The sequence below is a fragment of the Xiphophorus hellerii genome, chromosome 9, assembly GCF_003331165.1.
Source record: "Xiphophorus hellerii strain 12219 chromosome 9, Xiphophorus_hellerii-4.1, whole genome shotgun sequence".
NCBI lineage: Eukaryota > Metazoa > Chordata > Actinopteri > Cyprinodontiformes > Poeciliidae > Xiphophorus > Xiphophorus hellerii.
In genome coordinates, this window is record NC_045680.1 from 10,400,223 (window position 1) to 10,544,401 (window position 144,179).

The window sequence follows — 144,179 nt, forward strand, 5'->3', positions numbered from 1 at the left end:
GTTTTTTTGGAAAGTTTTATCATTGTTGCATTTTTATGGGTCCTTCACCAGGACGTCTGTAATCTTATTTAGTACCAATTCGGCTAGGGGTTCAAAAGTTAGAAGTAGGGGGATTTTTGACAGGGGATAGACGATATATCATTTCCTGTAAAGCCTCGATGACCAGAACATTGTATCATTTAATTAAACCCTGACATGACGTGCTCGGAGGCAGGTAGTGAAAACAAAGAATTGGCTTGAAGGAGGACCATTACGCAGGTTGTCGTGACATCATTGAGGGCTGGCTATAAAGAGCCGAGGACTGATGCGCAGAATTAGAACAGCAGTTCAGAAGCGTTGGGGTAAAGGACGCGTTCAATCCTGTTAGTGGCTGACTGACTGAACCGACCGTCCATCTTTCTAAAGAAGAAGAAGAAGAGGAGAGGAGTCCCTGTAAGACTTGACAAAATGAACTTGTCCTACCTGGTTGCTTGTGGACTTTTGGTCAGCCTGCTTTCAGAAAAGATGGGAGCAAAACCTTTAACTCAAGCGCAACAGAAGGTAAGCCGGTTGTATCTCAAATGACGCTTGGTGTTGCGTTTATGCATGAATAGTTGCTTTTTGATATAAGTCCTCCCAAAAAATAAATAATAATAAAAAAAGAACACGTCAGATATTATTTTAGCTCACGTTTGCCATTCTGGAAAAGCATTGTCTTCTCTTTGTTAATAAGTTAAAACTTGCCCAAGCTTTTCGCGTTTTTTTTGTTTTGTTTTACTAAAATAACATTTTATTCTGTAACATAATTTGTCACCATTCTATTTATAAGATAGCAATTTAAAGAGGTGTTAAACTGTATTCCACAATTTAGTCATCAGCAGGTACCGATGGCACTTATTCCCGACTTGAAAATGTATCTGTTGGAATCTGTTGTGTGCGTAAAATCAAATTATAATCGTAGCAAAGGACTACCCTAACTATTTAAAATAAGTTATGCAGTCATATATGCGTTATTAACAAATAAATAAATAACCAGGGTGAAGTGGATACCAAAGTCCAGACTAAATACTGTTCATATGCACCTGTTTCCCAGTCTGGTAGTTTTATTAGAACGCAGTGTCACTTAATAAAAATTAAAGTAGCACTTATATATGCGACAGGGGAGATTTATAGACTAGCAGTGATTTCAATTAACCTCTAATCTAATAACTGGAACATTCTCTTTTGAGGTGGAATTTGAAGTTGTTACCCCCGAAGGGTATAAAATGTTGAAATATCCTCTCTAATGCTCGCCGTTTATTTGAATATACTGTGTTGAGGCTTACCTCAAATGGTGTAAAAATATGTAACCTCTGCCCGAACAAGCAGTATATATTCTTGTTTGAGTTATCAGAGGTTTGAAAAAAAAAAGCAAAAAAAAAAAAAAAAACATTTACCGGAGGGATGCACTGCTCATCTATTTTGTTCATCTCACAGTCCCTCCGAAGTTTGCTGGGTGAGGAACTAGCGGAGATCCTGGAGTCAAATGAGAGGGAGCGAAGGATAGATGTAGTGCGCTCCCGGATGAGGTTACTGCGAGATTTACGCATGGACACCCGGGCCAGAGGGATGTGGGCACGTCTCCTCAACGACCAGCCCGCAGCGAGGAGGCACAAGTCGGGAAACAAGAAGGCGGGCTCCACGTCACGGAGTGGCTGTTTCGGACACAAGATGGACAGGATAGGGACCATCAGCGGGATGGGCTGCTAGGGCTCGGAGCTGCGAAGAGGCGGTGAGTTCATGGGGCATCCCTGCTTTTTACACTTAGATGGAACCACAGTAACGTCCCAGATGGAAACAATGAGTAAAATCTGTGCTGGTTTAAAAAAAGTGATATAAATAAAAGGAAAAGTTTTGAGTAAATGTGCAAACAGACGACAAAAAGACAAGAAAACGACTACATGTTTACTGTTGGGTTAGTGTTTTAGGACTCTTCCATCACCTTAGAAAGCACACTGAAGAAATACATAAGAAACTATCAGAGGTGTTCATATCTGGGAGAAAAAGTAAATGTGGTCCACAGGATGAGACAAAAGGACGTATAGCTATCTAATGTCAGGATGGTTCATAAGGCAGTATGTCCTGTTCTTATGCAATTATACAATTACAGAGTCAACAAGTAGACACGATGATACTTGCATTTTGCAATGAATTCCAGTATAATTCAGAAATTAGTTGCATGTCAGGAGTCACTCTCAAGTATGTTATTGTGTCATAACTGTGTGAATAAATCCTTGTTATTAAACCACCTGGAACATTTTAAGCCCCAAAGGATCCAAAAAAAGATAATGTATCAAATTAATACAATAATAAATTTTCTGTGATACTTTCTTCAAGGATGCAAACTGTTTGCTGAAAAGCTCACTTAAATTAGAGTGACATAGGGTGCAATCCTGTGGGTGTTTAGGAAGTCCACTCATAATCGTGAACAATCCCATTTGTTTCATTTGGAAAAACAGCGGCATACATCATGTTTAGGAAGTGGAGACGACAAGGAGGGATGGAGGAAGGAAGTGGCGAGGTGGACGAGCGCATACACATCCACGCACTGTCTTGAAAACGAAGCACTCTGCAGTGGTCAGAATCTTTCTGGGAAAGCCATTTTCTCCAAACCCAAGTGTTTTAACCAAAAGCAGGGAAGGGGCTGTGTTTGTGAATGAAGTAATGTGGAAGCTAAGGTGACACACAATTAGTCCTGAAGGCTGGGGCCTTTTTGTGGTTGTGGTGAAACAGTGAGATCCAGTGTGGGGACTTAAGAGTTTATGACTAACATGGAAGTGTTGGTCACTGGTTCACACCCAGAAATGTGAAAGTTTGTAATGGATTCCCAGTTCAAGAGACCAGAGTAAGATTTTTTATGGAGATTAAAACCAACAAGCATTCTTGGAAATCCCCAGGATGATGAGCAGCTGATGAATAGGCTCTTAAAATTATAGGATAAATGATCAAGTGTTTACAAACCTGTCTCTGACCGTGCTTTTAAGATTTTCTCTCCTGTTTCTCTTTTTTTTCTAGGTCTTTGGACGATGGGTTTGGACAACATAGGCTGAGTGTGTTGCCACCTGAGCGAAAAATGACCAACTGATAAGATTTTCGGTACGAACGAGCCCGCAGTCATCGTTGGGCAAAGACTGAGAAGACAATGCTGCAGAAGCCTCATCACTTTATATAAATAAATATGAATATATATACATAGTAAATATGCAGGTATATATTCATCAATGTATGCCATACAAATGGTCTACAAATACAGAGATGCATACTATGACGTTGTGGACAATGGTGTAAAAACTAAAAACCGCAAGAGCTGTACATTGTTGCTGCTGCTGCTGCTGTACATTCAAGTACTTCATTCACTCCTGCGTTAATGTATTTATGTTTAAAATATTTATATGTTTATAAAAGAGATATTTATAAATCCGAGTGTTATTTATGTAACATTTTTGAAAATGGATGCAAACTGCAGGTCAATTCTGTTGTTTCCTTTTACTTTTGTCTTATATAGTTGTGAATGTTTTAAGAAAAAATATGATAAAAATGAACTTCCATGTGCACATGCCATCCTTTCTGGGCGTCTTGTGTCTCACTAATGTTGTGAAAGAACAATTAGACATTTAGTAAAGAACATCAATATCCTGAACAAGTAGGAAACATTTGACTATTTTTATTTATTTTATTTCTTTTTGTTATCAGTGTTTAACTAAGTATTAGATAAGTCAATCCTAACGTTTGTTTCTGATTCGGTATTTAAGGTCTATTTTGCTCCTTTTTTGGTGCCTATTTTAATTCACCTTTTATAATAATTAGAGAAGTTATTTTTTCATCCATCCACCCATGCATTTTCTATGCTTGCGAAAATCTTTCAGCGTTGAGAGGCTGTTGGTGCCTTTCTCCAGCCATTAGTGAACAAAAGGCAAGTGTACTATCGACAAAAGTATGTTAGCTAAATAGATGTTCAATTTTGCCCATCACAAATACCTCAGAGAAAAAAAATATATTCATGCTGACTGTTATAACTAGAAGATTACAACCTCAGAAAAAAACATTAGCAACATCATGTAGGAGCATGAATAAAAAGCCAACTAGTGTGATCCCAAATCTTTATTCTTACTAAAGAATACTCCACCCTGCCTCTTAACTCAGCTTATCATTAACTTTTAGGGATATTTAGAGGAATATATTTGGCTTTGGTAGATTTATTGGGTAGAAAAGATGAAGCGCTATGTTTCTAGGTTTTTTATTGCTGCAATGTTTGGAACTTGGATCCAAACCAAATCTTTATTGCTGCAACGCCAAGTTATATATTGGTGGTAATAATAATTAATGTCTTTATTTTTGTGGCAGTTGTCCCAAACCAAAATTTTCCAAGGTAGAGGTGGGAAGAAGGAGGGGAGGAGGGAGCAAAAAACATTTCCATGAGGTATTCAAAACTTGCCAAATATGTGCAATGTTCAAAGAAGCAAATCATCAAAGAAATAAATGACATGGAAAGATATAAAATTAAGTCTATGAAAGTGTTTATGGGGAAAATGTGAAAATAAATGAACTGCAGTGTAAGTCTTTGAGAAGGGTAGTTTCAGTCTTGTGAGATGATCAGATTTAGATGTTACTGAAAGTCATTTTTGTAAAAGAAATTGAATAAATTATTTCCAAAAGGTTCTGACCTGAACATTATCATCGACCAATTTTAATTAACAAAATTATAACTTTGAAATCATGATTAAATGTTTCAGATTATATTATAAATGTATTTTGTATTGAACCTTTTTTTTCTTAAGAAAATGCTTTTCATTATACCACAAAAAAATTGCACTCACTAGTCACTTTAATAGGTATACATTTGCTAGTCAAGTCATAAAACAAATAAGACAATCATGTGGCACCAACTCAATGTCTTTAGGCAACTAGATATTATGAAAATTATTATTGAAGAACAGAGTAAGCATCATGAAACGCACCATGTCACAAAGCTCAAATAACATAAACATGAGTTCACTGTATTCCAATGGCCTCCATTATCATCAGACCTTAATCTGACACCTTTGTGATGCGGTGGTACAGGAGATTCAGATATCACAGATGTTCGGCCAACAGGTCTGCTGCAACTGCGTCAATATAAACCAAAATCTTTGAGGAATTTCCCCTATACCTTGTTCAGTTTTTATTTCACAAAAGAATCAGCAGCTCTCAAGACAGAAGAGAGTCCTACTTTGCACGTGCAATGTGTACTTATAAAGAGACTATTTGGTCAATGTCTATGATGTTGTGTTCTGTCATGTCACCTCCACTGGAGGGAGCTGGAGAGTAGTGACGAACCAGAAAAAAAAAATTGAAACCCATCTTCAATATAAAAAACTACATGACTTTATCAGGAAGATTTAATTTCAAGAAAAATGTTATGCAGTTAAATCATGTCATATATTTTTATGCATATAACCTAGAAAAGGTAAATACCATTTAACAGAAAGTGTAAAAGTGTTTTTCTCATTCCTAAAATATTTTCAAATGAGAAACTTTGCAAGGAATGTGCAATTTCCATATAGTGTGAGAGCATTTTTTTTTTTCCACACAAGAGGCAAATGAATCAATTCTAGACTCCACAATAAACTCCAGTATAGAATTTATCACTTTTGGGTACAACTCTTCTCTTTTTGTCGTCACAATTAATTTTCTTTGTCGTCTTGATTGAATGGATGACTTTCTGAATGAATATCTGCAGCAAATTTGATGCTGTTGCAAGAATGTGATTCAGGCAAGAATCTTAGAATTTAGCTCCATTAGCGAAGGTACTGTCAATGGAAAAAGTCATTGACATATAGAGGAACAGTAACATGATTTTCCAAGCTTAAATCTCCCTATGAGTAATTTGGGTGGCTGCCCAGAAATAATGCTTCTGTCTGCGATAAAGAAGGGAGACGCATAGAACCCTTTGGGGTGCATCTATTTTTCTCACTAATGCCTTCATTTGTTGGGTTCACTTGATTTAATCCACCAGAGCAACACAAGTGTAGGGGGAAGTGCTTTGAAAAGAGGGAGTAGTCTTGTATGCCCTCTATATTTATCTTAGGAGCTCTAGTGAGGTTTGGTTCTCTCTGATGTCAGAAAACTTGCATATGGTTTACTGGCACAGAAAGCAGCAAAGATAATTAAAAAAAACCCAAATGAGTTTGGATCAGCGTTTTTACAATAGTCAGTATATTTGTAAAATTAGAGAATGAAAACTTTATATATATATATATATATATATATATAAAGATATATAAAGTTACAAAAGAAAAAAAAAGCACATCCTTAGCTATGACTCTCAGAGATTTCTCTGAGATTTCTCTTAGAGTGAAAGATGTAAAATGCAATGCTGCCTCTGTGTGGTGTTCAGTGTTAATTACTCAGATGTGCTGTAAACGTCTCCTGATTCAACAAAATAAAAATTACTTGGTATCAGACGGATTGCTTCCACCACCAACAGCACTAAATACAACGAGCTAATTTAGGTAATGACGACATTGTAAGTACTCTGGAGGGCTACAGACTTTTTGGAGCCATTGAAAACAAGCACAGCCTTTTGAAACAGGATTAGCTTTATAATTAAAAATCTTTCTGAATACTCTTTGAAATTCCAGGAATAAAGTTGCACCTATACCTACCAAAAGGTAACATTGAGTCATTTTACATATAGCAAACCTGAATGTGTTTTATTTTATACAAACTAACAGACAGAGTAAAACATCTTAACCAACAAATATCTAGACAAAAAGGATGTGGTGTACAGTTAGCTTATGCTGTAGATTTGCACTTTTAGAGACTACTCAGTAAATTTGGATGGGGTACACCCTGGACAGGTCGCCAATCTGTCGCAGGGCAACACAGAAACAGACAGGACAAACAACCATGCACACACACACACTCACACCTAGGGAGAATTTAGAGACCAATTAACCTAACTGTCATGTTTTAGGACTGTGGGAGGAAGCCGTAGTACCTGGAGAGAACTCACGCATGCACAGAGAGAACATGCAAACTCCATGCAGAAATTGAACCCAGGACCTTCTTGCTGCAAGGCAACAGTTCTACCAACTGCGCCACTGTGGAGCCCCCTTCTTAAATACTTTGGTCTCAATGACTTATGTCATTGTTATCATCACACATGGTTATTTTGACTCAGCAGTTAAAATTGACATTGTATCCTTCAAATTTAAATGTTTATACCTATGCTGTTCAATCCAGTTGTGAATTATACACTATACTGCAAAAAATATTTGCTTGTGTACTGGCACATATGGACTTAACTGACTTTCCTCATTCATTAGATTTAATACAATTTCATCATTTTAAAAAAAAAACTTTGGTCATGGAAGTGATTGAAACACCTGAATAAAATAGTGGACTAGTTGAGCCAATACTTGTGTACACTGTTTTGTGTACCTGTCTAAGTGTACACAGCTAATATGTATCACATGAAGGTATTTTTAAATATTTCTGCAACAAAAATAGTATCAGCCATAAGGTATAGCAACCAAACTACTTAGTTTGTAAAGAACATTGCTAATTTGATTTCAGTAATAAGTTGTCTAATTCATATTAAGATGGAGGGAAATTCCAAATTCTGAAATAATGTTTGAAAATACCTCACAGGCAAATCATATTTTGATTAATCATAGTATTATTTTAATATTTCTGACAAATGTAAAGGCACTGTATAGTGACTTAAATGAGTGTCCTTACATTCACATTTTTGGCCAGTTTAAATAAACACAGATTTCGAAGTATTAATACATTTCCATCAGTTTTTTATACCTGTTTTAAAGTATTTGTATTAGCATAAAATAAAAGTAACAGACATTTTTTTTAAATGTAGACATTTGAGTCATGGCCGCTGGCGATACTAGTTAGGCAGACACTTGTTTACCTTTGATGCTGTTCTTGAACTTTTTAATATGTTTTTTCCCTTAACAACGCTCACATTTTTTAACAGAATGAAAGACAAAATAAACGTTTCAATAAACGAAAAACAACTTGAAGAATGAGTTCAGTGTTTTCTCCACAGTAGGCGTACACCACATGTGACGACGGTCCATAGCAGATGGTTAAATCCACGTGGTTAAAACTACATAGGTTTAAACGACGTTTTGTGTAGCTTAGCAAACTGGACTTTAAAACTTTAGTACTGTTACACCATCAGTACAGCTCTGCTAACATTTGAAAGTATTTATTTTGGACTGAATCACAACGCAACGCGATAATTTTGATGTTACACAAAGAAAAACTTAGGATCGTGCAAAGGATTTCGCTTCTCTCTGCGTTTGAGTAAATTGTACGTCATACGCAAGGCCCACGCACGATGCGAACACTACAGCTTGGGATTGGCTGATGCAGGTATGTGGGCGGGTCGGCGTCACAGCTTAGAGCAGGAGAGAAGCCGCGGCTGCGACATATCTGTCTTTTTCCAGTCCAATGTTCCATCGAGCAGACACAACCACGTGCATGTACTAGCAGTTTAGTTACCCGTCTTTACACATCGAGATTCCAGTGTTTCATTGAAACACGCAACAGCAGTAATCATGGTGAAGTTAGCAAAGGTAAGATAAAGTGTTGTGTTTTTTTTTTAAATTCTTTTTGCGATTACGTTGTATGAGCGCGCGCTTGTGGTAGATTAAGCTGTATTTACGCACGAGGCCCTTACGCTAAAGTTGCGTTTTTAAGAAAATTACACATTAATTCACAATAGAAACATGGGCTTATGTGCTGAAGCGAATTAATGGGTTATGAAGAAGTTTTTGCAAGTCGCCTAACTGCTAGTGTTTGGTTTATTTTTTTCGTAAATAACGTTGATCCTCGGTCGAAATAGCCGTGGATGTGGCCTAGCTTGGCCTGCTAACCGTAGCCAGCTTTGCAACATGGCACTCACGCGTCTCTGTTTTGTGCAGCAGCTTTTAGCCTTCGATAAAGGTTAATTTCAACAGCTAAGCCGTAAATTGAGACTTATATTTAACTTTTTTTTTTTTTTTTTACCTGTATACTTGGAAGCATGCACTATGCTAGCTCAAGCTAGCTGTAGCTTTGATCGGGTTTTCAGCGGCATTTTTTCCCCCCACAGCTTTCAAATTAAATTAAATGTATCTTTGATTTTCTAGAAATTGTGTGTAGTAACTTTGTTTTTTGTGTAATTTATTACTCATAAAAATCTGTTAACCTAGCTGATTTAAGCTTAGCCCATATGTTAGCTGGCCTGCCTCATGAGTCCCACGTGGGTGGGTGTACGCTGAGTGACACACGAGGCGAGCAACCAAAACCGAGTGTGTACCACAGCGTTCCAACGCAGATAACATGACGCTTGGTTGTTGTATTTGATATAATTAACATTATAATGGTCTAAATAACATGATTTTTGGGCACCAGTTTATATTTTTATTTGATAATCTGAAATGTTGTACATACAGTTGAAGAACTGTTTTCCATTGTGAATAAGGTACTAATATTTGTACCTCAAGTTTATTTTTTACTAAGACAAATGTATTTCAGTACTTTAAGTAGTTTTCTTTAATTCATCAAAATGTGCTATTGTGTCATTTTCAGGCAGCAACTCAAGCTCAAAAGAAAAAGGCTCCCCCACCTAAACAGGTGGAGGAAGAAGAGGACTCTAGCGAGGAGGACAGCAGTGAAGAGGAAGCGGTACTTTCACTATGATTTCAGTTTTCTTTTTTTCTTTAACATTTTTAATTTATTGCAGTGAAATAATTTTGGCATGTTTCTATTTTGCCATTAGGCTCCTCCAGCGAAGGTTGCAAAGAAAGCAACTCCAGCAAAAGCTGTCAAGAATGGTGTGACTGCTAAGAAGGCTGAAAGTGATGAGGACGACAATTCAGGTATTGCTTTGAACATCTCAATATTTTTTTTCACTCATTAGGTAGTCGTAACACTACAACTACCTATTGAGTAGTCGTACTCAATAGTCATACTCTCAACCCTAAAAGTGGCATTAATTTTGTGTCTGTTACTTATCAGCTAAAGCACTATTTTGCCTCCAGTTTTAGTGTTCACATATTTAAAATACACAATCTCAGTTATTGAAGTTGAGGCTAAGAATCGTTTTGCTACACTTTCACAATACTATGAAATTTTCTTGGAAAAAATGTCAAAATTTTAGCATCGTCTTAATCACCCCTACTGTTTTAAAATCATTTGATGGAATCTACAGAAGAGTCATCTGAGGAAGAGGCGCCACCACCTAAAAAGACGCCTGCAAAAACTACACCCGCAAAGGCAAAAACACCAGCTAAGGCAGCCAAAGCCAAGGAGTCAGATGATGATGAAGATGACGACGGTATGTGGTAGTGGAGTTCAAGCAGATGCAACTTTGTGGTCCACATATATGTAGGACTTGGAAATTTTGTCAAAATTGTCCCGACACCCTCCATTTCTTGGCATGCATGGGTTTGTTCAGTACTCATGTGTGTTATGTACGGAGGAAAAGCAAAGGCAGCGCTATGTCTTCGGTGCCGGTGCGTATTTAACTGTCTGCCGGTTCTATCCTCAATCGCTGTGACACAGTTTACATTTGCATCTTAGAATCTTTATCTTGCACGGCTACGATTAACATTAACTTCTGAACAGATGAGTCTGAAGAAGAGGCACCACCTCCCAAGAAAGCAGCCAAGGCAGCTGCAAAGCCTGCCAAGGGTCCTGCCAAGCCCGTAGTGAAGACCCAATCTGCAAAGGAGTCTTCTGATGAAGAGGATTCTGAGGAGGAGGCTCCACCCCCTAAGAAGGCTACTCCTGCTAAGCCTGCAGCAAAGGCACCAACCAAGGCTGCTGCTGCTGAAGAGTCCTCTGATGATGAAGATGACGACTCAGAAGAAGAGGCCCCACCACCCAAGAAGACCCCAGCAGCCAAACAATCAGCAAAACCAGCAGCTAAAGCACAGCCTGCTGAAGAGTCGTCTGAGGAAGATGATGACGAAGATGGTAAGACCAGGCCTGTTTGCTTTAATATAAAATTTATGCATTACTACACTTTTGTGATGATTCTAAGGGACTTAATACTGATCATGTATGATGTCACCTTTTTATATATCTGATGCAGGTTAATTACATTTGGTCATGTTTGTTTTTGGTTTTTTTCACAATGAAATGAGACTTAATAATGTTTACGTTCTGCAGACTCAGAGGAAGAGATGGATACCACTCCAGCTCCTGCAGCCACAAAGGCAAAGAAAGCCGGCATGGTCAAAGCAAAGGAGGAGTCAGAAGAGGAGGAGGATGATGATGAGGACGATGATGAGGACGACGAAGACGATGAGGAGGAAGAAGAGGGTGAGTTTAAAAAAAACATATTTTCCTCCCTGTTGATGAATAAAACCTGTATTTGGTTCTGCGGGCTCTAGATTTTCCTCCAGTTTTCTTTTATTATTATTATTTATTTTTTGTGACATCAAGTTTAAAATTCCTTCCTTCCTCTACAGAAGCCCCAGTAAAACCTGCAAAGAGAAAAGCAGAAGGCAAGAAGGAGACCCCACCTGCTAAGAAAGTAAAGTCAGATGGTGAAGGTAAGGCAGGATTTAATTGAAAACATGAACTAAATTTCTACATTGAATGCCGCTTCACATAAAACTTGTTAATTTTATTTAGGGCTCAGTTTATTTGTTGGAAATTTGAACTGCAACAAAGATTTTGAAGAGATCAAAGATGGGCTGAGAAAGTTCTTCTCAAAAAACGACATCGAGGTCACTGACGTCCGGCTTGGAATGTCAAAGTAAGCAGCTATTTTGAGTCATTGTCTTCTGTGTACATTAAAAGATTTGTGATTTTTGTGGAACGGGCATTATATTGTGTCAGATTAAACCTTTCACATTTTAAACTTGGGCACATTGAAGATTTCAGTTCTGTGGCCTGAATGTTTTAGCAAAGACAACTGATTAAATGGAAGACATTCTCTTGTTTTGGACAGTGTTAAAAGTGATGTGTCTTTTACCTTGGTAGGAGATTTGGCTATGTAGACTTTGCAAATGAGGAAGATCTCAACAAAGCGCTGGAGCTCAACGGCAAGAAATTCATGGGTCAGGAGTTGAAGCTGGATAAAGCTCGCAGCAAAGAGAGTTCACAAGAGGGCAAGAAAGGTAATAATTGTACCTACTGATAACAAATCTGACCTTTATTATGTGGGTTTCGTAGCTATATTTCTTTTTTGGGCTGTTTTTTTTTTTCTTTTTCTTTCCCGTTTCTAATAATACATGTTTTTCAGAGAGAGATGCCCGGACACTGTTTGTTAAAAACCTTCCTTACTCTGCAACAATCGATGACCTGAAAGAGCAGTTTGAAAGTGCGGTTGACGTTCGATTACCACAAGGCCAAACTGGTTCAAACAGAGGGTAAGCCATCTTTTTTCATGATTATTTCAACTATAATAATGTTTTTTTCTTCTTTTTAAAAGAAAAAAAGAAAGTATCTTGAGTTCTAAAATGTGACTGGCTTAAAATCTTGGAAACAAAGCATTCGTCTACATTTGTAGACAATGTTCAACACATATGTTCTACACGCAGTGGCTTGTTGTATTTTACACATATAAGGTGTATATTGTGAAGCAATATTATCACTACATATTTGGTCTGCAAAGTATTTTTTTTCTTTTAACAGCATTGCCTACATTGAGTTCAAAACTGAGGCTGAAGCAGAGAAGATGCTGGAGGAAGCACAGGGAGCTGAGCTGCAGGGGAGATCCATCATTGTTGACTATGTTGGAGACAAGAGCCAAAAAGGAGCAAGGCCATCTGGTAAGCTTTAAAAAAATATCATGCCAGATTAAATGTGACCATTTTATTTATGGTGCAGCTTATTTGCAATATGCAAAATATTAATATTCAACAATGTAAAGGGAAATGTTCTTAACTGTATTCATCTGACCACTTTCCTCTTGTCATGCAGCAGGTGGCGCTACTAGCAAAACATTGGTGGTGAATAATCTCTCCTTCAGTGCCACAGAGGAAGTGCTGCAGTCCACTTTTGAGAAGGCCGTCTCTGTAAGGATTCCTCAAAGAGACGGTCGGCCTAAAGGGTAAGCACTTTACTGAACCTCCATGCTTAAAGAGCTTTTCTACAATAATAATTTGAGCAGACCTTCTCATGAGCTCCTGTTAATCTGATCTATGATTATGCATGGATTCGCACGAGAAGCAGAGGCAATGCACAGTCAGAACTGGCCTTGCCCTATTTTTATATGGGTATTGACAAGGTCTACTGTGCTACAAGTCAATGCTTTTGTAATTTTCAACATGGATAGTTATTGTAGTTGTCAGTACTTTTTGTTTCTTTTCCTTTCACACTTGTGACAAATTTACCTTACCAAGGTTTGGTTTTTGTTTTTAGATTTGCTTTTGTAGAATTTGAAAACGCAGAGGATGCCAAGGAAGCTTTGGAAAACCTCAACCACACAGAAATAGAAGGTCGCTCAGTCCGACTGGAGTTCAGCCAGAACAGCGGTGGAAGAGATGGAGGTAGAGGAAACTCAGGTACATATCTACACTTCATTTTTATATTTGTCTTAACTTTTCTTTTTCCTCTCGCACAATTGGCGTGGCCAGATATGATGAAAACTTGATCTCCTGAAATTTCTTGAAGATTCTAAGATAGTCAAGTCCTGATCTGGTCTTATAGAGTGGGCTTAAGCTTCTTAGAACTGTTGTTTTTAAGGACAAAATGATTAACACTACTTTTTCTTTCTTTCTTCTCCAAGGTCCAACAAAAACTCTTTTTGTCAAGGGTCTTTCTGAAGACACAACAGATCAGACTCTTAAGGACTCCTTTGAGGGGTCTGTGGCAGCCAGAATAGTTACAGACAGAGACACCGGCGCATCAAAAGGGTACGTTTAATAGGAACAGACACTCTCCACTATTGGATGCTTCTCGTGAGCACCTATCTGTCTAATAGTGACAGTGTAAGGATTCGCATGAGAAGCAGAGTGAAGTCACAGTTAAACAGACAGCTTTCTAGGTGGAAGTTGTCCATGTCTGATGTGAGACAGTTCTATTTTCTCTGATTGAAATTTAAAATGAGTTCAAATGGTTTCTCACAGCTTTTAAAATGTAGCACAAGTTATTGAATTTGAATATTGGGTTTTCTCCTTGTTTATTAAAAACTGAACCCTAAAGTTGAGCAAGTTTCATAGTCTATGGTTTTGTGACGATTTTATCAGTAACCCAAGGACTCTCTCAACAGTTTTGGTTTCGTGGACTTTGATAATGAGAGTGATTGCAAGGCAGCAAAGGAGGCCATGGAGGATGGTGAAATAGATGGCAGCAAAGTGACTCTGGACTACGCCAAGCCAAAGGGTGAAGGCGGCTTCCGTGGAGGCAGAGGTGGCGGCGGCGGAGGAGGAGGACGAGGAGGTTTCCGTGGAGGCCGTGGTGGGGGATTCGGTGGGTTCGGTGGTCGCGGTGGCGGCAGAGGAGGAGGAAGGGGTGGACGCGGCGGACGTGGAGGTTTTGGAGGTAATCTTTAGGAATATTTACCAAGGAGAAATTGCAAGGTGGTCATGTTGACTTGGACCTTGAATTTATCTGCTTGATGAGGTTTCATTTTAATGATGCTTGCTCTCCTGAAATGTTAAAATGTTTGCTCTCTCCTCATTTTAGGTGGAAGAGGAGGCGGTGGATTTGGAGCAAAACCCCAGGGGAAGAAAATCAAGTTTGATGACTAAATCTTTGGTCTATTTTTTATGTTTTTCAATGGACTCTGGCTTCATCAGTTTTCAGAGCCTTTGGACATTCCAGAAAATGTCATAGTTATATTTAACTGTAAAGGGGCATTTTAAGCCCTTTCTAGACCTCCCTCACCTACTCTACCCTCCTGTGCCAGAATGGTACTTCAGACCTTTTCAGCTTATGTGCTATGTGTGAGAACTGAATGTCCCAAATGCAGACCTGCACCTCTTTTCCTCCTAAGGTTTTTCAGAAGGAGTAAAATGGAATATCTGAAAACCAAGTTTGTTTAACAAAAAGCTTGTTTTGTCAGATATATTGTGTAAATTTAAACAGTTTGTATGTTTTCATTTTACCTTTTTGTAAAAAAGAATTTACACTTGTATCCATTTTTATTTTGTCTTAGTTTTCATTAGTTAAGTTTTACTGTGAAATGATTTGTATTTTCATGGTTCGCCGAGTATCTGTCACGGTTCTATGATGGTGATAAGTAAGTCGCGGATCCAAGGGCACTGTGTAACAAAACGTGTATTGAGTAATTTTTTCTCCATCTCAAAACTTGATGAAATAAAACCTCATAGGGCAGACTTTTTAATGTCGTCAAAATTAAATCTGTAGTCTGAAATTTAATCGTACAACTGGGCAGTCATAAAATACCTTTACAGTTGGTTACAAAAGTTTTGATTCAGATGCCTCTTCAAATACTAATCAACAAATTTAGGGGGAGGATCCTCTAAGAAAAAAAAAAACATGTCTGTTCATAAAATCTTAAATATCAAAGGTTTATGTAGATGGGTTTCTTCAGAGTCTGATGTATGGAAGTTAATTAAATTTACAGGGTTGAACAAGTATCAAAGAAAACTACATTCTGTTTTCCATCATCTAAGTTGGTGTTTCCAAGTTCTTCTTTGCAGGAGCCAAAAATGTGTAGATAAAAGTAAAGATCGGTCACAATTTTGTTTTAAAAATACATCCTTTTTTTATGTACCTTATATGCTAAACATGCGAGGTTATAATAAAACTAATAATTGTAGTAAAGGAATTTGTAAATTTTTTTGAAATTGTTTCATGTCACGTGACTTTAAGATGGGCATATACTTTCAATATATTTTGGACTAAAATGGAAAAGTAAGTTTATGATTTCATGGGTCAGTGCTTTTCCATTTTTGGCTTAAATTCACAACTGTTCGATTTAAATAATTTAGAAAAATTTGTCGTTTCTAGCTTGCTATCCTTAAGACTAGAATAGCTTGAGTTAGTCCACTTTGACGTATACCTATTTCGGCTTCGATAGTCCAACTGGCCTGAAGGATTTTATCTAGCAGGTGCTTTTGTTCAGTAAATAGGGCCATTACCTTATCAGTACCCTGGTAATGGCCTCAACGCATCTCACAGTTGCACAATAGACTTAGACTTCGACTTAGACTGACTTTGTTGTCATTTTCAATGCACAGGGTGTATAAAGAACGGAATTTCGTTGCATACGGCTCAGGACAATGTTTGAGGTTCCAATGTATTAGCTGTTTTCAACAGGCGCTTTTGTTCCGTAAATAAAGCCATTACTGGCGCACCAAAGCACAATGAAATCATTATAACCTCCTGAGACCCAGATCTCTTTTGCTTACACTTTTTTCATGTTTTTTTGAGGTGGATCAACACAATTAATTTGGTTAGTTTATTTCTAAACTGTCATTTTATACCCTCTTAGCTTTATTTCAAAGAGAAACATTACTAATTTCTTTTAGAAAAACCTTTGCACATTTCTTGAAACATTGTATGTTTTGCAAACTCTATGTACATTTGGCAAAATGACCTGGATAATGCAGCACAACATCATGGATCAGCTGCAAAAGGTCACATCTCTCCAAAAACACTTCATGTATGCTTCAAAACTAAACTGAAGAGCACTACCTACAGGAGAGTCTACTGTAGAGCTGCCTCCATCATAGATTGCACCCACCCCCAACATGGACTATTCACATTCCTACCTTCTGGCCTGACGGTCAACGACCACATTTACAATTGAAGAAGGGATGCTAATTTGAGCCATCAGAGTCGTCAGGGTGGACTCCGGCCTTTTGGCCCTGGTGAGCCGATATGGGAAGGACTCGAAAACTGAGCTATCCTAGTGTTTAAGTGAATAGTTCACTTAAGGATAGGATAGTTAATTACTAATCAATTAACTTGATTAATTTTTTATTCCTCACATATTTGTCCACAATCTCCTTCCTTTCATACGTCTTTCCATGCACCCTTTTGTCCTTGTTTTGTCCTGTTTTTGTGTCCCTTCCTTAATGTCCATTTATATTTCCTTTCTTTAATTCCTTTTGTCTACATTTTATCTTTAAAACCTAATTGAACTCTAGAAATATGTAGGAATCCTTATGGGTTATTAATGTTTTTTGGCACACCCCAATTTATTTTAATTTTTACCTTGTAAGCACAACTGTTAGTGGAGGGTCACAGGTTTCCTTCACAATTTTGGAAAACTGCTGGAAAAGTTGGTAGAACAGTATACAACCTGTTTTTGAAATGGACCTCCTTAAAAATTTTGGTTCTTATGAGTTCAATTGAGTCAAAGGTTTCTATAAATTATACATTAGCTATGTTTTATGGAGGAGGGGTTTACCTGACTTGAGTCATCTAAAATTAATAAAAGGGTAAACAAAAAAAAATGCTCAGTCATAAAGCTGTATATTGGGGAGGCATGAGACAGCTAACAGATGATTATGAAAAAAATGTTTAAGAAAATTATTTTTATCTTTCATTTTTGACATTGGGGAGAAGTTGAGATTATAGTATAATACAAAAAGGGAGCAAATTATTTTCATTAATGAAGAATTTAACTGCTTGCCATGGTGGTGCCAAGTTGCTGTTCAAACATGAAGCTGATTGCCTGAAGCTGAGCACATTTCTGTGCTTCCATGATTTATTTATGAAACCTGGCAGTACATAATGCTCCAATCAATTTACAATAAAAGTGACTAAGAAATTAAAAGTAAGTTTAGATTTTAGATAAGCTTTCTGACCCCTCATGCTGAGCATCAGGATTCATTTATGCAGAAGTTCAATGCAAAAGGAGCTTTTAAGTATTTTCTGCTGCAAGTGGCTGAGTATATTAACCAGGAGATGGTGCAAAAGAGTAAATAACCTTGTTTTAGGAGACATCCATCCATTTTCTGTACTTGCTGTCTCCCTGTGCCTATTTCCAGCATTGAATAGATGAAGTGTAAACAGATTTTTTCCATTTTATCACAGGAACAAACCTAAGCAAATTGAAGTGACTGATTTAATTAGATTGTATGTTTTGGCCTGTAGGTCTACACTGGAACATCTAAAGTACAACAAGTCAAGGCTCTGAGAAAACACTAACAACTTTGCCACTACTTCTAAATATTTACTATGTCAACCTCATCAAGGTGCTAGGGGGACAATCAACAATAAATCCTGCATATTTGTGGCATGTACAGTAGGTAGTAGTTGTCTAAATCATGAACAACTTGCAACACTAGTGTGTGATATCAAAGTTGTTATCTCAGTTGTATTAGTCCATAAGATTTGTTAATCTTTCGAATCAAATGTATGCTAACTTCTCGGCGCATATCTTATAAAACCTCTGAGATATAGGCTCTTGGTGTGCAGGTAGTTTATGTCTCATGACTTTAATAACCTTTCTATTTTTGAGGAAAAGTTGCATCAGCACTGATGACTCCACCCCTACCTTCATGTTTCTAGGAAAAGAGGTTGACATTAGATGATTAGTGTTGACCCAGAGCTCTTGGCAAATCTGTCATGTCAGTAATACCACAGGACAGGGGACAGCTGCAGAAGTCAGTCACGCAGCTGAACAGGGATCTTTGTTGCTGAAGGTGCTTGGGCTGAGACCCTGATGATGGCACCAATGAATAACTCCATTTAGAGATCTGCTGCCTCCTCTGTATCACTGACAGAGGTCTACTATAACCTGTGTCCATTCTTTTCTGTTTCACCTAGAGACTGCGTCCAGGTCAACACTTTAGTTACTTTCTCGCTTGCTTCTTTTCTGTATTTGAAATAAATTAGAAAGTTCTGTGATGATTCAAATGCATTTTTAGCAAATTACTAAATAGTGCAAATGCAAAAATATTTAAAGTCCTTGAAACTTCTCACATTTTGTTACGTTATACTCTTGACAAAAACTGAACCTCTGCCCAAGCCTAAAGACTTATGAAACCCTTTAAAGATTTTCTTTCTAAATTTTTCTGTCCATCAACTCTGGCAAGCTTTTGTTTCCCGCTAAAGAAAAGGATTCCCACAGCATGATGATGTTTCATCCATGTTTTACAGTGTTCTGGCTTTTCACAAACTCTAAACAGAATTTTTAATTGCTATCGTCTAACAATGAATTTTATTTGACCACTTGTCCACTAACCGGATATACCTTTACTACAGTTGGACCTGCTAGCTGAGCTGTGGTTTTTTGCAGCTCCTCCACCACTACCGTGGGGGTCCTGCTACTTCTCTGATTAAGGCTCAGCTTAACTTTGGGTGAACAGCATGCAGCTGTGCGCCATGCTCTTTCCATTTTCGGGTGAAGATGAAAAGAGTATGGCACGGTAATAAATAAAGCTTTGAGTTATTCAAAGCTTGAAATAGGACCTAACCCTGCTTTAGCTTTATTATTGACTTGTCTGGTTAGTTGGTGTTCACAATGATGTTTGCTCACTAATGTTCTCAAACAAACCTTCAAAGAAGGTTCTGTGAAACCTTCACGGCTTCACAGAACTGCTGTGTTTATACTGAGATTACATTCAGAAGAACTCTATGTACTAATTAAGAGACTTCTGAAGTCAATAAATTGTACATAGGGTTATCAGATTAAATGGAACAAAAACATGCATGCTGTACTATTCATGTTCTTATTGGTTAAAAAGAAAGTTGAAAACAATGTTGGTCTATTACATAAAATCCTAATAAATATAACAGTTTTAGTTCTAACTTAACAATAGCTGAAATAAATGTTGAATATAGTGTGATGGTATCTAACAGATAATAATGGAAATAAAGAAGAACATCCATTTATTTTCAATTTTTTGTAATTAGTAGACATCTCATGGCTTCCTTAATTTGCTTCTGTCATAATGGTGATCTCCAGGATAAACAATGATGTCCCTTGTTTAAAGCTCTGTCATTTGTGGTGCTCTAGAATGATGGAGATCTATTGTGAAAGTTTGCATCCTCATCCAACTGTCTGTGCAATCAGACTGACATCAAAGGCTCCTGCTAATTAGTGCTGGCAAACACAAAGCTCTGGCCCGGATGCTGGTTGTGTACTTGCTGACACAGACAAACATCACCACTGGAGTGAGAAATTTTCACCAGAATATACAGCACATTCTGACAGCTGCTTGATAGATCAATTCTGTCACTTTTCCTGATTCCACTTAGCAGAGCAACTTTAGATAAATTAAAGCATGGTGCCCTCTTACACAGTAACCACCCTCTGTGGCTGGTGTATGTTCAAGCATGAAGCTGTGACTTTCATCCCACTGCCTACTACTCTATGTTTTCTGTAACCAAATTCCACCCGCACCCCTTTAGCCCAATGCAAATTCAAATTCAAACCACACTACTAAAGACATTCTTGCAGATTTATTTACTTTTTTTCCCTCTAATTCAAGATTCTTGCAGTGCCTTAATAGAGACACAGTACATGATAGGCACACACTTTATACACACTTGGACTTGATAAGCCACGCTGAAAAATCCTATAAAAGAGATAAATCAGCTCAGAGGTTTGACTCTAGATCACTTTAACATGTCTATAAAACAAGAGATGGTCAAAGGAGATCAACTTTTAGCTACTGGTTAGGCAAGCGCACTCTCATGAAACACAATCTAAAGATGATCCCATTCCTGTATTCCTTCTTATGTACTTGTGCTCGAAGGGGAAGGTATTTCTTTTGTTATGAAAATCAGCTTTGATGTTCATAAAAGACGTGTGTGTAAGTTTTGCTATGTAACCTAAACCTCACAGTGATACCGATCTCCTTTTATTAGGTGATATGATCTGAACTTGCACTGAGATTTCAGGAGCTGATAGACAAAGATAGCCAATGTAGGACATATTGATTGTTAAGACTGTGAAAAGGTTTATTTACAGATGACATCACATGTACAAACATTGTATGTGTGCATATAGAAATATATACACACACGTGCGCATGTGTCAATATTACATACATTTACATTACTTAGTCTTAATCACCACCCACTACAGCCCTGCCTCTTGGGGTTGTAATTACAGAAGTTTACATTATTACATTTAAATAAATTCAAGAACTCCCACATTTGCCCCCTTTTTTTACTGCGGGGCAACAGGTGCCATGCAATCGTACCAGCAACAGTTTGAAATTCACAGTGTTATTGTCACCTCCCTTTCATAAATTTATGTCAAGTATATCAGCACTTAAATCCACAGACTTAATGAGTGAAACAGGTTTAAAGATGTTTTTTTGAAGTTATATGTATCCAGTAGATGTCTAGTTTAAATCAGACATGTTCCAAAGCAACAAGTGAAATGAATTAAGTTATCCAGGTGTTATTATAGCAATTTTATTATTTCTAAAAGTGGCCAGTGATATTGAAAAATTATGCCTCAATATGATACACTGAAAAACCCCATCTATAACACATGTTTGATTGATGTAACTAAAAATATGGTCTGACAACATAAATGTGTTGAATGACTCTTCACTAAATAATTTATTCGAGTTGTTCCTAAATCAAACACATACAAATATTTTTTTTGAAAGCCAATTAAAGCAAATTTAGTAGTTTATCCAGCTTAACTGATTTCTTTCAAAATTCTGCAATTCTGAAGTTTCAGAATAGCATACATAATGTTACACAATGTTTAAATTTTTTGACTTATTTTTTTTAAAAAGTATTTCAGTATGATCTCCAAAATATTGCATTTATTCAAAGTAAATCCAGCTATATATATCCAATTTAGATATTATTTAGGGTAAATAACATAACAATTGAAAAAGTGGCCAATTTCAAAGCATTGTTTTTGCTTTAAATCAGGTACAACTAAAAACAACCTTGGCTCGCAGTACACTAACTTAAGTAAACATATTTATTTGAGTTTAGGTTTGTTAAATAATTTATTCTTTCACATTTCTTAATTTTATGTTTGTATCTGTTTTCATTTAACAAGACTGATATAAGTATTAATCACAAAGTATGCCCGTATGGTGCGCTGTCTTTGTCCACAGAAGTTGGATTTTCTGAGTTCCCAGTTGGAAAAAAACAAGAGTGCCCAATATAACTCATAATTCCAACTCAAAAAAGTTGGAAGTAGCTGCATAATCCAGAGTTCTACGACAAATACAGCTGCAGCACAGATACATGTATGTCAGGCTGCAAGTATAAAATCTATGAGCAACTCTTGATAGTTTGTCTCTCCTTAAGCCACTCAGACCGTGTTTAAGGAGACACAAACAGATCGCTTAGTGCTGTAAAATCCATATCTCTAAACAAATTCCTTTATTATTTAAACACTTTTAGTGGAGAGAAATGCATAGCTTTGTCTTACGCTGCCTATAGTTAGCACCAATCCACCTAATAATTTCTACCAGTTTTCCAACTTGCCACTAGAAAACACTCAAGTGTGATGAAATTTCCGTAACAAATGAAACGCACCACTACAGATAAAATTAATTTTTCATAAAATTGTTTTTAGTTTAGTTTAGTTTTTTTCTTTTCAAATAAATATTGTTTGGGTTTTATTTGACCTGGTTTAAATGAATCAAACAAAACTCTGAATAAAAACGAAATACTTTACATTAAACCAGTTCAGCTGTATTATAACATATAACAACATAACTGTTTTGCCTGGAAAGAAAGTCCAAGTAGCTATATTTATTAATGCAAGTTAACAAGCTGTTTTGTTGTTTTAGTGCAGTTGTTTGTTCATCTGAAACTCCAGCATTTAGCTTCTATTACCCAAAAGGAGGCAGTTTAGGACATCAAGCTGCATGCTGGAGCAGAAGCAACCTTGATTTCAAATGAAACACTTCGGTCTTTTACTTATACATAATGCAGTTATACTTTTCTCTTGAACAAAGTTGCTTTAAAGCAAAGCTAAAACCGCATTTGTTTAGAGTTGCCTTTGATTATTAAGTGGATGCAAATTAATCCTAGTCTGCACTGCAACTTTTTACTTCACTTTATTTTGCCGCAGTAACATAAAGCTTCTTTTTTCTTTGCTCGTGGCGTTTTGTTTTTGTCATGTAAAGCACTTTGAACTGTGTGTTGTTGCTGAAATGTGCTATGCAAATAAACTTGATTTGAACTGCTTTCTGATGTCGCAACAAATACAGTAAAACATGTTTTGATATTGCATAGTGTGTGCTTTGGAAACTTAATGCAACTAAACTTATAAACTTAAGTTTATAATTAGTAATAGTCTAAAGAGAGGACAGTGGAAGAATTGTTGTTCAGACCACATAAAGGGTGAGGAGTAAGTCATCTATCATTGCTTGTGGCACAGTGAGACCATTTTTGAACATTTGCAGCAGAGCCTGCAGCTGCATATTATCAGAATAAAAATGTGATTGTGATAGATACTGTCTCTGAATTTGAACGCTAACAGAGTTCTCAGTACATACATATAAACCCACAATTTTTTATGAACTTTTAAAAATTGCAATAATTTACTTGACAAATTAAAAACGCTCTTCGACTCTCTCCAAAGAGTCATAAAGGAGAGTTTACTTGGAAGTTTGCTTTGTTGCTTGCTGCATTTGGCAGCATTTTCCTTTGGTGCTCTCTGTGGTAAAGTTCAGCTACGGGGTTTTGCCTTTAACTCTCCCGGAGCGATTGGAGTTCCACTTTCTTTGAGCAGTTCAGTTCACTGTTGACCAGATGCCACATGTGCATGAGGTCCGACGGGAGGAGCTTGTGCACTACTATCATGTTTTTGAAGAAACAGGGCTCTCGGTTCATTTTACTGTTTTTGTTTTTCACTAAGCCAAATGTCTTGAAGGCATTGTGCTTTACAGGAGTGACCTGCAGCACTTCCAGGCACATACCCAAGAATACATCGTCAATGGGGTAGATCTCAAGGGTCTCTGCGGCCCAGTGAAGCCTCCTTGCAAGCACCCCATGCATGAGAAACCCCCCACCTCCAGCATATGGAGGGTAGTAGGTTTTATTATAGAGAGCATGAGGAATGTAATATTTGTTTTCCTTCTTACGAATGGGCTTAGCCTTGAAAATCACATCCCCTACAAACAGGTTCTTGTCATGGCTGCTGCCTTCTAGAAACTCCAAAATGTTCTCCACACTTACAAAGACATCATCGTCCCCCTTGAAGACATACTGTACTCTGGGGCAGTAGGTGTGGAACCACTTGAGAAAATGAGTCTCTTTAAGTGTCAGATTGAAGAAACTGTCTAAGAAGTCCCACTGAAGAAGATCTCCATATATATAGTTCTCATACTCTACAAGTTTTTGATGATTAGCTCTTTCTTCAACATTTGAAGGCGTACCAAGCAGGAACAAGGTTTTTATCCTCTTCCCGTCGACCACCTGCTCCTTACCCCAGGTCTTTCGTATTACTTCTCTGCGGTCATGCTGGGTGGCCACCGATTTAATCACCATGAGCAAATAAATCTCCCCTGTGCACTTCTCTGGGTGGTTGAGAATCATAGGGAAAAAATGGCAGTGGCGATAAAGCATGAACTGCTTGAAGTTGTCCTCAAGCGCCCTGAACCAAGCCTGGCTTGACAGGTTGAGGTTGGCGCTGCAGTTGGAGCTGGTCACGTCCCAGTTACCGGGGCTGGTGTTGTTGGTAACTCCAGGCTCCTGTGTGGTAGCCCAGGCTTTGACTTTTGGCTTCTGCCTGCCAGCCTTCCAGAAGCTCTTTAACCCCAGGTGCAAGCCAGGTCCCTCCTCTGGAGGGGCTCTGGATCCATCTGCCTGGGAAGCGTGCATACGAGCTAGCCGCTCCAACTCAAATGGAGTCCCCATGTTGATGCTGCCCCTCTGGACAACGGTGAGCGCCACCACAGCCAGGAAGAACATGGCACACACCCTTTTGTACACTCTCCAGCGATCTCTGTTGTTCATTCTACAGGAAGTCAAAATCACAGACAACGTTAGGATTTGTTAACAGTATTGAATAGTACATTTTGATTTGAAATGTATTTGCAAAGTCAATGAGAGGATCAAACTTTTTTATGTCTGTGTAGATTACAATGCCTTGCTTAAATACCAATGTTTTCACATTAAAACCACAAACACCCATCCACTCATGGTCTTTACCTACATATCCATGAAAGGTTGCAGTGGTTGCCGCAGGACACCTTGGACCTGGTGGCAATTACAGAGCTACACAGAGACAAGCAGACCAAATAACCACACACACTATACCTAAAGGTAATTTAGAGAGACTAATTCCTCACCACATGCATGGGGTGAAAATGCAAACTCCATACAAAAGGCCCCAGTTCAGGGTTCAAACCCAGGACCTTCTTGTTGCTAGACAACAAGGCTGAACCACCATGCACTCAAATGATAAGCTCCTCTGTATCCATTTATTTATTTTTAATTTTGTATAATAGACCAGCAGTAAGGATGACTGTCAGCTGAAAATACATTTATATATGGTTATCAAAATTTTTTAATAAGAAAAAACAGAATACTGTGGCATGAAGATTTGTTCAACCAAATTAATCTGATCTATCTGAATACAATTTGATACAAATAGTTGTCCCCTGATCAGTAAATCCATTCATGTGTGACTTAATTTCAGTATAATCAAGCTGTTCTGTGAAAACTTAAGAGGTTTGTGAGGGAACATCAGCTACTAAATCACATAATGAAAACAAAGGAACATACTGGACAGGTCAGTGATAAAGTTGTGGGACTGTTTTACAGAGAAGGTCATAAAAACAATATCCTAAGCCTTGAACATCTCACACAGCACTCTTCAATCCACCATGTAAAAATGCAGTAAGATTGGCAAAAATACAAAACCTACTAAGACATGTCTACCTAAAATGAAAGATGTGGCAATGAGATTAATTGGAGAAGCCTGTGGTAACTCTGGAGAAGCTCCAGAGATTCAGAGCTCAGGTGGGAGAATATGTTGACATGACAACTGTTATTTTTGCACTTCCCAAATCTGGCCTTTATGAAAGACGATCAAGAAGTAGAGAAGGCAATGTTGAAAAAGACCAAGAGACATTGCCTTTGCAGGCCAGGTAAGGGACCCAGCAGCTGAGGAAAAAAACTGTGTACAGAAAAGCATTAATGGAATTCAAATTATATCCACGTATAAGAAAAACTCAAAAGTTCAGATCAAACTGAATCTGTTGTAAGACTTAAAATGTTTGTAGATTCCCTCTATTTTTCAGATCTTTAGTTGTAAAACCATTTATTTATTTCTCTGCTGAATAAAACAAATTGAGGTTTGTGGTTGTAATGTGACAAAGTTCAAAGGCTTTTGCAAGGCATTGACAGCTTGAAAATAAAACATATTACGAGTCTCCTGTTTATTTGGAATAAATCTTTGATGCAAAAAATGTTAGACTATAATATGTAAAGAAAACATTATGAGTATCTTTCTGTAATAAGTCAGCAAATACAACGAAACCCTAAATAAAGTGCATTTGATCAAAATCAGAACAAAAGCAGGGAGAAGCAAACAATGACATGTTTAAGAACACATTCTGCTTTACATATTTTTTTTTTCCCCTTGTGTACAATAACAGTTAAGATTACCATAGTGGAAAACTCAGCATGTAGTCTTTATAATCACACCAGTATATAGGTCTTCTGGAAGAACATGTGGAATGCGCTCCAGATTCTCACATTTCCAAAATGTCATCCTGGGGCTCCCTCTATTCACGACCACTGAAACAGTGGGCCCCCTTACCTTTGAGGGATTCTTTCTCCTCCCCGCCTCTTAATTATCAGCCAGTTACTGAATGTCAGCTCAGAAATATGTAAGTAAAAAAAAACCCCATAAAAAACAAAAACGAAACAAAACATAAAAATCTGAGATAAGTAGGAAAGGCTCTGTCTTTAAACAGATGCCTTTAGCTTTCTGATTAAAGTATATTGAAACAATAAACCAGATGTGACTTTTTGAAATTGCAAGGAAAAGGAAAATAAAATACTTTAAAATAGTTTTATTGATAATTACAGATATTTAAAATTCGTTTTTAAATCAAATGTAGAATGTTGAACACCTATTCATATGTTAAATTTGCCTTAATAAAAGGGTTTTTAGTTTTATTTAACTAACGATGAGGTGTCTCAGTTTCATCTGAATGATTTCCACAAAATATGGGTTGAATAATCTTTTACATATTTTACAGAAAGTCGGGTATATAACGATGACTCTAAGCGAGTGAATTTACTGATTTGACGCCAACGTTATCATAAAGAAGGGGGACAACTTACCTGTTCTGTCTTCTGCTTTAGACGATGAGATCGCTCTACCAACCGAGCAGATATTGACTATTTCTAAAAAAATACAACAGGGTTTCCGGAAATCCTTAGAGGCGAATTGGTTCTGATTAAGGAGGCAACTACAGAGAAAACAGATGTGCCATGCGAAGCCGTTTCTCTGCGCTCTGATGTCTACGCACCGTTGCGCGGTCACAGCTCAGAAGTGCTGTGCGCTCTGAGCCGCTCTTAAAGGCTCTGCTCCGAGCACGTGAAACAGGATGTGGAAAGTGAATGAACAGGGTGGCCACGCAAGCAGGGCAGTCAATCAAAAGTCATGCTAAAGCCTCTTAAGACAAACCAAACATTCAGTGTCTCGTTTGTAATGTTTAGATAACCAGATAAGGAGTAGCAGACGTGGAGTCCTGAACTAACAACCAGGAACACTAACTTAAACGGAGCTTTTTAAACACTATGGATCTTGATAACTGTATAGTCGATGATATATAAAAATCTAAGCAGGTGGTTATTGGTATGGCTCTAAGGGATGCATAGCAACTAGTTAAATTTACTCAGCTACATCTATCTGTCTGTCTGTCTGTCTGTCTGTCTGTCTGTCTGTCTGTCGATCTATCTATCTATCTATCTATCTATCTATCTATCTATCTATCTATCTATCTATCTATCTATCTATCTATCTATCTATCTATCTATCTATCTATCTATCTATCTATCTATCTATCTATCTATCTATCTATCTATCTATCTATCTATCTATCTATCTATCTATCTATCTATCTATCTATCTATCTATCTATCTGAAAAGCTATGCAAAAAATTTATTTATTTATTTGCTTGTTTTTCTTGTTGAATGATCTCCATAGTAATAGTGTGACAATAGAAAATGTAACATTCATGCAAGAGTAGGAGGTCAGAAACATTCTTCTATCAGAAATAGTCAATAAAATAACATAATGCCAGATATTTAATTGAAAATCTTTTTTTCCCTCCTTAAGCACATTGGTGTTTTAGAACAGTTTCGAGGGAATCATAAATACAATGTCAAGATAGTAAATCAGCACCTTGTTACCATTGTTGTGCTACCTTGCAATCAGACACTTTTATTATCATTACTCTGGCTTTGCAGCATTTACATTTGCTTCTGCTGTTGTTAGTATCACTACATGTCAGAGAGACTACAATGTACTAAACCTTAGACAGGTGACAAAACTTCCTGAATGTTGTAAGGTTTTTTTTTTTTTTACAGCAAATTTCCCAATCAGGCTCATTGTCTGTCAGCCACAGCACCAGGAAGGTCACTTGTATATTATCAATATTTGATCTTTACTTAGTAAACCAACAGTAGATTCCATAGAGTTCACATTTTCGACATGCAGTTTTGTTGAGAAAACAGGAGCAGTTAACATTTTACCTGCAGTAAAAAACAATGTTCATTAGCATGTTTTGTGAGTGGTCTCACTGGACTAACCTGTAGGTTGAAGTGGCAATCAGAGCTGAGCCAAGGGGAAAGCAAAACACTCAGCCATTAAACCATTAAACTGCTGTCATGTATACATTGTGTCTTTACAACTGGCCCTCCACATTTTTATGCTGTCCTGTGAAATTTCAAGTGCTCTTGGGGACTCCAGGCTAACAGGGGTCCTAAGCAGCTGCATACGCTGCTTCAGACCTTCATCATCTTATGGTTGGAGCCAAATGTGTAAGTAATCTATGCCAAAAAATGCCAGTCTTTTTATTTTATTTCTTTTGCACTAGAACAGCTAATCGTGATCGTGCCTGCCACTGGCTCCTCCACTTTTAGAGCTTATGTCTATTTATCAGAATGTTTTATTTAGGATGATAAAGTTTCAGAAACAATTAACAATATCAATAAATGGCACATTTTGGTTTTAGTCATTCAAGACAGCTCATTATCTGTTTATGGTTTTTGGTTTTCCATTTTAAAGTTTCTTCATTCAAAAGAATCATTTGAGTAGAAATAATTCAGCTGTCTTCGATAACTAAGTGTCTCTTCATCTTTTTGTGGTGTTGGGGAGGAACAATAAAAACTCCCTCTGCTTCAAAACTGATTTTTTTTTCAGTCGAACAACAGCTGTGATTCAAAATCCCTCCTTCCTTTCCATCTCTCTCCATTTCCTGAATCCAACCAGCCATCATTCTCAGGGCCATGTGCATCCTGTTGCCTGCTGGTGATGTTTTTTCCCGTTTTGATTTTTTTTTTCACTTCTCTGCGGTTTTCGTCCGCGCGTATTCTGGAGAAGAGTGAAGTGGTGATGGATATTACGGTTCCGTGTACTTCCTTAGCTGATCAGAAACAATTAGTCACTGAAGACAAACAAAGGCATCAGCCAATAAGAACGCAGAAGGATTTGTTGCAACATGACCCTTCCCATGGACGGGTCAGAATCACTCTCTGAGTCCACCAGCTGATTGAAGCTCAGCTTTCTTGACCGTCTCCTTCTCCCGCTGGTGTATTCAGGGACGAGGCGTTAAGGTTATCACATGTGGTTTTTCAGGAGAAAGACTTCTTCATATGGTCTTACAGACCCTGGTCCAAAGAAAACTATCTGAATATCAGATTATCAATTGTCACATTTTAACTTCATTTTGTCTGCCACATTCAGCTCAAATTTGTAAAGACAGTGCTTTTAACATAATAAAGATTGCATTTCTTAAAGCAAAATCTCTAGCAGAAAAATTATTTTTACTTAAATTATGTTATTTCCAGAAAGTGTTCAATGTAATTACAATGCAAAAGAGGAGTTTATAACATGCTATTGCAAGATTATTGTGGAAATTTGAGGTTTTTTGACTATGCTGACTTTTCCAGCCTCTGACAAAGCAAACAACTACTTAAATACTGGTTTTTGAATGTTCACTTCCAAAGTTCTAAACATTTCCAATAAGGTAGTGATTAACGTCAGACCTATTTTGCTTTATATCACACTGTGTCCTGATTCAAATTATTCCTGTACTGGAAAAAGTGATCAGAAGTTGGGTTATCAGCTCATGTGCTTTTCATCTAGTTTTAATCTCAGCCACTCAAACTGAGGCAGGAATAATCAGGAATATTTTAAAACTGAGATCATGAGTCCATTTCAAAGCAGTTAATGATTGAAAAGCCGTTTTCACAGCTAATAAACTTTAATCTTGTGTCGAATGAATGGCTGTAAGCAGGAAACAGAAACTTAAGTGGTGGATTTTTTTTCTCAGCACATTAAGTTGCATGAGACTCATATAACTTTCATTGTAAATTTTTCATGTTGGGACTTCTTGTTACCCAAGCTTTTGTTCTTGAATGTGAAGGTCCATTTGACAAACAATGATTTTGTACGAAACTGACAAGTTTATTTTTATTTTATTTATTAATTTTATGGGGACAAAGGATCCTTAGAAATGTTTTCCCCCCCTCTCTCCCACTGATTTTGACCTACTTGAAATGAATATTAATCATTTACTAATACTATTTTGGAAACTTGGTATCGTCAATGTATAGTCAGCACCTGAAACATATTAACAGTTTGGTTGGGGAAGCTGTGGAAACTTGAAATCAGCTTCCTTGTCTTGCTTTTGTGAAGCTTTCAACCAGAACCTGTGATTTTCATCAACACTTAAAGGGTTTTTATGTGCAACTTGGATGTTTGCCATTAATTGCACTTCCAGTGTAGTATTTCTTTTGCTGCACTGAGTAAATCCAGCAGTGATGGATGCGGGTGAAAAACAAATGTGGTAACACCTAAGAATCTTGCTGCAAGCATTTTCTCAAACATATACCTGTAAAATGCCCCTTGTGGTTCTATTGGCAACTTCAAGCCATGGCCTCTGGGTAAATTTGTTCTTCTGCAAATTCCCAGCCTACTTTTGTTCTCATGTGTTGCCATTTTGTCCCTTTCCTATTTTTTTTTGTAAAACATACCCATGTACTTAGCCATGGCGAATCAGTTCATCTTTGTAGTTAAGTGTTGGTATTATGGTGAAATGTGAGATTTTGATAATCAAACTAAAATGACTCCAGGTGACCTCCAGTTGGTAAATAATACTTATTGATGAAACTTAACCTAATTATTGTAGAGTAACCTATGAGCACAATGAACCCCCAATATTTGCAGGGATTAGGGATTATGTCCGCCCACAAATAGCTACAATCTGTGAATAATTGAGATTCCGCGTAAAATTGTTGAGAACTCCCAATTTGAATAGCACAAACACTAAATATGCCTTAATATGCATAAACAATTACAGAGCAAGCCATCTTGTCACTACCGCAGAAGCTAACCTTAACCCGTAGCCTTAGGATCCCCAAAATTAGCAGGAGAATGTTGATGGGGGAAAATATCTGCGTTTCCCCTTTAGTTACCTCAGTGACCTGATCTTAGAAAAAAGAAGAGCGAATGAAAGAGGGAGGCCTGGAGGTACGGATGGTGTCTCCACAACTAAGGGAACACATGAAAATGTTCCAACTTATTTAGGCTAAAATGAAACATGCTTTTATTCATTGTTTAAAATGATCCAGTTTCTGTTACAGTGATTCATCAAACATAGAAATAATTTTCAACTTATTTTCAAGCGTATTAATGACTTCCAATGCAAGCTAGCATTGCAAGCTAGCTTCACATTGTGAAAACGGGAAAGTTTTCATTTGAAAGTTTGTGAGGACGTTCTCGCGGTCAGGGATGTAAAATGTGAATGCCAAGCAGCTGTAAACTAGAGGCTGTTTGATGAGTGGCTCCTTTGACCTTTAGGGATACAGTGCACCCAAGAAGTTGTAAGCTTGCACACTAAGTTAAACTCAGCATGTCCTAAAAAAAAAAAGATGTGCCTGTACAACAAAGCGCAGCTGTGATGGCCGACTCTGATTCATCTGTTTGGACAAAAGAAAACAGGAAGTTTGGAAGACACAGACCTTGAAAGGTGCCTCTTCTTTGTTGGCGTCACATTTTATCAGCAGTGCAGAGGCCTGTCCACTGATAAACATGACTGGATGATTGCGGATGGTGCTGGTGACTTGTAGGGCTCCTTAGTGAAGGATGTTCCTGCTTTACAAGAATAGTTTCTGCAATTCTGAATTGGAAAAAAAAAGTCTACCTTAAAATCTATGTAGACTTCTTATTTATTTATTTATTTTTACTTCAACTAACTTGAAATGTTTCTATCTATAAACTCCTTCTTAATCTGCATCTGCACTTTTCTTTAGAGAGAAAATAATTGTTCCCTCTGTCCCACTCTGAGCTCGAGGGTTTCAGCATGGCTCGAGCTCAGGGTTAAAACCCACGGCCACCTGGCAGTAAGTGCGTCAGTCTGTCATGTGTAGCCTGTTTCCTCACATTGTGCTGGCCCTCACAGCCTGCATCTATTATGTTAGCTGTTGAACATGTCACCTCTCAGGGGGACAGCAGACGTGACCTACCAAAGCACGACCGCCTGGGTGTTTTTTATCCTCCATATTTGACAGTGCTAATATGTTGGTTTAGATTTTAGTGAAAGAGACGTAACTTGAGAAACACACTTGCTTTTCAAATTGGAAAAGCAAACATTAGGTTCTTGCTTCTTAAACTGTGGTACAAGTACAGTAGTGTGGACTAAATGAAAATGTTTGAAGTGCATGTCTTTTTTCAAGACAGCACATAGTGCTCAATCATTAAGGATTTTAAACTGAAACTACTGCCAGTACATTGGCAGTAGTAAATTTTTTGAAAACCCTGTGGTCAATGAAATGGATCAGAGTGCCGATGGCCACAGAATGGATAAACTCTCCATATGCTAACAACAAACAGAGCAAGAAGAGTAAAGTAAAATATTATTTGAAGTATCTCAGATTTTTATTCAGTTGTGAGGTGGGGAAAGCCAAGACCACAGGATGTGGTTGCTTTCCTAGCATCAAACGACAAGCTGCACCATATAATGAAGCATTAAATTTTGCATTAGGAAACTTCATATGATGCAAGCTGTGAAGAGACGAAAGCTGGTTAATGATGAACAAGTATTATTGTGGAACGATCCTGAAGAAAATGGTCAAACCCATCAAAAATGTGAAGTTTATTAATTCAGTCTAAGAATTGATGTATATATATATATATATGTATATATATATATATACAGTACAGACCAAAAGTTTGGACACACCTTCTCATTGAATTCAATGAGAAAGTGTGTCCAAACTTTTGGTCTGTACTGTATATTCAGAGTAAGAGTTTTATTGGTGAAGTCAGATAGGATCATTATAGCACAACTTGGGGGGGGGGGGGGGGGGGGGGGGGGGGCACACAGATGAACACATATTTCAGTTCCCAAACTCCTTAATCTTTATCATCAATCATCATTTGTCTTCCCAAATATTCAGAAAAATTTAATCTGAAAGTCTGTTGAAGTTTTGGTTGGCAGTCCCCGAATGAGTCTTTAAAATGAGCAAGACATGAGTGCATGTAGGGATGAAGCGATTCCTCGAATGATTCGAGTACCTCAATTATTAAAATTCCTCAAGGAAAATGTACCTGCCTCGTTAATTTATGTTTTATTATTTAGCGCACCGTGTTCCGGCCGGTTTTCATCGTTTCTGGGGGACCAATAAGCATCCTTAAAATGAATGGCGCGATGCCTGGAGTACGGCAGCCTTTCCAACTCCAGGCAACATTTCCCGTATTCTCAAACCCAAAGCTAGACAGATATGGGGCAAGGTGCTAATTAATCTATTCACTGAAGATGAATACATAAACTAAAAGCTGGATCATAGACATCTTTTTAAAAGCGTGTTTGTGAGCCTGCCTCTATTATTAAATTGAATAGAATTTCAGATCTTTATATAACTTTTTTTCAGGTTAACTTAGAAAGTGATCTGTTATTGTTATAGGTTAGTTTTCTAAACTACAAAAAAAGTAACTGTTGGGGATGCTCAAAAATGAAAAATTGGACTGACATTGATATTCGATAATAACACCGGGGTTATGCCAGATTTACCAATATTTTATTTTTATTTTTTTTTTATCCGATTACTCGATTAATCGTAAGAATAATTGATAGATTACTCAATTACTAAAATATTTGTTTACAACAGCCCTAAGTGCATGCGATTTAAGTAAGGCAGATACCTGTTAATTATAAGTATGAAAAACAGAACCTACATATTTGCCTGCCTGACCAGGCAAATATGTATGGTCAGAGCAAGTGAGTCAATTTATTTCTAAACACAAGAGCTGACGAAAGTGACACAGCTATAAGCACAAAAGAATGCCATTTCAGACAGAACAACATAAATTTAGACAGGTTTGAAAGTCAGTGAAATTAAATGGGTTTTAAATTGAGTTTTTAATTATCCAAATATGCAATGGTAGTCAATTCCAGAATTTTAGAGCAGCTTCTGCAAAGGTTCGCAGCTTCTGCGAACCTTTGCAGGTTTTAACATATGCCCTTGTTAAAACATAACAAGGGCATATGTTTTAAGCTGGATCTAGGAACAAAAAGATATCAGTCACATACTTGATTGGTCTAGGGGTGTCAAACTCCAGTCCTTAAGGGCATGTGTCCTGCAACTTTTAGATGTGCCTCTGCTGCACCACACCTGAATAAATAATTAGGTCATTAAGGCTCTGGAGAACTGATCTGCACAAGAAGGAGGTAATTAAACCATTTCATTCCAGTGTTTTGTACCTGTGGCACATCTAAAAACTGCAGGACACTGGCCCTTGAGGACTGGAGTTTGACACCTGTGGAAGTATGAGTACAGCAGTGATTAAAAAGTGAAAAACAAACAATGACTTCTGTTAGTTTTCTTTCAATGAGAATACACATTAAGAGTTTCAACGAGAACTCAAAATGTGTGGCTGAAAAAAGATCTAATTATTATACATCAAGGAGCAGGAACACATTTTCCTAGCCTCTATGGACGCGTATACGCGTCTTTTTTTACATGTCTGATTTGCTGCGACGTAGCGGCAAGACTCCGCCTCCCCCAGTCTCACTTTCAACTTGTGCTTAAAGTGCACATTTTAACTACACACCAGTTTTTAAATTGTGTTAATAGGCCAAGTAAAACCGGAGTTATGCTAAAATAAGTAAACCACATTTTTCTGAATGTCAGAGAAATGTTAGTTTAGTGGTTTCTGTTCTGTACATAAAGGATTATGTGAAGAATGAACGCGCAGCAGGCAGTGGTGCTCTGTTTTGAGCCGGAAGACGAAGAGGGGAAACCTTCAGCCGGACTCTGGGCGCAGTGAGGATTGCCATGATGACGATGGCTGATCGATCATTCTTATTAGCAACTGACAAAGAGTATCAGAGACTGAGAGTACGATGAGATCCTGGCAGTTTGAGAGGCAGCTACTCAGAGATCCAAGCAGGGGAATGGCGGCGCCGCTCAGCTGCAAGGAGTCGATCACTACGGGGTGAGGCAGAGCCACTCCCCCAGCAGCTAGTAGTAAACAGCTTACAGCCACGGCTAACTCTGGGAGCCAAGGTTTTTCCTATAGTCCAAAATACCTTTTTTTTAACCTTGTTCCCCCCAAACAATTACACATTTTTCGTCATCTTGTTTTGACCTATGATGTTTTTTCAAAAATTGCATACAAACAAATGAGGAATTGCCTTTATTTTCATGCTAATAATGTAAAACTGTGTTGTTTGCAATATTTTTTTTACATCAGTTTAAGAAATTTACAATATATATTGTAATTCTAAATTATAAAAAACATTTTTTGTGAATACTTGACATTTTCACAGTGAAAAAATTTACATTTTTCCAAATCGGATTTTGTTTTTCTGTGACTCAAGGTCCAAAATACAGCCACAGTATGTCCAAAAGTAAAAACTAAGTGTAAATTCATAAAGTTCAGATTGTCCTGAAAAAAAATGATACCACATAAGGCAATATTATATATAATATAATGGTTTCTATTGTGGTAAAATCAAAATTGGTCAAAAATGATCATATGTACCTGGTCCCCAGAGGTTTCTCCCCATGAAAAAGGTTTGGTGAGGTGATCAGTAATGTGTCACATAAATGGGGGATCATTTGAGTTAAGATAAGGCATCAATCAAACACACGTAGGGTGAGGGTTTAACAAGGGCATGAACATTTACAAGATAAAAACATTTAGAGAATGCATCAAACCTGTTATTTACTTCCTTATTAGAATATTTAAACCAAATGGACCCTTTATATTTCTTTTCCAGAGTGAGCAAAAGTGGATCCATGAAAATGAAGTGTTTTATTTTGATCACAAGTATCACATCTGAGATGAAACACCAGAAGCACATACCATGCCAACATAAAACAACAAAAAAAAAAGAGGGAGAATTTTGGGGAAGGGAAGAAGTGCAGCAGGAAGCTGATAATAAATAAGGTTAGTGTTTAAAATAGATAAATAGAACGACAGATACTTTATTGTCCCCAAGGAAAATAAATTATCTTGGAAGTTATACACTACACAAAGCTGCTTTCACAATGTGGTCTTGTGACCACAACAATAAAATCTAAAACACATATTGCTCAATAAAACCACATATTGGACTTTGTCATGTCTTCAGAGGTGGACAAAGTTACACAAGTCTATGAAAAGTTGTAATTTTATAATGAAAAACATAAGAACTATGCAACTTATGGGTAATATTAAAATGCAGTTTTTATATGAAGGAGATCCAGGAATCTCTGAGACTTTCAAAATTTTCATTTTAACCATCAATATCATTTGTCTTTTCTTTTTGGTACCGTTTGATTATTTATCAGCAAAAGATAAAAAATAAACAAAATTGACTTCGAGACCAAAAAAGCTTAAATAACTAAACTTCCTTAACTTAACGGCAACGATAGCCAGCAAGTCAGACTGCAAAGAAGCAGGACAGGTTACCAAATTTATTTAAAACCACTGTCAAATTACATTACATCAGAAACATAGCACTGAACATAAATATAGACATCAACATACATGAAATAGTGCAGGAGAACAATGTAAAGTATGCTGAATTTAAGAAAATCACAAATATTCAAGTCATTTTTTCCAAAAACATCATATTGAAAGTTCTAAACACAATTTAAACACTCAGGCAATCAGAGAAAAGTCAAACTACAATATGTGCATCAGAGACAGATGAGAAGAAGTCACTGCAGTGAGTTTTTTCCTTACAATTTTAAGCATTATATATTTTTTATGCTAGATATTTAGAATAATTTAAACCTTTAAAAAAATCTGAGTATTACTGACATACTACTTTCTGTCTTACTCTAAATCCTGACACAAGCCAAGTCTGATTCATGAATTAAGCTCAGAAAAAAATGAGTCCTTCATTCAATACTAAATAAATTAATACTGTTATTGAGAAATAAGAAAAAAATACTCCATCAAACAAATAAACATCCCCAAGACATAAGACCATAATACATTTATAAAAATAAATCAATGATGAGGAGGTTATTTTGTCAATCACAGTTTTAAAGATTTCAAAAATGTGTTTTATTTTGAAACTTTTATTTTGTTAAGCTGCTTTATGTATTTCAGACTTATTTGCAGTCACTCAGCTCACTGCCCTCCAAACCTGCCCCACAGAGAAAAAACCCGCCCCCTCATTCGACTAAGAACATCAGACTGAAATAAAAACAAAGAAAAATCCACAAATACGTAAAGTAGCTTTACAAAATACAGGTGTCTCAAAAATAAAACACAATTATGAAATAAGCAATGAAATAAAATCGTAAATAAATCATGAAATTAATAAACACTGATTGACAAAGTAACCATTCCTCTCCCTTCTCCCCCCAAAAAAGCAATATGGAGTATTTATTCAGTATTTATTAATAACATTATTTATTGTTTTTTACTTATTTAAGTTTGAATGAAATGACTCTTCATACCATCATCTCCAAAAAGAAAGAAAAAAAAACAAGTGGAAATGGTAACCCAGACTGTAAAATGGACCAAAAATAATTTATTTTCAGTGGTTCCAAATATTAATGCTACTGGGCTGAACATGAAATGCAAACTATTTGCACTGTTTGAGTTATTCCACGGAAAAATAAGAAACACACACACACAAAGAAATTCAGAAACGTCTTGATTCACTGAGTTGCTTCGCTGGTGGTTGTGATTGTTGTCTGCCATCATATCGTGTTGCCAAAGCGGTGTGTGCTGAAGCGGGGGAGTGTGTGTGGGGGGGATTTAGAGCCACAATCCTACACATTGTTTCACACACTCCTCTGCCTCCTCTCACTGCTGCCGTCGTTTCCTACCCGTCTCTCTTGGCCTGACCCCGATCGCAACCCGGGGGGGATAATGTTACAGGAAGCCTGACGTTCCTGGACAGATAGCGCTTCCCCCCCATGGTGACAGCTCCCTCTTCACCTCCTCTTTGAGTGCCTGCCTGGAGAAAGAGCAAGAGGAGGAGAGGATGCATGGATGGTTGGTGCAATATCTATCCAATCAGTGTTTTGGAGAATCTCACGTGTATGCTTAAATATAAAAATTTCAAAGGTTTACATTGGAGAAAAAAAACTATACTGAAGTATAAATGTAAATGGTATTTCCCATCAGGAAGTTCTAGATTATTAATGAAGTTACTCAACTCATTGAAGAACACAGATAAAAATGTAAAAATGCAATAACTAAAACGATTAAAACAGTTGGAACTGTGGTAAACAAGTGGGGATCCAAGTTTATCTTGCCAATACGTACAGTAAGGAGGATTTAACAGAGTTAAAAAAATAAAAATCTCCAAAATTCACCACTGTAGAACTGCAGCACATGTTTTTCAGTTTGAGATTATGAAAATGCAACATCATTTAAGAGTTTTTACTAAAGATGCACAGAGAAACTGCCATTAGACCTGAACTTTAAGAGCAATATTCAGCTTGACATAGGCTTTGGCTGGTGTAATAGACCAGACCAAAGTGTGAATGTGTGTGTGAATAGTGTGAAATGTTTTTGGGTTACTCTGGACTAGATAAAGCACCATACAGGTACAGGAAATTTACCATTTAATCATTCATCAAGTTCTAAAACATAAAATCATATATATATATGTTTACTTTTCAAGAGTAGCTAGTAAAAACACACACCAAAGAGCACTTCTTTAATGTCTTGCCATTGTGAATTTTATATGTCTCATTCTGGGAATAGAGAGAATGCTTCTGAGCAATCTGGGAGGGAACAAGATCTGACATCTTTATGGTAGTTTTCTCTAACAACAGGAATGAACAGTTTTATCAAATACTCATGTACTTCCTCTCCCTTATCTGTTTGCATGGCAACGGGAGGGGAACCTGTCACCATTTTCAGTCAGCATTGTCAACCTGTCTTAACTTGGATAATGATCTCAGTATGAAGAGAAGACAGAGGCTCTCCTTCCTTGTTTGCACTGCCCGAGTGTCGGGCCCACTCGGTAACACAAACACTCCCTCCACTTCTCCTTTGGCAAGCGAGTGAATCAGTCAGTCATAGCTAAAGTGCATACAAAAGGTGGGCTAACAGAAGACCTTGCCACTGTGTGTGGTTTGGTGTTCCATCCCTGCAGTGAGGCCAGAGTTGAACAAAACAAAGAGGCAACATTTAAGTTAATTAATATAAACAGGTTTGCTGAACATGAGAGCTCCAGAGGCTTCACAGCAAAACTGGACAAAACTTTAATTTTTTGCCAATGTCCTGTGTGTCTGCAATGATTACAGTAAGTGATTTCCTCTTGAGGCAATAAGATGTCAGACACTTGCCAGACCTCAAAAGTGCAACACACTCAAAGGAGGATGTGGTGGCTTTGAGTGACCATTAGGCGCTATTACATGCTTCATGGTAAGAGTCAGCCGGCGGAAGAGCCCGAGGTAATCGTTTATGAAATGCAGTTAAGATGCATGGAAGCAGGGAAAGATACTATCGCCACGGCTTAAGAGCACCAGATCCTCTCTGCTGTGACTCAAGTTCTTTATGCGAGATATGACATGAAAAGCTGATAAAGCTGATTGGGCCGGATAGAGTATTGACTTTGCTCGTTTAATATAAACTTAACTCAGTTTGACTTTCCTATTTGCTTATTTAAGAAAAAAAAAAAAAATTGACAGTCACTGTATTGTTCTGATAAAACTTTAAAAAAATTGTCTGGAACAAAAAAAAATTATAAATTTTTATGACAGCCCTATATAAACCATCAATACAAAAATTGACTAATAAAATAGATTAAAATGAATAACATAATATTTTGGTCTAAATTAAACTAAAGAAAGAAATCCTCGATAGGTGATCATTAGGACCATGTCATACATAAAAGAACTAAGTACTATTCTTCAAAGTCTAGCCTTTTAGTATTTTTATTAATATTATAATAACAATAATAATGCTGAAGTTATTATTATTCACAACAAAACTTTACACACTACTTATGATTTGCTTAAGTCTGATTATTATGAGAGAACTTGTCATGCTAAACTGCTATTTTCTATAACCTGACTGTTCAGTCTTGACACAGCCAAACACTGAAACATGTTTAACAAAAGACTACGGATAAGCTGTCAAAAAATGAAATCCAGGATTTTGTTACAGAGTAAAAACTGTAACTGAAGACATGCATGAGAAAGAAAACTGAGAAAACAGGGAAACTGGGGCATGACTCGGCAATTTTACAGTAATTACTACTTTTGTTGCGTTGAATGAATAGTATTCAGATGAGAGCCGGAGCAGGTTGTTACAGTAAAAGTCATTTGTGAAGAGCAGTGAAAGACACGCAAGTGTGTGGTGTGAGGCAGGAAGGAGGGGGCTAAGAGAGGGAAGACTGTCAGAATGAGACTGTGCCAGGAAGTCCAAACCTTGGGGTGTAGAAGAACAAAAGACCACATCTGAAGCTATGCTTTTACAGTGCAGTTACCAAGCAGAGCTAGGTATCTATTGTTTAATTCTCACCAAATTTGTCAGAGCTGAAAGGGGCATTTTGCAGGTCCACTATGAATTATGTTTGTCTGCAAAAATCTTTTGGGAGGGGATTAAATTAAACTTTGTAATGTCCAAACATTTTCAAAACTATTGTGTATTAAACAGAGAACTCTAATCTGTATATTTGAACAATCTTGACCACTGTATTTTTATTTTGTTTTTATAAGGACTAGATTTGTCAAAGAAATGAATTCCTTGTTATTATTGGCTGAGGTTAGTTTGCCACAACAATCATTTCTAGAGTTGTGTGAAAAGAGTTTGAGTTCTCCAACATAATTTTCAAAGACAACGTTCAAAATACTTGCTACAAATGGGCAAGAGACTCATATTTGAGAATAGAAAGCTTGCCTATGTCTGTTAAATTGGCGTAGAAGATAATCTATTACTGGCTTGAAATTTTTTTTGAAGGCACTGAACTTCCAGTCATGACTCGATTTCTCTCAAACTTGCTTGCATATTAGAACAAGTCATTAACTGGGGTAGGCATGAAAACACATGGCTAATTAACACTGACTCTGTCTGGTGTTGATTTTCACCCATAACTTATGCTTACTTCCACTCCCTCCTCCTCCTCCTGTGGAGCTGGCAGGCCGGCTGCCCTGCTGTGGCTCCGACTGGGAGAACCGGGGTGCCAGAGCAAGTTCACGACTCCGGTGATCACTGTTCTGGCTAATGGGGGGATCAGGTGTCCGGGGGATCTTGGAGGAGCTCACAAACCCAAGGATGTAGCTGTCACTGATGGTCAGAGAGCAAAAAGAATTTCAGAGTTTTGCTGTCATTAAAAAAATGTCCAGAAACCAAAAATCGCAACCAATACGGTCAGTATTATGGAACCAGATCCGCAAGTAAAAGATCTCTGACAAATAAATGACTTTGGACACATAACCACTTTGGCAATTTTAAATGTACTCACATGATTTGCCAGTAAAGTTTTTGAACCTACTTATTTTCTCAATAATTTAAAAGAGGTACAAAGTTATTAGCTGGGTAACGCTGACATGTAGGTCACATGACAAGTGCAATGCAATTTGAGTTGCTTTGGCCACCAATGCATTCTTCCTTCATTTTGTATACAGAATGTGAGATATAATGCAAGACAGACAGATCCTTTATCAACACAATGGCCCTCTAAATGATCTGACTGAGCAAATGTGTGATAATGGTTTTCACAAAGCTCTTAAAAACTCCATCCTCTTTTCAAATGTTTTGCTTTTTTGTCACACTTAAATGTTTCAGACAATCTAATAAATAATAAAGATAAAGGAAAAATAAGTTGAGCAAATGAGAAAAGCTATTTAAACCTGATCTGATATGAAAAAATAATTTTTTTCTTCTTGGTAAATCATATTTCTTGGAAAAGCTATTTAAACCTGATCTGATATGAAAAAAGAATTTTTTTCTTCTTGGTAAATCATATTTCTGTGATTAACTGAATTTTACTGTTTCACTGGCCAAGCAAACCCATTATAACTAATACAGAATCAAGAAACTGCACAAATAGAACATTGCTGATAAGATGAGGTCAAGCTTTTAAAGATCAGTGATCAAGATCAAAACTGCAATCGGTGCAAACCTATTGATGTTAACATTAGCTTCATGAGTAAAAACATTTAAGTGTAAAACAAATGTCACATTTTAAGGAATTAATTAGGGGTAAATAGTTTACACGGTACTGCAAAATAATCAAATAACAATTTCTGTGTCCTAATACTATAAACAAATACAAATATCTTAAATATTTTCAATGTTGAAGTATTTGTGAAATGGGCTGTAAAAAGTAATACTGTACAAGTTGTAGCTTTAGCACAAAAAATGATTTACTAAATAATTCAAGAACAAAACTTGAAATACTTTGTTTTCTGGCATACAACCTCAAAAAATATCTAGAACAACTACTTTCGTTTGGTTCAAAGATGAACTTTCATCCTTGATGAGGATTTCATGTATCATAAGATATAGCCAGAGTCAAATTTAAGCTCATGTGGGAGGACACAAAGAAAAGAAATCAGGACCGTATCACATATCAACTTTGGATAAGTTCTTGACCTTAATATTTAAAAGTATCAATTTCAATCAATAGCCTCAGTTTCTGGTGATACTCCACTGATGCCTGGTGAAACTTGAGAATCTATATTTAGTGTAATGATACTCAGGATGCAGGATGTTGTAGAATATTTTTTCAATGAAAAACAGGATTTAGTTCTGGTATGTTTACCTGCATATGCTGCTTTCATTCAAGTAACATCACAGATTATTGCTTGAACTGGACTTCAGTAGACTCAGTTTAAATTTTTTTTTCCCCAGGTATTTTTGTCACAATAAAACAAACACAAATGAACAGGAGTAAATAAAAACAAACATACAGTATATCTTCATTGTAGATACAGTACGTTTTGCATGTCAGAAACCCCATTTTCAATCATGTTTTGAGATGGATGTTGAAAACACTTATTCTTACTATATGTAAAAAATACACTGCTGGAGGATTTAAAAAAAATCTACAATGCACTCTAATGGATGTTTTTTAGTTTGCATGGATATTTATTTTGCTGCCAAGTTGTGTAGCAACATATGAGTAAAAAAAACAAAACCTGTCACATCTCTTGATGCTGAAGCACCACTCATCCACTTCTAGTGTCAAATCTGGTTTTACCTCAAAGATGTGCCACAAATCATCTTTAGTCAGGTAAAAATCCTGTGAGAAATTGAACAGGTGTAAAGAATCCATCCCTGATAACCTTTGAATGAGCACTGAGTGGGAATGAAATGAAATGTTATCAAAATGAATAAACAACTCCTCTGCATCCAGTTACACAGCGCTCTCCCACTTTATCGCGCTGCAGACAAATGGCTAACATCCTGTGCAGAAATCCTATACCATGTCTAATAGATGGATTTCATGCTTGTTTCTCCTCTCGATAATCACACTGTCGCCAACCACCCAGATTGTATCTCTGAACATAGGTGGAGGTGCAATACTTGCCATCTGCACAGCAGCGACATGGAAGAGGGACAGATGTAGCATTGATTTTCTAGCCTTCTGAACTTAAATGTGGCCAGTAAAGTCGATCGTTAGAGGAAGAAATGGAAACAGTGTTTTCCCAAAGTGTCACCTTATGCATGTCAATACATCTAAAGGACTATTTTAACATGAAAGAGCCAAATGTGTTTATTGGTGCGAAAACAACATAAAAAAAAAGGTACCTGCTTATCTGGCACTTGCCAAATTGCTGTGTTGCTAAGGCTCTATTCTCCCCAACATGAATGCCTGTTTCATCTCAGCATAAAAGACTTGTCATCCAGACTAATGAAATTAGGCTGTTCTGTTTAACCTCAGTCAGGCTGTATTGTGGAGGTGTTTTACGTTCCTGGGGTATGGGGGAAGAGGGGCTTCCTGGGACTCATTACTCTTGGCGGTATTTGGGAGTCAAGTTCCTCTGGGATTTAGAGGAGGGAAGACGCATGGGAGGTTGGACTGAATGGGTCCCTTTGTGGCTGCAGCTTGTTTAAACGCATGTCACAGTCTCACACACCAGCTTGGCAGTGCTGACTCACCCATTGGTGTCTGGCACTGTTGCCAACCCTGTCTGCAGACGCACACCTTTAGAAACACATGTCACGGCATACAGGGAGCCCTGTAGACCTCTGCTGCTAGGTTTACATCAGTTTCAAATGGATGAAATCCATCGACTCAGAAACCTTCAATGTTATTTGCACCTCTGGTAAAGATCTGAAAGAAGCCTTAAAGGCACAGTTATCTTTTATTTCAAAAACATAATCTCACTGTGAAAAGCAATGAAAATGTATCTAGTGTGAACAATTCTAATGTTAGAGGTTTTATTCTATTGTTTGCCATTATGTGGGTCTAAATGTGTGGAAAGGAGTCACTGTTTGTGAAGCATCGCATCTCGTCATGACTGTAATATGTGTGTCTCTACCGATGTGACCTCATTTTGTGCAGTGTGTTTATTCAGATGAAGGACTCACAATTCACAGGGTGCTACTGCATCAGGACAAGATATGATACTTTTGCTAGGACATCAGTCTCATTTTTGTCTCTTTTTTTCCACATTAGAAATCACCTGACCATCTAGGAATGAAAGCTAAAGTCCAAAGAGATCAAATAATTATTAGTTGAATTAATCAGAAAGTAGGTTTGGTAGGAGACAGTTGGAGCCACTTCGTGTTTTTTGAAGTGAGAGAATCTTCATCAGTCACTCACTTGGATAGAATAGCCTCAGAGTAAGTAATATTTTGTTTGGGTAATGAGCTGAGTTGCACGTGTGTAAATTCAGTAGCAGTGGTACATGTGTGTGATATATTTGTCATCTCAACATTTTGATGCTCTTTATATTAAATCCTTTGAACTGGCTAAAAAATCTGTGGAAACCTGGATTAGATGTTGATTCAATTGTGTACACATAGTGGCTGGTATTTGGTTACTAGTATTGCATTTGTATGAGCAACACCAGTCCTCTGCTTCTCTATAAATCAACTGCATTATTCTCACAAAATAAAGCATTAATTATGAAAGACTTTTTTGTTTTTTTTTACACATTTTTATCAGGAATGTCAATGAATGTGCAGGGTGCTGTAGTTGTTTGTAACTTCTAGTGAGCTTATTGATGGACTTACTGTAGGCTAGCAATGATACAAAACAAAAGTGATGCAATGTTAGTCATAATGGAGCAAAGGAAGACCCATAAGTCTGTGGGGGAGTAAACTTTGGGTATCATTTACCTGACGGAGTGCCCATTGTGTCTCTCCTGGGACCGTCCTTTCCTGGCTTGACCTTCATATGTCCGGTCTAACTGTGAATCCTGGTAGAACCGTCCGCATTCTGAGTCTGAATATTGTGAGACAAGACAAAGAAAGAGATCAATAAAGCTATTACTGGAATTTGATCAAACATCTGACTTTTTTTTTATTTTGAGTCAAAGTTTTGGTATAAACCAGTAGTCTCAAACTACAGTCCTTGAGGGCTGCAACTTTCAGATGTGTCCCTTGCCAAGTGACACTTTAAAACTGCCTCACTAGTATATAGAGCTCTGCTAATGAATCATATTATCATACCTGCAGGACATCATCCCTTGAGGACTGGAGTTTGAGACCAATGGTATAAACAAACAAACAAAAAAAAGACAGTCTAAGATTGAATTTTCCCAAACAACAGAGAAAAATTTGATTCTTGGCAGTTATTTTATCTTCTTGAAAGAAAAAGAAGTTCCTAAAGCCTTTGGTGCTTGGTTTGCCGATAAACGTATCCCTGAAGAAGAAGTTTCGAGGAATTTGCTGCAACTTCCTTGTCTGGAAGTGCCTCATGTTCCCCAAAGACATCGGGCATCACTTCAAATAAATCTGATACAATAGAAGGGAAATTAGATCTTTCCTCAAAATACAGAAAGATTCAGTGACTAAAAACATGTGATGAACACATGCCACAAAAATGTACACACACGGATGGATTATTTTACTAATCCCTGGAGTTGGAATACTTTTGTAGTTATGGAATAATTAGTGAATCAAATATGGAAAAAGAAAAAAATATTACAAACCTATGCTGTGATGAAGGGAGTCGGCAGTGCTGGGTGGGCTGCCAGAACGTGTCGGAGGTCGAGAGTTGTATGGTGAGGGGATCAGACTCCCTTCCAAACTCCTCTGTCTGTTCAGGGGGTATTCCCTGTTTCTACCCTCATCACACTGACTGCTGGGACAATTTTCACTAAAAATAATACAATCGTATGCAACATTATATAATCTAGATAGTGTTAAAATATGTCAACATGTATACTGACAAAGAGTAAAACTTATTTTAACCTCAACTTTGGTTATTTCTTTTATTTTTAAATTGCAAAATGATCTCTAAATGTATTCAGTGTATAAAGCAACACCTTCTTTTTTTTTTTTACCATGTTTCTATGGTGATGCTGGTGTCTTTTGTCAGTGCTCCATGGTTTGAATGCCAGGCTACTAATGTTTTCCCATGACAATGCAATTCAGACTTTAGAAAACATATTTAATTTGACCCACTATACCAGTTTCTTAGCCAGTAGAAGCTTTATTACCAGTGCATAACAAAAGATGCAACACAAACTGCAAAATGGCTCACTGATTACATAACAAGATGACTGTGCTGGTGTGAACTAATGGGCCGTCAGACCCCAGAAGTCAGGTAACTTTACCAAATTCTATGCTTAAAATAAAATCTGAAATCACATAAAACATACTGGTGTCTTACAAAAACTTTTAATCAAAAGAGACCTGACACCATAAAAATATGTTTTATGATAAATGGACTGAACTTACCCTGCATTTCGATGAGAACTCGGGGTGACTGGCCGTTGTAAGGGCTCATCAACGTTTGGGCACGCCAAAGGTGTTGACTTCCTCTTTACTTTCATCATGTTTGTCATGATCTACAACATAAGAGCCACATGCTAAACATTTGGCCACAGTTTTATATCTTCATTATTTAGAGGACGAAGACATTCGTTATCGTTATAAGTTATAGCTGCCACAGTTTGCCACTTTTTGACATGGAAACCCAACTTTAGTATCATTGCACATGTACTTTGAGAAACTGATGTAAAAATCTGTGTCTCACTTGACCCAAAAATATTTTCAACTTTAAGTTAAAGAACACACATTTTAAAAAGGATGTTGATCAGGGGAATATATTGGCTAAAACAACAACAACAAAACATTGATGAGAAAATGTCAAAACACAGCATAATTTAAATAAAGGTTGTGTCAAACTACACAATTTTTTTATAAAGAGCAGATAAAACAAAAGTGGCAGTATGCCATGTGATACTCTGTAATTGTACCGCCAATTAATATTTAAACTGCCAACACCTTCAGCTAATGCTTAATTAAAAATGTCGGGCTCTAAACATGTAAATTAAATTATCTGAAAAAGTTTACCTAACTTCGGAAAGAAGTAAGACCTTCCTCACTCCGTTGTTTCAACATTGTGTTGATGTGGTTAGAAAAGTTGTTCTTTAGACTAAACTTAGACAGTAAATAATATGAGTAAAAAAGAAAAAAACAACAACTTTTTACACATTTCTGGCATAAAGAAAGACAATGACTATCCCTTAAATGGCCATAAGAATTTACATGTCAAGGTCCAGTTCAGAGCTCATAGTTACTGCTGTTATACTGCACAGAATGGTGGAGGAATAACTTTTCTTTTTATTAAAGAAACTAGAAATAAAATTACCAAATTTGGATCCCTCTTTATAATTAAAGGTTTAAATATGTAGGTTAGAAGCAAAGAAAAGCTCAAACTGTCAAAAGTCCCAGTAGCAGATGATGCATCTTGAACACCAGCAGTACAACAGTCCAACAGTAAACACTGCTCATTAGGTAAAGGCAAAGACTAGTTAAAAAAAAAGAAAGAAAATAGCATAATTAACTTAATATTATGGAGCACAATTTTCCTACCCCAAGATACTCAGTGGTGAGCAGGGTCTCCCCAGACAGCTCCCTTTGCTGGGGTTGAAGAATTTCCTCTTTATCAAGTTCTATTTCCATTAAATCCTCCTGTAAAAATGTATCCACAGCAACAAGATCTGTTCACTGCCATCTTGAAGAACAACTTTATCAAAACATTCATTCTTTCACACATCTCCCTCCACCTTAATACACAACCAGATGTTATTGATATATAAATATGTATTTATGAGATAAGGCTTGTCTTTGTGATTGCTCTTTCTTTCATAAGGTTTCAGATTTATATACAATCAGAAGAGAGGCATATAATGTAATGATTTTTTTGTATTCTGCCTTCTAGACCAAGTTTTGTTGGCAAAACAAACTTTTTCACTCTCAATAAGAATTTCACTTTGCTATGTAAAGAATATAATGAGAAGTGTAAAATATATATATATATATATGTATATATATATATATACATATATATATATATATATATATATATATATATAAATGCCTTACATCATTGTCATCCTCTTCTTCCTCATCATCTGACTCTGGTCCCTCTTCATCACCTGGGTTAAAAATAGCATAAGGACTTAAAGAAATCCTTGATTGCTAAAATACTGAAGAATAACAAACAAACAAAAACTATTTGCATACTTTGCAAATTATATTTTGCAAACTATGCCTCAATATTGAGAGATGGTTTTCACAGAAGGAAAAACCCCATCGACACTGATCATAAAAGGTTGACTTTGTTTAGAATTGCCCATCGGATCTAAAGTAAAAATGTTTTTGAGTTAACTAACCTGAGTTGAGCTGCTTAATGATGAACTCAATCTGTCTGTTGAGGTCTGGGTTTTCCTCTCTGTTGTAACAACGAAGAATCTCCTCTACACTCTAAACATAAAGCATAGAGACAGACTCAAAGGTGAACACATGGGTAACGTTAAAAGTTATGCAAACACTCAAAGAGAGTAAGTACGAGCTAATAAGTGGTTATGTTACATTTGTAGCAATTCTTAACTGTATAATAGGTGTACTTTTTCAAAATGAATCAAGGATTGTTATTGTGCACCATAATTTACATTGTAAATCTATTTTCATCTCCATACTTTTAAAAACACAAGGTCTATGTGCTGAGATTAGGAAGGAAAATGGTCAAAACGTGTCTTTTCTCCAAACAGACGATGGTATTCCTGCTATCTCACCATCTCTTTGGCTTCCTGTCGCACGGAGGGAATACACAGGATACTGTACAGAGCTCCATTCACATATGGCCGAATCTGAGGAAGGCACACCGACACCAACAAACACAAACTCTGTCTTAGAGATATTCCAAAAATTTAATTTGGAATTTAATTTAAATGTAGATTAAGCATTTTGTGTGGAGTAAAATATGCAATGAAAGGGAAACAGGAAACATTAACATCGTAACTTCATTAGACTTAGGTTATTTAGGCCTGATAACAAATCTACAGTTGCAAGGATTACTTAATTCATTTATATGGAAGCGATATAGCAGCAGAAAATAACTTGTATGTGTTATATATAAAACTGCTCTGTGAGTATATTATTATTACAGTCTGTGTTCATGTGGTGACAGATGTGTAAATTACCTCATGGTTCTCATGTCCGAGGAGGTCAGTCAGAACTTTGAGCACATGCTTGGCGTTCTCCGCGCACTTCCTTTTTCCTACAAATGGACAGTTATTCAAAACAGACACACAGATTCTGTTGAACGCTACATCACAGCAGTTTTTTGTCTGTGTCAAACAAAGACTCCATCCCATCCACTTCCATCAAGCTTAATTACTTTGGTATTTCTAAACGTAGGATGCAGGGATACAAAACCTTTTGGTAAGTATATTCCTCTGATACTTTAAAGGTGATCAACTCTGTGTATTATTTCTTTTATTTTTTCCAGCTAAAGTGACCTCTATTTGACAGTGGTCAAACAGGAAGGCAGGTTGTGAGAGGGGGAAAACATGTGGCAAAGGTCAGTGGAACAGGACTCGAACCTGTGACAGCCATGTCGAGGACAAAGGCCTCCATATATGGGTCACACACTTTTAACCCTATCCCTCCAATGACAAGCCTTTCTGTCTTTTATTTCTAGCAGAAAATAAAAGACAGAAAGGCTTTTATTTTGTGTGTTTTCAAGTCAAAAATAAACTTGGTAACAAGTTAAGAAAAATAAAATCAGGATTTATTTGAATTATGAAAAAGTTTCAATAAGGTTTGAAGACAAAAAAAATATAGTCTTGCCATATTGAACATTTGAAATGGCAGATGTAGTTAACACACCCAAGTATTTCGGGAAATATGTAGAAAACAGAGGAAAAACACAGACTAACTTTTACCGGCTGGAGATAGCTCAAAGACAAAGGATGCAAGCCAGAGGCTGACATGGCTGTATGCCTTTACAGTGGTTAAGTAAAATCAGTTCACTTTTACTATTTGTGTATTTAATTTACTGTTTAAAACTCCAAAGGTTAATTTAAGATTAACATCTAAACTGAACCAGCAAAACTAAAACCAGGGGTTGATTCCTACAATATAAGTACAAACAGCTAGATAAAACCACATAATGCAGAAGTGATGAAGCAACGTAATGTTTAGATGCTCCAGATATTTACTCTAATGTTCTGTTAAAGAACCTAAGTTTAGTTTTGTAACATCTGAATTGTAATAACTATCTTTATCCACATTATGTTTTTCATTCTCTTACCTTTGGTTCGCAGACACAAGTTCATAAGCAGAGCTGCAGAATACTCCAGGGTGTAGTCACTGAGACAGTCCGAGTCCTGCAGCTCATCCACAAGCCAACCAATAAGATCATCTTCAATCATGGCTGTCTGCTGGCTTCTCCTAACAAGGGCACCGCAATTATTCATTCTAATCAGCAAAGTCTAAATTCTAATAAACAGGACATTCATGTAAAAAAAAAAAAAAAAGAGTTTCTGGATTCTGCTTTAACCTTTTCATTATTTAGGGTAAGAGTGTTATGAATCTTATCTGCATTCATGATTTGATACAAATTTACCTCAGAGTAACAATAACCAAGCTGATGCTAAAGACTTGATTGCTTTAAACTGAAGTACGTTTCATTCATGATTTCAACTTTATGCAGTGGAGATATCAAACCTGAGTGTTTACATTAGCCAGTTTAGCAGATTAATATACACTCTGAAAGCACTCATGTTGTCATTCATCTGTCCCCACCTGGCTTCATAGTTGTTCAATTTCTCTCCTTTATTTAATAAAATTGAGGAAATGTAACTTTATTAGTAGAGACGCTGAATGATCCTCCAGTGTGGGGCTAATCTGAAAAATGCATTGATCAGCAGAATCTGAGACGAATAACATATTGAGTATGGTGCTCACTTTTGCTTATATCTGAAGCATAGAATGCATTTAAAAAGCCTGAATGAGGATTGTGATGCTCATTGTCTTGTGCATCATTTTCAGGTGATTATTGTGATGTAGAACATGAATCTAGATTGAGCTGTATGATGGAAATTTAAATCCATAATAGGGGGTTGTGGTCACATGTTTATTGTGAAACAATGTTCCAGAACCTTCATTATGTTGTATCCATTAGAAAAAAACTGCAAATTTTTACCTAAGACTGAGCTTCTGAAGGGCAACCAGAACATTTTCCCGAGTCAGAGAGTCCTTCTCCTCCCTCCTTAGTGTTTCTGTCAGAAGCTTCACAAGAAGTGGAATTTGGGAGAGGTAAATCCGGCCTGTAATCATGAATACAGCAGGCAATAAAAAAAAAAACGTTATCTTACGTAATCTTGAACATTTTTGTTTCCACACAAAATATGAAATGACATTCAACTTAACTAAATTAGAACTATCAGCAATAATTCAGAAAACAAAATGCTTGTTAAACTTAAGCAAGTACGTCTTTACTCCTATAAAAACAACACAAACTTCACATAAACAGTATATTTCTAACAAAACCTGATTAGAGCCACAAGTTATACTAATGCCATATTTGGCATTAATATGACTAGATACAAGTCTAAGCCTTGAAGTCTCAGCTGTAACTAAAATGTAGTTGATTTGGCTGGATCATATGCTAATCCTTAAAAGTTTCCCTGTAACAGAGACAGAAAACTTTACTCCAGCCTCTTTATAAACTGCTTTTCCTTATTATTTGCATTCTGCTGCAGAGTATCATTAGTGGCTTCAGTCCTGAGGTCTTCGATCAATCTACATTTCCACAAGAAAGTTTAACGAGGCTATGACTCATATTGCCAAGAAATGAGGATGCAAAACCAAAGGCTATTAGGAACATACCCTCTGCAAGGGAAGCAAATGCATTGATGAGACGAGCAGTGTATTGACGGACAACCTCGTTTGCTGACTTCATCAAATGAAGCACAGTTTTCTAAGACAAAGGAAAAACACAGAGTCGTTTCTTTGCATGCTAAGCTTCAAAGTTGCATGTAGTAAAAAACAAACTTCCAAGCAACCACTATCGTTGAGAATTTTGAGTTTCTTTTCCTCTAAAGTCAACTTCATCTAAATAATCTGCAAGAGTCTTAAAACATTTGCATTCATCTCAAGGTTCAAGTGGACGGTAAAAGTTTGCATGCATGCATTGTTACTTGGTCACCCTCCGGCAGTATTGTATTTGTGTTTTCAGTTTGCATTTTTACTACTAATTTAAATGTAAGCAAGTAGGTATAAACAATTTTTGTCTTCATCCAGGGGTGGGCAATACGATGGTCTTAAATCAAGAAGAATTCAAAAGAAAATAGTGACAAGCTCCCAAAAGATCAGACTTGTCTGTAAGTCATATTCTTTATGCATTGAGTTTTATGCTATTACAAAGTAAAATAGTAATTGAGTTTAATAATTACTAGCATTAGTGTAGTTATAGTGGAAAATAATATACCCATTAAAACTTTTTGATCATCTATCAAACGCATCATCTCAGATGCAATGCAGGAGACGGGAGCAGAGGCCAATAAAAAAATGGCAGCAAAACTTAAATCAGCATAGAGCATCAAGTGATTCATGACGCTGAGCTGGACTTTAAAAAAAGCCTACCCTGTGCAATTCTAAAGAGGTTTGGTCCTCTCTCTGTACAGAGTGAAATTACAGGGCAGATGGTATATTCCTTTATTAGTGTTAGTATGTCAAACGTTCACCATAAAAGCCCTATTCAGGTATTAAACGCTCTGAACTTCAGATAGCATAAAGTTAATTAAACCAAATAAGATTTGTTATAATCGTACACATTTGCTTTAGGATTTCTACCTAATTCAAGCATTTCCACAGAAGCTGCTGGCCCACCTTGTTGGTGCTGTAGCATTCCAGCAGGTCGTTACTGATGTAGGCTTGAAGCACCGTGTCCCTCTGTTCACCAGGGAGTGAGCGAGTTATTCTCTACATAAACAGAATTCAACAATTAAAAGGTCTTCATCCATCATGTAAATAGATAAATATTATGCTATGTTTTTTTCAGCCACTACTTAAGCTCTCATGGTACTCTTTGTTATGCTAAAAAATTACAATGTGTAATAAGATGGTAATAAATATCCATTTTAGAAGAAGAGTTGCTGCTACTTCTACCAAGGGGACAGTTTCAATGTGTGTGGATGATCAGCAATTAATTAAAAAGGCAAGACTAAGCTGAAGGCTGAAATAGTTCAGTACCTGCTGATAAAAAGAAATGTAATAGAATGCACTCATTTGACAGAGACAGCAAACAGAAACAACAAGGACTCAAGCTTCTGAGAATTGAAAAAAGGAAATGAAAATTAATCTGCAACGTAACAATATAAGAATCTCCTAAAACTCTTCCTACCCAGCGCAGAGCCTGCAGCAGGAGACACTTCAGTCTGTCTGAGCCGACAACCAAGTCGGTCTTCAGTTTGTCATAGTCCAGAGAAGGCAGCATTGGCACCTCCTTAGGCCTCCTATATGTCAATGATTTATTTTTACATTTTAGGATCTAACTAAATAAACTGAACAAAAATATAGAATTAAACACTTACTGTAGTGCAATAGATGCACGTAGCATGGACGAGGCCTAAAACAGGAAGTACATGGAAAAACAAGATGTTAAGTATATTTTAGAAGATTTATTGTTTCAGTTTAATAACCATGATTTCAGTTTAGTTTACACAAAGTAGAATATAAAACATGCAAGTGTTCAAATTATTCCTGTAATCTTCATTTCATGTAGTTTCCACCAGCTAAGTTGTTAGTATAATATAATACATGCATTCATCATGCCTTATCTGAACATGCTGAACACTGATGTACACAGTGCAGGGGCTTGTGGGTAATACTGTCCATGCAGTATGCAACATTCAGGCAAAGAACCATCACCATACAGGTGGGGTAGTGTCCTCATAGCTGTTAGATCTCAGTTCAAATATATAATAAAGTATAATGAATGAACTTTTGACAAAAAGCAACATAATATGGCTCAAGACAAGGAAACAATCTGAATGTGTCTGTGGAAACAGGGTGAAATTTATTTTTACGCTGAGGGAAATTAGAACTCTGAAATAACTTGTTTCAGCTTTCTTTCAATAGCCTCCAAAAGAAACGAGATTTAGCGACACATAAAAGGAATATTCAGCAAAGAGTGAAAATGCTATTCCTGGAACTAACTAATAGAAGTTTCCTCAAACTAAATAATTCACAGATGAATAACAATTATTTATATTTCAAATTTACCTACTTAAAATTGATGTAACAAAAAAAAAGAAAAATTGAAAAATATGTGAAAGAAAAAGAGACTAAAAATTATAGTCCTTGCCCATATTGCCTGAAGAGTTCACCATTGTGTACAATCACTTTAAATGATCCAATTCAACGACCCTCTAAATCCACGAGTTATTAGAATTATTATTCTAGCTATTCAGTCTTTAACTGTGTCCATCTTTCTTCTCTGTGACTTGACCTGGAAAATGATCAATGTTAAACCTCAGACACTGTCACTAATACTGAAACATCACATTTATTGACAGTAATTGATACCATCTGACAGCCTGACTGTGGGAATAAAGCACTTTGTGTTGGCTACTCTCATTAAGGTTTTTATTTAACATGTTAAAAAAACATGACCAAAGAAAAACTGAAACTGCTTTTAAAAGAGACACAAGTAAGAGGTGAAAGAATAGGACACAATATTGAGGTAGAGTCTAAAAGACACTCTGGCCTTATAACTAGTCTAACAAAATGATCCTTAAGCAAACAAATAGAGACACATCTTTTTAAACTAGGGCAATCTAACAGAAAGAAGAAAAAAATATGGAAAACTAAGCATAGGGTCAGGCAAAGAAATGGATACATGTTGACAGAGAGCAGTTACATTTTATGATGTGAGGGGAGAAGATACAGAGTGGAACAAGCAAGATGGACAGTAGGGACAGAAGGGATGCTGGAAGAAAAAGATGTAAACATGAAACTTACATAGCCATCATCATAGGGACTCATAGAGTAATATCCCTTTGTGGATAAAAGCATCACACACAAAGAAAACACACACAGTAAAAAAAAGGCTCGTTCAGATCAAACCATACAAACACAAGATTTCACAAGAGGAATACAACAGCACGTCAAAGACCACTGACTGCAAACACCACTATAAGAATAGAAACTTCTGTAAAGCAGGTTAAGACCTTGTCCGCATGTAACCAGGTCTTTTTAAAACAATGTAGCATAAATTTGGAATCATGTTAATGCCAGTATGTGGACGTTGAACAGTATCATGCCTGTGTACTGGCAAGGATAGCTAACCACTGAACTCCAATCGCTCTTTCTCCTTTGCAACTCAACATTTTGGAGCATTGGGATCGCAAAAACAAAATAGCAAAAGGCGTCTGAACCAACGAAAAAATGAGCATCTCTGATATCAGTCATCTTTCTTCCACTGATAGTAAAACGGTTTGAATGGTCACATAGGTGACATCAGTCCTGCATCACTTGTTGCAGACTGTAATGCACTGATCTCTAAACTGTCATTAGTTTTTCGTGGCACCACATACAATCCACTGGACAGCAAAGCTTTTATAATCTGAGTAAATACAGATTATTAATTGGCATAAACACTAGTCTAGATTAAGACTAATTTGAAGTAGTGTCTTGCTGTGAGTTACAATGAAAGGCAAAGACAGTTACTCCCCTTTTACTCTCACTTGTGTATTTTCAATATGTAATTTTCCTAGAAGTTTTTTTGTATGAACAAAGCAAAACTAGGATCTCGGTTCTTACTTGCCGGATATATCCTGACTTATCGCTGACGGTGGAGTGTGCAAACAGAGACACGCACCATATCAGTTAGAAATCTTTAAATCCTTTTCAAATACCGCGTCAGTCTGACCAGCCCTGTCTGACGTGATTACTGACAGCCCTCGCCCATGTGGCTTTTACAACGCGCTTCATAAAGCCTTGTTCCAATCTTTGATGGAAGAGGTGGAACAGAGAGAAAGGGACGTGAGAAATAGCTGTGGTTGTGTGTGGTTCTTACAGTGCCAGGCCTTGTGAAGTCCGTGCTCTGAACAGCACTTTGCCTCATCTGGCTGCTGAATAGGCGAACACACACACTCTGCAGATACTCAGGGGAAATCTGTAAAAAAAATACACAAGGTCCTTTTTACGTTAAAATCTGCTCACTGGAAATTGTGTTTTTGTTAAAAAATTAGGATTAAAAATAAATACTATTAAACACAAATGACTTGTTTCTGTACTGCTCTTTACTTTGCAACAAAAAATAAAAAAAGAAACCCAAAGCATCATGTGTAGTCTTTAGTCTGTATATGCAACATGTACACTGAATAAAAATATAAACACCCCATGTCAAATATAAGTTTTATGAACATTTGAGTTATGCAATATATAGAGAAATTCAAAATATATTTTCAATAATTACTGATCTTTATATCGGCAGTGATAACATTGTGGTATGGCCATTTGTAGCGGACTGACAGTCCTTTGAACATGATACTGGTCAGGTTGAGGAATTTGATTTTGACCAAGTTGGCTTCTCGTAAACGGTTATGGTCAGTCTGAGGTGTGATGAGTCTGTTGTGCAGACCAATAGTCTTATCAGCTTTGTGTGTTGCTGGTCTTAAACGATCCTGCAGATGGACAAGCCGGACATGGCAACCTTGTGCTGGAGTGGTCACATGTGGCTGACGAGGATGAGGTCGATTTGCAGTAGTGCCAGTCTGTTGGAAACAAACTCTTAAACGGCCTATGGCCCGATAATAGCCTTGCAGCTAATGCTCCGGTGAACATCCCTGTATCCAACATGCCAATGGCACGCTCCCGCATAACTTGCGACATCTGAGGCATTATGACTTGTGACAAAATTGGACATTTTGGGGTGGCCTTTTATTGTCCCCAGTCCAAGGATTGTCCGGTTGTTGCTCATTTTGTCTGATCACCCAGTGGCCATACCCCACCCATGCACTGAGTAAAAAAACAACTCACTGAATAATGCTTATTGACAACAAGTTGGATTAAAAATTATACACAAATCAAGAGAAATATTACTTTTGTGCAGTAAAGTGTCAACAAATGCTGATTTACAGTTGTAAACTCCACATGGCAACAACATTTGACATGGGGTGTTTATATTTTTGTTCAGTACATTTTTATACATGCAATCAGCCCAGCCTACCATTTTTCCACTGACAGTGGCCTCCAAAGAGTCGACCAGCTCAGCAGTGATTCCAATAAGGTTATGGTAGTCAGCTTTGATCTTGTTACACTTCCGTACGTAGCTGGAGATGCGTCGCTCCGATTCAGCCAGCTGAAGCTGCAACTGCTGCATGGCTTCTGTGCGGTCACACAAACACAGTCAGACTGAGGTTGCAGTAGCTTAGCCCCAGGGGCAAATAAAAAATGTGCTGTTGCCTCTGAAATCTATTATTATTATTAATTGGAATATAAAAAACACCCAATTGATCATTTTTAAATCAAACAACTGTTTGCACTAAATATTTCACAATTAAACATTGTGTTTAAGTCAGTATTTATCTATTCAAATCTTTCATTACAACCATTTAAAATGGTTGCAAAATTTAGCATCTACAACAAATGTTAGTACAAGCCTCAGAGAGTTTATTCACCTTTGTTGCTTTTGAATCATAAACTGCGAAGATAAAATACTAACTCCACTAATCCAACAGATGCCTATGTGGTTAATGTTACTGAAACACAAAACAAAACTGTAAATGGGATTTTTTGTTGTAAATTTTGAAACAAAGCTTTAGACCTTCTATAATGTTCTTTAATGCAAGTAGGTATTTTCATGAAAGGAACACTTTCCTTGTATTAAGTTTCATTAAACATGGACATTTAGACAATCTGAAAATCTATTCAAAACTGTATTATCTGCCAACCAGTTATATACAGTTAACAGTGGACATCTTTTCACAAACAGAAATATGTATCAAATAATATTGAAATATTAATATATTTGACACAAATATTTACCTTTGGTAGTTCTTCCACCCTCCTTCTTCATAATGTTTATTAAAGAATATATTTATATATAGCTGAATTCTAGTAAAGAAGCTAAACAGCATTTATTTCCTCATTTTCTTATTTGAGTGGTTAATCTGGAAGTAAATGCATACAATCAGTTTAAAAGTATATACATCTTGCATTAGCAGTAGATACAAAAAAATCAAAAAAGCATATTATACATCCTGTTTGAGTAAGAATAATTAATAGATGTTTGAACAGTACTAGATTGTATATCTTGCTATGGGAAAAGACAAAAGATAGAGTCAATATTAGCTTACATAACCAATGAAGCAGTCGCGCATAACCAACGCCCTTTGGTCGCCCAACTGATCTAATCCAGCGTTTCTATAAGAACTCACCACTAAAGGCAGCATGTTAGAATAACATTTTAAAAATACTACCTGCATTTAAAGTTCTTCTCTTGTGAAGCATGTTTGGTATTGGAAAAGCTTTACATTAATAAAAATTTATTTTTAATTTTCTGGGATTTTTTTGTCAGGACTATTTGCTATTTTTATGATATGCGACCTAAATATGCAAAACACTTTGAAATGCCTTGCTGCAGAAATGTGCTATACAAATAAAATTTGATTGATTGATTGATTAAATTATCATTATTTATTAACTTATATAGTACTTCTGTATGAGTCTTAAATAATGTAGAAAATTAGATAAAAATACCTGTTTAAGTTTGTGGGCATAAAATACCAACTACAAGTCACAAATAAGTATCTTAGCTACAGTTATATTTTTGTAACAAACTACACTTTGTAATAATCATCTTAATGAATACATTGACAGGAGTAATTTGCAGAACTGTTTGCATTCTGACACATTTTGTAACCATAGATGCCTTTTTATTAAGACAAGCTAGCTAAAATTTTAAAACCCTTTACTCTGAACGCGAGGCTTTGAGATCACTGATGAAAACAACACTAAACTAACCACACCAAACCAAAGATTCAAATGTTCATAAACAGGAAGAAACCTGCCTCAGCAGCACACTGAAAATTTTCTCAGAATTTTGTCAGAGCCAATCGATGAGGCACAGTAAAAGGATACATATAAAGTCAACAGCCTTGGAATCTTAGTCGATTTTAGAGTCACTGATAAAAACTTCTCCAACTTGTCCTTCAGCTGTGGCATCCAGGAATCCTAGCCAAAAAAAAATAAGACATATTAGAGAAAGATTATAGAGAATGTTTGAAGGTGGTTGTGTGCAAAAGAAAAAACTATGAAAAGAAATGCCTTTTATAGCAGTTTGAGCACCTGAAAGAGATCTTTAAAGGACGGGTGAATGGTTGGATTGGGAACAAAAGGCAAAGCGTAATAAGGCAAAAACTCAGTAGTCTGGCTCAGAGCTGATCCACGAGTTTCAAGGTATTGCTTGAAAAGGAAAATCCTCTCCTCAAATTCAGCTCGGTCCTGCAGAGAGATGACAGTTGGTCAGTTACATTATTTATTTGAAACAAATAGCTGAATGTCACAGAAGCCGATTATATCATTAAAAAACTGTTCCCATTGGCTAAATGACTCTCGACAGTATGGTAACAAACGCTGAATAAAGGAATTAAAATAATGTAAGCAGCTCTAACTATAGCTCATAATTTTCTAAATAGCAATATATGTTTAATTAGAGTTTAGCTAATTAGAATCATAATGGCTAATAGAGTGAAAGATGTGCTGGAAGTTAGGAAAACAGTGCATGACCAATGTGCTTTCCTTAAAAAGTGAATGTGGCACCACCTAGTGAACACTTTCAACAACTGCAAATTATATATAATTACACAATTACTTATTTCAAAAAACAAATAAAACTATAAATCTACATACTTGTCTACTGGGGTGTGTCCTCAGTGGGTAGACAGTAAAGTGGATATGAAGGTAGAACTCAAGGTTCTGTGCTTCGTCATCTGAGTCTTTTACCGCTGAGGGAATGTTTTCTGCCCAGAGATCAAAGAACACTTTGTGGTCACCATCATCAAATGAGCTCAGAAGATCTTCCTGAAAAAGTCAGATTTAAACACACGGACATTTGAATAAGTAAGAACTTAGATGGGGAAAATTGGTTTTGTGCATATTTAATTGCATATTGCACCATTAAAATAGAACAGAAATATATTGGAATATTTGGAAATATTGTCTCACAATGGGGGAATTCCAGTGTACCAGCAACAAGTTAAATGAAAATAGAAGCATGCATATTCAAGCTAAGGCAAGACAAATATAAAAACAGGACAATAGGAAAGAGGGACTGTACAATAAGGGCAAATTTACAACATAAAAAAGTAATTCTGCACAGTTATTAAGAAATAGAATAATCAGATCAAAACAAATGTGCTACAAAGTACGGGCATTTAAAACGTTCAAAATGTGCATGTGTACTTTTGCATAAAACACCAGTTTCTGCTAGCACCAATCCACAAAGTCCACTTGAGTCTGTGCCCTACTTCTTACTAATCTTCCTATTTGATAATAGTCTGTACCACCACCAAAATTACCATAATGGAACAAAAGCTTCCTCAGCTGTTTCATTACTGGATCATGTACCTGGATGACACGGGTCTTTGAGTCTCTGAGAGCGCTACCACGAGGCTTCGACACAAGCTTCCCTTTGGTTTTGCATTCCTTGTCAAAAGTTTGAATAGTCTCTTCAAATTCTTCAAAGTTGAGGTACTACCAAAAAAAAAACAATAATAAAAATAAAGTTCAAATAAACTCACATGTGGGACATACAACATACAAAATGTGTCTGCAAATTTTATGAAGTACCAATAGTTTGAGGTAAAATTCTAAATCACATCAATTCAAATTCAAAAGTACTTTATTAATGCCAACAAAGTGTGTGCTGCAAAAATGTGGTACCTCTTTGATCATCCCAAGAAGATCAGCTTCAGTTGCCAAGATGTCCCCCATCTTGGCTCGCTCCCTAGAACTCATGCGAGTACCAGAAATGTTCAAACCCCAAAGAGACAGGAAAGATTTCTGCTTTCATAAATCGTGTATGGAAATCAAAGTAGCATTGCTGCAGGCTGCAAAGACAGGACAATTTATTACCATTATAGCAAGTCAAAACAAAACAGCACACATACACAGACTAAATCGTTACTGTACGCCAAATAAGAAATGTTTGGTACAATCAATGATAAACCGATTACTTAAGTGAAATATTTGGGTTTTGTATCCTTATTGTCATTACATTGTTCTCGATTTTAATCAAAGCTGCAGGTACGCCAGACAATTCTCGCAACATCTCATCTCACATCTTTCAATCAATCAATCAAATTTTATTTGTATAGCACATTTCAGCAGCAAGGCATTTCAAAGTGCTTTACATCATTACAAACACAGAAACACAATGCAACATAGAATCAATAATCAAAACACAGCATTAAGTTAAGTTCCATCAATAAATTTGTAATTGATTACATTTCAAATACAATTCTTAACAGGTGGGTTTTTAGTTGAGATTTAAAAGAAGTCAGTGTTTCAGCTGTTTTACAGTTTTCTGGAAGTTTGTTCCAAATTTGTGGTGCATAGATGCTGAATGCTGCTTCTCCTCGTTTGGTTCTGGTTCTGGGGATGCAAAGCAAACCAGAACCGGAAGACCTGAGAGGTCTGGAAGGTTGATACAACAACAGCAGATCTTTAATGTGTTGTGGTGCTAAGCCGTTCAGTGATTTGTAAACTAACAACAGTATTTTAAAGTCTATTCTTTGAGCTACAGGGAGCCAGTGTAGAGACTTTAAAACTGGTGTTATGTGCTCTATCTTCCTGGTTTTAGTGAGAACGCGAGCAGCAACTTTAACATGTTAAACGTCAACTTTAACATATTGTCCAAGCTAGCTAATCAATAACGTCACTTGAGGATATTATCGTTATTCTTACCTCATTCGCCCATCGCTTATTGGAATTAATCAGATTAGAAATCCTTATTCTATGTATCCGTCCGTAACTAAATCGTATTAAACACATTTTCGACAGGGCTTTGTTCGCCCCTTTCTTCCCTAAATTTCAGTCAGCTAACGATTAGCTAGCAACTGTACACAGAAAGGACGCTAAAACTACTTAGCAACCAGATGAAGCCGGAAAGTGGAGGTAAATGTCGTGCACACCGTTTGAACACGCTTATGTTTTATCCAAAAAAAATGAATAAATGTATTTTTTTTAAAAGAAATAAAACCAAACCTAAGTTCCGTTAAGTGTTTTTTTCTATTTATTAAAATTAAAACGTGGAATACACTTGTAACATAAAACTACAAAAAATAAATAAAATTGTTAAGGTTAATCTATATTTGTCAATATTTAATTACTGTCTATGAGCTGACTGGTTTTTGTGTAATTTTCAATATTTTTGTCATTTTAAATCTCATCAGTTTTTTATGTTATTTTCTGTCCGGAAGTACTTCCCGTGTCAAAGGTTGAACACATTGTTCCTCCGCGGGTTATTATGGTTTAGATAGTTATGAATGAAATCGCATTGTGTTAACAAATTGAGTACTTATATTCAACCCTTGGGGCCTTTCGACCACCAGGAGTGGCTGTATTTTTATTGTGCTTATAGTCTATTTCAAGAACAGTGTTTGTGGTAGGTATAAAAAAATGGTCTGGGAAGCATGCTAAAATTAGCATTTAGCTTGAACATAGCAGCAGAAGTTGTAGTAATAAATGTATTTGTACGGGAGGCGTAAGGAATACGTAGCTATGTAAAATAAGATGTTGCAAGTCCAAATATTGGTTGAAAATCTTACATTTAAATCTTATTTTATATGTTATCAACTTTACACACCACGGGTAATCAATGCAAAAAAGCAAGAGTTGGAGTAAAATTGTCATATTCTGCTGAGATCACTAGCTTCGTTGTTCTGTAGTAATCTGAGATGTTTGAGGGGATTTTTTAGGCAGACCAACAAATAAGGAATTACAGTAATCATGAAGAGACAAAAGCATGAATGCGGTTTGAGCATCAGTGAAAAATACAATTGATTTTACCCAACACCAGAAAAGTAGACTGTACAGTTTTAGGCACCATGAATTTTTGTAAATATCTATTTCATTTTCTGTATGTTTTAAAAGTTGCTGTTATAAATTGTGTCCTCTTGTTGATGCTGGATATCTGTTATCTTGTGTTTTTATTTTTTGTTTTTATTTTATTTGATCTCTTCCAGGAAGTCAGACTTAACACAAAATGGCTGGAATTCTGTTTGAAGATATCTTTGATGTAAAAGACATTGATCCAGATGGCAAGAAGTTTGACAGAGGTATGTGAGATGAAATAAAAAACCCTACACAAGAGGGAAATGAAACAAAAGCGCATAATATAAGGCCTATACGACTGTATTGTTAATGGGTTCCATTGATTTATTGATCCTGTCTCTGCTTAGTTTTATGAGGGTGCCATGTGTTTTTTTCCATTGACTGGTGGTGACAAAACAACATAAAATAAGTAAATACAACTTTCAGGAGGATTGAATGGAAAATCTAAATCTTCTAGAAAACTTAATCGTTTAAAAGTGTGTCTCACTACCACACATATATTTTTAGATAGCATATGTTGTTTACCTGTTGTTGTTTTTTTTGTTTGTTTGTCTTAAGTGTCTCGACTACATTGTGAAAGTGAATCTTTCAAGATGGACCTCATCTTGGATGTGAACATTCAGATATATCCTGTTGATCTTGGTAAGATCTTAACTGCTTTTGTCCAAGATGGTTGTTATAAAAAATCTTATTTTGAAATAATGTTATCTAGTTAAATAGAAAGCTTTGTAACTGTTTTGCATGTACTTTTTTATCTGGTGTTTATCTTTTGTTTTATTTTTCAATTGCTCAAACTAGATGTGTAAAAAAACATAGGTGTAAAAATTTAATCAAGAGTAAACCTATGTCAAGGTATCTGTCAAGACAATAATGTCATCATTCTCTCATTTCATTTTCTATGTCATTAAGGTGACAAGTTCAGACTGGTGATTGCCAGCACATTATATGAGGACGGAACACCAGATGATGGAGAGTACAACCCTCAGGATGATCGACCGTCTCGGTGAGGCATTTTCCACTGCATACATTTCTGCATGTTAATGTAAGTGAGCAACACCATGCTTTTGAAGTTTGTACTCAGAGTTACATTTGATTTTGTAGGGCAGACCAGTTTGAGTATGTGATGTATGGAAAGGTGTACAAGATTGAAGGCGATGAAACATCAACTGAAGCAGCGACACGTCTGTAAGTAAACTGGTAGTGCAGCATGAGTGAGTGATAGTGACATTAAGTCAAATGAAGTTATTTAGTATGTATAATACAAAACATGACATCTTCATGAAAATATGGCAAATATGCCTATGACAAAAAAAAAAGTAATTTTATGATGTGCTTATACTTTCAGTTCTGCCTATGTGTCTTATGGAGGTCTGCTTATGAGGCTGCAGGGAGACGCCAACAACCTTCACGGCTTTGAAGTGGACTCCAGGGTCTACCTTCTTATGAAAAAGCTGGCCTTCTGAGCACTGGTCTACTGGCCCACCCACTCACTGCATTCTGCTGTCATCTATCTTTGAAGTCATAGTGAAATTCACATATCTAGATCTGGAGCAATTCACAGAAGTATAACATGGACTCTATTGGAAAAATACTTTTGGAAATATATTTTCTACGTGTCTTGATTCATAAAAATGCTTCAGCAGAGACATAGTACAGACTCAAGACTTTGGCAAAAATGAACCGATACAATCTCATGCTCAAGCAATTGTAAATAAATATTTCTTTTATAAAAACAATGTTTAGCAGATGATCAACCTGGATAATGTTTTGTTTTGTGGCTTGGTGTCCATTTACCAGGGTTTCTACACAGTCTTGATTTCAGGTCTGGATGGAGCTTTTTGTAGTGTATTTTTTACAACTAAAAGAAACATTCAAAGTACCAGACATTTGCATAAGGATCTTGATCTATTGTGGGCTTTATTCTTTTTTTTTTTTTCTCAAAACCTGCAGATATTCGCCTCAAACATCATATTTATTTGGATTTTTAACAGCATGACACCAGCGAGACTTGTAATAGTGAGATGAAACATCAAAAATGTTATCGGAGACAACTTCCTCCAATTCAGAAGTTTTGTTCAAGGGGATGACGGTTGATACAATTTAAGTTCGCATTTACATAATTCATTTTCAGATGTTACATTTTCAGAACAACCATTTTGTTTATTTCATACATAGACAAACCACTCAACTTAAAGATATGTAAGATCGACTTTGAATATTAAGTGGTGTGCCCATGAAAAATTCAAGATGGGGGACAAACTGAAATTCTATGATGCTGGGGACTGCAAATCAAATTAAAGGCAACAAAAAGCAGCTTTTGTGCACAAACAGAGCTGTGTAAGCCTGTGGTAATGAATGTCACAGGATAGAGAAGAGTTACCAGTGACTCGCACATTAATTAACATGGAATTTTCTGATGCAGTAAAACAGGCCTGCATGCACATCATGTACAACAATATACTCATTTTTTTAAATGAGAAATATTTTAGTTTTTCAGATTGAAATTAGTAAACCACAACATTAGATTCCCCAATTCACACAGCTTCTCACATAAATTTTAATGCATTTAATCTAACGTGTTCAAATGGGCCCAATACATTGCTTTACAAAAGTATTCATATCCCTTTGTTTATTTTTACATTCTGAGTTTCACAACAGTACATCTACTTTCAATTGAGAACCACATAAAGCAGTTCATAATTTTAAAGAACAAAAAAATGATGTCATTTTTCTCTTTTTTTCTCACATGTATACAATTTTGAAAAGTGTGCAGTGTATTTATATTTAGTTCCCCAGAACCTAATTAGAAGAACCCTTTTTGGCTGCAATTTCAGCTGCAGTTGGTTTTGGGGGCGATCTCACATTGGCTACATAGTGTCTGTGAACGCTATTCTCAATTGGCATTAAGTCTGGATACAGATTGTAGTGTGGATACACTCTTCCTAAAACACTATTGTTGTTTTGAGGATATTTTTAAAGTCACCTCAAGTCTCTACAGGGGTTTTATATCTGTGGTTGTCCATATTTAGATCTATCCATCCTTACAACTTTATCTCACGCCTGTTTGCTGTGTTCATGAAGGGGTTTGTGCACAACCACTCCCTGAGACATTTTAGACCCACACAGAACAACAAAATTTAAATTACACACAATTTGAATTTATTTACTAATTAGGTTGCTTCTGGAAGCATGCTGGTTGCACTTTATGTTTTTTGGGGGCATCAGATTAAATGGGGCAGAATTCACTTGCACACCGCACTTTTCAGACTTATTTGAAGAACATTTATTTTCATTCCATTCCATTGCATTAATTTGCAATGGTCAGATTAATTAACATTGCATAATATTGTCATATAAAATCACAATATTATGCAAAAGAAATAAATGAAATAAAATGTGAAAACGTTCAAGCAGGAATACTTTTGCTATAGGCACTGGAAGCACTAATATCAGCCACCTTAAAAAATCCCATAGTATTTTGTTTCTGTTATTCGCTGTATAGTTTTTGAAATAGAAATCTTACAATGACTGATGAGCTGTATGTGATGACAAAATTAATTAGATTTCAGAGAGGCTATTTAACTCCAGTCCTGAAGGGCCACTGTCCTGGAGATTTTAGATGTGACACAGGTACAAATACTGGAATGAAATGACTTAATTACCTCCTCCTTGCGTAGATAAGTTCTCCAGAGCCTGGCTAATGACCTAATTATTCTATTCAGGTGTGGTGCAGCAGAGGCACATCTAAAGGTTGCAGTGCAGTGGCCCTTGAGGACTGGAGTTTGACACCTTAAACATTTTTATATGTTTAACACACTTTCATATTGGTGAATTTTGTCATTTATCAGGTTTTTCAATGGTTACTTTCACAGACTCCATTCAAATGCATTCAAAATGCATAGGAATGCTTATTTGTGAAAACAGGAATGAAGATTCAGGTTACACTTTGGGATGTCATTAATTTTTTGCGACCGGAAGTGATGTAATCTGCCAAAAGGCAGATTTATACGTGTTTAGTGGCGTAGGGATTGGTTGCGGTAAGCAGGATCTGTTCTGAGACTTTACAAAATTGTGTCAAGTCGCTTTATGCTCATTAGCTGCTCTGAAAAGCAAAACACAGTGCGCTCCTAGTGGTTGTCTTTCTCCTGTCTTTCGGCTCCCGACAGAGTTAGAATCTCATCTCTGTCGGCGCTAATTGGAAGCACCCGGCACACGGGATTATTTCAGCAGAGCTTCATGTAGAGACGATGATGTCTTGAAAAATCAGTGAAGGAAGATTAAGTCAACCACAATGGACTATCAACGTAAAAAGAAACTGACATTCTCCACCATTGGACTCATTTTTCTTTTTAGCGGTGTGGAATATGGTAAGATGTTGAACTGCTCACTGACACTCTGTAGTATTAGATGGACAATGACATTAGTGTCTGAAAATGAATATATTTTGACTAGTCGTGTGAGTCTTTTAAAAGTCTGCAAAGACGCTAGTTGATTATGCCGTTTTGAAAGGTATGGAAGTGGATTTGATCATACATTCCGTTTAAATGCCATGCTTCATCTTCGGTTGCCGTATCACATGTTGGGTATATGTTCAATTTTGCTAAGAGATTTTATCTCAACCAACAAATGAACAAAAAATGCGTTATTGTTTTTACGCTACATACACTCCTAGATTATGAATTTAAATCACAGCTATGGCTTAAAAAGTGCAACTCTCTATTTATGCTACCCCCTATTTATAGTTTTAAACAAAATGATGTACAAGACGTCACAAACTGATCAAGTTTAAATTCTCTTTCAAAGAGAGGCGAGTTTAAAAGTTTAAAAGGACTTTCAATAGTGTTGAATTAAGTAAAAATGCCCCTAAATATCCAGATCTACATCCCCCCCCAAGATGATCCTATTTTTTTTATCAGGAAACTTCACCTCTTTGTTGCTTCCTGTAATATTTGAAGAAAATGTTTTGTACTCGAATGTATGGGTTGTCTAAAAAAAAATCCCAGAAAGATCTAGAATCTTCGCTCTGGAAAAGTACAGAATTTTGAATTGGAAATTTTGTGGGAACATGGCACATAAGCAGGAAAAACATCAAGGCCTTAAAACAAAAGTTTGAGCTCTGGACTTTGCCTGGGCCATTGCAACACTTTGACGTCTTGCTTTTTCAGTCAGGCGCTTCTAGCCCTTCCTACATTGTCTTGCTGCATGGCCCAATTTGGCTTTAGCTGTTACACACATGTTAAAAAGACAGGAAAAGATGCCCAAATCTTGTGGCTAAAAAAAAAATGTAAATGCATGTTCTAATATCTGACCATTGGTAAAAGAACTTTATGTACATCTGTATTACTTGGCTTTTACAAAATTTGTCACTAATGTTAAATATGTTGTACCAGATGCTACTAGCCTTTTGTTATGGAGTCAATATGGCTGGGTTACAGGTTTCTAAAAACACATCTGGACTTTGTCTAGTCTTTGTGAAACTCGAAACTCTTTAAAGTGAATAAGCAATTTCAAAGTCCTCAGTTCATATATAACAAGGAATGTACGAGTAAAAGCCAGAGGTAAATGTAGAAATGTTCTTCAGTTCCTTAGCTAGATGAAGTTGATCCAGATGACTTGATTTCTTCACAGAAATGTCAGAATTTGAGTCAACAAGATACTACTTTTTGGAATATTTTTACAGATAATTAAAAAAAACAAAACATGAATTGCTTGATGACAAATGGCTGTCCCAGAATTTCTCGACACAAATTTAGACCATTGGTTGCCAAATTGTTCAGCTTCCAACCCTCAAAATAACAGTGAAGAATGGGAATATGGGTTGAGGGAAATTATGTCATAATATAATTGGGAATATTATGCTGTCTATCAATTGAAATAAATGTCTATTCATTACACTTACAAGAACAAATATTGGATTCCAAATAGCTCTTCTGATAAACCCTCATATGCTTTTACTGAGAAGAGACTGTATTCCCTATATATATAGTATAGCCCTTGGTCAGTTAAGCAGGAATTTATTGACATCAACTGCAAATATATTGCTTTTTGTTTTCTATCTCTGCACTATGCATTGTTTGCATTAATATGGTTTGTCAATATAATTTCTGTCATGTAGTTTGGTTTTGGAAAAGTATTGCAAGACCCCACACTGGCTGATTCTTGGTACTCTTATTTTGAACTGCTTACCTAGAAACTTAAACATGGACTATATTTATTAGCCAAGAATAGTGACTTCTAAGGAAAAAACATACAGTTAGTAACTGAGTGGCTAAACAGGCTAATATTGAGCTTCACAATTAGCTTTCTCTGAAAGAGGCTTTATGCCTGAAAAATCAACAGATTATGTCTCTTCCACAAAAAGAAATGCTAAAATTTTATTTAAGAATACATTTAAGATTTTTTTTTTATTAGTAGTCAAAGTATGTGGTCATTGTTTAAATTGCTAAATGAGATTTAACAGAATATTTAATGTCTATTTATAATTTTTAAGGCTGGCTTTATTGGCTGTTTTTAGGATGCCCAAGAAAAATCATCAGTAGTCTTATGATAAGAGCTGTTTTGCAATCAGAGTTTAGTAAAATCAATGACATTCCAATTTTGGCATTGGCAAATATTCATGTCCATGTTGATGACTGTGTTAGAAAACTCGCACAGTTATCTTTCTCCAAGTGACAAAACATAGGCATTACCCAGATTTCAAGAGGGCTTGAGTAATCGCTTCCTCTATTCCATTGTTCCTCAGCATGATTTATTGAGCGTCACCTGACTTTGCCATTGAGTTTAGATTGCATTTACCTTGGTTTATCCTTTGAGTGATAATCCAGATGGACATTGGTGGAGAACAAGAACCTCTTCTTTTTGGAAAGTTTGACTGCAGTTCCCTCAGCAGAATATAAAATGATAAAATTTAATGTTGCTACATAATGACATCAACCATACAGTTATTTTATCCCAACCTCTTTTTTCTGTAGATTTTCAGTAAAGCAGAACTGATGGTTTTCACACAAGACTTGATTTTTTACTTTTTTGGGGGGAATGTTGATCTGCAGGTATCTGTAAAGCCTGTTAAATTCTTTAAGATTATCGAGATAAGTATTTAAATTTGTAAGTTTAACTTTACAAATTTAAAGAACACTTTCAAATTAAAGTTATAATGTTATATTTTGAAAACCAGCAATACTTCATTTTGTGCTGATCAAATAAAATGCTTTGCCTTTTTACAGCAGGAAGTCAAATTAAAATGTACATATTTACATATAAAAACCTGTTTTCTTATTTGTTTTCAGCTGTTATATTACCCACAATATGGAGGTATCTGCAGACTTTAGAGGCACCGCCTTATTTCCTGGGTTTAGCCCTGTCAGCCTTCAGTCTGAGTGGGCTCTTGTCTGGACCGCTGTTTGGATATTGGTCTGACCGGACACAGACAACAAAGAAAATAATTTTGCTTTGTAACCTTTTTGAGATAATTGGTAAGTCTTCAATTCCCCATATTATACTCATTGTTCTTGCCTACAAATATTATTATCTTCAGTTGTCTCCAACCTTTCTGTAAAAAAGGGCTGGAGACAAAAACCAACCAACAAAAACTACTACATACATGATTTACTAACATTTGTCTCTTGCAGGTAATTTTATGTATTTCATGGGCTACTCAAAGTGGCTTTTACTGTCAAGTAGACTGCTAGCTGGTAAGTCATCCTTCACAATGATGCCTATTAAAAAATAGCACTGCTATAAATCAGTTTTATAATTTACGATGATGTAACCCAACACTTTATTAACCTTTGAAAATTTATAGCACTGGTTGTAGATGAGATAATGGCCATAATTTGTAAACATTGCCACCGGCCTCATTATGTTATTGGCCTTAGTAGAATGTAAATGGGTGTAAAAGAAAAAGTATTTTCCCACTTATGTTTTTCTTTAAGTCTTTGGCTAAGTGATAACCTAAGTAAATACAAAATGCAGTTTTGGGGATTTCATTTGTCTGGAGAACAGAACTAATCAAACCTTCAGTTTATCCTGGCCCTTTGTAAAGAAAAAGTCATCAAAGCCCTTGTTAAATCATGAATTAACTGTGGGGTGATTGTGGACACGATGGTAGGAGGTTGCTGGTTTGAGCCTCCATTTCATCCACATTCATTGTGTCTTTGGGAAAGACACTTTACCCATCTTGCCTGCTGGTGGTGGTCAGAGGCAGCCACTCTTCTGTTGGATTGCCCCAGGGCAGTTGGTGCTATAATGTGGCTTACCACCATCAGCATGTCTATGAATGGTTGAATTAATCTCTTTGGGGTCCTCTAAACCTGATAAATTGCCATACATGTATACAGGCAATTTAACACGAACTTCCAATTTTTTGTTCAGCAGAAATTTTTCGATGGTTTAAGACAGGGGTGTCAAACTCCAGTCCTCAAGGGCTGGTGTCCTGCAACTTTGAACTGTGCCTCTGCTGCACCACACCTGAATAGAATAATTAGGTCATTAGCAAGGCTCTGGAGAACTTATCTACATAAGAAGGAGGTAATTAAGCCATTTCATTCCAGTGTTTTGTACCTGTGGTACATCTAAAAACTGCAGGACAACGGCCCTTGAGGACTGGAGTTTGACACCTGTGGATTAAGACCTCAACAATTTGCTGTCATTGAGGGGACCATAAACTTTTCTCTGTAGTAGAAAAACTGAAGAAGAATGTCCAACCATCAATGTCTGACCTTATGCTCAAGTGCAACTGGAGTTAGTGATCCAGAGCACATCACAAAGTCAACTTATGAATTACTGAAGACCACACAAAAGACACAGTCAAGTTTTGATATATGGAATGCATCCACACATCATGCCAAAATCAGTGTTGGGTGGAATTTGCCTGTTATTCCTAACTTTATAAGCTTCTATAATGCTGGCTTTGTTTTGGTTATGTTTTACTATTGAAGCTTGGCATAGGCTCCATAAAAATGGCGCATTTGTGTGGATTTTTAGACACTTACCCTGACTTTACCAACGATCCCTAATAAACTTTTTAAATGAACTTGGACAAACTTCATGCAATGACGTGTTCATTTTCAGTGTATGTGTTTTATATTTTGAGTTTAATGTAAGATGGTAATATGCCAAGTTGCGCAGGTTTGATTCTAGATTTTCTTAGTGGAAAAACTGAAATGTTCTTAGTAATGTGACCACTTTCCCTCAAATCAAATAGCACATTTTGTGTTTTCATTTGTAACTCATACCAAATCACAAAAGCACGAGAATCTTTTTCTCAATTTTTCATCAGGCATTGGTACAGGTGCTGGCTCATCAATTTTTGGCTTCCTGACCAGAAGCACTGCTTCAGAGGACCGGGCCACTGTATTTGCTGCTGTCATGGCTTGTAGGCAGGCTGGCCTTCTAATTGGTTTGTGCTTCTGTATTCTGCTATTATCATATTAATAGGATTATTTTATTGTAATCTTTCAAAAACGTTTAAATCATATCAAGGACAGTGTTTTATCTGATTCCACTTACCCAGAATCTGTCAAAGTGAAAATGTTACCTCGTTTCTACTTAGGTCCTGCATTCAACATCTTTCTGAGACTCTGTGACTTCCATATTGGTCCTTTTATTGTCAACAAATATACTGCACCAGGGGTAAGGATACAAAAAAATCCAAATTGTAATGTAAATTGATCACAAGCTCCCAGATGCCCGACAAAGAACTAACAATCCTCTTTTCTGCTCATTCCAGCTGTTTATGTTTCTATTGTGGATGCTCCTTCAACTGGCAGTGGTCTTCATGTACTGGGACTTGCCACCTACGGAAAGAAGGAAGACTGATAGCATTTCAGAACGCCATGAAGAAGAGAACGTACATGGTCTTGGCGAAGAAAACAACGAAGAAGAAGTCGAGGAGGAGATTATGCCGCTAATGACCTCCCAGGAGCTTGTGGGCTCCTACGGCTCTATGATGACATCCAGCCAGTGCAGAAGCCACAGACCGGATGAATCCAGCAACTCGCCCCGTCACAGTAATTCGCCACTTGAATCTCCTGTGGCAACGCCAACCGATGAGCTTCACAGTTCTTTCCAGAATTCCAGCACATGCCAAGGTAACTGTTTGATGGAGTATGTATTTCATTGGCTGAAATAATTTATTTTATTTGTTTATTATCTGTTCAATAGAAATCTTAAATTCATTTGCTGTAAGGTATCAAAAAATGTTTGCTTGATTTCTAGGGATAAGTATTAACATTATTTAACAATATATGACTGCAGATTTAGTTTGTAATTTTTAAAGTGATCTTAACCACTTTGTAGGTCATTGCGTATTAATATTTGTTGTAGCTTTTGAAGAAAGGCATATCAAAGTTCTTGAAATTTGGTTTTCCTGTAACTTTGTTCCGTCTGCTGTTTTTGTACCAGAGTTCCTGAGAGAAGAAGTGGTTGTGCTGTTGGCTGCTCAGTTCATCACCCTTTTCAATCAGACTGCACTGGAGGTATACTTGTATACAACGGTCATGTGACTTTAGCAAATGAAAAGCAAACTTGACTTTCATTTGACTAGTTCACTTTGGACCACAACATTGGTCAACTTCTTTTTCTTTACACCTATGTAAGACTTTTCTGATGTCATCTGTGATTCTGGAGTTGCTTAAAACAAGGAATTGTTTGAGTTGTACTCTGTGTCTTGTGTATGTTAAAAGAAGCTCTTGATGAACTGACCCCAGCTGCAGTTCAGATGTTTTAAATCTCAAAACAATTTATTTGGTTTTGCCTCACAATTTGCTCGTGGCTGCTCTTATCGCTGCTGTTTGTACACGTTTTTCAACCACACTTTTTCCCTCCACTCAACTCTTTATCAAGATATATGGAAGAAACCCTCTGTTTAAATCACATTTCTTTAAGAATTATCTTTTATGGCTCATTTGGGAATAACATTAAGATGAGCAATAATTAACAACATTAGCAAGCATAATCAGTTGAAACTTTTCAGTGTATAATTAATCTGTATAACGTAAGCGTTTTAATTTTGAGTGAAGGAATTACTACAAATGTATTTTTTGCATGATATTATACTCATTTAAGATGATGTAAATTCATGAAAACACAGCTTAGTAAACAACATAGTAAACTTTGATTTACTGTCCATTTTAATTTGAATAAAGATGAACTCATAGGAATCAAATAAAAACAGTAATGATATCAATACCTTTTACTTGCAAATTTTTAGACAAATTTTCCTGAAACAATTTTTTACTTTTTTTTTTCTCCAGACTATGGTGACACCATTAACCCAGAAATATTTCGACTTTAAAGAGCTGGAAAACAGTGTGATGTACTGCCTCGGAGGTGTGGTGGTGATTGCCGGCTTCCTGCTTGTGCACTGGCTAAGCCGGCACTTCACAGAACGGGTGGTCTTCACCATTGGTTTGACCTTTTGCAACATCTCCTGCATCTGGTGCCTCATCTTTCTCGCTAATCCGTTAGGTCAGTTTCAGCTTGTTGTACTCGTATGCATACTGGATGATGCTTCAAATCAAGTCCAGAATTTAGTTTTAGTTAATCATTTAAATTAATACCATAAACTTTGAGGAGCATCAGAAATGCTGTCACTAATTTTGATCCTACTCTTTTTCTTTTTTCTGTAGGTAGTTTTTCATGGCAGCTGACTGAGTTCATCATCGGGGTTTTTCTGCAGGCCCTGGGTTTACCTTTTGTAGCTGTGGCCCAGGTTTCCCTCTTCTCCAAAGTTACATCAGAGAGAACCCAAGGCGAGTAACACCGCCATCTAATGGATGCATAAATATCTGCTTCTCTTTGGATTTATGTCTCCTTCCTACTTACCTGGCTGCTCCCCAGAAGCTCAATCAGGTTCATCAGTAAAAGATGAATATGTTTAACTCCCTTTTTGCTGAAGTGAGCGTTTGTCACCGTCTCTACAGGCTTTAGTCAGGGAGTGCGTCGCTCAGTTGGGGGTCTAGCCACCATTCTGGGCCCTCTATGGGGAGGCGGTCTGACCGAGAACATGTATATAATGGTGGGTGTAATGGTGGCACTTCTGATCCTGCTTACGGTAGGTAAAAAATAATAAAATTGTACTAAGTTCTGAACATGAAGCATTGAAAATATCTCCAGCTTATGAGTTTGAAATTCAGTTCCATAATATCAAATATTCTTATTACAAAGACAAATTTGAACATTTTATTTGCATGCTCCATCTACCTTAACTGAATGTTTTTATTCTTCATCATTAAAAACGTGCAGCTTTTTACACCCCAAATGAAGATCTTATTTTAAGTATCATTATGTGTGGTTTCGTGTTGGTGGATTTTATAATTGTCAGTCTGTTTTGCATTAAGCATTTAAGAATAAATTACACAAAACTAGCTCTTATATTGGTGAATGGTAAATTAGTACTTCAAATAGGACCAGTAAGAACTTCTCTATGTATTCAGTCTGGTTATCTTGCAATAACATGCAACATTTTCATTTGGCCTTGTTGGTCACTTAAATCTTTTATATATATTCTTTTAATTAATCCAGATGACTTATTTGCACTTTCTACAGATTATGCTGGCTTTCTCATACAACCGGCTGGTGGAGCCAACAGTGGAACACACGGAAAGTTCGGAAAGCTCGGAACACGCGGAAAGCTCGGAACACGCGGAAAGCTCGGAACACGCGGAAAGCTCGGAACACGCGGAAAGCTCGGAACACGCGGAAAGTTCACAGCATAGCAGCAGCAGTTGAAGTACCTGAAACTGCTGCAGCAGTTGCAAGGTAAAGTAACTTTTAAGTCTCTATTGCTCATTTCCCAAAAAGGATAAACTATTGTGCACAAAGCGGTGACCCTTATTAAATAATTGTGTTCTTACCTATTTAAAACAAATAAAAATATTTGAATAAATCAAAATCATTGTACAGGAGATATTTTCCACAGACATGTTGATCTAAATAGTTTTATTCAATGAATAAAGGGCTGCTTGTGAAACTGGTTTGAAAACTTTTTGTTTTCTCAGGAATTCAAGTTATAATTGTATTGTGAATCTTTGTTTTATACATTTGATAAAAACACTTTATTTGCTAAGAAAAATCAGTGTAATTTCAAATTCAGTACAGACTTGGATGAGTATTTTCCAGTTTTTTATTTTGTTCCGTATTTTTAAAAATTAAACCAACAGTTTGAAGTTTAAGAAAAGAAAAACATATTTAATAAAATGAAATAGTTTATGGAACTACTGCAATTTTATTATTTTAACTTGAATGAATTTATTGTTACCTTTTATTATTTAAACTTGAATTAATTTATTCTTGTTACCTGTACAGCCTTTGTGGACACTGTGGAAACACTGCTTTCACAGATTTTCTGATTCTCTCCTTTTTTTTTTTCTTCCTTTTTTTTATCAGAACATGGTATAAGTATCTTGACCAGCATCTTTAGTCTGGGTTGGGACCAGTTCATAAGGTGACAACATCTCGCTAAAGAAGCAGTTAGCCAACTGAAACCTGGATTTTAGTGGCTGTCCATTTGAAGAGGTCTAATTGTAACTACTTGATTAAATGTTTATTTTTGTACATTTTATTAAATTATAAATAGTTTTCCAATTAGTATCTTACTGGCTGTAGTAAATTAAACACTAACCTATGCAACGTGCATCATTTTAGACACTTGTTCTGGTGGGGAAATACAAAGGAAGCAAAACTAACAAATTGTATGTACTAAATATATGATACCACAGTTAATGTCAAATTTGGAGTACACTTTGTGTGGTGTTTGTTCATTCGCTCTGCCATTATTGGAAAAGTGTTGTTTTTTGTCACTAATATTACATGTCTGTTCCTCTATATGTCTGCAATTTATTTTTTTCCTCCTGATTAGAATGTTCTGAATAAAATTTTTACGCTTTAAGTACACACTACTTCTTCCATGTGTTTAATGTAGTGCTTGCTTTTAACACGAGTGGGCGCCCTTAGTCTTTATTCTGTTCGTCATCCTCATTAATACTGAAACCCTCGTGCGGGGAGGCCGCAGCCAGGGAAGTGTGTCTTGTTAATCACTCATGTGTAGAACATGAGCTCTACTGACGCCGTCAGAACATGTATAAAATCTAATTGTCGTTTTCATAGACGGTACTGTAGATGAAATAAAGATTTCATTGGGTTTTACATGCACAAAAAAGAGAAAATATTAGTGACGCTAATTTTTTTTCAATTATAATTTATTATGGTTTACTTGACCTGTTGTAAGCATATGGTTGTCTTTGGTTAGATTTTTTTTTCCATATATAAAAAAAGAAGAAAGTGTCTATTCCATTTAATTATTTATCCAAGAACAGTGTTTTCCTGGGTAAATAACTGTGTTAGTTGTATTTTTATGTCTTTTATATTTAGAGATTTTATATATATTTTTTTTAATTGATTACAGATCACATCGAAGAAAAAAAATTGCTTTACTAAAAATATGTCTGACAGAATTCCTGAGTTAATTTCTAGAAAATTATTTTTAAAACAAATTAACCTTATTATACCACTTGTAGTGTATGGACCACACATTTTTAAAAACCTGTTAAAATTATGACTGGTGTTGAACTGAAGTGACCTTAAAGTGTTAATTTTTAAAATTGTTTAGAGAAAAAAAGTAATTTTAGTTGCCATTATTTGGTTACTTGAGGTTGCCCAGAATGTGCTTACATTTCCAGTTAACTTTAATTTGTTTTGTTTTTATATTGTCCAGCAATAAAAAAAGTACAATTTGACCATTAGAATTTTAAAATGTGACCTATTCATGTATATATTTATTTTAATCAAAAATTTAAATAAATGTAATAAACTAAACAATACATGGTAAACAGGATCAATGGTTTTACAATTTCGCAAACCTAAAATTATGACTTGCGTAACCCCATTATTTATTTTTCCCTTTTCTTAAAATAGATTTTGGAAATAAAAAAAGAATATTGATGCAATGAAACAATTAATAGTTTTCCTAAATACCCCAAAAATGAATAATTCTAATAGAATTGATTTTCAGTTTCTATCTGTTTTATTTTCAAAATTAAAAAGTCCTCAATGTTTAAGTAATATTTCAATTATTATTAATTAATTTTATTTTATTTTTTTAAAGGGCCATTAAAGCTCAAATATTGGTAATTTCTTGTGAATTGTTTGTGGGGGCATTGCACCTTAATGCACAATGACTCAACACCAATATAATTAAGGAGGCAAAAATGTTATAAAATTATAGAAAAAAAAAAAGTTCACCAATGAAGAAATTAATTTTCTTTAAGCATAAATGAACCACAAGCTTATAGGAGAAGTGTACCTTATAGAGGATGTTGGAAGCTTTGAAGACTGTGGGTTTGGACCCATCAGGGGTCGCTGTGACGTCGCTATCAAAAAATAGGATAAAGTGTGCTGTGCTTATGATGAAACATTGTGTCCATAGTGACGTGGTGGCAAAGAGGCGTAGCTCGTCACTGTGAACTCTGGTTGAACCTGTTTCCACGTTGGGCGGGGCAAGTACAGAGATGTTACGACACAGGGCCAGTAACAGAGATATTTTAGGGTTTTCCTTTTTAAAAAAAAAAAAAAAAAAAACTTAACTAAGACCCTGTGCTCATCACACAACAGAATCGCAAAACACAGTTGGCCTGGAGCAACACTCTGACCGACGATTGACCCCCCATATCAGGCTTGAAAGTGCAGAACACGTCATGTGTCATAACAGTTTTTCTGGGTAAATTTGGCAAGTAGGCTCCTCCTCTTTCCTCTCCAATCACAATCCTATGGTACCAAATTCCACTATGATGATGGACGCGTGAACTTTTGGTGAACTCTGTTTTACCTCGAGTAGACAGGGCAGCGAGGGCTTGCTGAGTTTAGTGGGACTTCAGTGTTTGTTATTTTTATTTATTTATTTTTTTTCAACTCCCCAGGCTCAAATGCTGATTGATCTCCTGAAACTGGGTTGGCGTAGTCTGGAGAGGGTGCCCAAGACTGGAATTTCTTTGAAGCATTAAGGCTTACTTTGTACAAGTAGTTTTTTTGTGGATGCCAACAAAATCTCTGACATGACCTATAAGCTTTTATTAAATTAATTTTAAAGAACATTTCCATCCGAGAAAAAGGAAAAAATCTGTATGACCAAGCAGCAAGCCAGCTAAGGGAATGAAAATGATCGCATTACAAAAATGCTTGCCCCGAATTGGATGTTTTTTTATTCAAAATGTTTTTCTTTTTCAGATATTGAGCAAAGTTAGTTTTGATTAACATTTAATCATACATGCACACAACAATGTGAAACCACCTGGTTTTTATGTTCAGATACATGAGACTAAAGTATTCGTCTGAGATACAATAATCAAGTCGCCCAAGATTGTAAAATCACATTTCCATTTATTCATTATTTTATCACAGAATATACATTAAAATTGTGTGTGAGGGGATCACTTCAGGGAAGCCATTTAAAAATGTATATAGTTGTAGGTTTCTTAAGAACAATACAATCTAGATATTGGCAGTTTCATGGTTCTTTGAAGATGAAAACTAGTTTCTGAACGACTTGGCGCATCGTACTATATTCTTAAAGTAATTCTAGTTATCTCAAAGTAAATGCAGACAGAAGTGTTCAGGCTTAAACACTTACAGTAAATAAAAACGGAAATGTATTGCTCTATTCACTAAAGGTAAACGGTAAAAATCATTGCTTTGCCAAAAACTTTAACCAAAAACAAGAATCCAGTCACCAAGATTAATACAAAAAATGCCAAACTAATATAATAAAAATTATTAAAGAGTTATTAGTTGAGGATAAGTGTCAAATGTAGGAGGGAGAAAATGTATTCTCAATAGTACGGTAATTAAGTTTAGTTTAATCACTTTATTGGTCTCCATGGGGAAATTAAAAGGTGCAGAGAGCATAATGTAAAATGACAGAACAAGAATGACGAAACACCACTGACAGATTTAACCAATGTAAAAATGTTCAAAATCTAGTAGCCTGACCTAGAAAAACTATGCTTTACCTATAAAAATATAACTTAAAATTGCATTGTTTATGATTAAATCCAAAAAGGTGCTAAGAAATTAATTGAAATTGCCTAATTTTAATAATGTAGCAGATTAAACAAAAATAAAAATTGCCAAACTATTTAAAAAGATAAAGTAAATGACACTACATAAATCATTCATGTGACATGATGCACTTTTTTTCATTTAATGAAAACCTGATAAATGTTGGGGACATCAGATTTGATGGATAAATGCATACAATTTGATTAAATTCATTAATTTCTCTAATATTTGTCTCTAAAATAGGAGAGTCTGCAAGTCAGACCTCAAATAAAACATGAAATTGATATTGGTCAGAAAAAGCCTGATAGGGGCAGTGATGCTTTTAAAGTAACTTCTATACAGTGAAGAAACTTAGAAACAATCTCCTCTAAAAATATTTGAATTGCCACCATGGGCATAAAATATTTAGTTTTTGCTCTGGTACTGGGGATTCCTAATGTTTTTGCACAGACCGTCCCTCCCGGGGTCAAATCAAAATGATGGCACCAACACCAGCGTGTGAAAGTCCCACAGTGGTAGCACTTGAAGTCCTGTTTAATAATACATGTGTCTCTTGGAAGGTGCGACATTTTAAAAGCAAGACGGTTATGGAAAAAAATGGACGAAGCAGAGTGCTGCAGTTGTGGCAACACAGACATAAAAGGATCCACTGCAGCAGAAGGACAATATAAGTCAAGCTCATGCTTTAGTTATACCATGACCCAGTTTTTTCTTTTTTAAAGGTCACATCGAAATGCTTACTCTGTTTGGTTTATGTAAAAGAGTGAACTAGTAAGAGGACAAAAATATGAACCCCATCTGTCACCCTGGGCAACATGACGGGAAGAGTTTTTCTTCATCATTGGTTTTATTGGAGATTCATGGTTGTGTAATACCTCTGCTGACTGAATAAATGAGTCTGCTCTGCCTGTACACAGGGTTATGCTCCACAAGGGTGTTTTATTTTCTAAAATGTGTCAAACTTCAACTGTTCTCCTCACTGGAGCAAAACTTCTGGCTACCTTTTTTTAAATTGTCACTTAAAACACTTAGCTTTTGTAATTCTGTCAACTTTTTGACCTGTGATATTATGAACTGTGTGGGTGATTAAAGAGGAGCCACTCGCAAAGAAGGGGAGATTATGAATATTTGCGTCCTATCCCATTTCAGAGTTTTGGAGCTGGTTCTAGGTTTATCTCCTCTTCTTTTTGTGTCACACATGTGATTTAATCTTTTCTCCAGGTTTCAACATCCCCTGTTTGATTTACATAGTAAAATCTGGCATCATTAATTAATATTTCTATGAAATTAATTTGCAAGCAAGTGTAGAAGAAAAAAAGTACACCAGATCTAATATGTATGACTTAGGTGTTAAGGTTTCAGTGTAAAGGATTGATTGAAAGAGGTTTTGAGTTTTTTTTGTTTTTTTTTCTTAACCAGCTCAAGTTTCTTAGAATAATATTTCTGGAACATAAGCATAAGTTGATATATTATTTCTTTAACATCCCTTGATATTTAATTGTTAAAAGTTTTATCTTCTCATATTCAGATCATTTTCCCTGTAATAACCAGGATTCCTATGTACTCTGCAAAAGTATTATGGAATTTGCTTTTATGCTTTTCCAGGTTTGGATAAGAATAGTCCTGTTTCTTTTATTTTCTAAAGGATAAAAATCTAATGATGGTTTAGAAATGCAGCAATTTATAATAAAATTGTTCATTTTCTATGAAGTGTGATGTAAAACCACAATTTATACCTCTCCTGTAGATTGGCCTCTTTACAGCTTTAAACTCGGATTGAAATAGACATTTGTTTCTTAATTGAGGTCTGGTTAAAATAGCAAACTGAAAGATTTTATTAATGTGTTTTTACAAACAGGAGATAGATGCCAGTGATTGAAATTTGTGTTCTCAAGAGTCAAAATTGAATGCAGGATACTTAAGTCCTTATTACTTCTCCAAGAGTTATACATTTTTAAACAGAGATTTATTTTCGTCCTAAGACTCAAATAGCACTGAAATGTCCCTTTAACACTCCCTGTTATTTTCTGGATGAGACCAGATTCATATTGACGTAATTAAAGGTCAGCATGTTATACTTAAATGCCAGAATGTTATAAAATATCCCAAACAAAGACAATTTCAGTCTTAAAAAAATACAATTTTAAAATCTGTGTGAATTCTGTCTCACGGTTTAAGGCAATAATAAAGTCTGAGTATTTCCCGTTGTTCCGATTGCATTCAGACTACTGGTTGCCCTCACAAGGTGCTATGAGCCAGCTTCCACTGGCCTCATGCGTCCCCTGTGCGCCTAGAAGGGAGATTACCAGCCCATCTGCATCGCCCGAGTCAGGCCACGCTAAGCCGATGGGAGCCCTGCTCAGCAAGCCCCTGCTGCAATTGTTAACCCTGATTAACTTGATGTGGCGCTCTGTTGAGGGAGCAGTGTGAAAATCAAGTCAGTGCCATGACCCAGTGCCCTGCTGCTGAACCGAGTGGAAATCGGGCAAACCTGGGAAGAGGAGGGGGATGAGAATTTGAAGCAGGGAGGGAAAAAAAATAAGAGGAGATAAAAACAAAATGGAATTAGGCACGGGAGAAGAAGCATAAATTCACGGACTAATCACTTTTCACCATTTTTTTCCTCCCCTAAGTCAAAAAGACTTCTTGTTTTGACTTTAACAAGGCATCAGTTCATGAAATGATCTCTTACTCAGGGAGACTCATTTGCAACACATTAGGGTATTAAATATGAGGATTGACCTGATGCAACATTTCCTGTTTAGTCACTGTTGTGCAGCACATCATATTACATTTTTGCTTCTTAGAGCTCCATAGCCTCTGGAAAAAATTTGCTTATAATATATCTGAAACAGGTTATTTCTATGTGTATGACTTAATTTAAATATCAAGTAGAAATATTTAAATGATCTGTCTCACTAGAGAAAATTATGTACACAGCAAATGTACAGAATGCCTGGATTAATCTGTGACTAAGGAGACTTGCACACCAAATAATTCAAAACATCGCTTTTCTCCATTCATCCACTTGCTTAAAATACACGCTTCATCTTGGTTTGAGCACTAATTGTTCCAGTTCTCAAAAGATAATATGAATTGGATAGGTCTTCCATTTAAATCTTATTTTTAGACAGTAAGAAAGATTAAAAATATACCTTAAATGGTCCGCAACCTGTGAGTATAAATTTATCTATTTAGCTAATGAGGTGGGCTTTACTGTACTTTGGTATACAACTTATTTTTGGACTAAAGCAATGATAAACAATGGAAATAGTAAATTTTCCCTGTCAACTGGATTTTTTTTAGAACAAAAGTTAGACAATAAAAGCCTAAATGAATTAATAATAATAAATCATAACCCCTAGCTTTTACTTTTTATTCTTTAAATCTAAAACTAAGCAGCCTATTAGTTGAGAAGCTTCTTTTTTAATTATTTGGAGGCCAGTGTGGCCTTCCTTAAAATGCACCAGCCCTTCATTTTATTGCAAATTTTTTTTCATCATATTGATACTAATATAGTATTACAGGTACTTCTCACTAAAGTGGAATGTACTTTGATAAGGCGTGTTTGTCAAATTAAAAGTACCCTTTGAAAAAAATACCTTTAAGCAGGTATTAATCATATGTTTCATTTAAGCCCACATTGCTATATTTTTTTATATTTTCTTAGAAATCAAATGCTGTGTTTTGATTGGCTTTAAGTGGGAAATCATAATTATTAACAGAAATAAAGGTATCAGTCTGTCCATAATTATTGTATATAATAATTTTGTGAAATTAACTTACTGAAATAAACTTTTTATTAATATTCTACTCTATTGTGTTACACCGTACTGATTTTCATAAACAAGAAGACAAATATATTTTTTAAATGGCTACATATCTGAGATTTTTTAATAAGACTAATCTGCAGTGAATACTTTGTGGAACAATAAACCCACAAAGGGAGAAATCTAAAGAAGAAATTAAATCTACATAAACAATGAATTCAATAAAAATACAATGTATTCAAAGAAAGAAAGCAATGTGTTAAATTCAGAAAAATCTTTAGAAAGTTTATATAAAACCAGAGATGAACTCAAACTTAAAAATAAGTTTCTAAAAGCAGCTTTAAAGTTCTGCGCGGACCTCATGTAGAAAAGCAGAAAATTTCACAAAATGTTTCTATGCTTGAATACATTAATATGTGGTGATAAAATAATGCAAAGGTACAATCACCTCAAATCTTTAGTTTATATTTAGAAGGATCTGAATATTGGACCTTACTGTTCAAGACACAGAGCAAGCAGAAATGTGCTAAAGAGAGAAGAGGTCAGACTCCTCCCGACCTGCAGGTGTGATTCACACCCCGAAAACAACAGCAAACTCTCAAGCTTATTGTTTACCAAATACGACAGCCTTTGTTGCTGGAGAACATTTTGGACAGAGTGACTGAGCATGCCGTTTGCAGGAGGTGCAGGACCTTAACAGAAAGAGACAGCCAGGTGAAGGAGTAGAGAGGGAATGTGTTTGGCAGGAGTCGGCACCACTAAGCTGGACTTGCTCTGCGAGGAAGGAGGATCCTGGAGCCGACTTGCATTATGAAGGGAGTGACCTGGAATTAAGGACAGTAGTAGACAAGTTATGTTGCTAAATTGCTCATTAAATCCAATTAGAGCGGGGTAAAAGGGAGATCGAATTGGGGGCGGTGGGGTTTAAACTTTGGTCATGATGCTCACGAGGGGGATGGTGTGCCAATCTGAGCAGGTGACAAACTCTACCTCTGAACTTCTGACCCAGCTTTGGGACTCCCTGGTTCTTCTTGCCTTTTTACTCTTCTCCCTTCCTCCAACCTTTTTACCAAATGCCCATTCACAGCTTTCACCTGCGACTTTTTCTTGCTTTGCACTGCCCCCGTGACATGTTGGGCTGTTGGAGCTGTATGTGATATGTTTGACTTATTAAGGTACAATCAGTTTAAGGTAGATACTGAATTCACTAATAGTCTAAAGTCTCATCTAATGAAAAATATGGCAGTCATGGAGTTTTCCACATTTACACACTGTATCAATCCACCTCGATGGCCTTTTCCTTTTAAATAAAGAGGAATTAAAGGAAAATAATAACCATGGGCAACCTCATACCAATTCATCCATAATTTCTGGTCATTTCAATTCCACTGTCGTTTTAACTCAGTCTTTAATTATAGTTTTATGCTCTATAACTTATATTTGTTTTTTTTCCCCCAGTTTTAAATTAATTGTTGTCTCTGGAACTTATTGCAGTAGTCAGAAACACAAACAAGAAGGGATTAGGCGAGAGTGAATAATTTTCCTCGTGCATTCTCATTTTGGTGTTTTTATCTTTGAGTTCTTGTTTACTTTCCAAATGCAGCACTGCTGCTCTAGTGGAGATTGTGTTTTGCTTTTGTTTTTCACAAGTCCTATTCCACTGTTTGGCCCTTATCAGTGACTCATGCACTGCATCTCTGTGAGGATTGTCCTTACTCATCCAAATCTTCTGTCTCTTTGCTGAAGTTTCTAGCCATGTTTTTACCTACACTTGTAATGTATTTTATGCTTGAAAGAATCTATTTCTATGCTTGAATACATTAATATGTGGTGAAATAAAGCAACGAATTTGAAAGTCTAAAAACAACCTTACCGTTCTGTTTAAGTTGCCTGCACTTAGTCCATAATAATTTAGCATTAACAGTTCTATTTATTTTTTAAATTATTTTGTACTACTGCTGTGTACCATGCCTAAAAGTCACCCCCAACCTGCTCCCCACCAAATAAAGATGTGCAGAAAAATGTGAAATGTGCAAGGAAAGGCAAGTAATTATGTTCTCTTGACTATTTGATCAGTCATGTTGATGCTGTTCTCTCGTCTTTTCCATTTTGAAGACGAACCTCAAGGAATAGGCATTTGTTTCACGAAAACAAAGGCGCATTACTTAAAATATTCTAGTCATTCCGGGCATCTTATATGAGTATAAAAGCCTAACATTTAATTCATGGGGCATGTTCTGGGTGCATATCCTATCTCTCTCAAAATGACCGTTAGAGATAGGAACCAGCTTCAACCCTGCTAGAAAAGACTGGTGTAAAAATGGATAGATGAATAGATGGATGGATGTAGTGCCAATCATTTTTTTAAGACTCTATGATCTTAAATAATCTCTTTATTTCTGGTTACAAACCTCATGCTCATTTAAATAATTTTATTACTTACACTTTTAATTTTTTAACGTGAGTTTTTTTTTTTCTTAGACAAATAAATGTACTCAAAATAAATGTTTATTTTTAAAAATAATTTTTAGTTTGATATTGTACTGGTGGAATAAAAGATTTATTTATTCAATGGCTTTTTATGCATTTTTACCTGCAACGCCAATAATTGTCCAGAAACTGTAGCTTTTACAGATCCAGCATTGATAAACATAAAACATACATACAACAAGGTTCTTTTTACCAGCCTCTTTGCATTTCTATAACTATAAATGTTTTTCATTTAAAATTTCCTTGACATCGATAAAATAAAGTGGGAGGCTCGTTTTCAGAACCAAATCAAGACGAGTTTATGTAAAGAAGCAAATCTCAAAGCAACCAAGCAAACAATTTGTCTTTCAATAGCTTGAAATATTAAAGCCTAAATATGAGGTTGATTTGTTACTGTCATGCTTTTTTAAATGTACATACTGTATGTTTTAATAAAAAATATTTAATTTTACCTGTAAAGTAGCATTAGTTTCACCCATTAGCTAAACACTACAACACTTAATGCATATATGCTAACAAACAGCAATGTACAGTTATTTATAGTGCCATATTGATCTAATTAAAATGTTTGTAGTGCATTGTATGTACACTTGATATGCACTAGCAAGTCTGGTTTTCATTTATCAAAGTGCTTCTATTTGCTTTCCTATTTAATGGAGTGTGGTTAATCTTACATTATCTGCGTTCCAATCTGCAGGTTCCTGTTATGATAATCACACACTGTTAAGCATTGAGTCTTGGTTTTGCCTGCGGTTCTCGTGTATCCCCATGTCCTCACTTTGTAGGTAGACATTTACTGGGTCCTTTTAGGCCTGTAGGTAGATTACAGGGATATTATATCGTTAAAATCCTTGGTTGAAACAACTTTTTATGGCCCCAGGAGTTTCTCTGGTTATCTGTCCCCAAGGACAGACTAAATTGATGCTGGTAGAGAGGCTTTTAGGTCTTTTTCAGTCTATAAGGCACAGGAAACTGATGAGAAACTTAAATACAGTACTCAGTCTCCAAAACAAAAATATTAAAATGACAAAATAAGGTATTCTAGTAGACTTTTTTTTTCTTAAAATATAATAAAAGATTATATTTTTAAAACAAAATGTAAATAATACATATGTAACTTTGGTACATGTAACATTCTTTTAAATATCCTTGTAATATATTTAATATATAGATATATTTTAATTATTTATCATAGAAATAATTTAAAAAGACCAAATAACTAATTCAGTAGTGAACATTATCTGAATACATAAAAAAAGAGAGAAAATATGTCAAAATACATTTTTATGTTTTTTATAACAAATATTATTTAATCTATGGTAGCATAATTAAAGTATAGTTTTTCTGGGCTTTCTTAAAAAATATGTAGGTAAATCAAAAATTACGTCCATTATATGTCATTGTCTTGTTATGAAATTAATAAAAAATATTAAAATTCACAAATAAAAAAATGGTAGATTAATATTTTGATGATCTAAATGTCTGTGGCCAAATATTATTAACACAGAGTAAATCAAAGTTATTATTTTAATTAGCAAAAAATAATTAAATAAAATTATAAAACACTGTCTATTTATAACAAATTCGTTTTCATAATTTTTAAAAGCATTTTTCTGTTCAGAATTTTGCTAAACCTGTCCTTTAAATTTGTGAACGCATAGATGTTATTATTAAAATGCACATTTCAATAATATCATATAAGATTTCAGTCTTACCTTACCAAGGACTGAATGCTGCCTTTTAGCTATACAATAGCGTTTTAATTAAAAAAAATTCAAAACTCAAGTAGTGCTTCACTGTTAGCATTTTGTTTCATATTTTAATATATTATTTCTGTGATAAGTTTTCAAAACTTGAGTTTACCACCTATACCACCAAGTGGCTCCACCCTGAGAGTTTTGTCCATGAAAAGGGCAGTTAGATCCTGACACGCCTGCATGTTCATTCAAACCTCTTGTTCCATGAAAATATAAGCATTGCCTCACAGACCATGCTTGAAAGAGGTCGCATCTTGCTGTTTTGTGTAGAGCTGCCAAGAACTTCACTAAGTGTTAATGTTAACACAGACCAGAAGGATACACACTCAAGGAACGAACTCTTCACCCTTTCATTTTTAACTTTACATGTTTGACCTCTCTTTGGAAAAGGCCGCCAGCATTTATACCAAAGACAAAGAAATGACTCGGATCAGTGGACAACAGGGTCAAGGTAGAATTGGTGGCTTAAACCACGTAGCAAGATAAGGGTTGCTATGTCTGTATTGCACGACTATACTGAGATATGCATCTGTATGTGCCTACCAAGGAAGTCCTAGGGCCATCCAACATGCTCTAAAGTCAGCAGAGCATCCATAACCTTTTCCTGACCTTTTCGATTCTGAACCCTGTTCATTGGGTTCTTGATTTTAAACTCAGTTGTCTCTGACTTCAACAAGCCCAGATCACTTACAGACATAACATCTGAGTAAGTTGTCCACATGCAAAACATCACAAGAAAGAGAGATGGCCTAATGGGGTTCTACATCATTGTAATTATTCTTAACGAAGATAGCTGAGCGGTAAAGCTCACTTCTTTGATTAGCACTTACAGAAAATAAAATATATTGCCAATGAGACTTCTAGTCCTATTTCAACTTTAAGACTAATGTGTCATGTCTCAGATGTTCAGTGGAAGAAGGTGGCTTGTTTTGGTTTGATGCTGCACAAGCACCATTACAATAGAAACCTGGGGGTAGGGGATTGTGGGGGCAATTAAAAAAAGTCCTATTTGGGATATTCCACTGTAGGGTAAACAAAGGATTGGACCTCATTAAGATAAGAACGTACATGAAAGCTGACCAGTTGTTATGTGAAAATGCTGCCGCAGAGGTTGCCGGGAGGCAGTGGCCCATTTTTCCCTGTCTATCTGTAAATAGCTCAGTGCCTTTCGACTGCATCGTATGTCTTTGTGAGTACCAAGCACGCTCATCAACATCTGCACCGCCCCCACAACCCTCCGTTCCCCTTCATCAAGTTCATGTTGCTCGTGGTCATGTGTGTACGTCAGGAGTTAGAAAACAATGATAAACTCTGACAAACAGGCCACGCTGTGTTCTTGCTGTGCCTCAGCGGAGAAAGAACAATAATGAACGATTTCTTTTTACAATATTGTAAAAAAAAAAAACCACTGTTCATTTCTGTGAAATCTGACTGTATATATTTTTATGTTAATTATAAAAATATTAATTGCAGTTATACATTTTTATTTTTAATTCTTAAATGTTATTTTGGAATGCTAAATTTTATTTTTGTTTTGCTAAAAAAAAAGAAAAATGCATCCTGGAAGAAAACTTTCCGGTTAAATAAGGCCAAAAGGAAAACAAAAACAAAACAAAAAATAACTAGAAATATCAACTAACAACACATCAGGAAAAACAAACTAATCAGAAGTGATGAAATTGCACCTGACTTTTGGTTGTAGCCGAGATGAGATTAAATTAGTGAACTTCATAGTGTTATACAAGGTACAAATTACAGAAACACAGCAGCCCCAATAAAGATTTGAAATCAACATCAGTTCCTTCTTTTATGTGTTTTTCAGAGGGAGACCCAAATGTAACTGTCTTGCAGTTTCCCATGTTTTTGTAACCTTATTATAATACTATAAAGTTGTATTATTTTATATTATTATAAAATAATGATTAAAAACTTGATTTAACTGTAAAAAAATGCAATAAAGCTAAAGTTATTTGAAAAATAAAATATATATATAAATATATACATATTTTTATATACACATATATATATATATATATATATATATATATATATATATATATATATATATATATATATATATATATGGTATAATATTAATGGTAATATTACTATCATCCTTTTGTAACTAAAAGGCTTTTTAAAATTTAGACTCTGTTTTGTCTGTTTAGACTCTGTTACATCTAAAACCAAAGATACTTTTTTTGAATTCAGAAAACCGAAAGTCAAAATGTGAATAAATTATAAAAGTCTACAACAGTCAAATTATTCAGAGTGGCCACTTGCTTCTCTGAGGTGTACATAATTTTGTTCAAACCATCAGCAGGAAGCGTGTAAACGATGTCCGTTGACATCATCATCATTGCTAAACGCTTGGAGCCAACAAGCAAACACTCTGAAATCATTAAGAGTATCAGGCATTTCTAAGCTTTATTATGTGAGAATACAAAGAAGCTTAGCTGTTAACTCACATTCTGTGAACTATGAATGACTCTGGGTTCACAGAGCGGTTATTGGATCAAAATTAGCTGAAAGACTCGCAAAACTGACTGGGAGTTTCTCTTAAGTGGCAGGTGGGCTCCTCTAGGGGGCAGTGTTCTACCTCAGATTGACAGAAGCTGTTATGATGAACAGTGTAATGAATGAACAGAGAAGAGGAGTAAGAGAGATATGACCCTCTGATGAACTGTAAATCTGCTGGGAGCTCAGTGGGGCAGTGCTGACTGGTTAAATGCCAACCCTCCACCTGCGAGAGGAGAACAATGACAATGATGCATCTGTATGCGAGTGAGGGGCTGTTAGTTTGTGCCCAACTGAATGTAATTCCCTTTGTCTGCTACAACCCACCCTTGGGATTCTGGTAGTGCTTAATAATTATGCTAACGCGTGGCTAGCCCTGGAGCATCCCAAATTTCTGATTTTCACAGTTCTATCTCATTACAAATATCCTCCTCTGTAAAAAAAAAAAAAAAAAAAAGCTTTACAATGCTAAACCATTTAAAAAAAATCTCTGCTGTTCTGCACATCTTTTGGCACTTTTCCCATCACTTTCCCCCCCCATATCTTTATTTTGTTTTCTAACAAAAGCCACAACCTGGAGGCACATGATTAGGCCTCCACTAATTGGTATCAGATTCACAGGTCTGGATCAGCACCGTACTAGCTGGAGCCAAATTATTGCTCACAGCTGCACACAGGGAGAGTGAGTGGCTGGGAACCTGAGCGCATTGAGCTGTTGGCCCACCATCAGCTTTCCCCTCGCAGAGTCGTGTACCCCTACCGTCACGCACAACCCTCCAGGGCCAGACAAGCTGCAAGCGTGCATGTATGACAGCTTTCATGTGCAAGCCAAAGTCTGATCAGAGGACCCCTGTATGGACACCTTTCATGGTTTGTTAGCACCTTGACAGTGAAGGAGCAGGACAGCTGAGATGTCTGCAGTGTGACGGAAAAGAACCCACCAGTTAATAGAGGCGGTCTGGAAATGGGGATTAGAAAAGGGGGTCTTGCATTCATGGCCCGGAGACACATAAACTCGCAAAAGACAGACGCATGCAACAAATATAAACATAAAATTCTAACATACACTTGTGGCCGTCACTGCTCTGTCAGAAAGCAGCATGCTTTCCTGAATGTTTAGGGAAATGAAGGGAGAATTCTGAAAATTGACTGAGCCACTAGATTTACTTTGGCAACCTTTTTTTCGGAAAACTTTTTCTTTGCCGCATATGCTGGCAGGACTCCAGTTTTGTGCTGAGATAATTGCTATAACAAGGTAAACAAGAAAATAATTTAAAAAAAACCCAACAAAAAAGAACACAAAAAAAAAGACAGTGAGAGTTAAGAGTATGCTCACATAACACACCTTCTTTGCCCAAGGGACTTTCTTGACCCAGAAAAAACAGTGTGTAGCATGTTGTCGGTGACTAAAGGGTGGTTTGCAGCCGTGAAGCTAGTCGAGCGATAGCCAGGTCACCAGAGCACACAGAGTTTGCCGGCAGCGAGGACTCAGAGGTCTTTCATGCCAGTAGTTTCAAGCATCGAACATTTGGCAGCTTCAGCTCACCTCTTTCATGGTTAACCCTTTATTTAACCTGACAGCCTCTCCAGGAAAACACATTTATGACAAATTAGATATGCATGAGTGGAACTGAATGAGCAGCATTCCAGACTTGGTGTGTGCATTTACACTCAAATGAATACTTAAATGCCGTGCCTTACCAAATACTTTGCGTCCCTGAAATATACACATTTTATTATTTCACAAAAAAAATCTGAAAAGTGTGGCATGCATTTTGGGCCCTGAGCTGTACAGCCACTGCTCCCTGCATGCTTGGTGTATTTCTCAGCTAGCTTTGCTGAAACTCATCTCTAACCCCAGATTTTATTATTATTATTACTGTTGTCTGGAATTTACATCTGGACTTTGACTGGGTAATTCTAAGACATGAATATGTTTCTGTAGTCTTTCATAAATTTTTTCTCCATATATTTTCGTGCTCTGTGGGGCGGAAGAGTTCAAAGTTGCATTCAGTGTTAGTTTTTGTTGTGCTTTGTGTTTGGGACCTGAAAAACGGGAAAAAAATGAAGGGGTATGAGTACTTTTGCAGGATTTATCTCCTGTAAACTTGTAACATATTACGTTCTGATTGATCAACATTATAAAAGATTTGGTCAGTTTTTTTTTAAATGTTTGTTTTTTTTAATGTTGCCATCAAATAATACTAAAAATGTTTTTATATTACATTGTAATTTTGGCAAAAGACAGCCTGTGCCAAGAGAAAAATTCTACCACACCACATACCATCTTGGCTGATAACATTCATTAATATCCTGACACGATCCATGAGAGCAGACTCCATTTCTTATTCATGCTGCAAAGCACTCGAGCTGGTCGGGTGAGTACACCTGACAACGTTCCTCCTAACTATCTCATCTCACACCTTTCTCTTATCACACCCCCTGCTAGTGCTTTCATCCTGCCATTTTCCCACCAGTCTAAAGAGTTCTTACTGCTCATCTGCATCTTTACTGCTGTTTCCCACTGGTATCGACTGGTGTCACACCCCTGCTGCTGCTTTATCTCTACCTCCTTCTTGTTGCTCCACCTCCTCTGGCATCATCTGTCAGAAGGTGTTAGCGGACTCTTCCTGAAAAGGTACAATTAATGGTGAAGAAAAACTGAGAAATTAGGATTTGCCTAAAGGTGGGAGTGAAATCTAGTGAATGTGTAGCTCATGAGATATTGGAATCAGAAATGGAAATATTGTAAAGAAAACACACTCCCAGGTGATTTAACTTTAAAATCTGAAGAAATAAAATATTCTAAGAAGTTCTTTTCCCCGATTATTAAAAATCAAATCTGTATTTGAAACAATTCTAACAGTATTTACATTTACCTAACATGCATTTAAAAGCTGGAGCATTGAAGAAAGAAAAAACCTATTTAGCTTCTTATACTTATGATCAGTTTGGCTAAAACTGGAACGCATATTCGGTGCTAATACTGGATACATTCTTTGAGACTTACATGAAAAACTTATGTCTGCAGAGTCCAGTCTTTCTAATTTAATCAACTTAGCCATAAAAGAAGAGCACCTTATTTAGATCCCCCGCTCTGTCCGTCTCTGTCGTTGTGTCCTTTAGCAAGACACTTCCCCAGACTTGCCTGCTGGCAAGTGGTCAGAAGTCCGGTGGTGCCGACTGTTTGGCTGCCTTGCTTCCCTCAGTCCGCCTCAGGGCAGCTGTGTAGCTTTTCACCATCAGTGTGTGAATGTGTGCATCAATGGGTGAATGATTGAATATAGAGTAAAGCACTTTGGGGTTCTCTGGACCAGATAAAATGCTATACAACTACAGACCACTTACCACTTACCATTCATATCGTATTTGATTTTCATACTCAGATTCTAAAATTAATATATTTCAGATAGTACAAGGCAGGGGTGGGTGTAAGATTTCCACAGCTGACCCCAGGCACAGACAGCCTTCAGTAAAAATACTACATCAGAATTACTTTGCACAAAATCAACAATTATTCCAATTATTATTAACATGTTGAGTATTAGAGGTAATATTTAATAATCTATTCCATGACATTTAGTATTTTGAATTTGAATACAGATTTATGCAACTTTAAACAAGTGAACATTATACACTTTTAACATGGTGCACTTTAATAAGTGACAGAATTATAAACTACTAGCTTGTTAATTAGTTGCAGTTTCTACTTATGTAGTCAGTCTGTAGTGAGCTACTTAACAAGTGTGCTGTGGGTAGATTGTCAACATACAATATAAAGCATTGTTACCTTAATAAAAGTGATGACTGGTATTGTGGTTTTCACACCATCAGTGTGTGTAGTCACTGTAAGAAGCAGGTCCCCCGTGTGTTTTAATGTATTCTCTCTTATATTCTTAACTCCCTCTTCCTATTAACCTTCTCACCTACCTCTCTTCTTTTCTTTTTTTCTCTTTCCCAATTCTTTTCTGTTTGCTTGTCTGTTGTGATTGATATAAACTCAAAGTAATTTCTAATAACGTTTATTTTTTTCAAAAAATATATCAAGTGAAAATAGAATAGCAAATGTTGCAATTCTCTATTTGTGAAAATAAAACTGTTAGAGTTCTTTTTGGCACTCAGACGATAATTCTGATTGTTATACTACAATATTGCTATATTAATTGATAACCAATATTCGCAGTATGACGTGTATAAAATGTGTATATGTTGAAACCAATGTTTAGCCTTGTCCAATCAAGAGACCTTATTTTATCTGCAGCAGCTCCCCACACTGGGCTGCTTTTGATTGCCTATTTTTTTTAAAGACTTTCATTTTAACTTGCTGTCAAATACCAGAATTATACTAATTAGTGCCTGTTATTAAGTTACAGTTTTGCTCTCTGTCTTAATAATAAAACTTTAAGAAATTTTAATTTCAATTTGTTTTAAATGACTTAAATGTAACTTGTTCTTTAATTAAATTAAAGTTAATGAATTTAAGTAAAGATTGTACTGTCACATTTTCCCAGTGTTCTGCCACTTTCCATATCTTCATCTTTGTGTTCTAATATTCTAAGCTGTTTCCAAGCATAACAACTCCTGACCGCACATAACATCAAGAAATAGTGATATCAAACAATCTTTATTTTTCTTCATTGTAAGTCTCGCCACCTTCCCCTCTAGCACATCCAGTCAAATTAAAAATGAAGGAAGAAGAAGTGGTCTGCTCTTGCGGGGGCTTTTGTTCCAAAATCTTTTAAAAAGAGTGAAGACAGGGGTTGATAGCCATCCACTAACCCCCATTACGTCTTGTAATCCCCAGCAGAAACCAAAAGGGGGGATAAAGGGCAGCGTTTGCTGCGTAAAAGACGCTACAATAACAGAGAGAAACCCAAGCATCTCTTTCATTATCGTGGCAATGGGAAATCTCCACAAGTGACAACACTGGGGTGCGCATTCGCTGTGTACGTGGATAGCCCACCAGCTCCACTCATGGGTAACAGATGGTGCCTTATCATTGGCCAGGATCAACCGTACAGCGTACATTCCTAGACGTGCCGGTAATGGCTTTTGTAAAGTTCAGTTACCGCTGACTCCACATAGCATTAGGCACTAAGACACATTTTGAGTGTACTCGGTACTCTCTGCACCATCAATGTCAAACTTGACAGAGCATGCAGGGAGTGGTATCCGTAAAGATAATTATTGCCTAATCATTGAACAAGCAATTACTTCTTCCTGTGTGCTCTTTTCTATTTACACATCCTCACAGCCAGGTCAGCATTCACTCCTACCGGTATTACCCGTTTGCTTTGTAGCATAAGTTCCTCCCAGCAACTTATACTTGCTCACCTGCTTGACCTGAAAGCTAGACCTTTAGTGGCCTTACTACCCCCCTCTACAGATTTAATAATGCCCTTTTATTCTTGAACACTTTATTAAACACTGTCACTCAGGCTAAATACCAGAAATAGTTGGATAAGAGCCCGAACAAGGATGAGGGGAAGGCCCATAATGCATCCTGAGTGATGGATCTTTGAGTCTATAAATGCTGGTGTTGTGACTAGAGAGAAAAAGGTAAAAGCTGAGAGGCTGGAGGAAGTCTGGATGGAGGCCAATTGTATTATGGTTGGGGTGAGGAGTTCAGGCTGAAGTGCAGTAGGGGAGGGCAGTTTTCACCCTAGATGTACACTGTGATAGCTGGTCAGCAGGGCTGTTGATTGATGCCTGATAAAACCTACTGAATGACTGACAAATGCTTCTCAAAGTCTTCTAAGTGTGAAATAGAATGGAGGTAGTGTCTTGGGTGCATAGTTGTATAGTAGTCATAGAGTCTTCATAATTTTCTTATTCTAATTTTCTGTTAAACATGTGGAAGAGGTTTAGATAAGAAAAGCAGTCCCAGGTCATGTATCAAACTTTTGGCAGCCAGACCAAGAAGTTAAATACATAATATGAGAATAAAATTTGAGCAAGCTTTTATGTCCGTTATCATAGATTAGTCTTAGCAAAATCCTAAAGAGAATTGTTAACTTTTGAATTGTTTTGTGGAAATATCAAAAAACAAAGGCAAAGTGAACGAGTCCTTTGAAATAACATGGATTTTCAAATTTACCAACAATAAAATACAATAAGCAATCACCCATAACGTAGCTTCTGAATAGCCTGTAAAGCTTTTGGGGAATGACTTTTCCCCTCGTAAGTTGTTTTTCTTTTAGGTACACCACTGAGTGTGACTGATTTAATTAGTTTTAAACTCAAAGACAAATAAATATTTTATTGGATAAACTATCATCACTACTGATGCATGAAGCACCCATACCGAAACTGACTTTGAAACTGCTTTGTGGTTTTCCAGTGGATCAAATTGCAACTCCTAAATGTTAACTTCTGAGTACATATGGGTGAAGCATGATGGGTAGTTGTTAATATGTCTGCCTCACAGTGAGAAAGATCCTGGTTTTGAATTTTGTTTTTTATTTGTGAAGATTGCATATTCTACCCTTGCAAAGATATATTTTCTCAGTGGATTCTCAAAAACATATATGTCGGATTAATTGATATCTCTGAAGGTGTGAATGTGTGCTTACATGGTTGCCTGTCCTGTGTGTTTTAGTGTTGGTTAGTGCGCTGGTGTTCTTTCCAGGGTGTAATTTCTTAATTTAGCTAAATGAGCAGTGCACAAGCACCCTATAAAGGCTACTGTGATTAAGCAATTAAATCAGTGACACCAACTATAGTAGTCTGTTGTCAGTTTTAGCTGAACCATAATTTTCAAATTTTCCACAGCTGTGTACCCCAATTAAATTTACTTACTGCTAATATTTACTTGCTTTACTGATAGTTGAGGTTGCAGGTAATCTACACTGTTTTCTTATGGCTCAAACCTTTGAAACTGTTGGATTTTGCACTTTTGGTCAAATAAAACAATCCAATTTTGGCATCTTATAAAACTTTCCTTTTTTTATTGTAAACTAAGCATTAATCCCTACTGTGCCATCATAGTCACTGTAATGAGAAAGGTATTCTTATTGATCTTAGCCTTTCCACATAACATGAATCATTCAGGCAAAGAGAGTACTTATAATGGGATATCAATCTATTGATCTATAATAAAAGTTTAGACGGATAGCACCAGATAATACGCTTACCAATGCCTATGTGGCAGTGATTCATGCTTGAAATACACTAACAGTTAGATTTAAAGACAGTCCTTTCTAAGTGTACCTGTTTAGATATTCAATAGCCTTAGTCCCCTCCTGTGGGAACCAAAAGGTACTATAGAGAAATAGGGGGGCAATGACAGGCTTAGTGTATATTGGACACTGTGAGAAGTGATGACCTGATGTGAAAATTAGTTCCCAAAGCAATGAGAGATTGTCCACGGTTTGTAGATATTGCCAAAGAGGGAGTGGGAAGATAGACACAATGTTCACCTGCTAGAGACACAGTGGATTATGAAGAATTAGGGGACACTGTGTGACTTGGCATCAATTGGGGGACCTGTTGAGGTCGGCACATAATCTGATCATCTGCCAAGAAACACACACACACACACACACACCCAAACTCTCTAAGGACAGAAAGTACACAGATGCCTGACGACACGCTTATTTGAACACAGGCATAAGGTAGGGACAGATTTCTGCTCAAATGCTTTTGCTGACACATGGCTGCAAAGACAGACACAGACCAGGCTCACAGCTGTGTGGGTGTGTGTGTGTCTTCTGCTTAACAGTAGCAACTGTAACAATGACAAGGCTTAGCAGTGTAACAGGAGTCATCCTGCAGATTGACATTTAACACCGCTTCTCATACAGGGAAACCATTCACAGCCACAGTCCTTAATAACTTCTTTTAGCAAACATAAAACCCAGCTGTACAGTATGAAAATTAAAACAGAAGCTTTTATAAATAAGCCACCAATCTACATTTCACCATAGAGGAAAAGCATTAGAATAACATGGATTTTAATCCATGGGTGTTTACACTGAGAAAGGGAAACCAGTGAAAATGCTGGCTTTCAACAAAAAATACCTTTGCCTTACAAAAAACAGGAAGCATAGGAAATTATGTAAGACTTACAAAATAATGGAATATGTTTTTAAAATGAAGTTAGAGTTATGTAGTGGGTTAAAAAGTATAGCTCACCTTGGTGTTCAGACTTTTTTTTAAAAGAACATCACTAAAAAGTGCGGCCATACATGCAACTCAAGAGACAAAACATGTCAGTGGGGTTAAAAGAAACAGAGACCACAAGACAAGATAAAATAAGAGAGTATCTTTTGGGGAAAAACAAAGAATCCTATTGTTTTGTTTTGTTACAGATGTTATTGTACTCTTATAAAGGCAAAACTTTTATGCTCAGTCCACTTTTGACTAATTAATACATGACTGTATGGCTAGAAAATGGTTAACAAAGCTCTATCATTGTGTTTTTACAAATAGAAGAAAAATTGTATGAAACTCAAACTGTATTTTATGGAATTTATGTCTAGCGCAGAAGTATCAGGCTCAGATTGGACCACTCTAAATATTTTAGCTTTTGAACCAGAAATTTAAAAAGGCAGTCCAGATTCCTCACAAACTATGAAATAGCCCTTTGAAAATCCTTAAACATAAGGCCAACTTTAACATTGTTAGCAGCAACAGTAGCTGGTCACTGTGTTCTTGGATTGCATAAAAATGTTTTGTATCGTATCGGTCACTCCTTTTTCATTGGGTAATCAAAATGTTGCCTCTTAAATGAAATTAAAGGAGTGCGGATCTACTGTAATGCTTTTGCAACTGACTATTGTTCAGTGTGATGATGTGTACTCTTTATTAGTTGACTATCATAAAACTGGACAACCACTCAATAGCTCCTTCCCGTCTTTCTTTAGAACAAGCCAAACACCTTTACAACGCAGTTACAATCCTTTCTTTTTATCCTTCAAATGTATTGGTGAGGACTGCTGCTAGACTCTTCCTTTTCTGTTTTATCAGACAAAAATGACGGTTTTTGTCCCTGAGTGCAGACGTAGTTTGTAATATTGCTTTTTATGTTGTTTTGGAGTCATGGACTCTTCCTGTCTGAGGGAATTTTCATCCCAAATTGGTAAAGGACTTGTTTCACTGTGAATAAAGATGCTCTGGCATGGATAAACAGATTTTGCACCAAAATACATTCATCTCACAGAAACCATTTCTTCATTACTCGCTATAACGACTGGAAACTCTCATAATCGGTTTGTTCATGGCACATTTAGGCATCTAGAAGCTGTTCACAAAGATTAGCAGTATTTGTTGAGGTTTGCAATTCTCTTCCTGATATTTTGGTTGATTTTCTTAGTTGTGTGTTGTTAAGATACCAAACAAAGAATTAATATGTCTGAGGTATACCTTACCAATAAGCCTGTAATGAAGAGATCTTCATTACTGGGACTATTTTACTGAAATCACTGTATTGCATTTTTAAAGTATTTTTGCACTTTATTAACAAGCACTTTATTTAGCACTGCACTTTAAGCATAGATTTGCACATCAGTAACAATTTGCACACAAGAAGTTTTAACTGTATTTATTGAGTATTTTTAGAGATTAGCATGCAGCCTTTGTTCTGGGCTCTGCACAGCTGCTCCTCATTGACGAGTGAGGTGGTTGCCTGTGGAGGGAGGATAATTGTTACTCAGAGCAATGAGCTACTGGTGGGTAAAACTGAGCAAATGTGTTGTGCATAATCTGTTGGGTGTGGAGTGCTAGTGTAGAGTGACTCACCTGTCTTTTCTGTGTCCTCTCCAGGGTGTTTGGACAAATACTGCCCTGGGGGTCCAGACACCATATATAGTCTCCGGGAGAGGCCATTGAAAAGTGTGTGGGGGGGAATTGTTTATGGGTTTTGTGGTGTTTCATCTGGTGTAATGATAAAACATAAAATATTTCTAAAAAGTAAATAGAAATGTTGTATTTAGTAAAAAGGTATTTTAATTAAATAAGTGGATATTGATGAATTGAGATTCCCCTGTGAATTAAAGGTGGTTTGATCCGTCACAGCTGGGACTATTTAAGACTGCAGTTTCACCTGTGAAGTGTTGTTGATGTTGTGTGAAGAATAAAACCACTGCTGTTTTCCACCTGACTCTGCCTCAACGCTTCATCGTCACTGTAAAATCCAACCGCGAACGGCTACCTTGTTACAAAGCCTCAGCCTAATTTACAATACATTTGTAAATTAACCTGTCAGAAGCTTTAATCTTATCTTATCTTATCATCTTATCTGGAATTTTCTAAAATGTTTTCAGGCCGAGGAATCTTAGTGAGAGTCAACTTCTGGATTTAAGAAAGTAACAAAAAAAAAAGTTTTTCTCTCCCATAATTCTGGTATTTAGCAAATATAAATAATTTTGATAATCCTAACTGACCTGAGAGGAAAAGCTTGTCCTGATTTAACAGAGAAACAGAGAGGGAAAAAAAAGGTAATGTGTCTTCTTATACAATGTATGCTAATACCTGGGCTCAACTGCAGATTTAAGATGTTAAGCTGAATTGAGGATCTTGGAGCACTCACAGTCATGTCTGAGATCCAAAATAATAGCTTAGAGTAGCAGCAATTAGAGAGTGCGTTGCTAGGCAGACCAAGACAAGAAAGATTAAATGCCTTTTTTTATAAAAGGATTTTATGCCATAATTTTTTTGTAACATCACTAAAAAGGCCTACTTTATACTGTGCACCTATAAATAAGTGAATTTACAGGCATCTCCAAAGATGCTAAACAGTGACACAATGGGACTTCCTCTCAAGCGGTATGTACCTGAGCATACACACCACTGCTGGATGACAAACATTCAATCTGCACATACAAATGTAATCCAGCTTTCCACCACCACATAAGGATTAAACCACATGCAAACTGAACACATGCACAAACCCATAAGTAGCACTTAGAAGCTCTGCGTGCCCATTCACATGCATTCACAAACAAATTGCAACAGGAGGCCAAAGTCACGCATATCTCTCACCCTCTGCCAGTTGTCAGTCAGTGCCTTTGAGCACAAGGCATGAGGGACCAGATTAAATCCTTCTGGAGACAGAATGACGGGCACAGCAGCCTGTGCTCAACATACACACACACCTACAATGAATGACAGCATGTCGAGCACTACCTATATCCACGCTTTAATGTACAGTGTTCCTTTCCATGATCTTGTGGTACATCTGCGAGACAAAACACATTTTTATTATCCACTGAAATAACTGTCAATTCAGTATTTCAGAACATAAATTAAAAACATTGTGTGTTTTGTGAAAATGTCCTTACAAGCCCGTTGGATTATTTCTCAGACCATAACAAGAACCAAACAGAATGGGATGTTTAACTTTTAGCCAAGTGTGACTGAAACCAGGCAGGAAATGAAAAACCGAGCAGTAAATATTTTGTTGTGATTCTCAGCAAATAGCAAAAGATAAAACAATGCAAACTCATAAACAATTTATTGTCTTGGCCTCCAGGAATATGACAACCAAAAGGCTAATTTGGTCTTGATCTGAAGGATCTAACAAATGACAGATTAAAGGTTTGATCCTGCCACACTTCATCTCCCACTTAATGATACACAGATAACAGCAGCAACAGTTTATGTGAATTTTTCCAACGACCAAAACTACTTTGAGGGGTGTTGCAGCAATATTGTCAGCTGATTTGAAACAATTAGGCTTGCCTAGTTGTTTTGTAGAGATCTGCGGTATTGCACTGTTGGCTGACAAAGAAGAGTTGGCAGCTGCAAATGAGTTATGGGCATTATTTCAAAGATACTTTGAAGTTTTTTGCTGGTCGCATCACAACATGGCAGCAGCTAGGCAACCATAAGTAAAAACCCTTTGCCTCTCCTGGCTTTGAGAATGAAAGCTATGTAAATGGAAAGCAGATGGTGATGAGATGGTGAGGATTTTTGGCACGGCACGTACCAGTTTTGATGCGCTCCTTTTGTTGTTCTTCAAGCGCTGACATCAACTGTCTTCTTGGCTTCACTGTAAGCGGACAAAGCAGCTGAAATAATACTGCAGTGACAGAGGTATGAAGGCTTTGCAATGTGACCTAGTTTCTACTGGGAAATATGGCACTTTACTGTGTAATTGCAACCTGATAAGGTTTGTAAATCATCTGTGTTTTATTGTATGGAAAACAATTCTTTGTGTGTTTGATATTAGCTGATAGCATTTTGTTGAACATAAAGAACTGGAATGACATGCAGTGCAACGTATGGCTTGCCTGTACTGTACTTTAAGATGATCCATGTTTGACACAGGATCATGGTGCACCATTGCAGTGAGAGAATGAAAGTATTTCACTGACAGACGGCATAATGTTATGGCTGCCTTCTTCTCCTCTCAGAAAACCCCTACATTTTCTTACCTATCAGGCTTTAAATTAACTAATCCCTTAAGAAGAAACTTCTTTAAAAAATATTTAAGCTCAAGTTATTTATGTTTCTTGTAGCATTTTCTTTCTCCAGAGAACGAAACAAACCCTGAATAATAAAACCAGCTTTTTCGGTTTTATACCTATTGGCATTGACACTGCTGTGTGTTCTTGGCATTAAAGCACACATGCGAATCTACACTTGCAGTTACTCTACGTCATGTGGGTGTAGTCCAAACTCAAGGGCACGGCCCGTCTATTTGCTGTCTCTCAGCGCCCTGTCATCTGGCTTCAGTAATTACACAGGCATAAATTTGGTCAGGAGAAATAAGTTTGACTGCTGAAGGAGATCTATGCACACATTTTGTGTTCTTTGAGCTGTGTGCTGTAAGTAAAGAAATTTGACTGAAGTCAGAATTGACCTGAGATGAACACTTAGACTAAAGTTTCATTTCAGTGCCAAAAGCAGAGATTTCATATTTTGACAACTCAGCTCTCATAAACAATCTTTATGTGACCAAGGAAGAAAGTAAGTGTGGATCATTCAAGTAGATTACTAAAATGCCCTCAAGGTTATATAGTGTTTAAAAATTGCTAATTGTTATGATCACATTATACTGTACACACTGTATATTGGTTCCTCAGTGCAGTATGCATCAGTAAAACTAGTTAATGTCAGCATTTAATGTTACCAACAAACAAATGAAAATGCAGCTGCACATTTCTAGAGAGGTCAATTTTATGGCTAATATTTTTTTTAATAACTTACAACAGTTAATAGTTAATTTATTAATCAATCAATTAATTATTATTATTCAATACTGCATTTAATCTTCTGAACAAGATTTAAATGCTAACTGATTATATGTTAAATTTAGCACAAAGTTCATAATTCTATTTTGCAACCTACAGTAATTCTGTGTAGCATTCAAAAGTGTGAATGTTTTGTGACCCATTAGGACTTGAATCTTCACTTTGACTTAGAGCAAAAGCCTTGAGGCATAACTTTGAATTGAAAAAAAATGACATGTGAGTATCACTGTTGCATGCATATATACTGTATATATGGTGTGAAAAATGCCTCTGAGAATAATAGAATAACGAGTTAACCTTTAAATCTATGTGGACTAATTCTAATTAGCTCATTTCAGAGGAGAAAAACATGTAAGATCTCTATGCAGAGATTAGAAGAATATAGCTATTTTCTCAATATGCTTTCCATCAAGAAAAGCCTCTCAAGACAAGGCCTTATGGGATCTTCTGCAAAATAAATAACTTATTCGAAAAGGTATGCACTACCTTCATGAAGCAGTGCGTGGGAGACTGTGAGCAAAGAGGATGAGGGACAGTTTTATTCAACTAAAAGAGTAACAATTTGCAGAAGCAATGAAAAGTGGACCTTAGAGGGGAGAGTAAAACATCTTAAATCTTCTATCCACTGCACTCCACTTTAAACAGCGGACATAGATTGTATCTTTATTTGTCACTGGCAGTAAAACATTAAAGTTGTTTGCATGTGGAATGGGTCAGCCCTGATCACAAGCCTCCCAAACATTTATGATGGCTTATTCACCTGTCTCATAAAGAAGACCTCACACTAAGAGTTTTGTTCAAACTATTTATAACAAAATAGTGTGATACGTGACACAGAATGAATGAAGCCATAAAAATGCTTTGCAAGGCCAACATTTCTGTAATTTAAAGAATTTAACGACAAGGTTAAATTCATTTAAAAATAAAATGTAATACTGACCCTTCAAGTGTTTTATTTCATGCACATTCACATAGCCTTGAAAGTTTTCATAAACATTGAACTGTTCCACATTTTTTTCAATAAACACTTTAATATTAATATTAAAAAAAAAATATTGGGAGTTTTATTGTGATAGACCATAATTCTGAAGTGGAAGAAAAGAAGGACATAGTTTTTAATTATATAATTTTTAGTTTTAATTTAATTTTAATTTTAATTATACATCTATATCTATATCTCAATATAGATATAGATATATAGAAATGTAAGATAAAATGTAATACCCTTTACTCTGACATCCCTATGATAAATCCAATGCAATAATGTTGCATTCATAATTTACCTTAATTTGTGAATAGAGTCCATTAGTTAATTTCAATATCAATACAGCTGTGCTGTGAAGGTCTAAGGGGCTAGTTAGAGAACAGACAGCGTCATGAAAACCAAGGAACACAGCAGACAGATTATGGATAAGGTTTTCAAGATGCTTAAAGAAAGATTAGGTTATGGAACAATATTCCAAGGTTGAATATCTAACAAAGCAATCTTCAACCCATTATCTGAAATTGAAACAATGACATCAAATTTCTGCACTGTTTTAGAATTGTTGACTGTCTGTAGTTTTAGCAAAGGTAGCTGAGGAAGTGAACGAAGCCGTTCAGTTCATGTTGGCCCTACATCTAAATATTGAATCCGGTTAGCTTCATTACGTTGAACTGGCGTATAACATATGTCACTGGCAAACCTTACCAATTGGGTAAAATTTAAAACTTCAACATAGTCCACACCTCCAAGAATCAATGTTTTTCAACATACAAAGCAAATAGCGCAGGATAAGGCTCATTATTCTGCAGAATAACCATGGTTATCCTACATGTGTTGATCTCTCTTTGACATGTGTTGGTCTATCAAATGGAATACCAATTAATTACGTTCAAGTTTGTGGTTTCAATTTAAAAAGAGGTAAATAAGTTTGACATGTATGTCTATATTTTCAGGTTTTGATCTGTAAATTATACATTATAAAAACAAGGTGACTGATAAAAGGTAATTGAATTCATAGAGGCAGCACCCACATTTGTGTACAGGCAGACCAAATATGTCAGACACCTCTGGGAGAGCTGGAGATTTGAGCTTCTGTATTGCTGATATTGACTGACAAGTGAACACCACACCCTGAGGCTTTGGCCTTTATGGTGCAAATAAAGAGGCCTGCAGACGGCGGACTAACGGAAACAGGTTGATTTTTTCCAGACACTATGTTAGGTGTTTAAGGTGGACGAGTAATGTAATATGGATTATGAAAATCTGAAAGCCCTAGGCAGAGTAACTACAGGCTTGCTGTTCAACCTGAATCTCATGGTAATTTAAGAACCTAAGCTAACAGAAGATAACGTTCAGCATGTGCTGTGGAAACAAAAAGTGCTGTCTCACATTTCTGCTGTGCAACAGTTTTATTCTTGTTCCTGCACATTTTTAGAATTGAAGTGTCAAATTCAGTTTATAATTGAAATTATGTATGTAATTTGACTTATTTTTCAATTAATATCAATATACATCAAAGCCTGCTATCACTGTGGGAAATCTATTATTGCAGGTGTTATCAATTTTACAGGAGAGGCATTGTGATTTTATTTATACCAAACAGCAGCAGCACATGAACCACATATGATACATAAACTTGCATCTATTTCATGTGAAATGTCCAAAAATAGAACTGGCAAAGTGCTTGGCTGAATCTGTATCTTAATCCAGAAAATATGGCCCAAACTTATAATTTTTTTTTTTTATTTCTTAGAATTTTCCTATTTGTCATTTTAAAACTTTCAAACCTATTTTTGGGAAGCAAGTCATATGTAACTATCTGTATGAATAAAACAGAGTATTACAAAACTTTTAATACACACCAAGCTCTGAATAGTTAAGAATAATCTAAAACAACAATAAATAAACAAATATTGTACAAGTTTTCTTAATGTAATACCAAACATTTATATTCAGCTTACTGAATGCTTAATTACGTTTCAATTATCCCAACCCAGCACCTTTGGACATCTTTTCAAATCCTTTTTAACTTTTTCATAAATTCAGCTGGAAAACAAATCAACCCCAATGTATACTAGTATCTGCTGACACAGCACACAGCTTAATATCGCTCTGTATTTTCAAAAGGTCTCAAACTCCAGTAAACAATGCTGAGTCATTATTTGCTCAATTAATTTGTGCTCCTGCAGATATTCTTTCCTGCGTTCTCCTCCCTCTTGTTCTGTCAGATTGAAAGTCTCTCTCAGTCCTTTTTGTCTTCTCTTGGCACTCTCCTCTTGGCAATTACTTTTGAATTCTGATTTAGTGTTTTTCACTTTTGTTCCATTTGGCCTCTGTCCATTCCTATCGCCTGCTTCTCATGGGTTAGTGTTTACTGCTGACCCGGCAGCCCTCCCTTCCCCACAGCTAATAGTTTGAAGCTTGAAGGGCTGTGGACAGTTGGAAGGACAACATTTGAAGTCTTAACCTTAATCTGATGGAGAATTTTGTCCACACATATGTTCCTTCTGCTGCTGTATGTTTGTTTTATTACTTGCCAGTTGTGTTAAGCACTTCATGGAAGGATGATGGGTCAAACTCATAAGACTGGTCTGACCTGTAAAAACCCCCCAGCAAAACCGCGATAAGACGTGGAAAGACTTCAAATATTTCTCTAACTATGGTAAATATTTTCTGAGGCATATGTAGAGTTTAATGACCCGAGTGAACAATACCAAATCATCTAGTTTATACTATATTCTTAAAGTGTTAGTTCAATGCTAAAGAGCCCTAACCAGACAGTTCAAGTGAGTCATTCACAAGTCACAATCTTTTAAACTATACCAGTTTTAATTTTCATTTATGATGCCAATTCTACTTTGAGTTGTCTTACACAATAGCAAAGTTTAAGTAATTCAGAGACAATTCAAACTTTGACAAAAAGCATAACCTCGTGATAATTACTTGTTGATGAGAACAGGAAGACCATGGGAGACATATTCAGAAACAAACTCTGCAAGATTCTTCAAGTTAAGTCATGAGATGAGAGAACTGACAGGACTACTGGGAACGTCTTAATCTCATTCCAGATACTAGATACTGGGTTAATATATCTTAGAAACTTTTATTTCAATAAAATACTTTATGTTGACATTGTAAAATTACTTATTTCAGCCATAAACATATAATTAACTGTTATAATGAGCTGCAGGACAAACAAGTATCTCCATAGTCTACATTTTGGTTGGAGTGGGCTAATAGCTTTTGAAATCCATTACTAGGGAAAAACCGAAGGTTTTTGCTTCTGTCAGACTGCCCAAGAGCAGCTGTGGCTACAATGTAACATACCACCATCAGTACATAAATGACTGCATGTAGTGTGAAGAGCTGTGGGGAGCACATAATTTATGTAATGTCAAAAAATAACAATATATTGTACAATTGTCCAAAAGGTATTGAAAGACCTTTGAAATGTTCACGTTGTTCAAGCTGCACAGTCAGTTGTCTTCATGGTGGCCAAATTCTTGACGTTATAGAACAAGCAGTTTTTATATTCTAACAACAAATGGTGCTTTTTGTAATTGAAACATTTTAGTTACTCTGAAAATATGATTTGGTGTTGCAGCGATCTGCTTCAGTAGTCATGCGCCATTCGTATCTAGGAGACTTCAGATTCATATGCATTTGTACTCAGAGGGTCCCCTGTACGTCTTTGCTAGTGTTTAAATCTATTCTGCAAGTCATAGCTGCCAACTGCAGGCTGGGGCAAATGAATCTTCCTAATTGAATGAGCATGTTAACCATACTCATTAAAACAAAAACACTATATCTTTGTTTAGGTTTTTATAGCTTTTTTTATAGACTACAGCATCATGCTGCTGTGTGTGCAGAAAGCGTTTTGCATCGAAGCTGTGGGCAGGCAGCTTGGGGTAATTAATTCTATTAAATCATTCCCTCTTTCCTATTAAGACCACATTACAAGAGGCCAAAATCTAGAGCAAAGTACACAGAGAGGAGGAAAAACAAACCACTCAACAGAGAATGGATCAGTTCTCTTTTTTTATGTTTTTGGGCAACCAGAAACAAGCTGGTCTTTTATTGGCTGTCAGCTCCCACCCCACTGCAGCAGGCAAACAGAGATGAAAAGAAGGGAAGAGAGGGGGAACATTTCTATATTGAGGGGCTAGAAGGGCTCATCCGGACGTCCTGGGTGAAGCATGAGAAAGAGAAGGAGGCAGGAAAGAAGGGAGATTAAGGATAGACAGACGGAGGAGATAGAAATGTGGGTGGCTTTAAATGTTTATAGCGGCAAGATTTTTATTACTGAAGTGTACACACGTAAAGGGAGGTTCTTTAGGTTAGAGTGGGTGAATGTGAAGCAATCTGCAGAGTGTGCATGTTTATAGATAAGTCTCAGGAGAGACTGGTTGGAACACTAAGCAGACCAGCAATCATCAGGTTTTAGCCAAATGCTGCCAGGAAAATTAAAGCGAAAGCCTCTCCCTGCCCAGCATTTCCCAGATTAGATATGAAACACTATAAAATGCTTCACTTTATCGCTTTTTTTCTCTTCTGGAGATATGCATGCGTCTTGTTAAGGTTTTGGTACACCTGTGGAACAATATGAGTGTGAGTTCATTGTGATTTAAGACTTTTAGTTGGTTGTTCCCAGTGATTCAGTTCACATGTTTTCAGGAGGCATTTAAGTGGGTGGCCAGAGCCAGAAACTTGTCATGCAGACGTATAAAAAAGTACAAAAACGCTAAAATGCCAATAATTTACCACTTGTAAAACTCTGCTAATAGTTATTCATACTAAAAAGGGAACTTTCCTAAAAGTGATGACTGACAAAACTCTGGCACTGAAATATACTCAATGTTTTCTAGATTATATGAACTCAAGGCATAAATGATAAAAAAAAATGAAATGCATAAAGAAAATAATAACTACAGTCTTTCAGATTTGTTCCATAACCTGAACTGTTAATTTTTTCTCCTATTCAGTGTATTTTTGTCAAAGCATACAGTGTATATTCAGCTTTCTTTCTTTTTTTTTTTTTTTCACCAAAGACCATGCAAGATAAAAGTTGATGGTCTTTGATCTATCAGTGTCGGGTCAGTGGGCCCAAGTCCGCAGGGTTATTGTTTTGGATCATGAATATTATAGGCAGTGCTATTATTGTAATTAGAACCAAGTTGACATGTTTTCTCATTTTTGACTAAAAGTGCAATGATTAAAACCTATGTAGTCTCATGTTGTGTGAAATGAGAGCATGTTTCAATAAATCAGTATGTCTGACAGAAGAGCTGCATCTCCTAAGTATAACCAAATCTCCGCTTTCTGTTTATTTCATCTTACACCTTTCTCTACTGCTGTTTCCAAATAGGTGCCAGATCACACTGAAAGGGAAACACCGCGTGACTGGCTTAAAAATGTTTCTGTGTACCTCATTTCTAATAAAAAATGGATGAGGCTAAGCTACGGCACCACAAATAACTTCCTTAAGCCTTTCTTCCTTCAGTGTTAGACTCAGTCCAGGTATTAGCTGTAAAATTTCTCAGTTTTGTTGTGATTGAATCCTGGCTGTCTTTATTACATTAGGACATATGGCAGAGCTCTTTCTGCATCGTTCATTTCCGAACATTGAGTAATCTGGATGAGCACAGCTGTGATTAATATGGTGACAAATCATATTTTCTTCTTTTAACTTTTAATATGATCTTGGCTGAGTTTACTGTTATCCCCCAAAACACCATATTTCTTGCTTTCCTGGTTCAGTAACTTTACAGTATCCTTCATGTTTTATCAAGCATTTTCTTACTCTATACCAATGTCCCCCACCCCCCCGATATTCTTTATGTTGAACTGAATATAGATTCCTTTCCTTTATTGACACAATTTATCATTTGTCCTTAAAATATATCCACCTTATGAACTTCTCCTTGGTGAGGTGCGATAATCTGCTGTCTGACTATTGCTTATAACTGAAGTTGGATTGAAATGAGGTACTCCATCCTGATGGTGTAACAGAATGAATTCTACATCCATCATTGCCACAATCACACATATCAAAATATGTGCACATCTGTAGCAGCATACACTTTATTTGATAAGACTTGATATAGGAGCTCTATATCATTTCTTCACATTTAGATGTAAGATGTGTTTTGGGGGTGTTAACATACACAGAATGACAGGAAACAACAGCTCAGTGGTTTTCCACACATTGGCACCTGTACTTTAACTAAAAAAAAAATAATGTTTCTAAGCGGCACTTTGACCTGCATAAAAAATGGTTCCTAAATTAATTTCTTAACACCTAAAATAAGGGCAAATGGACTAACAATGAGTTGTAGCACTCATGGCTCCAATACTCCATTAAGAAATAACTTATATGTATACTTTTTCATGCTTTTAAAAAGTATGTACACCCTACACATTTATTTTGTATTTTATTTTGAGTCAAACCTAGATGTTCTAGCTCATCAAAAAATAACTCCAGGCAAAAATAGCCTGATAAAATACAAAAATCAAAATCAATCTGCATTATTAAGAAGACCAAGATGGTTCTAGGATAAATATTTCCCCCTACCTGACACATCACAAAGTCACTTTGAGTAACCACATTTATTGTCTTACTTAGGGTGATAAAATGTTTATATTAGGTATAAAAATATTTACAAAGCACAAATGCAGCTCCACATAGAAACCAGAAAATAAATTTGCTTCTTACCGTCCCAGTCACAACTAATGGAATTCAAAATGCATTTATGCATGCTTTATTGGCTGGATTCTTTTGTGTTTTAAAACATTTGAATGTTATCAAAACATGAATAAAAATAGGAGAAATCTGTAGCTGCCAAATATTTTTGTCACAATTCTTTAACCTACAATGCAAAAAACAAAATAAACAGAAAGAGACAAATTCAAAAATAGTCCCACATCATTCAAAAACTGTCCTCTAGTAATTGGACTATCAAAGGCTCAATGAGATACTGTAGGTGTTAATAGGACCAAAAGGAGATATTAATATTTGGCAACATTGTTGGTAAATTTAATTCCAACTTTTAAAGTAGGCAATTTGACATTTAGGGTAATTTTTTGTCGTTGTTCTCAATGCAGGTACATAGCAAAACAAAACTTATTTATTTTAGAAAACTTTACACTGTGAACAAAAATCTGCATTTTTCTGTATCTTAGGGTTGAAATATGACTGCTTTAGTGTGCCTACATTGCAACACATCCACACAACTAAATTGTTTCCCTTGCTCCCCAACCCCTGGGTTGATCTCTTGGCCAATTGGCTACAGTGTGAGTGATCTGTTTACGGCGAGGACTGGGGCCCAAAGCGCTGAAGAACACAGTTATTAATTCCAGTGACGGCTTTATCTGCTTTGGGACTCCATGTGTTTACTGTATGTGGATGTGCGCATATGTGTGTGTTTTTAGTTTCTAATATTGTTTTTTTTTTTCAGCAGTCTGCATTTGCTATCTTTCCCTAATCATGAAGTCTTCAGCATACACTACTTGTCTCCATCAAATATCTATCTCCTGCCAATCGTCCACCTGCGCTGTGCTCATATAATGTGTATTTGTATGCGGCCTTAGATCATTTCGGTAATGGCCGGCCATTCCACGTAGATCAGCAGTGACAAGAGTAATCTGTCTATGTGGCAGCAGCTCCCACAGTGCTCTGCACACCATTTGCAGTCTTGGGCTCATCAGTGGAGGAGGTTGCACTACCAACACAGAGAACCTGAAATGGTTTTTAGACGGCTCTTCTATCATAAACCTCTAGTAGCAACACTTATCATTTCTGTAGAATTTCAGACTTTTAAAAAACAAAAGAAAATCTAACCTGAGTGAAGGAGCTGAAATAGAAAATTTCATAAGTTGTCCTGAGGATGAATGAAAACAGAGGTTTGGGTGATGTCACGCTATCAGCATGCAGGTGAATGCCTTCAGTCGTCACTGCAGGGCAATCCGATTTTTTTGAACATCCTGACAGATCCCCTGATTAAGTTGTTTGGTCATCAAAGATGGCACCAAATGCTCACACACTGCCTCCCTCCTTCAATCCCTACATGAGCATTTCATATGCTGCTTGTGATGGATTATCATGGTCCATGTCCCAGGGCTAAATGTTTAATTTAGTTTCAAATGACAGTACTCATGCAGCACCAGTTCTGAGCAGTTTGCTGAGTGTATCATCTTACTTGTAATGCAAAAAATATGTGGTGATGAAAACAGCATTTGGGTTGTTTTGTCTGTGGAAGAATAAAACAAGGAACCTCAAAGCATAAAGGAATCCAAACATATGTATGCACAAGCAGACTACCTCTGGCCAAGAATGCACTGTTCCATCCACAGCTATCTGGTGACAAACACCACGATAATGTTTCTTATTCAGGCTGGAGCTTTACATCAAAGAAGGCAGCTGTGGAAAAGTCAGAAAGGTCAGACAGATTCCTCTTCAAGGATTGCCATCTATGAGCTGTTATCATTATCCAGCATCTTAATGTGCCAAAGATGACTATGTGTAAAAAAAACATCAGACGATGACTCAAGTCTCAGAGGTCTACAAAGAATCTACATGCCTTAAGCTTTTTTCAGTTTTTTCTTTACAAGAGCAAACTTAAGCTTATTTTCTATTGAACTTGGCTAATAAACCAACATAAAGAAGTGCATAGCTCTAAATTGGAAAGTTTTCATTCTTTTTTTTTTTCAAAAGCTTTATAGAAGTTTTTTTAAAGTGGCAGTATTATGTAAAATCAACTTTTTAAAAGTTTTTCACCATGTTATGAAGTTATTCATTCATCAGAAACATACCTAGAGTGTTGTCTTGAATCTTTCATGCATGTTTGAGAAATCCTTTAATCTCCTGGAGCAACCATTGAGCTGTAGACCAAATGCTGCCTTGGAGATGTAGCTCCTCTTCGGAGCTGCAGTTTCTAAACTATGAGGTTTAAGACAATGAAGAGCTGTGAATGAATGGAGAGGTCTTACTGTTCAGTGTAAGATTTCCAGTGTAGACAAAGGAATTGTATCTGTGGGTGTGACTGTGCAAGATGCATGGTGTGTGATCTCTTCTTTTCCAGATCACAGGTAAGGTGGAGAGTGAGCAGGGTGAAGATGGCAGATGGTGGCAAAGCAGTGGAGAATGACTGGGAGGCTCAGAGAACAAATAGCCATGCTATATTTTTCACATTTTCAACTGCCATGAATCCTTTTCTCTTAGCTCCACTAGTAGACAATACTAGACACAATTGATACACTGAAGTTGGTGGTTCTACAATGGCAACATATAAAATAGTTCAATGCATGCCATGTACCAATGACACGTGACAAGATAATCATTTCATAAAATATAAAAATTACTATAGTGTTTGGTGTCACTATATTGACAAGTTTCTTAGAAAATGAAGTTTTGCTAGTCAACCAGGCTGAATAATTTCTGAGCGTGAAAGGATTGTCCTTATTATTCTTGCCAGAAAGAAGTTGTGACTACATCACAAAGATTTAATCAAAACTCAGGCTTTAGAACATATGCACGCACACACACACACCCCTACACATAATTTGCCACGTTTTCACATTCTTGCAGCACTGGGATTCTTGGTCTGTCACGCAACACAACAAACAGACAGATCCAAATCAGCAGATAAGGCACACCGCCGGACAGAAATCTGTCACTTGTGAGGATCCTGACGGCCAAGGACAGAGAGACAGGAAGACAGATAGACAGCACAGATGACAGCATGTGTTTGTTTCCCAGCCTTCAGCGAGCTCCAAAGCTGTCACTGGCAAGTTGGAACGGATGATTTTAAAAACCCAAAATGAGCTGTCAGGGAACAACTGTGATGGATAGAGATTTGGATTAAGGATGTGGAGCCTGTGGTGATGGTGCATAAAGCAATAAAAACAGCTGAAATGTGGTTTAATTTATTTACATCATTTAAACCCAAATAGAGGCTTTATGTTATTTTTTCTTTTCAAAGTAAATGTATGTGATATATAAACGTAAAAATATAGAAGCCTAGACAGCAGATCTCAAATGATAATGGCAGTAATGTAAGGAAAACCAAAGTGGGAAAATAATTGAATGAATAAGTAAGTAATAAATAAAATTCAATACAGCTATAAATGACTTCCTCCTAACACTCACACTTTCCAACTATTGACTGCAGTAGTAATTATAAAAAAAAGCTGTCAACCTGTGCTAACACAAATACAAATCCTGGCTGGGAGGCTTTTTCTATAAAGCTTTTAGATTTGCTTCCTATAGTTTGAAATATGCATGTCAGGTTAATAGTCTGTTGAAATTCCTCCCAGGGTGTGAATGTGTGCATGTTTGTTTGTCATGTGTGTCTCAGTGTTGGACTGGTGACCTGTCCAGGACAGGCCCAACCTCTCCCCCAACGATCGCCAAAGATAAGCACCAGTTTCCTGTACCTGGATGGATTAAATTGGTAGACAATAAATAGATGGACGATCCTAAGGATGTGGATTTTCTGTGCTCTCTCTTCATTCTCCCACTCTCTTCCTGTGCATCGACTCTCTGCTGGGAGTGAGCCCGAACGAATGCACCCACACATGCAGGTATTTCTACAATCATCATCTGGGTATTTAGAATCAGAGATCTTCTTCTCAAGTTGCCTGATTGTTATAGCTGTGGTAATCAAAATCTATTTTGGCTTTTCCTGATTGTAGCACCTGGTGGTATTTTACAGCATCTTTGTGGGTCTTGAAGTATCTTTACTGTGATCTTGGTGTTCTTTTGGTATTTTTTGGGAAATCACCACTGCAAGTAGATCTGCCGGGAAAATCACCTTCCCGTTTTTAATTAGGCAGCCAGCAAAAGGCAAAAATAAAATAGTTTTATTGTTTGTTCAAAGCTGAATACATAATTTGTTCTCCTCTCATCTGTAAAGGTTGTGATTTTGCAATAAATAAAAATAAATACATATCTGAATAGATAACAGTGCAGGCCTTTGAAAGGAAACTTTCTTTTTATGATTTTCACCCCTTTGAACAGATCACAACTGATTTAATACACAATTGCTGTATGAATTCTGTGTAGTAATGTTGTTTCCAAGTTCCTTTCTGTTTATGACTTTTGAAACTTTCTTTTCAGCAAAACAACATAGGCATTTAACTTTTCTTCCACATCCACACACGTTTATTAAGAGTGATTAAATACATCATAAAACACTAATAACATCTATTTCAGTGACAGTTCTAGGCCATATTTACAGAGGGGTCAGGGGAATTAGGGTGGAGCCAGTGTTTTTCCATGGAGCCAAAGAACAACAGAATTAAACAAAGAGCAATATTTCATAATTTCATGTAATAAGTGAGCCATAGAACAAACTAAGGGACTTTCTTATGTTGTGCATAAGAAAATGATTTAGTCTTATCAGTTCAGCACCAGTTCCACAACAGGAGCCATCACCAAGTCTACATGGGCATTGGCCCCTGTTGGCCCCTGTCTAGAGTCGCCCTATTTAATGTTCAAGCTGATCTATGGGATCAGTTAAAAAGAACCAAATGAATGCTTTTCCAGTTTTACTCTTTTAATACATTATTTGGTGAAAGAAACTATGTTACACTGGGATTGCATTGTTTCACTGTCTGTCCAAAAACCACAAAGCTTCTTTGAAAATTAGAATTTCCAAAATTATTTATATTTGTTAAATGCCAGAATCATGAGACAGTGATTTTCTGTGAGATATGTTATTACTTGCCTGAAGGTGCCACGTCCACATGTTCAAATAATTATATGAACATTGTGTGAATTTCCACCCACTATACTGTTAAGGAGACAGTTTCTGTGTCTCAGAAATATTTCCTTTACAAATGTGCAGATCACTTTCAGAACAAAAGCTAAATATCTTATGAAGATGCTGGCTGAAGATGGAATCAGTGATGAGTAACACTATCCAAAGTAAAATTTGTCTCATGCTTATTTGCTGAAATGCCAATTAGATATGGATACTTCAAATCCAACATGAAAAAAGTCAGATTACATTTTATAAATAAACTTATGGATGAAGATAATTTTGAACACATGTCCCGTGGTTTTATGAAATAGAAATTTAAGCTTTTGGACCACAATGACTATTGTTAGATTTGGAGGGAAAAGTGGGGAGCCTGGAAACCTTAGATTACTATCTCAGCTGTGAAAAACAGAGATAGCGGCAATGTTATGAGAGTATTTTTCTGCTCAATATCATTTTGAAGATTAATAACAAACACCAGTGAAAATACTGAAGCGACATCTCAAGATATCAGCCAGGAAATTAAAACTTGGGTACAAATTTGTCTTTGAAATAAACTACGAACCTAAGCCTACTGTCAAAATGGTGAGAAAGCAATTTAAAAACAAGAGACTCAAAGTTTTAGAGCGATATCACAAAATCATGATCTCAATCTTAAAAGAAAAATGTGATCGGAGCTGAAAAGTGTTGTGCAAAAGGGTTGTGTAGATACCTCATGTGGAGTAGGACAAAATATTTCAGTGAACTAGAGAGAAGCTTGTGAAAGGGTGCCCAAGTTGTTTGACCCAAGTGATACAGTTTTAAAGGCAGCACTAAGAAATACTTTGGAAAAACATGTAGAAAAAGAGAAGAAAAAAATCTCCCCCACATTGTCTGGCATTGAGGAAATAAAATAGTTCTAGAAAACCCTAAAGCAGTTAATGCAAATTGGGCCGAATAAATGTGAGACAGTGATAGTTTTCTATCACAGAGAACATAATCAAAAACCAAACAAGGTTGGTAACATTCTATTCAATTCAGTCCAGTTGAAATGCTCCTTACAAGACAAACAGTTCCAATTTATACCCAGAAATATATTAATTGTACACAAACACATGAAAAACATAAAAATCTCTTCAGCTTATTCGTTGTAAAATATCTCTTAAATGGAAAATCTTTTATCATTTTTTTAATATTACTGTTTCCTTTTTTTCTTCTCTTGCACTTACATATACAAAGCAGAGTTTCTTTAAAGATTTAGGATGTGTCATAATTTCACTAAAATTATACTTCCTCTAGATTTGGTTGGAAAAAACTGAGATTAAGCTGTGAAAGGCTCGTGTTTTGTAATAAAACTGTTCCAGAAGTGCACTTATGGCCACTAGGAAAAAGACAATAATATTGTCTTGGATGATTTATAGTATTATACCAAAGATTTAAACTCTGAGATTGATAGTAGAATGATGCATAGGTTCCAAGAGTGTTTCTGTATGTATTTGTGTACTGCAGTCAAAGCAGATAGAACCTAGTTCAAAAATAATTGGAGCCATTCATTAAGCCAGAACTGAAGCCAGATTGTGTCTGCTCCCTTGATCTGAATGTAATCCAAAGTCCCTCCCGCTCCACTCATTCCTCACTCCAGCCAAGATCTAAGGACTTGCTATGAACTTTGAGTGTCTTGCCTTAATTAGTGCATTGTTTCTGCACGGCACAGCATGCAGCTCTCTCGGCAGAGCGCTCCATGGGAGTTTGTTTAAACTGTCACCTGGGGCAAACGTTTCTTATAGACACACCAATCCCTTGCTCCCCACTGCACAGACACATTATAAGCTCTCTGAATGTTTCTCCCCACTGAAATATACCCGTATATATATACTCAGACAGATTTGTGACGCTATCTGGAGTTTTAATCGGCTTTTTCATCATTAAGGGTGGGGGAGGGAGGAGAGGGAATCAGTTCAGTTTTGATTGTTTTAGGCTGTGTTCACACTCATGCATAAGCCATGTCTAACTATATTCTGATGTTTTCTGTTTGGTGTTGCTCAGAGATTGGCTGCACAGTGGTTCAGTTGGGAACGCTGCTACAAGAAGGTACTGCGTTTGAATCCTGCCCTGACCCTCTTGTCTCCTCAATCAAAGCCAGTAAACAAAGTATTTAAAACGTAGCAGGTATATGTAGTTTGCATTGTTTTCTGTATGAGTAATTGATCTTTCTAAATTGTACAGAGGTATGTCTATATGGATGTTTCCTGCACGTCTCTTTGTTGTCCTTTGATGGGTTGGAGAAACCAGCCATCACCCCCAACCACTTTGACCTTGCAAGGATAAGTGTGTATAGACAATGGATGGATTAAACAGTGCTCATTTATATGTTCACCCGAGCATCTGCTTAAGATGTTGTTTATTAACAAAAGGCACATCTTTAAACTTATCAATAACTTTGACGCTACACCAGCCATCTGATTTGGTTCTTGGAGTTTGGGATGCAGTTTGTTCACTAATGTTTGAGGCTTTCAAAGAACAGCTGTATTCATTCTGAAGTTTATTTCACACAAAGGTGGACTCTGTTACTAAATAGGTTACTAAATAGTAACCTATTCAGTAAAACACTGACGGAGTGTGAAAACTATTCGAAACACTGGAAGAGACCCTTGTTCACACAAGCTTCATATGACGCAGCATATAATTTATTATCTAACTTCTATGCAGTAAGAGGAGTAAATGGAGAAAAAAATTAAATAAAAGTGACTTCCTGCATTTTCATCCAGTTTATTAGTAATTAGAGCAGATTTGAAACAGATCACATGCCTGATGAATAAAAACTGGGGCAGTTGGAGCCTCCCTGTGAATGTGGCTTTGGATGGAGAGCAGCACTTATCAGAGCTTTCCAAAAATCAGGAGGAAGGCCCAAAAAGACGAAGAGCCTCTCAAACTTTTGTCTGCCACTCTCTATAGCTGTCAAGTGTGAGGCATCAAGCTTTTGGTATCCACAGGAGAAGAAACTCGTCGAGCATGTTGAATGTACGTCACAGTCATTAACTGACAAAGGGATCTCAAGAGTGGAGCGCGTGAGATTTAACTGTTAAGGAGAAAAGGCTGCTTTTGTCTCAATAAACCCACTAATTACACTGGAGACTGAAGGATTTCCGCCACCGTTTGATCTCTGTAAATCAATATAATGTTCCACAGGAAAGAAGTGAACAAGCTCAGATGTACTGTAGAATAGGGAGACTATTGATGACATTTGAGATTAGGCATGCTTGATTACACCCATGAATGGCTTAATGGCATGTCTAGTACCACTCTGTTGACTGTAACATTTAGGGCAGACCGCAGAGAACAGATCACAGATAAAGGCTGACGCTTTGTAAGTGTCAAATGCAGGAAGAGATGAAAGTTGGAAGGTTGGGAATTGTACTTCCCACAATTCTCTGTTGAACATTGCCAGTAGGGGGAGCTGCCGTATTTCTAATAGGAAAACACAAATTTGTAATGGGATGAGACAGAATTGATTCGTTTTGCAAGTTTTTGTGACTTTGAACCATGGCTTTAAATGATTTGCAAGCAAAAACACCAAATGTGATCAGTGCCTTGGCTCTATTTCTAAGCAAACTCTCACCCTCACGAGAAGGTGTCTGCTTTATTATCTGCTCATGTTGATTGATCTTTGTGTTTTTTTTACAGAACTGTAATGTTTTAAAAACCAATCAGGATGATTCACATTTTATTTAAGAGAAAGGATGAATCAGAGAGAAGGAGGGTGGGGAAGAGACAGAGGTGAAACTTAGACTCATAAAAAAGATATTAAAAAACTTTCCACATCGCAGCAACCAGCATTCCTTCTCCCCGTGCAGGGAGGATATATGGGCTGAAGCTGGACTGCATAAAGCAGCGGTTGATTAAATTAAATGACTTGTAGCTCATTCACTTATTACATCTTGATCACATTAACGGCAATGGACAGTTAAATTCTTAATCTCCCATCTTTTACACTATTAATGCGATGCATGGATCATCAAATCAATTAGTGATGATAACGATAACACTACAAAATGATGGCCGTTGATCTATTGCAGAGTAGACCGTGTGGATTAATGCAATAAATTAATTGTTAAAGGAGCTGGTTGCAAAGGCTACTATAACCGAGGGACAAAAATGGAGACTGCAACATATATTCATCTCAAGGAGGATTAATAGACTTTATAATTGGATGGAATGTTTAATCGCAAAAAAAATGAGGCAGACATATCACCCGGTAACCAAAATATTCTGTTTAAGGAGTAATATTATAAAACTGTCTCATAATTCTGTCAAACTTGAGTTTACAAAGTTTGACAAATGTTTTATTTTTATTTTTTTTTGAGTTGTGATTGTGAATATAAAATGGCTGAGATACAAATATATTAAAATTATTTTCTGTTGTTGGTACTTTGTAACTGTATTTAATAAATGTACATTAAAGAAAATGGTTACTATTTATTAATTTTTGCTGATATTAATATTTTTGCAGAACAACTACTCTAAACCATGTCCATTGTAGTCAGCTGTTGGAAAACTTGGTAGGTAATTAGGTCATTGATTTCACTGAAATTTACAACTCAAAACAATTTTAAAAATTGATTTAGAGTATTTGCGTTTAATAAAAAAAACAAAAAAACCCTAAAATTAAGATCAAATATTAATAAAATAAAGCAAAACAGTAAGCTTAGGAAATCCATACTATTAAGCCCAAAATTATTCAAACATCTACAAGATTTAAAATTGAAATATTTTTTTTCTTATACTTAAAATTACAGACATTTCTATATATAAACAAGTCAATTTAAAAGAAGAAAAAAAGTTTTTATTTGAATTTTATTCATATTTATGTTAAAGACCTGCCAAAAAATGCATTTTTCTCATTAATCAATGGTCAAATATTTATTTGGCATTACACAACCAGATTCCTTTGTAATTGCTGAGCAGCTTTTAGAATACTTACACTGGTTTTGGATGATTTTTCTTCAGTAATGTACTCAAAATGTTTGAGGTCGGAAGGACTCTTTTGCTGATCTTTTGCTCCCTTCACAAATTCTACAGCAGATTTAAATAGGAACTCTGGCTTTGCTTCTTCAAAACAGTGCTCTTGCTTTTAGACAGAGGAAACATGTCGGTAAAATCAAAAGACAACCAAAAACTCCAAAAGGAGTAGCAGCGGAAATTCTTTCATTTAATATTCAAAATATTACATTAAATCGAAGTTACATTTAATGTCTCAAAAACTTAAATTAGGTTTTGACTGATATCAAATGATTTTATTTGTTAGCTAATGTGAAAAAAAACAATAGAATATAAATGGTTCGGATTTACAGTAATTCAAAATCATTTTTACAGTGTACACTAACTGATTTACTGTATTCTTTTATTTATTTCTTTAACTTACCTTGTCGGCTTGTTTTTAAACATACACGATGAACTTCACCACTAAACCCCCAAAATAACTCTACGTATAGTTGATATACCGCAGCCATGCTCCGTTGTTCAAATGTAGAGAGAAACCAAGATCTAGGTTAGGCATTTCCAAGTAAAAATGTCATGGCTGAGCTCTGGGCAAGAACACCTTCCCTCTCTTACTGGCTATGCAGGAAAAAAGAAGGTGAACAGTGCCAAGAGGGAGGAGATAACAGAGACCACAGAGTGAAGCAGAGCTGAAGGGCACATGACAGGGATTTGTTTGAAACTCGAACATGAACATGAAACAGAAGCCAAGTTATTTTAAACCCACTGGAAGGGATCTTGAGAGAACTTCTTCCGCTACCAGATAGATGTTCACGCTAAGGAAGGTTTTCTGTGCTGCTGACCAAATGGACATGTTGTCTGTTAGATAAGCCTATTAACTAACACTGTTTTTGTTCTAAAAAAAGGGCGTGGATGCTGATCAGTAAGTTCTGATCAGTATCTGTATTAAAGATAGACAATAAAAATATATAGATATATCAAGACTATTAACTTATGCAAGTTCATATAATATGCAAAATTTTGGGTGTATTTTACAATGTGAAAGAATAATAGAATAATTACAAATTTTTCTAATTTGGAATTGACTTATACAAGTTTGAGTTCTTTTGTCCATCAAGTCTTTTTTGTCTTCTTTAAAATATTTCGTCTTATTCACCACAAGGACTTTTCTCTTAAGCTGTTGAAGTAAAAACAAAAAAAGTACCCTAACCCTAAAAAAACAAACATTACCTTAAAAATATAAGTTAAACCAAGACTTTAGGGAATGTTTACCTTTTTTTTTTAATTAGATAAATATATTTTTTTCTAAACCTGGCTTAAAAAGTGTCATTATGTCAGTCAAAACAAATACATACTTTCCTTGTACTGTATATGTAACATAGCAAATGAAAATAAAATAAATCCCAGCAAAAACAATCTTTGGTAAATATTTAATTTTATTTTACACACATGTTCTCACCCAGGGATAGGGACATCTGCCCAATTCCTCTATGCTGTCTCCATCTCTCTCTCAGTCTCACAGCTCTATTCCCCTTGTGCCACAATCTCTCACCTCCCCACAAGATCTGTGTCATAAATCTTTCCCACCCCACACATCACATCCCCTGCTGCCCATTTACCTCCCCTACCACTCATTGCCAGCAAAAGCCCTATTAACCCCTTGCTAGGCTCTATAGTGTTGTTGAATAATTGAATGTGCCTCCAACCACAGTGAAAAGGCACTTAAATAATGAATAAGAGAGGTCGTCTTTAAAAGGTGGAAGAGCCCCGTTGAATAATAAAAAAGGCAAATCTGTAGTAAAACACACCTGTTGCAGAAAGAGAGAAAAAAAAGGGTCCAGACCAGTGCAGCTGTTTATTGGTGTAGCTCATCCCTTTTCTGATCTACAGTATACAGTTCTCGCTGGGGATATAAGGCTCAATGCATTGGAAGAAAATGACTGTTACATAAGCTTCCTTTAATATATATTTAAATTTTAATTCAAATTATTTTACATAAATAATAAAATCCCATTGTTTCCTGCTTAAAGCTGTAATAATCTTTCAAGCTCAATTTTAAAATATTTGTTTTTATTTGGCTGAGATTTGTTATCAAAATTTTTGCAGTCATGTTTACATGTGATTGAATTTTAGTTATTACATATAATAAATTCTAGAACGCAACAATTATAAGATTTTAAAACGCACTTTCACATGAGAAATCTTCACAAGTCTACCTAGAAAGTAGCAGTCATGTCAAAGAAGAACACAAGTGAAAAACAAACGTCGATATTTATACAAAATTCCTTTACCAGCGGTTATGAGTTATGAATGTTTATTTGTTTCTTCGGCTGTGTTTAAGGTAGAGTGACAGGTTTTAGCCTGCTGGTTGTGTCTGGGGCCTTTCTGTGGGGAGCGTGCATGTTCCGCATGTGCCTGCGTGGGTGTTCTCTGAGTTCTCTGGTTTCCTCCCACAGTTACAAGACCTTCAGGATAGATTAACTGGCTATTACAGATTGGCCATGCAAACAACTGAAAATCTGAGATTTTTGTCTACAAAAAAAAAAAAAATGCATGTCAGTCTAGCAGTTGCTCCGTGTTGGTCACTATTGTAATCGGCAAATAACATCTGTCACCATTGTGTGTGTTGCTTGGCTGGCCATTCCTCTGCAAAACCAGCTCAAGTGGAAAGTTTTTAAACCAAATGACTTTTTTGCCATGTTATTGGAACAAAGCTTGAGAAAATGTGTTTTTAAGTTCATTGTTAAGTCGAGGTTAGTCGTTAATTTGTTAACGATAGATGTGAAAATAGATTAGTATCAACAATAACTGTATGGCTAGAAAATAAAGAGAATCATGAATATTTCAATTAATACTAAACAATATCATAAAATTAAAAATGAATGGTTTAGTTTTCACTTCAATAAACCATTGGGCTGTATTGCTCCCTGATGTAGAAATAATATATTTCATAGATTTATTCCACATAGACATATCCTTCAAGCATGTTTTATTATTATTTTTTGATAATTATGGTTTAGACCTAAGCCATATCTTTCTAAGAAAAAAATAAAATACATATTACATAAAATTATAAGACATGTTTCTTTTGTTTGTTTGTTTTGTTTTGCAGAGTTGATAAGATACCGAAAGTACATCCAAAAGTACAATATGCACTTATAAGTTTGCCAGGACTCTTTTTGCATGAATAACCTCATCAGGGCGGTATGACATGGAGGCAATCATCTCGTATGCTGCTAAGGTATTAAAAACCCAGGCTGTTTTAATAGCAGACCCCAGATGGTCTATGTTGTATGTTGTTGAGTCTGGTGTTGTTCGTCTTTCTCTTGACAACAGCCTGGATTCTAGCAGAGCAAATATGGTCATTAACATTGTGGAATGCAAGGCAGCTGGCTTTGGACCTTTGCCTATTTTCTCTGTATGATTGCTGCTTGGATTCAGCTTATTGTTATTGCAAATGAGTGAGTTATTAAGGGCTATTTACCTTGTTGTTGCTGAAAGATGACAACAAATAGCGGAAGTAGTTTTGAACACTTTCATTGCCCCATCATCACATAATATGTATGTGAATGAAAAACCACAGAGATCCCAAATAGCAAACTGCTGTGGTACCTGGGAGTCTTTTTCTCTTTGCCTTGTTTTAGTTCTAGTTTTTAAAGTTCAGCAGATTTACATAATTTCCTTCCCCTTGTACAAAGGAATCCATGTGTTTAGATTTGAAATGAATGCATTTATTCTGTGAAAATTTGGACTAGTCTTTATCTAAAATTTTTGGTCTGAAAATATTACCCCTAGAATCCAAACCCTCTACCATGGCTTTTCTACAGCTGCTGTCACTGAAGTAGAAAAGACAGATGAGAAAATAAAAGGTTGGAGCAGGTTTGCTGTTGCTTCCCCTATGGTGCAGTAGAGAGCACATCTCAGTTTGGGGTCGCACTTACTGCTGAGAGCACATTTGTCAGCACACACACTATCACCCCCAAAAAACAGAGAGAAAGTTATAAAACAAAAGAAATCAGACATTGGCCTGTGGTGGAGGACATGACGGAAAGGCCCAGGAGGGAAGATGATCTTCTACAAGGGTATGCAGTTCTATTAGTTATTTTGATGATAAATAATTCTGGTTCCTCATGTTGTAGACAATTGGCTATTTTGTTTTATGATAATAAGTCCATCCTTTCTTTGACTTATCCGAAGTTGGGTTGCAGAGTCAAGAAAGGGAAAGAAAAACATCCCTTTGCTCAATGACACTCTCCAGCTGATTTGGGGAAAATCCCAAGGCACTACCAGGCCAGAATAGGTTATATTGTCCCTCCAGTGTTTTCTTGGTATATCCTGGTTTCTCTACCCAATCAAATGTGCCTGGAAAAAAATTCCAAAAGGAGGGTATTTGATCAATGCCTAGACTGCATCTATAGACCCCGTTTAATGAAGTTGAGCAGCAGCTTTATCTTGAACTTCCCCTCACAATGATGAAGCTCAGTCTTTGTCAAAGGTTACAAGACTAAACCAGGAGGTGAGTCTAACTCTATATTGCTTAATCTCACACACTTTTTCCAGTGCATGAGGTCAAGTTTTGTGTCCCAATATGACATAATTATCATTATGCCCCTCTTGGATACAAATGGCTGATCCATTTATGTCATACTGTCCCAATATGACAGTATGACATAGTTATCCAAGCCCTTTTTATATCACCCAGCTTTCGTGGCACCTGGCAGTAATCCATTCAGGTGGTGGGCCCATAGCGAGCCTCTTGTGAATTCTTTGGGTAGACCTTGAATGAACTCCACACTCAAGGCTCAACCATCAGACATTCACCAGTAAACTTCCCAAACTGGGATAAGCAAGATGTCTCACTTTTTAAGGCAATATTCAACTCTTTTTGATGTCTGTCATCTTATCAACAGTATGGATGTTTTGCATAATTCTAAGTGCAGGCATAATTGCATAAAGCCAAAACTACTTAGGCTAAGACTGTTCTTGTGTTCCCCTTTTTGTGTGTCTTCCCACAATTTTTGGACAGTGGTAAATAATATTTCAGCATTAAATAAGATGTCACAGTTAATCTTAATATTTGGTTTTCAGTCTGTTGAGGGAACTCCTAAACGCCTGTCAATGGAAACTTATTCATTGGTAAATATGTTTGTTCAACAGACAAACTAACAGTTATTTATTAACATATGTATTAACATATTCTATTTCATAATTTATTCTGGGAGTTCTTTTGTATAAGATTATGTAACTGGTAAAGAGGTTAGCAGTTATATCATCTACAAGTAAATGAAAAAAGGATACCAAAAAAAATTCAAACATTTTACAGTGTATTGTCAAAAGGTTCAAGTTCATATATGGATGCAACAGAAGGGAAGCTGCTTGGTAAAAATTGAGTGTTTCTTAGTTTTATCTTTTCAAATTGTAAAAAAAAAAATGTTGTAGCTTTTTTGATTAGAATGTCTTTGTCATTTCATACATATCCAATGTAGGCTATACCATAAAACAAAATTGCACATTGAAATCATCAAGTGTGAGGAGATTTAACAGCACTTGAGAAACCCCACTGTCATATTTATTTAGCTTGTACTTGTCTATGAATAAGTTTCATTCTTTCTTCAACAATGTCTCCTCTTAGCCAGGTGTTCTGTTTTGATGGTAGCCAAAACGAAACTAGAGAATTGGGGATTGAGGTCTACATTACTTGCATTGCTCCGACTCTAAACTCAGACATTGACAATGACAATAGGAACGGATTTATTGCTTTGTGTGTAGATGGAAGGATCTTAGGTGTTGTCCTGATAGAACATCCATTTGGAATCAGAGGTAATACTCTGGAAGTGGTCCAAAACAAAAATACAGCAGTTTCTTGGAGGTGTACATCCTTAGTGTGTGCTTGAACTCATAAATGACCTATCTGGTGATGTAACAGATAAACATTAGTAGAAGAAAAACTATGGTTCTGTTCAAACTTATTCTCGACTGAGTGTTTTGCTGTCAAGTCTCCTTTATTTGGTACATCTTATGTGGATCTTCACTTGGTCAGCTTTGTAATCTTGGCCAGGTAGCTATACCTTCACAATAGTTGGTTACACAGTTTTTCTGGAATAATGAGCCAAATATTAGTTTGTAAAAGTCACTGATGGTTTTTCCTTCATCAAAAACCAAGAAAACATCTCTATCCTAAGGCTTGGACCCAAAAATAAAAGATACAATTGGGGGAAGAAACTAACTTCAGTCAGGACAAGTTTTAATCTGTAAATTAGACAATAAGCTTGTTGTTCCTTTCTTTATGTCTTCTGAAAGTGATGTGATATCTCATGTCCTTTGCCTGAAGAAGCAAAAGGGACATGCAATGTTTTTAAGTTTAACGTCCCTCCTTAAGACTGACCTATACAGTCCAGTCAACTTTTCTTGTTGCTTTTCTCCCTTTTACTTTTCAAACCTTTCCTTGAGAATCTAAATTAGGAAGCACTTAACTGTTTCCAGTAGACATCAGTGTGACACAAGTGCAAGATGACCTGGTTCAGCACCTTGTGGCATACCACTGTCACCAGAACCATTGCCAGGTCAGGCGTCAAAGATGTCACAAGACATTTTAATGGAAAAAGATAAATCATTCATGAACAGACATTCCTGGAGCACTGAAAGGTCTTGCTATGTGAAAATGGGATTGTGCTTAGACAGTACAAAACTGTGTTAAAATTTAAGAGAAAGCATATTAAAAGTGGCAACTTGACATTTAGCTTGCTTCTTCATCGGTGCCTCATGCACTTCATTTAATCCTAAAAAAAAGAAGGCAATATTATCTTTAGTGATGTAGCTACAATATCTTATTTAAAGGTCATTAGACCAAAATTAAAACAGTCAAAATTCAATGGAATAGGAGTCATGACATGAAAGTGTGACAGTACCAAGTGTAGGTCACTTCAGCTAAAGTCGGAGGTGCTGCTGATTATCTTCCTGCCTGACCCACATTGTTACAGTCAGTGCTTTGTGCTGTTTTGGTGCCTGTTTGGCATCTTCACACTTGTTCTCATTCATAATGAATACAGACGGGGCTGCAATATTAATAAGCATCAGTGCCTAGGGCGCAGGGTTTATTTAAAGGTCGGGATAAAGAGGACAATAGTGGTGACATGACCTTTGTGGGTGAGAGTGTAAATTGGGATGTTTGTGTTCATGATTAAAAAAAATTATGTAAATTAACAAAGGTTTAAAGTGCCATAGTTTTTGGTTGTGCAAGATGGCTTTGTAAAAACACCAAAAGTACAACTGCTGGTTCACCAACAGGTACTGGTTTTGCTTTTTCAAAGCTCATAAAAAACATAGGCTTGATAAACATCCTGGATCTTAGCAATATTTATTTTTATTTATTATAAAATAAAATGTTCCCATGGTAACTTATTGTATCTTGGGTAAATGGTCACAAACCAATCAAAGGGCATCTTACAATACGCAGAAAAATTAGAAATCGAGTGCTACGTTTTTTGTCTGAAAGGCTTTGTGTTGGAGTGGCAGCCAATTTAGAGCGACACAAGACTGACAGCTTTCCAACAATGACATGCAACCTGTGACTTAAAAGGGCTGATCAGAAACATTTTCCTCCTTCTCAGCTGAAAACCTTCCAGCCACATGTGGTGCATTACTGATAAATCACATTATTAAGTGAGCTTCAACAGCAGGATGGCAGTTTAGAGACTGTAGATTAAATAACAGTTGAGCAGAGAGCAAGTTCTGTCTTATTTGACAGTCAAGGAGAGCAACATGAGAAAAAAATATTGAACATAAGTTAAATGGCAGTGCATAAAAATACCAGTAAATATACTCTGAAACAAAATGGTATAGAGGCATAGATTTTTTTTATATATCAGTCAATAAAATAATTTTTCTAATAGTGCAATGGCTTTCTACAAGCAAAAAAAAGGAATACCAGTACAGTTAATTACTTGAGTGCCTAAGCTTGTACAAGGTACCAAACAATTTGAAATCTTATAAAATGCGAGAGTAGTGATGCAGTGAAGCACAAAAATAATTTTAACAAATGCTAAAGAGAAGATGGAAGTGGAAAATGTCCATTTTGCATATTCAAGCCTGTTTACGGACAGAATCCATTAGTTTATGTACTCATATTGAGAAGGATGTTTAGTTTAGTGGCTCATTTGGCACCTTTAGTAGACAATTGAAGTGCACTGGATCTGTTATCAGCCACATGTGAAGCAGCAGTTCAAGTCTTGTTCTCAATAAGAAAAAAACTTTGAAAAAGTTACAGAAATCTCTACAGTCTCTGCTTGAACAGGAGGTGTAAATTGGGGTCTTGCTTCCCATGATGGAATAAAGTGTTTGTTTTTTTTTATGCCTGAAGAGATACTAAACTAAGTAACATTAAGTGCTACTTAAAAATTAAAAAAATCTATCCAATGAGATTTAAACTGAAAGTTACTCAGGTTTTTACCCTGAACATTATAGTTGAAGTTGCATGGCATTTTTTAAATTGCATTTCGTTAGACTGTTTTTTCCTGCTCTGAGGTTACTATACATTGTCCAGGACAAAAATATACTGTACTTATCTTTGACAAGCGGTGAGCCTTCATTACTTACAGGTCAAAAGTTTTGATGGGTTCACTCAGCAAAGTGCTTTTAAAGCATATGCTGTGTTCTATCACATGTATCTCAATGTAATTTACAAACTGGCGGTTAAAGCCTGAACAGAAATTCATGCGTTTTTTTCTTTCTTGCATAATGCATGCACTGATGTCTGACTCTCCTCAGCCATCACATCTTCTAAGATGTTATCTTATTGCTACATGCAATCACAACAAAGGATACACTTCATTTGATGGTAACCATATGCTAGAATTCAGCAGTTCAGAATATTTGATTCCAAGAGGGAAAACACTTGGTGAGAAAGCAAAGAAAGGTTTCATGAATCAGTCTGGGGGAGCAGAACCTGCACACACGTTACACAGATTCATACAAGCAATAAACAAGGATAAAATCAAGTTCAGCAATATTAAAACCGAGGCTATATCCTCAAGTGACCTTCTAAATTCTCCTTTCTTCATCAAACATGAGCATATTTCTTCACTTTCTGAACATGATAAATCTCAAGGTGATGCGTCAAGTCCAATAAATTCAACACTTATCAGATCGGTTTCTCCCGCAAATACAGAGCGAGCATGTATGAGTTTGAAAGGGGTAGCAGCTTTTCCCCCTCATTTTTCTCTTCCTTCAAATCTTGATTCAGTTCAGACTAGCAAAAGTTATCAGCCATGTGAGGGATAAGTATTGGTTCCAGAGATTACTCTGTGAACAGAGCTCTGATGTCATGGTATTTTTTTTCAGAGAACTCCTTTTGTTGGTCAGAGGCTTACACGGGACTTTACCAGGCTGCTACAAACACCTAGTCATGGGAATTACAGAAATGCACCCCATGTGTTCCTAGTTTTAAAGGAAAAGTATTTATTCATACATGATGTGATATATTTCATTTTTGTGAGCAATGGCAGACATCCAAGCATATTCATACTTAGACTTGCTGAAAGCTCCACAGCTGCTTCATGAAATGATATCTCGGGGCTAACGCAGGTTGAGCAACAATATGGAAGAATCGCTGAGACTAAATATGATGTTTATCTCACAGTTTCCATTATTGCACATACTCTAGAGATATTCTTCTTGAGAAACTCTACCTGATCTACAATCCTTTACCCTTTTGTCATGCTTTTGACAGAAAATTTAACCAATGTTAGCAATGTGTGCAACATCATTGTTGTTGTACTGTATGAGGATTGACTGATTTTTGTTGTAGTGAAATCCAAACTCCATTCAGGTTATCAATTTGTTCAGATATGCAGTGGTCTTGTTCAAGGTTTCTTCAGAAATTGGGCATCTGCTTTCAATTTTTCATATGACCTTAAAAAAGTAGTCTCCAGACGTTGCACTCTGCATGAGACTTTTCAAGTAAAATATGTTACAACTTTTTATGCTTGTTAAAAATCAAAATCAATCAATACACATTTCCTACTTTCATTTTCCAACCCGTTGTTTATTTTATTTAAATAACTTGCAGTTGAAATTGATGTCAGAAGAATACTAATTTCCTTTATAGGTAACATGGAAATATTATGCCCACTTTTACTCCCCCCATCAAAGGCAGCCAGCACAATGCTTCACGGATGAGTACAATGTAAACTGTAAATGCCAATGTATGAGTAAAGATATATACGAACGTCTCCAAGTGTGCACCCTTGGTCGTGCCACGGACTACGAAAAGGAAGAGGTGAGTGTGTAGGGTGATCCGGCTGTAGCAGTCATACAGATAGGGATGCATAGTTGGATTGATGTTTGCGCATGTGCCAAATTACAATAAATACCATCTAAAGGAACAGTATTAGACATACAGGCATGTGCCAAATTACAATAAATACCATCTAAAGGAACAGTATTAGACATACAGGCCAATTTATGTCTAGGTAAGTCCAGGTTCATATTTAAATCATAGCAATCCTGCTCATTCCAGTCCAATCTAATCATAGTGTCAGACTGAAGTTCAAGTACATATGGTCTAAAATATAAAACAACAATAAATGTAGAATTTAAAGACCATACCAATTATTATAGATTGATGAACAGCTTTAAGACTAACACATTTTCAAAATCTACTGCAATTAAAAGTGACTAAGATGACTTTACTAAGCATATCCTAGTAAAGCTTCTTAAGGTTTAACAAATTTGTCTAAAGATCTAAAGCAAACCATCCAATGATTCTCCTGGGCTCCTTGAAAGTAAAGCTGTGATCCAGTGCTTCTTTCACAGCAGATCGATTACAGTTGAAGAGTTCATTATCCAAGACAAATCCATTCACGTCTGTGCCACGTCATCAGCCGTTCCTCTCATCCGCTTTTTGCTCTGCCTTTTAATTGGCCTTGAATCATCAGTCATCTCAGCTACACTTGTTCCTCTAGCCACTCTGTCATTTCAGTCTAATGACACAAAGGCTAATTTTACACCCACCAGTCGTTCCATTTAATTACTGACTGTCCAGACCCCTCTACCGCAATCAATAGCAACTGTACCAAGAGAGGGAGAAGCTTTGGGAAAATGTCCATGGGGCACATGATTTAGGAGAAGAACGACAGTCCTTCATTTCAGTGCATAAGGCTAGTTAACAGGAAAAGATAGCAGGTAGCTAATTGGTCATCAGAGATAATTTGTGAAACATCTTTGGCATACAGAACCATGCGCATCATGCTTTCACAAAGCCCACAAGTATTTAAATTATTTCCCCAATGATACTGATTCTATTTGACAGTAAAGCCACAGTAAATTATTTAAAGCCTGCCAATGGAGTGATTTAATTTTACTTATCATATAAACAATTCAACTTACAGTACATCCAAATTTCTGTGAATAAAGAGAGATAACCTTGTGCTGTTTGTATTGTACTTTTGCTATTGATATGCCATCTTTTCAGAAAAACAACACTTTGTTAGAAAGAATCGGCCAACCCCAAACCCTACTACTGATCCAACGACAAGTATTCATCCAAAAAGACAATATAAAGTTAAGGTAACCATATGTAGACTCAGTAAATGCTAAAGTAAAATGGAAAAACATTCAAAACAGCAGCAAAATGGAAATAAACATTGGATGTTAATATCCTCCTATTTTTACCTGTTGGACTGAAGATTTGTCAATACCAATGTCAATGCAGAAATAGCATGCATTCCTGGTTAAGTGTGTCTTTTGTTTCTTCATAAACGTTGAGTTGCAGAATATGAATCTCCCAGTTAAGGCTGTTTTCTCTTCCTACAACATCAAAGGGATTATATACTTGAACCTGTGGGATGCAACCAGTAAGCTGATCATCAGTTGTTTCAAGAAACCCGGGTACTTCAGACCAATTGGAGATGACAGGGTGGGTAAAGGAAGGAACTGATGCTTTAACTTAGTGGTTGTGACACTGCTAATGGTAAACGAGAGGTAATTAGGGAGAAAAGAATGGTGCGTAGATCTCCATTCAGAGAACAGAGCAAGGAGCCAGCCTTCCCCACTACCTCATTTATCATCATCTGCTTAGCAGGTGGTTTAGAGTCAGGACAAACAGAACAATCCCCCTTTCCTCAATCTTTCTTCCTCCTCTGGTCTTGTACATTCGCATGTTCTGTACTTTCCATTTGTTGACACTTTCTCCCCCTCACTCTGTCTCTCTCTCTTGCTCTTTCACTCTCACTCTCTCTTTTTCTCTCAACATTTAATCAACTTTTGTGTCCCATGTGTATTTTCTTTCATCTCTTCATTGTGCTTTCTGTCTTTGTCTTTACCACCTGTCAAACCTTTTCTTCAGTCTTTTTAGTTTCATTTTCCACTCAGTAGTTCTGGTGCTATTTACTTCTTTTCACTTTCACATCATCCCATTGCGAACCATCTTACCTCTACCATTTGGTCCAGTTCCATCTATTTATTCAATATGCTTTGCCTTCATTGCTTTCCTGGTTTCCACTCTTCATTTCTGCTTGCAATTTCTGTCTTCTGTTTTCTATCTTTCCCAACACCACCTCACTGTGACCCTGGATGTTTTTCATTTTTGCTTTTCTACTCCAATTTGTATTTTCATTCTTCACTGATGTTGTTCTTTACTGGGCAGATTGGAACTCTTGTCCTCCCAATTCCAGAGGTTTTCTTTTGTTTGTTTGTTTTAATTTTATCGTCTTTTGTTTGTGCAAATTATATATCGTAATTACTTTAGCAAGACATATTTTCTATCAGTAAATTATTGTGGGTGATACATGCAAGAGGCTTGTATCACCCATAATAATGATACAAATACAGGTACAGGATGAGATCTATAATCTTTAATACCTCAGGAGTAGGTAGTAACTTTAGAGGTGACTTTGAACACATGCCTACTTACTCGGTGGTTTGATTTTAGCAGCATGTTTATGTAACATTTTGAAGAGTGAAACACAGCTGTGTCTGAGGTAGTTCTGAAACTTATTGATGCAGTATTTAATGATGGTGCCACTGATGGACATTTCTTCATTTTACAGAAGGACATTTTACAAGAAGATCTCTAATAAGTTTGAAAATAAACATTTTAGTTATGAACAAAAAACCTGAGGCTTTTGAACGCAAGGTCATGCAAAAGCATTAATACTGCAATACTTTTCCATATTTTGTCATATTGCATTTCATCATTGTGAGGAGGAAGGAAAAGACCACACATTTCCTAATGCAATACCTGAAAAGTCTTAACATTCACATGTAGCCTATAAAATGTATGCAGCTAGCTACCTTTAAAATTTCATTTTTGGCCTTGCTGTACATGTATTCCATTCTTGATTCTGGTTTTATATAGTTTATATTTTTATCTTTGTGTGAATCTACATGCTTTGATCGCCTGTCACTTTGCTGTTGTACCGGACAACAGAGGGTATTTCTATTTCATAATTAAGTCAGGACAAGGTCATCTATGTTGCACTATTTGTACATATGGTAATCAAAAGTGCAAAGAACGTCAAAGGAAAGAGAAAAAATAACCAAGCATAATTATTAAAGCATTGTAACAAAGTTTATAGTTTTGGATCTCAGAGTTATCCAGCACCAATTAAATCATCACAAATGCTTTTACATGGAGAAAAGGCTTCTTGAATTTGATTGATCATCATCAGAAGTTATAAACTGTTACAAGAAATGCAAAAATCAAACAAAAACACAAGATCATTTACAGACATCAAAGTTTGAAAACTCAAATTTGGTCATGCTTTTCTTCATGGATGCATGATTGGTATATATTTTTATCTTCATCATTCAAGTACAATACCAGCATAAAGGTAGGCAATAAAAACATCTGTTTGGTCCACAAATGTAATAATGAATTACTTTTCTTGGCAGGGAAACAGACAGAAACAGGGTCAATATCGATAATTGCCTTCAACTGGTGAAAAATGGAGTTTGGAAAAAAAGAAAACAGCAGGAAACACAAGACGTACAAGGTATAGCTCCAGAGTGTGGTGTGCAAACATTGCTCATTTGAGGCTGAAAGTAATTTGTATTACTCTTGACTGGTGGCAGTTGTTTCGAGAGGCGGAAAACAGATATACTAAGGTTCTCTAAATCATCACTTCAACGTTCGCCTCCTCCCCATGTCGCTTGATGGATATTGCCATTTTTTGCACTCCACAATGAGTTGTAAATTTCCAATTATACAACAAAAACATTTTCAGTGTACTCATGAATAATTCATTTTCCTTTCACACTTACATTCTTACTCTCCTTCCCAAACTTGACAAATCGATTGTATTACCATGATCATAATTAATACTTCAAAACATTTGTGATTAATAAGAAAATCTATTGATGTCTGTCCACAGAAGTACTTAGATAATAAATACAAAGGGTGCATAGAATGAATATATTTCTTTAGTGTCTGTTGATTTTAAATATCCTTAAGTCTCTATGTGGTTCATCTTTATGTTACCTTCCACCTACACATGAGAAGGTTTGCTCTTCAGCACATTAGCTCCAGTCTCATTGTTGGCTAAAGCTGTCTGTCAAGGTTTTCCCCACCTTGCCACAATTAGGAACTAAACTCAGCATCGATTAAAGCCTCGGCTATAGGTGAAAGCATATGACAGGTCACCATGACGGCTGTCATCTCAAACACGAAGGAGCTGGATGAGGAGTTAAAAATACTCAGATGCTTAAACCTCTCAGTTGACATTTTATACTGTGACATTGTGCACCTTTCAGACTGAGATACTGCAATAGTGAATGAACCTGTAATAACTGTCCAGAAGGACACTATAACCAAAACATGGCTGAGCAGTCATAAGGAATTTGACAGAGAAACAACACGGTGAAACTAATAGGGGCTATCTGCCATCTATCGCTTTTTATTTTCATGGGATAATTGTGGCAATAAAAGTCTTTCTTTTTCTTTTTGTACCAGTAGTGTAACAGTACAAATGGGTTTGCATCACTTAATGTAGGAAAATAACCAGTAGGTATCTGTAGGTGTCAACATTTATGAGTTTTTATGCATAAAACTAAAAAATAATCACATCTAGAGAAAGAAAAACAAAAGATCTGTAAATTTCGATAAGTATTTAAATATGTGTTGACAAATGTTAACACAAGTACACTTTATTGTACAATAATAAACTCAAATTGAATTACTCTACAAAATTGTGTGGACACCATTCATCCTTTAGCTAAAATATTTGTCATTGCAGTTAAGCTATCGGTTTTCTGAGAGTTCTTCCTTCTCATGAACCATCACTGAATTCGGGTCTGCCTGGTCAAGCTGAATTAAGTCTTTCCTGTAGATCATTGAAATGTCTTTTCTGGGCTGTTAGTTTATCCTTAGATATGAAAGCAGAAAAATAAAAAGTCATACTGTGAAGTTGCTGACTCTACCTACCTGGATTACCTGGTGGCTTCTGTTGCCCGCTCATCAATCCCACTGGAAAATCTTCTGAACCACAAATAAGTGGGAACATGAGCCAATACCAACAAACACATGTCTGCCCTTGACCTTCTTCTCCCTCATTATCAATCTACTAACAAACCATTTCACAGGAAGGCTTTTGTTTTATTTGTTAAATTATCTAGACCTGATCTAAAGATAATTTAAGTATACAAAGCATCTCCAACTCAAAGAATAAATTTATATTATGTCTAAACATAATTTGACAATTTATCAAATAATTAAAATTAATTTAGATATTTAGGTAATTTAGCCTGTCAGAGATATCAAATTTGATACCATTACTCTTACTAAATCAATGAAAAATGATTAAACATACTCCAATTTGACAAAAAGTAAATGGCACCATGGTGATTCCCAGCAGCATGTTTAAGAGTCGCTGGCTCTTTTTTCCTAATGTTTTTCTTAGTATAACTTTCAGATACTGCCTATCAAATGTGTCAGCGTTTATATTTATTTCACAGTTCTTTTAGTCTCCGCTTGCCAATATTTCTACTTTGAAGATACACAAACAACATACCCTTATGGTCAGACTAAATCATACAAAAGAATCAGTGACGTGAGGTCAGGGGAAGACTTACCTGTCATCATGGAAAAATAATATAATGATAAAATAATTTATATTATTTTATAATATAAATTATTTATTTTTTATTTAGGTTAAACAATTTTGATTATTTTTTCTTCAAAATCACTGAATTTTTGCAATTTCCCATTCAAATGCTCAGAAGTGAAGCTGGTGAGGCAGCAGCGAGCTGAGCCTCACCTTCGATTGCGCAACCTCTCGCTAACTGCGCTGGCTACCCTTCGATGGGAGCATGTTCCTCCTGTCTGTAGGTCGCCAATAAAATGGTTAAAAGAAATTTAATATATGAACTGATTTTCCATAATTTATCTTATTTATATAATGTACAGTGTTTTTGTCACCAACTATGTGTGTGTGATGAGGAGCGATCAGAAACGGCAGAGATCAGATTCGAGATGAGGCAGGCAGTTTTCTTCCCTCATGGCAGGGGGCGCTCATGATCCCAGACATTGTGACTCCACAACTGCAGAATAAGTGGCAGTAACAGCGAGCTAGCCATAGGTACAGTGAATAAGTCAAGTGAAGTGACATATTTATTGTTTTCTCCTCTTTTTTGATGGCAACATGGATGACTACATTTCTACACTTAAACAGTTTTCTAAGGTGGATTTAGAAAACTGTTTCTAAATTGAAGCAGGAGATAATAACTAAAGGAAGACCAACACCGGAGGTGAAAGGTTTACTTCGAGACAGAAGGGTACTGCTCTTCTCAAATGGAACGCTAGAAACTGTCTTTTGACATAAAGAATTTGCAAAGAAGCCTCAACAAACCTGAGTGGGCGACCACTCATATTCAAAACCCGGTCGCACTTACAACGTTTGGGATGCCGGGGATAGCCGTGGGTGCAATAGACTGAATGTTCTGTTCTTTGTGCAAAATATTTGAGTGTTTTTTCTGTATTGAATCCTAAAACATAAAATGGCATTGTTGTCAGTTGCTATGGCAACGCGTCTGCGTATAGCTTGGCCAGCACAGAGGGCGAGAAATAAGTGGTTTTGAGTTTTTCCCTTTGCTGTGGAGCATAGCACGGAATTGATAATACCTACATTTCCAAGTTTTATTGAGATAACAGAATTGTGATACGGCATGACGTGTAAAAGAATTGTTTTTTTGCCCTCCAGCGTTGTCCACATGCGCAAAATTTCTGTACGTAAACAATAACATGCAAGGTGTCTATATTTGTAAATCTGATTAAGTCAGTGCCTCACCAGCTATGAACCTTACCGCACGTCACTGACTTTAATATATCTTCAGATCACCAGAAGAACAACCAATTCTGACTTTTTAAGAATACATGAAAGCATCAGGAAATTAGCAGCAGTTTAAAACTTTCTGTTCAATTCAGCATTTTTAGGCTCATTCTATGTAGGAAAAAATGTCATTCTTGAAGAACAATAAATTGTTAACTCATTGTAGTTCTGCATATCAAATCTGATCTTATAGGACCTCTCCTGTGCATATTTATCAGTCCCTCAGTAATACCCTAATAGCCACTGTAAATTTGCTCATATCAGATGGCAGGCGTTCATTTGGAAAATGACTGTCTTAATCTATATTTCATCAACAGGGCTGAAGATATTAATAGTAGATATTCATATTAGGCCTTAAACCTCATCAAGATTGCTGATGTGAAACTCAAGTTAGAAACTTCCACAGAAGTCTTCTCTGTAATTTATTTCACTACATTCCCCTTTTTCTGTTCTTTGGCTTGCAAAGCACAATAACTATGTTCAGCTGGTTTGTAGTCTTTTCAAACCGCCTTTTTTTCTTCTTAGTATTCACTGGGAAACACAAATAAACATATCACATTGTAGAAATCTTATAAAACACACATGTGCTTCATGGTTGGAAAAAGTACAGATGGCTCTCAGATCAAGGCCTCAAGGTACTGTAGTTTTTAGATGCAAGAATGGAAATCTGTTTCATTCTGGCTGAAACTAATTAACTGTTCAGTAAAGAGAGTGACTTCATTCTTCAGCTGTGTTACAGAAGTTGGGCTTAATCCATTGGATGCATCTCATCTGAGGAATGATCCCACTGTAAATTGTAATTGTTAATAAGTTTAATGTCCCAGAACATTTTGTCCTGAGAACAGGAAGAAAAGAAAAGAAAAGAAACGTCACATGCATGAAGAGCTTTAAAATACAGAGCCACAAAAGTATTTGGCAACACATAAGTGTTTTTACTCTCTTAGTCCTTGCTCTTTTAGTTCTTGTTCTTTTGGGGATTTTGTTGATACACCACACAAAAGAGCTTCATTTTTAAGTGCACAACAAACTGAACCATAGTTTTCAAAAAACTATGTTATAGTTAATAATAATTGAAAAAATGTGGACTGCATTTGTATGTAACCCACCTGATTAAATTTTTGTTGTGGATCTTTTGAGGTATAGCTCTACCAGTTTCATTCAGCCGTAGATGCAATTTTCCTGTTCATTCTTCTTAGTAAAATAGTTTTAAACAGAAGTTTTTCAATTCTTACCACAGATTCTCAATTGGTTTTGGATTTTAAGTCATTGCAGTTCAGGATGAATGTTTTAGGTTGTTGTTCTGTCATTGTACAGTATTTTTTTCTTTATAGTTTTTTGTTTTGCAGCCTCAGGCTAAATATACATCCCTTAATTTGACTTAGTCAACCTTGCAATTAGCTAAGACTAGATTTCCTGATGCTGCACAGAACTGCTGTTCCACAGCATTATTCTACCATCACAATGGTTCACTGTGGGAATTTGGACCTTTTTGTCTGCATTTGGATGAAGGAGTGAATGGTACTCCATGTCGGGACACCCTCACTTTAAATTTCTCACCATGTTACACATGGTGCTATTTGTTCTTTAACTGCTGCATTTATGTTGGATTTAAATTTGACGCAGTACTTGCTTCATACTTAGTGATGTAGGTGACTTTTAAATAGCTGGTTGTACAGTATTTTGTTTAGGGCAATCAGAGTAAATAGGGCTGAATATAAATGTATCTCACACTTTTATTGTATTTTAGAAATGCAGTAAAAGTGTATAAAACATTCACATCTTTTTCACATGAAAAAGATGTGAATGTTTTTGGAAGACACTAATAAACAAAAAGCTAATAAATAATGTTTCATACATAAAAAAAGATTTTCAAAAAGGAGCGGAACTATTAATGACACGCAACAACATTCCCATAATGCTCAGATTTGATGCATACCCAGTTTTCACTTCTCCCCATTTCTTTACTTTTCTCCTCTGCTTGTCAGCCTCTGCCTGGTCTTATCTACAGTCACACCTCTGCTCCATCTTGAACACTTATCCCCAATGCCAGTGTTCGTCATGCATCTGTAAACCTAAGAGGGATAGGGCATTACACGGTGAGCTTGTCCCGCTTACGCAAGCTCTTGCAGCTGGGTGATTTCTGTGGACAACAATCTTAATTCTAAAGAGTTTTCTCTTTGGCCTGGACAAGGCATTTGATCATACCGCTTGCACATGTTTATCTGTGTTTGTCTGTGTGGCTCTGTGCCACCTATCACTTTTCTGATGAGACTTAGGATGATATGGCTGAATGATGTCTTCAATGCTTTGGAAAAACAGGGCTGCAAACGTGTCAAACACTTAAAATACAATTCTGTCCCTTAGGAAACCAAATGAAACTCTCATTTTTCCCTGTAGATGTGCTCACTACGTCTCTCTCTTATTCTTCTATTGTTTTAATTTACTTGTTAATTCATAAGTGGTTGAATCCATTTTTTACGTACTCATAATGGTGCTCTCTGTTTCAAAAACAGACAAAGGAATAAGGAAATTAAGCTACAGTAGAAATAATTGAGATTTAAACCTCCTACCTAGAATATGACAACAGCATGGTTCACATAGTCATGAAAATTAAAGAGCATTTTTCAGCATTAGTATCAATATTTTCTCTTATGTTGCTCCTGAAGAGGCTGAAAATATCAGAAATGTAACTATTGCTAATCAATGTTACCTCATACCCATGCATAAAAACAAGGAAGTCATAACACCTATAGGGGAAACAGAAGATAGAGGAAAATCAATGTGAAAAGGTTAAAGAAAGCTATACTTAAGTGATCTGTGGTCAGTTGTTATGTTTTCTGTAGAGTTCCTTAAACGGATCTGGAGAACTGAAGTCTGTATTTCACTTGAAATAATTTCTACTAACTTATATTTTCGCTTTATCAGATGGGATGGCCACATCAATCACAAAGACTGTCTCTTATTCTTATCAATGATCACAATGTCCAATCGATTGATTATCACCATTTCGTCCATTTGAATCTGTCCATTTAATTCTCCACCACCTAGGGAGGTGAGTCCCACTTTGACTTTGGGGTCTCCAGTTTGTATTCCGCACAGATGTTTCTGTACTCTATACCAACCTCTTGGTTATGACCCTTAATGTTATTCCTTGTCCGCTAGAATCTTACACCCTGCTGAGAGTTACTGGACTGTTTCTGGAGCGCCTTTGCACACCCTGCAGCTGGGATCTTTCCTGATGTGGTACAGCTGGGCCTCTATTGCTCCGGTTCTTGGACCCTGATCCTGTTCTGCCATGATCAGTGCTTCTGTGTTGTCATTCAGTGAGGTCAGTTTCCTTTTTTTTCTATTAATTGTTCAGCCTTTCCAGATAGCTGAAGCTCCACAAGCTATTAGGAAAAAACAAACAGAAGAAATTTTTTGAAATTCCCCAAGATATTTTGAAAAACATCAACCAAATATTAAATACAGCATTTAGTGCAATACAACTAATGGCTTTCAATTTCTGTCTGCAACAAGTTATCAAATCACACTGATAATTTGAAAATAGTGGATGGGAGTAGAAGGGTAGACCAAAATGCAGGCTGAATCTTAACTAAATTGGTAACTGCGGGTCACCGATGAAAGCTTTGAATGAATCTGTGACAGGTCATCCTGACACAAAATGCTATTGGCACAATACACTTCCAGAATGTCTCATCAGGGAGAAAAAGGATGTTAAATCTCTATCCAGCTCTAAAAGATATATTTTTTTCAATTCTAAAATTAGAAAATCATATTGCACACAAAGTTGTACATACAAAATCATCCAGTGAATAAAAATGCTTCAAAAGGGCGACTAGAAAAAAATGTAGCTCTACTTCAAACTTGCATTTGCAATTAGAACAAATCTCAAAAGGTTGAAAAGCTCTTCGTCTGGAGAAGCCATTGCCATTGCCGTGTCAGGAAAGTCATATCAGATACTGCATTAAAACAAAGGCAAAGTAAATTAGTTTTCATCAATGCTTTTGTTTATTATCCTATTTTCTTAGTCTTTGAAGGTAATAGGCCTGTCGTTCTAATAATGATGAATCTCTCCTGTCTACGTTGAAAGGGATCAGAGATGAAAGTGAAATATGAATGTACCAGGTTTGCCTTTTGTTTTAAAGACTTTAATTCTAAGTGTTTAACTGCAAAGAGTTTAGCCTTGGCAATGTTTTAAAAAAAGAAAATCAAACTGTCACAACTCTTTCAAATATCATTTTTTCATTAGTTACTCATCGGTTGCACCTAGACAAAAGCTAAATAACAAAAAACACAGTCCGCT

The 144,179-nt window shown here is 36.3% G+C and overlaps 6 protein-coding genes and 3 non-coding genes across 11 annotated transcripts; 7 read left to right on the top strand and 2 right to left on the bottom strand.

Annotated features, from left to right (window-relative positions):
* Window positions 1–331: 331 nt before the first annotated feature.
* On the top strand, window positions 332–4,675 carry nppc (natriuretic peptide C). The gene is made up of 3 exons (XM_032571175.1): window positions 332–540; window positions 1,456–1,750; window positions 3,034–4,675. Exons 1-2 carry the CDS (start codon window positions 448–450, stop codon window positions 1,726–1,728), a joined length of 366 nt encoding a protein of 121 aa, XP_032427066.1. The 5' UTR covers window positions 332–447; the 3' UTR covers window positions 1,729–1,750; window positions 3,034–4,675.
* Window positions 4,676–8,409: 3,734 nt separating this feature from the next.
* ncl (nucleolin) lies at window positions 8,410–15,742 on the top strand. The gene is made up of 16 exons (XM_032571657.1): window positions 8,410–8,594; window positions 9,592–9,687; window positions 9,782–9,881; window positions 10,214–10,339; window positions 10,630–10,980; window positions 11,176–11,328; window positions 11,478–11,561; window positions 11,644–11,767; window positions 11,995–12,131; window positions 12,257–12,383; window positions 12,649–12,785; window positions 12,937–13,066; window positions 13,378–13,520; window positions 13,745–13,871; window positions 14,228–14,499; window positions 14,644–15,742. The coding sequence occupies exons 1-16, from the start codon at window positions 8,577–8,579 to the stop codon at window positions 14,706–14,708; spliced, it is 2,190 nt and encodes a 729-aa protein (XP_032427548.1). The 5' UTR covers window positions 8,410–8,576; the 3' UTR covers window positions 14,709–15,742.
* Window positions 10,427–10,566, top strand: LOC116726540 (small nucleolar RNA SNORA57). The gene has a single exon (XR_004340613.1). It is a non-coding gene; the product is annotated as a small nucleolar RNA SNORA57 (small nucleolar RNA).
* Window positions 13,127–13,261, top strand: LOC116726549 (small nucleolar RNA SNORA75). Its single transcript, XR_004340621.1, has one exon. It is a non-coding gene; the product is annotated as a small nucleolar RNA SNORA75 (small nucleolar RNA).
* Window positions 13,909–14,035, top strand: LOC116726547 (small nucleolar RNA SNORA75). Its single transcript, XR_004340620.1, has one exon. It is a non-coding gene; the product is annotated as a small nucleolar RNA SNORA75 (small nucleolar RNA).
* A 5,074-nt stretch (window positions 15,743–20,816) lies between the features above and the next one.
* b3gnt7 (UDP-GlcNAc:betaGal beta-1,3-N-acetylglucosaminyltransferase 7) lies at window positions 20,817–27,398 on the bottom strand. The gene is made up of 2 exons (XM_032571658.1): window positions 27,166–27,398; window positions 20,817–24,826 (listed from the first exon to the last, which is right to left on the bottom strand). The coding sequence occupies exon 2, from the start codon at window positions 24,823–24,825 to the stop codon at window positions 23,557–23,559; it is 1,269 nt and encodes a 422-aa protein (XP_032427549.1). The 5' UTR covers window position 24,826; window positions 27,166–27,398; the 3' UTR covers window positions 20,817–23,556.
* A 10,824-nt stretch (window positions 27,399–38,222) lies between these two features.
* On the bottom strand, window positions 38,223–63,090 carry armc9 (armadillo repeat containing 9). 3 transcript variants are annotated; one of them, XM_032572854.1, is made up of 26 exons: window positions 62,907–63,090; window positions 61,884–62,050; window positions 61,569–61,694; window positions 60,852–61,022; window positions 60,288–60,443; window positions 60,081–60,173; window positions 58,986–59,010; window positions 58,168–58,325; window positions 57,013–57,111; window positions 55,956–55,991; window positions 54,527–54,561; window positions 54,337–54,448; window positions 53,823–53,915; window positions 52,821–52,911; window positions 52,135–52,258; window positions 51,241–51,380; window positions 50,129–50,205; window positions 49,721–49,795; window positions 49,319–49,409; window positions 49,029–49,081; window positions 48,516–48,614; window positions 47,376–47,485; window positions 46,625–46,791; window positions 45,810–45,915; window positions 41,623–41,804; window positions 38,223–38,517 (listed from the first exon to the last, which is right to left on the bottom strand). In XM_032572854.1, exons 2-26 carry the CDS (start codon window positions 61,956–61,958, stop codon window positions 38,495–38,497), a joined length of 2,517 nt encoding a protein of 838 aa, XP_032428745.1. In that variant the 5' UTR covers window positions 61,959–62,050; window positions 62,907–63,090; the 3' UTR covers window positions 38,223–38,494. The 3 variants fall into 3 exon arrangements, with proteins under 3 accessions (XP_032428745.1, XP_032428746.1, XP_032428747.1); XM_032572855.1 differs by lacking the exon at window positions 55,956–55,991; XM_032572856.1 differs by lacking the exon at window positions 41,623–41,804.
* A 338-nt stretch (window positions 63,091–63,428) lies between these two features.
* On the top strand, window positions 63,429–65,934 carry polr2h (RNA polymerase II, I and III subunit H). Its single transcript, XM_032571115.1, has 6 exons — window positions 63,429–63,606; window positions 64,187–64,279; window positions 64,614–64,697; window positions 64,965–65,058; window positions 65,157–65,240; window positions 65,401–65,934. Exons 2-6 carry the CDS (start codon window positions 64,207–64,209, stop codon window positions 65,516–65,518), a joined length of 453 nt encoding a protein of 150 aa, XP_032427006.1. The 5' UTR covers window positions 63,429–63,606; window positions 64,187–64,206; the 3' UTR covers window positions 65,519–65,934.
* A 2,132-nt stretch (window positions 65,935–68,066) lies between these two features.
* Window positions 68,067–77,953, top strand: mfsd8l1 (major facilitator superfamily domain containing 8-like 1). Its single transcript, XM_032571271.1, has 11 exons — window positions 68,067–68,422; window positions 71,342–71,527; window positions 71,684–71,746; window positions 73,333–73,452; window positions 73,606–73,685; window positions 73,783–74,143; window positions 74,457–74,530; window positions 75,308–75,521; window positions 75,683–76,107; window positions 76,602–76,814; window positions 77,442–77,953. The coding sequence occupies exons 1-9, from the start codon at window positions 68,347–68,349 to the stop codon at window positions 75,811–75,813; spliced, it is 1,305 nt and encodes a 434-aa protein (XP_032427162.1). The 5' UTR covers window positions 68,067–68,346; the 3' UTR covers window positions 75,814–76,107; window positions 76,602–76,814; window positions 77,442–77,953.
* The last annotated feature ends 66,226 nt before the right edge of the window (window positions 77,954–144,179 follow it).

Coding starts and splice junctions, on each gene's coding strand:
- nppc (XM_032571175.1), top strand. CDS start 448: ATGAACTTGTCCTACCTGGTTGCTTGTGGACTTTTGGTCAGCCTGCTT. Junction 541..1,455: donor TAACTCAAGCGCAACAGAAG/GTAAGCCGGTTG, acceptor TTCATCTCACAG/TCCCTCCGAAGTTTGCTGGG.
- ncl (XM_032571657.1), top strand. Junction 9,688..9,781: donor ACAGCAGTGAAGAGGAAGCG/GTACTTTCACTA, acceptor TTTTGCCATTAG/GCTCCTCCAGCGAAGGTTGC. Junction 12,786..12,936: donor AAAAGGAGCAAGGCCATCTG/GTAAGCTTTAAA, acceptor CTTGTCATGCAG/CAGGTGGCGCTACTAGCAAA.
- b3gnt7 (XM_032571658.1), bottom strand. CDS start 24,825: ATGAACAACAGAGATCGCTGGAGAGTGTACAAAAGGGTGTGTGCCATG.
- armc9 (XM_032572854.1), bottom strand. CDS start 61,958: ATGAGTTCTAGGGAGCGAGCCAAGATGGGGGACATCTTGGCAACTGAA. Junction 50,206..51,240: donor CTTGTGTCTGCGAACCAAAG/GTAAGAGAATGA, acceptor GTCCATTTGTAG/GAAAAAGGAAGTGCGCGGAG. Junction 41,805..45,809: donor CACAATGGGCACTCCGTCAG/GTAAATGATACC, acceptor TCTGACCATCAG/TGACAGCTACATCCTTGGGT.
- polr2h (XM_032571115.1), top strand. CDS start 64,207: ATGGCTGGAATTCTGTTTGAAGATATCTTTGATGTAAAAGACATTGAT. Junction 64,698..64,964: donor GATATATCCTGTTGATCTTG/GTAAGATCTTAA, acceptor TATGTCATTAAG/GTGACAAGTTCAGACTGGTG. Junction 65,059..65,156: donor CAGGATGATCGACCGTCTCG/GTGAGGCATTTT, acceptor TTGATTTTGTAG/GGCAGACCAGTTTGAGTATG.
- mfsd8l1 (XM_032571271.1), top strand. CDS start 68,347: ATGGACTATCAACGTAAAAAGAAACTGACATTCTCCACCATTGGACTC. Junction 71,747..73,332: donor GTCAAGTAGACTGCTAGCTG/GTAAGTCATCCT, acceptor ATTTTTCATCAG/GCATTGGTACAGGTGCTGGC. Junction 73,453..73,605: donor GCAGGCTGGCCTTCTAATTG/GTTTGTGCTTCT, acceptor GTTTCTACTTAG/GTCCTGCATTCAACATCTTT.